At 41.0% G+C, this 144,179-nt stretch overlaps 1 protein-coding gene and 1 long non-coding RNA gene across 2 annotated transcripts; both read left to right on the plus strand.

Annotated features, from left to right (window-relative positions):
- Window positions 1-7,029: 7,029 nt before the first annotated feature.
- LOC115157942 (uncharacterized) lies at window positions 7,030-97,876 on the plus strand. Its single transcript, XR_003868585.1, has 3 exons — window positions 7,030-7,129; window positions 96,999-97,135; window positions 97,799-97,876. It is a non-coding gene; the product is annotated as an uncharacterized LOC115157942 (long non-coding RNA).
- Window positions 97,877-103,171: 5,295 nt separating this feature from the next.
- vtg3 (vitellogenin 3, phosvitinless) lies at window positions 103,172-139,618 on the plus strand. The gene is made up of 28 exons (XM_029706298.1): window positions 103,172-103,317; window positions 103,408-103,428; window positions 103,532-103,683; window positions 103,897-104,148; window positions 104,263-104,424; window positions 104,579-104,727; window positions 105,313-105,463; window positions 105,612-105,769; window positions 106,952-107,117; window positions 107,505-107,636; window positions 107,867-108,085; window positions 108,476-108,693; window positions 108,787-108,884; window positions 109,016-109,140; window positions 109,231-109,332; window positions 109,453-109,572; window positions 109,735-109,924; window positions 110,028-110,115; window positions 110,464-110,649; window positions 110,737-110,872; window positions 110,961-111,129; window positions 111,470-111,579; window positions 111,675-111,770; window positions 112,005-112,217; window positions 121,653-121,798; window positions 133,100-133,238; window positions 139,021-139,129; window positions 139,359-139,618. The coding sequence occupies exons 1-27, from the start codon at window positions 103,278-103,280 to the stop codon at window positions 139,072-139,074; spliced, it is 3,792 nt and encodes a 1,263-aa protein (XP_029562158.1). The 5' UTR covers window positions 103,172-103,277; the 3' UTR covers window positions 139,075-139,129; window positions 139,359-139,618.
- Window positions 139,619-144,179: the final 4,561 nt, after the last annotated feature.

Genomic DNA, 144,179 nt, shown 5'->3' on the forward strand with positions numbered 1-144,179 from the left:
TAAAATGGTGTAAAATAGTCATATGTTTGAAAAATTGAAGTAATAGTATTTCTAAGGTATTTGAATATCGCGCCACGGGATTCCACTGGCTGTTGAGTAGGTGGGACGATTTCGTCCCACATACCCTAGAGAGGATAACAGGTGGCATATTATTAACCTGTCTAGGTCCGACGGGACGAATTCGTCCCACCTACATAACAGCCAGTTGAATCCTGTGGCGCGATTTTCAAATACCTTAAATGCTATTACTTCAATTTCTCAAACATATGACTATTTTACAGCTATTTAAAGACAAGACTCTCGTTAATCTAACCACACTGTCCGATTTCAAAAAGGCTTTACAACGAAAGCAAAACATTAGATTATGTCAGCAGAGTACCCAGCCAGAAATAATCAGACACCCATTTTTCAAGCTAGCATATAATGTCACAAAAACCCAGAAGACAGCTAAATGCAGCACTAACCTTTGATGATCTTCATCAGATGACACACCTAGGACATTATGTTATACAATACATGCATGTTTTGTTCAATCAAGTTCATATTTATATCAAAAACCAGCTTTTTACATTAGCATGTGACGTTCAGAACTAGCATACCCCCCGCAAACTTCCGGCGAATTTACTAACAATTTACTAAATTACTCACGATAAACGTTCACAAAAAGCATAACAATTATTTTAAGAATTATAGATACATTACTCCTCTATGCACTCGATATGTCCGATTTTAAAATAGCTTTTCGGTGAAAGTACATTTTGCAATATTCTAAGTAGATAGCCCGGCATCACAGGGCTAGCTATTTAGACACCCACCCAGTTTAGCACTCACCAAAATCAGATTTACTATTAGAAAAGTTTGATTACCTTTCCTGTTCTTCGTCAGAATGCACTCCCAGGACTTCTACTTCAATAACAAATGTAGGTTTGGTCCAAAATAATCCATAGTTATGTTCCAACAGCGACGTTTTGTTCGTGCGTTCCAGACACTATCCCAATGGTAAATAACGGTCGTGCGCACGGCGCATTTCGTGACAAAAGATTTCTAAATATTTCATTACCGTACTTCGAAGCATGTCAACCGCTGTTTAAAATCCATTTTTATGCCATTTTTCTCGTAAAAAAGCGATAATATTCCGACCGGGAATCTGCAATTAGGTAAACAGCCGAAAGAAAATACTGCACGGGGTCGAATCGGGCACGCGGCTAATTCCATTGTCCTCTGATAGACCACTTGGCAAAGGCGATTATGTGTTTAATCCTGAGGCTACCTCGTCATCGTTCAGGTTTTTCCCGGGCTCTGAGAGCCTATTGGAGCCGTAGGAAGTGTCACGTTACAGCTAAGATCCTGACTCTTCAATAAACAGAAGCAAGAACAACAACACCTTGTCAGACAGGCCACTTCCTGCATGAAATCTTTTCAGGTTTTTGCCTGCCATAGGAGTTCTGTTATACTCACAGACACCATTCGAACAGTTTTAGAAACTTTAGGGTGTTTTCTATCCAAAGCCAATAATTATATGCATATTCTAGTTACTGGGCAGGAGTAGTAACCAGATTAAATCGGGTATGTTTTTTTATCCGGATGTGAAAATACTGCCCCCTATCCCAAAGAAGTTAATAAGAAACTTGGTTTCCTACTATAGGCAGTGGCAGCGTGCACCAACATTTTCTATGGGCGTAATTATAGAATTACATATATGATTGGAGCCAATTTCTTCCTATTCCCAAAAATTTGTGGTAAGCCTACCTATTTCACAGACAAAATATGCTATTCATAGATTTCTGGTATAGCAAAATACTTCAAATACAGTCGCATGCACTGATTAAATACCTCCGTGTCTGGGAAGGACTTGGTGTGTTTGGTTAAAACCTGGGCTCAAATTGAGTGAGGGTAAAGTGAAAGAAAAGGGCAAAAAGGATATCTATTGTTAGCTTTATGTTTTGAAATAAATACATAAAATCGGTGATGCCTTATGATAAAAACAAGCTCTAAAATGCCTGCGAAAGACGTGACTGATGCATATGGGGATAGATTGATTCCTCTCTGTGACATTCTGAAGCTGAGCTGCAGCCTATAATATTCAAGGAGATAAAAAAATAAAAATTCTGCACTGTTTAGGTGGAAAGGTAACTTTTCAAAGTGCCATGCTTAGATTCAAAAGGATGTCTAAAATGTAATTATCTGCAAACAGCGTTGCAAACAAGACACTCTGGTTTGACAGAAATATGGTAATAATGCCTATTTCCCTGTCCATTATTCCCTGAAACTTCTATTTTTGGGAGGGGTCCCACGCTCTTCTCAATTTACATCAACAACACAGCTCAAGCAGTAGGAAGCTCTCTCCTCCATTTATATGCAGATTATACAGTCCTATACTAAGCTGGCCCCTCCCCGGATGTTGTGTTAAACGCTCTACAACAAAGCTTTCTTAGTGTCCAACAAGCTTTCTCTGTCCTTTAACCTCTCTAGGGCAGGTGGCACCAAATCGTCCCACCTACGTAACAGCCAGGTGAATCCTGTGGCGCGATATTCAAATACCTTAGAAATGCCATTACTTCAATTTCTCAAACATATGACTATTTTACAGCTATTTAAAGACAAGACTCTCGTTAATCTAACCACACTGTCCGATTTCAAAAAGGCTTTACAACGAAAGCAAAACATTAGATTATGTCAGCAGAGTACCCAGCCATAAATAATCAGACACCCATTTTTCAAGCTAGCATATAATATCACAAAAACCCAGAAGACAGCTAAATGCAGCACTAACCTTTGATGATCTTCATCAGATGACACACCTAGGACATTATGTTATACAATACATGCATGTTTTGTTCAATCAAGTTCATATTTATATCAAAAAACAGCTTTTTACATTAGCATGTGACGTTCAGAACTAGCGTACCCCCCGCAAACTTCGGGGGAATTTACTAACAATTTACTAAATTACTCACGATAAACGTTCACAAAAAGCATATCAATTATTTTAAGAATTATAGATACAGAACTCCTCTCTGCACTCGATATGTCCGATTTTAAAATAGCTTTTCGGTGAAAGCACATTTTGCAATATTCTAGTACATAGCCCAGCCATCACGGGCTAGCTATTTAGACACCCAGCAAGTTTAGCCTTCACCAAAATCAGATTTACTATAACAAAAATGTTATTACCTTTGCTGTTCTTCGTCAGAATGCACTCCCAGGACTTCTACTTCAATAACAAATGTTGGTTTGGTCCCAAATAATCCATCGTTATATCCAAACAGCGGCGTTTTGTTCGTGCGTTCACGACACTATCCGAAATGGTAAATAAGGGTCATGAGCATGGCGCATTTCGTGACAAAGAATTTCATAATATTCCATTACCGTACTTCGAAGCATGTCAACCGCTGTTTAAAATCAATTTTTATGAAATTTATCTCGTAAAAAAGCGATAATATTCAGACCGGGAATATGCGTTTAGCTAAATAGAGGAAAAAAAAGAAAGACGGGGGCGACCAGTGCACGCGCCTAATGCCCATTGTCTACTGATCGGCCACTTGACAAAGGCGATAATGTGTTTCTGCCTGGGGCTGCAATGACGACATTCAGCTTTTTCCCGGGCTCTGAGAGCCTATGGGAGCCGTGGGAAGTGTCACGTTACCGCAGAGATCCTTTGTTTTGGAAAGAGATGTCAAAGAAAGCCAATAAATGGTCAGACAGGCCACTTCCTGTAAAGGAATCTCTCAGGTTTTTGCCTGCCATATGAGTTCTGTTATACTCACAGACACCATTTAAACAGTTTTAGAAACTTTAGAGTGTTTTCTATCCATATCTAATAAGTATATGCATATTCTAGTTACTGGGTAGGAGTAGTAACCAGATTTAATCGGGTACGTTTTTTATCCGGCCGTGTAAATACTGCCCCCTAGCCCTAAGAGGTTTTAACCTTGTTCTGAACACCTCCAAAACAAAGGTCATGTGGTTTAGTAAGAAGAATGCCCCTCTCCCCCCGGTGTGATTACTACCTCTGAGGGTTTAGAGCTTGAGATATAGTTACCTCATACAAGTACTTGGGAGTATGGGTAGACGGTACACTGTCCTTCTCTCAGTACATATCAAAGCTGCAGGCTAAGGTTAAATCTAGACTTGGTTTCCTCTATCGTAATCGTTCTACTTTCACCACAGCTGCCAAACTAACCCTGATTCAGATGACCATCCTACCAATGATAGATTATGGAGACGTAATTTATAGATCGGCAGGTGAGGGTGCTCTCGAACGGCAAGATGTTTACCTTTCAGCCATCAGATTTGCCACTAATGCTCCTAATAGGACGCATCACTGCACTCTATACTTCTCTGTATACACGTCGCAAGACCCACTGGTTGATGCTTATTTATAAAACCCTCTTAGGCCTCCCTCCCCCTATCTGAGTTACCTATTGCAGCCCTCATCCTTCACATACAACACCCATTCTGCCAGTCACATTCTGTTAAAGGTTCCCAAAGCGCACACATCCCTGTGTTGCTTGTCTTTTCAGTTCACTGCAGCTTGCGACTGGAACGAGCTGCAAAAAACACTCAAACTGGACAGTTTTATCTCCATCTCTTCATTTAAAGACTCAATCATGGACACTTACTGACAGTTGTGTCTGCTTCGCGTGATGTATTGCTGTCTCTACCTTCTTACCCTTTGTGCTGTTGTCTGTGCCCATTTTTTTTCTTATATCCAAGCCCCTGTCCCCACAGGAGGCCTTTTGCCTTCTGATAGGCCGTCATTGTAATTAAGAATTTGTTCTTAACTCACTTGCCTAGTTAATAAACAAAAAAATGTCTCAAGGATTAAAAATCCTTATTTAACCTGTTTCCTCCCTTTCATCAAGCCAATTTAATTGGATTTAACAAGTGACATTAATAAGGGATCATAGCGTTCACCTGAATTCACCTGCTCAGTCTGTCATGGAAAGAGGGGTTCATAATGTTTTTTACCCTCAGTGTAGGTAGGGGTAAAGTGACTAGGCAACAGGATAGATAAGACAGTAGCAGCAATGTATGTGGTGAAAGTGTGTGTGTGCTGAGGTGTCAGTGTAAGCATGTGGGTAGAGTCTAGTGTGTGTGTGTGCATAGAGTCAGTGCAGGAGAGTTAGTGCAAAAAAGTGTATGTGTTTGTTGGGGTGTCAGTGTAAGACTGTTAGTGTTTGGGAAGAGTCCAGTGTGTGTGTGCATAGAGTTTGTGCAAAGAAGGGTCAATGCAGTTAGTCAACTGGGCCGTATCCACCACCCTTGCAGTATACAGACAGCTCAATAGGTATGTTTAGATATGGAGAAAAATACAAATAATTTACATTTTTGCCCTAGATTACAGGAAAACGCTTTTTCTTGTATCTGAAAAATTCTCCAATTATCGACGGCAGCCCTTCTCCAGACTACCCAGCAGCAATCCTCACATATCTTGTTTCCCCCCCAGATGTATGGGTTGCATGATGCCCCTGCACACCCTAATGCTTTCATCAGTCAGATCAGTAATTAGCAGTTGTAGAGAACAGAAAAAAAGATTCTCTATCACTTTGGACACAGACAGTCCACCAGGATTTCACCACAGTTCCAAAGCATGGCTCTCTTCAGCAAAGTAAATATGTTGGCATGTCTGCTTGATATCTGCTGTTTGTAAGGTGTAGCTATTATTGTTATAGTATCTAAAATAATTATCCTAATGTTGATGCCATTCAATTTGGCTTTACGTTTAATTATTAATTTACTCAAATACATTTTGAAAGAGGTGTACTTTGCAGTGACTATGGGTTTGAATAAATTAATAAATTAAATTTAAAGCCAAACTGAATGGCATCAAAATTATGACAATTATTTTAGATACTAGAACCCTAATACCAATATTATTTATTTTTCACAATAGAGAAAATATTTTTACACCAACAGTTTGTGGTCGATTTCTTGTGTCTACAGTAGAACTACCCCAAACAACTCAACGTTTGAGTGAATGAACTCATCTGGACATCTGAATGCCACTGACAGCCACAAGGCCTCTAAATATTTAACCAAACCTTTTGTACTCAAACCGCTAAATTTTTTATCGCTACTCCACATGAGAAAGTTTCATTTTTGCCGTGGCCATTAATAGAAGATTCACCGTTGCCCAGACAGCGTGTAATTCTTTTTGACTTGCCTTTCCATTTGCCTCGAGGATAGACCAGTTTTAATACATTTCAGTACAGAGAAGCATGGCTAACAGGTAATCTGTCTAATTATGGCCTGGGAGGGGTTCCCCTGTAAAATATTAAAGAGCCTCCATAACCTCTATTTCACCCTCTCTGTGTACACGACTACTGAAACAGAGACGCACTCTCTCTCCATTAGCTCCATGTCTTCAAGCTCTGAGGACCAGACTGCACCATGGTGACTGGCTGCTCAAAGCGGAGGCAATGCAACAAATCTAAATTTTGCATCATTCTAAACACAGTCATATGACCAAATGCATCTGAGTAATTGATGGACATGGGGTTAAGCATTTTCAATGGTCTTATGCTACCTGAATTAGAGCAGGTTTAGCTACGCAATATATTCTGTTTCATTGTAATGATGGAAAAAAAACATCAACACAATACACATTTTCAAGCCATATACAGTAATCGCTGAGGACAGGTGCTAAAAATGTAATTCAGGTTCTGACTGGCATCAAGACTATGCACTGAGTAGTAAGACTATGGTAATCTGTGCAACATGGTCTGGACAAACTTAGTGTAGTCTATAAATGCACATTCATGTTTTATTTAATTTTAATAGGATCCCCATTGGCCGACGCCAATGACCTCAGCTCGTCTTACTGGGGTATGACAAAGAACGAAAATACATTACAGACAAAATACTTTCAACATACATTTAAAAACATGAACATGTAGTGTGTGTGTGTGTTTATCTAACAGTTACACATACGTCAGTATGTACACACAAAAAAAGTAGGTCGTAGGGGAGAGACGTTGTGCCGTGAGGTGTTGCTTTATTTGTTTTTTGAAACCAGGTTTGCTATTCACTTGCGCTATATGAGATGGGAGTTCCATGCAATCATGGCTCTGTATAATATTGTACATTTCTTTGAAATTGTTCTGATCCTGGAGACAAGTCTGGTGGGGTAAGTGTGTGTGTGTGTGTGTGTGTGTGTGTGTCAGTGCTCTACGTAAGTTGACAATGCAAACTATTTGGAATTTCCAACACATTGCAGTCTATCTTTCCTCAGCTCTTAGCCAAGAGAGACTGGCATGCATATTATTGATATTAACCCTCTGATTACAATGAGCAAAACATGTCACTCTGTTCTGGGCCAGCTTAAGCTTTGCTAGGTCCTTCTTTGCAGCACTTGACTGGACAATAATTGAGATAAGATAAAACTAGAGCCTGCAGGACTTGCTTTGGGGAGTGTGGTGTCAAAAAAAGCAGAGCCTCTCTTTATCAATGACATCAATCCCCATCTTTACAATCACATTTCTCTCCTATAAATCAGACTCAGAAACAGGCTCATGCCTTCCATTTCAAAGTCATTTCTCAGGATCACTGTGCCATGACATAAATGAATGCAATGACCAGCGATCAGCAATTGAAATGAGACGCTGATTAGAAGGGGGTAGCTTAGATTTAAAAAAATATTTCACCTTTATTTAACCAGGTAGGCTAGTTGAGAACAAGTTCTCATTTGCAACTGCGACCTCGCCAAGATAAAGCAAAGCAGGTCGACACATACAACAACACAGAGTTACAAATGGAATAAACAAACATACAATCAATAATACAGTCGGAAAATCTATATACAGCATGTGCAAATGACGTAGGATAAGAGAGGTAAGGCAATAAATAGGCCATGGTGGCAAAGTAATTACAATATAGCAATTAAACACTGGAATGGTAGGATGTGCAGAGGATGAATGTGCAAGTTGAGATACTGGAGTGCAAAGGAGCAAGACAAATCAATAAATACAGTATGGGGATGAGGTAGATTGGATGGGCTATTTACAGATGAGCTATGTACAGGTGCAGTGATCTGTGAGATGCTCTGACAGCTGGTGCTTAAAGTTAGTGAGGGATGCAAGAGTCTCCAGCTTCAGAGATTTTTGCAGTTCATTCCAGTAATTGGCAGCAGAGAACTAGAAGGAGAGGCAGCCAAAGGAAGAATTGGTTTTGGGGGTGACCAGGGAGATATAACTGCTGGAGAGCGTGCTACTGGTGGGTGCTAATATGGTGACCAGTGAGCTGAGATAAGGCAGGGCTTTACCTAGCAGAGACTTGTAGATGACCTGGACCCAGTGGGTTTGGCGACGAGTATGAAGTGAGGGCCAGCCAACGAGAGCATACAGGTCACGGTGGTGGGTAGTATATGGGGCTTTGGTGACAAAACGGATGGCACTATGATAGACTGCATCCAATTTGTTGAGTGTTGGAGGCTATTTTATAAATGACATCGCCGAAGTCGAGGATCGGTAGGATGGTCAGTTTTACGAGGGTATGTTTGGCAGCATGAGTGAAGGATGCTTTGTTGCGAAATAGGAAGCTGATTCTAGATTTAATTTTGGATTGGAGATGCTAGCGTCCCATTTCAACAATTTCCCGTGAAATTATATTAAATTATATTAAATTACTATAAATATAAAACTTTCATGAAATCACAAGTGCAATACATCAAAATAAAGCTTAACTTGTTGTTAATCCAGCCGCCGTGTCAGATTTCAAAAAGGCTTTACGGCAAAAGCAAGTGTGCTGAGGACAGCGCCCAGCACACGAATGCATAACAAATCATTTTCAACCAGGGAGTTGCGTCACGAAAGTCAGAAATAGCGATATAATATATGCCTTACCTTTGAAGATCTTCTTCTGTTGGCATTCCAAAAGGTCCCAGTTACATTACAAATGGTCATTTTGTTCGATAATGTCCTTCTTTATATCCATAAAAACTCAGTTTAGCTGGCGTGCTTCAGTCAATAATCAGCTCGTTTTCCCTCCTTCAAAATGCATACAAAATGAATCCCAAACGTTACCAATAAACGTATCCAAACAAGTCAATCAACACTTATAATCAAACAATAGGTACCCTAATACGCAAATAAACAATGAAATTTAAGACGGAAAATTGTTATTGTCTTTATCGAACTACAACTTCTGGCTCATTTTTCCAAAAACCAGCCTGAAACTCTTTCTAAAGATTGTTGACATCTAGTGGAAGCCCTAGGAACTGCAAACGGGCACGATTTCGCCCTATTATAAAAGTGCCAGCCATTGAAATCAGTGGTAGGATGAATTTCTTTTGGGGGGTGGTTTGTCCTCAGGGTTTCACCTGCCATTTCAGTTCAGTTATACTCACAAACATTATTTTAACAGTTTTAGAGTGTTTTCTATCCAAATCTACCAATTATATGCATATCCTAGTTTCTGGGCCTGAGTAGCAGGCAGTTTACTTGGGGCACGCTTTTCATCCGGACGTCAAAATACCCCCCCCCATCCCAAAGAAGCTAATGTGAGTCTGGAAGGAGAGTTTACAGTCTAACCTGACACCTAGGTATTTGTAGTTATCCACATATGCTAAGTCGAAGCCGTCCAGAGTACTGATGCTGGACGGGAGGGCAGGTGCGGGCAGTGATCGGTTGAAGATCATGCGTTTAGTTTTACTTGTATTTAAGAGCAGTTGGAGGCCACGGAAGGAGAGTTGTATGGCATTGAAGCTTGTCTGGAGGTTAGGTAACACAGTGTCCAAAGAAGGGCCAGAAGTACAGTGAGGGGATAAAAGTATTTGATCCCCTTCTGATTTTGTACGTTTGCCCACTGACAAAGAAATTATCAGTCTATAATTTTAATGGTAGGTTTATTTGAACAGTGAGAGGCAGAATAACAACAAAAAATCCTGTTGAGTCTGCCAATTAGAATGTGGGGATTGACAGAGTCAAATGCCTTGGCCAGGTCGATGAATACGGCTGCACAGTAATGTCTCTTGTCGATGGCGGTTATGATGGCGGTTATGATACTATTTAGGACCTTGAGCGTGGCTGAGGTGCACCCATGACCAGCTCTGAAAGCAGATTGCATAGCGGAGATATGTGGTCGTAGAGTAGTGAACTGTGGGCACAGTGTTATAAAATGTCATTTCATGTAATATTTTATACTGTATATAACTGCCTTAATGTTGCTGGACCCCATGAAGAGTAGATGCTGCCTTGACATTTTGACATCCAGATGAAAGGTGTGTCCGTAGTAAACTGCCTGCGACTCAGGCTCAGAAGCTAGGATATGCATATTATTAGTAGATTTGGATAGAAAACACTCTGAAGTTTCTAAAACTGTTTGAATGATGTCTGTGAGTACATCAAAACTCATATGGCAGGCAAAAACCTGAGAAAGATTTCCACACTTCTTGGTTGGATTTGAGGTTGGTAGTTTTTTAAGTGATTGCCTATACAGTATACAGTGACTTAGGGTGCACTTCCTAAGGCTTCCACTAGATGTCAACAGTCTTTAGAACATTGTTTCATGCATCTACTGTGAATAGGAAGAGAATAAGAGCTCCTGGAAGTAAATGAGTGAGAAAATGACATGAGCTCAGTGGCACACGCTCACGTGAGAGTTAGCTGTGTTCCTTTTCTTTTTTGAAGACAAAGGAATCGTCCGGTTGGAATATTATGGAAGATTTATGATAAAAGCATCCTAAAGATTGATTCTATACATCGTTTGACATGTTTCTAGAAACTGTAGTATAACTTTTTTTGACTTTTCGTCTGGACTTAGTAAGCGCGTGCCTTACATTTGGAATAGTGAACCTAACGTGCGAACAAAATTGAGGCATTTGGACATAAAGATGAACTTTATCGAACAAAACAAACACTTATTCTGGAACTGGGAACCCTGGGAGTGCATTCCGATGAAGATCATCAAAGGTAAGTGAATATTTATAATGTCATTTTTGTCATTTCTGTTGACTCCAAAATGGCGGGTATCTGTATGTCTTGTTTTGATATCTGAGCGCTGTACTCAGATTATTGCAAAATTTGCTTTTGCCGTGAAGCTTTTTTGAAATCTGACACAGTGGTTGCATTAACAAGGCCACACCTGTTAATTGAAATGCATTCCAGGTGACTACCTCAGAGAATGCCCACCCCCCCGCCCCGCAGATGCATCTACCCTCTGTCGGTAGCTGAAACCCAGGCCATGGAGAAGTACAAGGTGTCATCCACACATCCACTTCTCCTGCGTCGGCAGGTTCCTGTCTCCGTGGCCAAGAAGGATGGAGGGTTACGCTCATGTATTGATTACAGATGACTCACTGAAATCACCACCAAGTACCGTTAACCTCTCCCGTTGGTGCCGGCAGCCATCAAACAGCTCAGCAGGACCTGCGGTGTGCATACAATCTCATCCATATCCGGGAGGGGGATGAATGGAAGACAGCTTTTAGCACAATGTCTGGTCACTACGAGTACTTGGTGATGCTATTTCGCTTAGCCAATGCTCCGTAGGCATTCCAGGCATTCATCAACAAGGTGTTCAGGGAAATGCTCGGACGCCAGGTGGTTGTGTATATTGACAACATCCTGGTCTACTCGGCTACCTTGGGGGGATCACATCGCTCACGTCCAAGTAGTCCTGGAACGCCTCATGGCTAACCAACTGTTTGCCAAGGCTGAGAAGTGCCAGTTTCTTCAGGGGCTGTCTCTTTCCTTGGCTACTAAATCAGCCCTCAAGAAGTGAAGATGGACATCAAGAAGGTAGATGAGGTCAGGTCATGGCCAGTCCCAACCATTATTAAGGGGTTACAAAGGTTTTTGGGGTTATCCAACTTCTACCGCTGTTTCATCAGGAACTTAAGCTCCATCGTCACTCCTCTCTCCTCAAGGGTGGTCACCGTAGGTTGGTGTGGAGTCCAGCAGCTGATGAGGCCTTTAGCCTACTGAAGGGACTTCTCACCTCCACCCCATTGCTCAAACACCCAGATCCCACAATATCCTTTGTGGTGGAGGTGGATGCTTCAGAGGTAGGCGTGGGTGCAGTTCTGTCTCAATGACAAGGTAATCCACAGAAATTGTATCAGTGGGAGTATTACTCTGCAAGGGACAGTTTGTTAGAGAGGAAGTATGATGGGATCGAGAGCTCCTGGCGATGAAGTTGGCATTAGAGGAGTGAAGACACTGTCTGGAGGGCACGAAGGACCCATTCGTCATCCTCACCTACCATCAGAACCTGGAGTACATATGGACAGCAAGGAGGCTGAATCCGACCCAAGCAAGGTGGGCTCTGTTTTTTACAAAATTTGACTTTACGTTGACCTATTGCAGAGGTTAAAGAACACCAAAGCCGATGCCCTGTCCCGTCTCTACGATTCGGGAGAGGGTCCTGTCCAGAATGCACCCATAATCCCTTCCTCTCGAGTCGTAGCCCCTGTGGTCTGGCACACTGCAAAACACAACAAAAGGGTGACTCGTTTTTACACCCCTAGAGGGTGCTTCGGCACTACTGGTGAGCGGGAGTCATCTGATTTGTGGGGGACTCGCCACAAGAGCAGGGAACTGTTATGTATGCTCAGTCCAACCCTGAGTCTTGACCACATTTACAAATGGGTACAGACTGCAGTTGGCAATGAAGCCACCCATTTTCAATGGAAATTTAGCTTCAGTGGTGAGTGGTGACTCAGCTTGCATACTAGAGCAGGAAATCTCCCCTCTATTGAGCAAAGCGACAATCAAAGCAACCGGTGGCAGAGTCGTCTCGGCTTCTACTCCCAGACAATACGACTGTAATGGCATACATCAACCGCCTGGGTAGCTCTCAAATCACTGCATCTACACAGAGTAGTTGTCCAGATTATTCTGTTGAGCAGAGCACATCTATGTTGTTTCATGAAGTGTGAACGCTGCTTATGTCCTGTCTCCAAGCATTTAGCTCATCCTGGGACCTGTCTATTGTGCTTGAGGCTTATTCACAAAAGCATTTTGAGCCACTGGAAAGCATAGTCCACTATTTGTGCCTACAGTTTGCCCCAAGGGTTATCAAAGGTACAGTACTTTGTTACCTAACCCCACCTTTATGCCTAAGGTCAGCAATAATTTTAAATGTCTCACCTTAGAGCTTGTGGCTTTTTCACCCGGCATCTTACACTTCTTCTTCAGAAGAGCATCTCCACCACTGGTGTCCAGAACGTGCATTGTGCATTAACTTGGATAGAATGAGAGCTTTACGCAAGAGCAACCAACTCTTCATATTTTGGGTGCCCCCTACAAGGGTGGGCCCCTCTCATCAACAACTATGCCATTGGATAGTTGAGGCTATTACATTGACTTATAGGCCCCTGAGGGTTCATTCCAGCAGAGGCTTAGCAGTCACACTTTATTTGGATAGTCAGGAAAGTTAATCTGTATGTGCTCTACAGATGGTCGTACTATCAACAATCTGTTGATAAGCAACTGCTTGCTAAGGTTACAGTTAGGGTATTTTTGTGTGTATTTTATTTTGGATCCGCATTAGCAGCAGCATCTTCTCTTCCTGGGGTACAAGTACAACGGCATATGGAAAGGGAGCTTCATTTTTCATTCTTCTTGAGCTTTTTGGAAGGTGATCTCCATTTATATTTAAAAGAAAAGAAGCTGGAGGCGGCCGGATAGGTGGATGGACGGATTAATCCTTGGGCCAGTGCCTCCTAGACGTAGCCCTCCATGGCCTCGGTCACTGCATGCGAGAGAGGGTAGATGTGCCCTCGTGGGAGGGTAGAACCAGACAGTAGGTCGATAGTGCAGTCCCATGGGCGATGAGGGGGCAGGCACGTGGCACGTAGCACAAGTCTTTGAAAAGGCCACCTGTAGGTCCCGGTACTCCTCCAGGATAGGGACTTGGGTGGCCTGGTCTGGACTTTCCCTGGAGGTAGCACAGATTGACACAGAGACACTCCTGTGACCAACCCAATAACCTCTTCTCTGTCCACGATATACTGGGGTTATGTAACTGTAGCCAGGGGAAACCTAAAACTACGCGGTGTGCAGGAGAGTCTAAGATGAGGAAAGGGATGCGTTCATGGTGGGTGTGAGTAACTGTGAGGGAAATGGGAATTGTGGTCTGGTGTACCGATCCTGTTCCTAGGGGACAGTTGTCCAGGGCAAGGACTCGGATAGGGGGTTGTAAAGGGATTAGAGGAATGCATAATGATAATGCCACTGACCGGTCTAGGAAATTGCCTGCAGCACCTGAGTCCACTAGGGCAGGACTCAGCGGGGGGCAAGGATAGTCAGGGAAGGTGACAAGGAGAAGGACAGGCTGGGTGGACAGGGAGGAGCAAGGCACGTCCACGCCTACCTTGGAAGTTGCAGGAGCGCTCCTCGGCCTGTCACTTCCTTGCCTGGTTCTCCTTCTGGGACAGGTGTTCCAGGGTTGGTCCGACTCCCTGCAGTAGGAGCAGAGACTCTGTTGACGGCGGGGTTGACGTTCCTCAGGGGAAAGGTGCGTTGTGCCCACGTCCATGGGCTCAGTCTCGCTGGAGGTTCCTGGGAGAGACCCGAACCCCCAGGATGGGCAACGATGGGCATACAGGAGATTATCCAGGCGGATGGCCATGGCGATGAGCTGGTCCAGCTTACAGTCCTCATGACAGGCCAGCTCGGTCTGGACGTCTGCCTGTAGCCTGCTGCGGAAAACCGTCAACAGGGCCTGGTCATTCCAGCCAGTGGACGCAGCCACCATCCGGAAAGCCAGAGTGTACACCGACGCTGTCCTGGACCCCTGGCGTAGATGGAGGAGATGCTCACCTCCCTCTCCGCCCTCTGTAGGGTGGTCGAAGATGGCACGGAAGAGTTGGGTGAAGCGCTCATAGGACTGCACTTCTGGTCCTTCCCTCTCACAGACGGCATGCACCCATTCACGACCTGTCAGCACCGAGATCACCAAGGCCAACTGTAGGAACTTCACTCCTACAGCGGAGAGGTCGTGATGTCCCACTGCTTCCTGTTGGTCATTCTGTCACTGGTGTAGAGAGGAGTAGGCAGGAGGAAGTTGAAGTTTTTGAACTACTGAATTTGTTTAAGCAACATAGATCATCGTGGGACGAACCCCAATGCTGTTGTGCTCAAAATATATCTTCATAAACGAAAAGGCATAGGGCGAACCCAAAGTGCAAAATTTAAAGTACTCAGGAAATAGTAGGAGAGATTCCTCTCAGGAAAACAAGTAACATTTACAATGACCGACAAAGACAATTGGCAGAGGGAGTATATATATATATATATATATATATATATATATATATATATATATATATATATATATATATATATATATATATATATATATATACATACACACACACACACACACACACACACACACACACACACACACACACACACACACACACACACACACACACACACACACACACACAGTGAGGAGTGGGGATTGGAAACCAGGTGTGTGTAATGATGACGAGACAGGTCTGGGATTGATGAGTGAAGGGCGTTTGCCAGCAGTAGGTTCGGCAGCAGCTAGAAGGACAGCGACGCCAAACTCCTGAGCTGGACAGGACGGGGAGCCAAATCGAAGGCTGGTGTGACAACATACACTAAAACAATAAAAATCACAACACATTATTACACACTACTCTACCATAACATATCTACAATACAGCAAAATAACAATATTAAAATGTACGTGTTTAGTGTGTGTTTTAGCATGTGTTTGCAAATGCTGTGTGTGTGCCTGTGTCTCTCTTCAGTCTGCGCTGTTCCATTACATGTAGTTTTATCTGTTTTCTTTTATCCGAGTTACATGTAGCCATGGCTCTATGTGATGCTGTGCATTTCCCGTAGACTGTTTTGGATGTGGGGACTGTGAAGAGACCTCTGATGGCACGTCTTGTGGGGTAGTTATGGGTGTCTGAGCTGTGTGCTAGTAGTTTAAACAGACAGCTTGTGATTTAAACATGTCAATATTTCTCACAAAGACAAGCAGTGACGCAGTCAATCTCTCCTCAAAAAAATTAACCTCTTTACAAGAGATTTCTGATGCAGGATGTTGGGCTACCCCTCATACTTTTGAGGTTTTACTGGCTGGATGTCACTGCACCTTCATTGGCGCATACTGCCTTCAGTGTCAGAGCCTCTGAGGGATGGTATTGTTGGAAGACTACCCTGGCTTCGGGGAGAATGTCTGCAATACGGGAGTTGGCTATATCCCATAAAGTGATAGATCAAAACAAGTACTTGAAAGAGAACTCAAGGTTACTTTCATAATCCCGGTTCTTTGATAATATGAGTGAGATATATTATATATATATATATTTACCTTTATTTAACTAGGCAAGTCAAGTTTAGAAAAAAAATCTTATTTTCAATGACAGCTTAGGAACAGTGCCTTGTTCAAGAGCAGAACGACAGTTTTTTACCTTGTCAGCTCAGGGATTCGATCTTGCAACCTTTCGGTTACCAGTCCAATGCTCTAACCATTTGGCTACCTATTACTGCATTTCCCTCCTTGCAGAATGCAAGGAAGAAAGACATGCTTGAGATTAACTAGTAGGCGGTCTCCGACAGATGTTTGATTCTTCCTGTAGTGAATCCGCTAGGCGACTTCCCATAAAGTGATCTCACTCATATTATGAAGCATGAAAAATGCTAACTGTTTTTGGTTTTTGGATGAAAACTTTTAGAGACAGTGGCCAGCTAAAGAAAAAACCAAAGCATGGATCGCTGTCTTACCATGTCCATAGACTGCTTACAGACTAAGGAAAACTGGGTGAACTTTTTTGGGAGAACTATCCCTATTAGAATATACTTGGTAATGCGCATTCCCTTTCTCCATTACAAAACAACACCCAAGTGTCATACAGCACAAAAATAAGAAAGGTATATCGCTCTCAGTAGAGGGCAGTTCCTATCACTGCTTTTGACCAAAATGTCCCACAGTAGTACTGCATGGAAGCAATTGAGTTGACTATCAGCGAACTGTGAATAACTAGATACAAAACTACTCTCGCGAGGTCGACAGTGAGACATGGCTCCCGATCAATTCTATTAACTCTTGGTTCACTATATCTACATAGATGTAATGATTATTACATGAACCTATAATGTGTAAAGGGCAGCGAGCAGATGGTCAGAACAAAATTTATGATAGGTTTACGAGTCATTAGTAATAATGCTCTCTGGCAGGGGAAGAGCTGTTCATCCACAATGAAATGCAAGGGTGATCTGCTGTGCTTGCCATCTTCTGGGTTGGAGGGAGTTTGGTGGGATACCATTCTCGTCGTGAAACCCTGGATTGAGAGATTGAAGAGTGCTTAGCATCTGTGCTGTGTGGTAGGCATATTTGATCTCACTGTGTTTCGAGCTCTGCTCGAAGTCAGCTGAATTTGAACAAGCTTGTTGAGTAAAATTACTATTACTATTAATTCATGTTTGCTCAAAAACAACTCAAAACCACACCGATCATTTCCCAGCATGCTTTCTTGCAGGTTCATTTTCAGAATTGTAATTTTTTTCAATACGTGTGTTTTTGCATGTACTTCTTATCCTACAAAAACATAAATATAATTTTTCTAAACTAATCTTATCTTTTACTTGTTGGATTTACTGCACCCGTTACCGAGATGGCTGTTCCAGTTTGTATGATTTAAGTAGTCTCAATAATCAATCTTCTCTACCCCGGCAATCATTATGGATGCAGGTTGCAAGTGACTAAAAGTTAAAATTGTTGGATATCCTCACTCTGGCTTGGCTAGATTCCAATAGGATTTACACATCACTTTTGAAGCAAGCATTTTGTGACTTGCAGGCTTGATGTGGCCTGTAAACCAGGAGTTTCAGACCACTGTGTTAGGGTGTAACTAGGCCTTCAAAGAAACGCCTTATGATACACGACTTGTGATAAAGACTAACATGTTTAAGAAAACATATTCACTTAGACACTCACTTGGTGAAGGCTACATTACTTAAAACCCTTGAATACGACAACCATGTCTCTGTCGCTAACAAATAAAGTCAAAGGTGGTACCTACAATTCACTCAAAAGGAAAGGCTTTTTCCACATTTTGTTACATTACAGCCTTATTCTAAAATGGATTAAATAGTTTCCCACCTCATCAATCTACACACAATATCCCATAATGACAGAGCGAATTTTAGCAATAAAAAAAATGAAATATCACATTTACATAAGAATTCAGACCCTTTACTGAGTACTTTGTTTAACCACCTTTGGCAGTGATTACAGCCTCGAGTCTTCTTTGGCATTATGCTACAAGCTAAGCACACCTGTATTTGGAGAGTTTCTTCCATTCTTCTCTGCAGATCCTCTCAAGCTCTGTCAGGTTGGATGGGAAGGATGGTTGGATGGGAAGCTGCACAGTTATTTTCAGGTCTCTCCAGAGAAGTTTGATTGGGTTGAAGTCCGGGCTCTCGCTGGGCCACTCAGAACATTCAGAGACTTGTCGCGAAGCCACTCCTGCGTTGCCTTGACTGTGTGCTTAGGGTCGTTGTCCTGTTGGAAGTTGAACCTTCACCGCAGTCTGAGGTCCTGAGCGATCTGGAGCAGGTTTTCATCAAGGATCTCGCTGTACTTTGCTCCTTTAATCTATTCTTCGATCCTGACTATTCTCCCAGTCCCTGCCGCTGAAAAACATCCCCACAGCATGATGCTGCCACCACCATGATTCACCATAGGGATGGTGCCAGGTTTCCTCTAGATGTGACACTTGGCATTCAGGCCAAAGAGTTCAATCATGGTTTCATCAGACCAGTAAATCTTGTTTCTCATGGTCTGCGAGTCTTTAGGTGCTATTTGGCAAACTCCAAGCTGGCTGTCATGTGCTATTTACTGAGGAGTGGCTTCCATCTGGCCACTCTACCATAAAGGCCTGACTGGTGGAGTGCTGCAGAGATGTTTGTCCTTCTGGAAGGTTCTCCCATCCCCGAAGAGGAACTCTGGAGCTCTGTCATAGTGTCATAGCCCCTTCTCCCTATTGCTCAGATCTCGACAGACAATTGCTTCAACGTCATGGCTTGGTTTAAGCTCTGACATGCACTGTCAACTGTGGGACCTTAAATAGACAGGTGTGTGCCTTTCCAAATCATGTCCAATCAATTGAATTTACCACAGGTGGACTCCAATCAAGTTGTAGAAACATCTCAAGGAGGATCAATGGAAACCGGATGCACCTGAGCTAAATTTCGAGTCTCATTGCAAAGGGTCTGAATACTTTGTCATTATGGGGTATTGTGTGTAGATTGGTGAGGATTTTTTTTTTAATCCATTTTAGAATAAGGTTGTAACGTAACAAAACATGGAAAAAGTCAAGGGGCTTGAATGCTTTCTGAATGCACTGTTTGTTCACTCAACCTAAAATTGAGGGTGTATGATGGTTCAGCTATTTGCCCAAATGTTGAGCAAACTCACAATCCTATTGTGATGTGAATTGTGTGAAAGAGGTGCTTACCACTGTGTCATCAATGTAATTACTTTGATTAAAATAAATAAGATGTGGCACAAAGTTTGATCATCTTGATATTGGTCCCACAGTATTATGTCAACTTACTTGAATCATTCCTTTTTGATATCTTACAGTAGATACAATTAACAGCAGCTGTATGACAATACATCCTTGGTAAACCTTGTTAAATAGATTCTGAATTATTGATAGTTATCTCAATGACTTGATTGTCTCATATCTAGATAAATAGAGTGAGAGAAGGATCATAAAATATTCACTTTAATATTGCCTTTCTAACAGGAAATTCATTCCAATGTCACTTTTGGTATGATCAGCCGTATCATGTAGAAAAGGTCAAAAACTAAAAGACAGCTCTGCCACTTCGAACATTTGGGTTGTTATTAAAAAGGGAGTTAGTGATTAGAGCGTTGGGCTAGTAACCGAAAGGTTGCTAGTTCGAGTCCCGGAGCCAATGAGATGAAAAATCTGCCGATTTTCCCCCCCATGAGCAAGTCACATAACCCAAATTTCTCCAGTGTCACCGTCCATATTGGCTGATCCCTGGCTGTGACCCAACACTCCGAGGGTCTCTCAGGGGGACAGGGAAAGAAAATACACTTCCAACCTTTTTGTACAGGTTACACATTTGTATAAGGTTTGTACAGGTTACAGTTGTACAGGTTACACATGTGTGAAACAAGTTCAATATAAATCACCTATTTGAACATTTAGATTTAGTGTCATTTTATGATTTCATGTCTATTGATTGTTAGTGATGAACAAAACTGGAAATTGCTTCTCTGTGACGTTTTCAAGTAGGATCACTGAAGTTACTAATAAAATAAATTACGGAATGTCATTTACAGCTGTCTGTAGTTTTCTGATCATATTGTAACTAGAGGTCGAAGTAGAGGTTAGATGGCTTCTTGCACAGTCACGAAGGCTGTATTTGGTTGTTATTTTTTAAAACACTTTATTTCAGATGCAGCAGGGTTAGCTACTTAGTTAGCTAGCATTGTAATGAACACGAGGGGAGACTGAGAGCTGGTTTCAAGCGCAGGGCGCAGCAGGTGTTTATTGCAAAGGACCACAGGAGGAGGCAGGTAGCTGGGTCCAGGGGCAGGCAGAAGGTCATACACAGGGGGTCCAAAAGAGCTACAGTACAGGCAGGGAAAAGGCTAGTAACATAGTCCGGGAGATAAGGCAATAGTTAGATAACAGGAAATCCAATAGGCGAAAGTACAGGCTGGGAATAGGCAAAAGGCGTCAAAACTATCATACACAGGAGGAGTAAATCACAGGAAACACAGCGCCCCCGAAAGACATGTGTCACAAAACAAACAATTCCTCACACTGATGGGGGTGCAAAGAAATGAACTAAATAGTGTGTGATAATGACATACAGGTGTGTGAACAGGTGATTAGAATTCAGGTGATTGGAATCTGGAGTGTGAGCTGCGTTCAGGGGATCTACTATGAGGGAAAAAAGTATTTGATCCCCTGCTGATTTTGTAAGTTTGCCCAGTGACAAAGAAAGGATCAGTCTATGATTTTAATGATAGGTTTATTTGAACAGTGAGAGACAGAATAACAACAACAAAAATCCAGAAAAACACATGTCAAAAATGTTATGAATTGATTTGCATTTTAATGAGGGAAATAAGTATTTGACCCCCTCTCAGTCAGAAAGATTTCTGGCTCCCAGGTGTCTTTTATACAGGTAACGAGCTGAGATTAGGAGCACACTCTTAAAGGGAGTGCTCCTAACCGCAGCTTGTTACCTGTAAAAAAGACACCTGTCAACAGAATCAATCAATCAGATTCCAAATTCTCCACTATGGCCAAGACCAAAGAGCTCTCCAAGGATGTCAGGGACAAGATTGTAGACCTACACAAGGCTGGAATGGGCTACAAGACCATCGCCAAGCAGCTTGGTGAGAAGGTGACAACATTTGGTGCGATTATTCGCAAATGGAAGAAACACAAAAGAACTGTCAATATCCCTCGGCCTGGGGCTCCATGCAAGATCTCACCTCCTGGAGTTGCAATGATCATGAGAATGGTGAGGAATCAGCCCAGAACTACACGGGAGGATCTTGTCAATGATCTCAAGGCAGCTGGGACCATAGTCACCAAGAAAACAATTGGTAACACACTACGCCGTGAAGGACTGAAATCCTGCAGCGCCCGCAAGGTCCCCCTGCTCAAGAATACATATACAGGCCCGTCTGAAGTCTGCCAATGAACATCTAAATGACTCAGAGGACAACTGGTGAAAGTGTTGTGGTCAGATGAGACCAAAATGGAGCTCTTTGACATCAACTCAACTCGCCGTGTTTGGAGGAGGAGGAATGCTGCCTATGACCCCAAGAACACCATCTCCACCGTCAAACATGGAGGTGGAAACATTATGCTTTGGGGGTGTTTCTCTGCTAAGGGGACAGGACAACTTCACCGCATCAAAGGGACGATGGACGGGGCCATGTACCGTCAAATCTTGGGTGAAAACCTCCTTCCCTCAGCCAGGGCATTGAAAATGGGACGTGTGTGGGTATTCCAGCATGACAATGACCCAAAACACACGGCCAAGGTAACAAAGGAGTGGCTCATGAAGAAGCACATTAAGGTCCTGGAGTGGCCTAGCCAGTCTCCATACCTTAATCCCAGAGAAAATCTGAGGAGGGAGCTGAAGGTTTGAGTTGCCAAACGTCAGCCTCGATGCCTTAATGACGTGGAGAAGATCTGCAAAGAGGAGTGGGACAAAATCCCTCCTGAGATGTGTGCAAACCTGGTGGCCAACTACAAGAAACGTCTGACCTCTGTGATTGCCAACAAAGGTTTTGCCACCAAGTACTAAGTTATGTTTGCAGAGGGGTCAAATACTTATTTCCCTCATTAAAATGCAAATCATTTTATAACATTTTTGACATGGATTTTTCTCGATTTTTTTGTTGTTATTCTGTCTCTCACTGTACAAATAAACCTACTATTAAAATTATAGACTGATCATTTATTTGTAAGTGGGCAAATGTACAAAATCAGCTGGGGATCAAATACTTTTTTCCCCCACTGTAGGTGTTTGAGAGTGTGAGCTGGAAAGTGGTCTGGAAAGTGAGCTGCGTTCAGGAGATCTCCGTGTTTGAGTGTGTGAGTTGGAAGCAGATGTTACAAGCATCATGAGATACTCGGATTCTGTAGTCAGTTGCCTGTAAATTTCATAATAAATGTTGTTTTCTAACAGAAAGCCTACATGTTGTTTGGACTGTGTAGGACAGTCGCTAAGATTAAACTTGTATTTTGTTGTTGCAAACACTTTTTTTGGATGAACCTAACTAGACAACAGTAACTTATGGTTAGCATTCGTTAGCATTTATTTATTTTTTTGTTGTTGTGTGTAAAAGGCAGTTGATTGGTGACAATGACATGAACAAACAGTGCCTTCAGAAAGTATTCATACCCCTTGACTTATTTCACATTTTGCTGTGTTACAGACTGAATTCAAAATATATTAAATATATTTTTTTTACCTCACCCATCTATACACAATACCCCAAAATGAAAATGTGAAAACATGTCACATTTTTTGAAAATGAAATACAGAAATATCTAATTATATAATTTGTAGAAGCACCTTTGTCAGCGATTACAGCTTTCTGGGTAAGTCTCTAAGAGCTTTCCACACCTGAATTATGCTACATTTACCCATTATTATTTTCTAAATTCTTCAAGTTCTGTCAAGTTGGTTATTCATCATTGCTAGACAGCCATTTTCAAGATTTGCAATAGATTTTCAAGTAAATGTACACTACCATTCAAAGGTTTGTGGTCACTTAGAAATGTCATTGTTTTTGAAAGAAACGCTACTTTTTTGTCCATTAAAATAACATCGAATTGATCAGATGTAGACATTGTTAATGTTGTAAATGACTATTGTAGCTGGAAACGGCAGATTTTTTATGGAATATCAACATAGGCGTACAGAGGCCCATTATCAACAACCATCACTCCTGTTTTCCAATGGCACGTTGTGTTAGCTAATCCAAGTTTATAATTTTAAAAGGCTAATTGATCCTTAGAAAACACTTTTGCAGTTATGTTAGCACAGCTAAAAACTGTTGTTCTAATGAAAGAAGCAATACAACTGGCCTTCTTTAAGACTGGTTGAGTATCTGGAGCATCAGTATTTGTGGGTTCGATTACAGGCTCAAAATGGCCAGAAACAAAGCACTTTCTTCTGAAACTCGTCAGTCTATTCTTGTTCTGAGAAATGAAGGCTATTCCATGCGAGAAATATCCAAGAAACTGAAGATCTCACACAACGCTGTGCAGAATAGCGTAACCTGGCTCTAACCAGAATAGAAAGAGGAGTGGGAGGCCCCATGCACAACTGAGTCAGAGGACAAGTACATTAGTGTCTAGTTTGAGAAACAGACGCCTCACAAGTCCTCAACTGGCAGCTTCATTAAATAGTACCCGCAAAACACCAGTCTCAACATCAACAGTGAAGAGGCGACTCCAGGATGCTGGCCTTCTAGGCCCCTTAGTTCCAGTGACGGGAAATCTTAATGCTACAGCATACAATGACATTCTAGACAATTCTGTGAATCCAACTTTGTGGCAGCAGTTTGCAGAAGGCCCTTTCCTGTTTCAGCATAACAATGCACCCCGTGCACAAAGTGAGTTTCATGCAGAAATGGTTTGTCGAGATCTGTGTGGAAGAACTTGACTGGCCTGCACAGAGTCCTGACCTCAATCCCATCAAACACCTTTGGGATGATTTTGAACGGTGACTGCGAGCCAGGCCTAATCGCCGAACATCACTTCCCAACCTCACCAATCAAAACAAATCAAATGCTCTTGTGGCTGAATGGAAGCAAGTCCCAGCAGCAATGTTCCGATATCTATTGAAAAGTCTTCCCAGAAGATTTGAGGCTGTTATAGCAGGAAAAGGGGGACCAACTCCGTATTAATGCCCATGATTTTGGAATGAGATGTTCGACAAGTAGGTGTCCACATACTTTAGGCCATATAATGTAAATTCCTCCTATCATTTTCACCATTTAGCACATTACCTTCAATTGATGAGTTTTCCTAAATGGAGCATTTACCTAAACTGCATTAAAATGATATCAGTGAGCAGGTTAAGATTAAATAACATATTTACTCTATTGCGGTATCCCAATTCTGCAGAGTGACAGAAGGCACTGAATTCACTTGTAAAACATGATGATTTAGTGCCATCTACTGTTAATAAAATTCACATTGCTCAAATTAAATTATGCAAATAACAACATCACGGTAGTGGTGATGTTTTAAAACAAATATTACTACATCCTTCACAATTCTCAAAATGTATTGTGTTTCATGGCCAGGCACAACATAGGCGCTAATAACAGCTCATAAACACCTGTGACTACCTTAATCTAACATTAGGACCAAGGCTGTAAAATGCTTTATTAAGTGTTTTAAACAAGCTCATTTAGAGAGAGAGCATTATGTGCGTGTCAAGGGGTATGTTCCCATTCCCCTTCACACCCTCTCACAAATGTTATAATAATACAACTCATTTATTATATTTCTATAGCGCTTTTTGTAGAATATCAAAGCACTTTACTCTGTCTTACACACCAAACATGATTGCAGAACCCCTTGACACAATTTCCTACTAAGCATTTCATAGAACATTATAACATTTGGCATCATAGGGCATTTTGACGCCTTGAAACAATTTCCCAATGATCATATTATATTTAAGCAATAAGGCCCGAGGGGGTGTGGTATATGACAAATATACCACGGCTAAGGGCTGTTGTTAAGCATGACGCAACGTGGAGTGCCTGGATATTGGCCATATATCAAAATCCCCCGGGTGCCTTATTGCTATTATAAACTGGTTAACAACATAATTAGAGCAGTAAAAACACATGTTTTCTCATACTGTTGGTATATGGATGTCAGCCAATCAGCATTCAGGGCTCGAAACCACCAAGTTTATAAAGAGCATTATAGCATTTTGCTTCAAACGGCATTATGCTTATGAACAACTATTAGCATCTATGTCATATACATTATAGTGCATTGCTATAATAAGGCATTATAAATGCATTATAAAGAGGGTATTGAAGTGTTACCAAGCATAACAATGAGGAATAAATGCTTGAAATATTTACAAAACAAGGTAAACATGTAGTTTAATTTACTAAGTTGTGTCATATTAAAGATCCAGTAGGACGTCGTACTGGGTAAGCAAAGGTTTTCCAACATGGTGACCTCCTTAATAAGCGTGTTGCCACCAGTGACAAGTTGGATTATGGGAGTTTGGTATCTATTAGCATATCAGGGACACAGATTAACATACATTAACATATATTACTTCTGAATTAAACATTGTGCAGAGTACTACTTGGACTGGCATCTGAAAACTGCATGCTCTGAAGTCGATTCAAGGAAGATCGCCATCCTGCATAGAAATATTTTCTTAGAGTTATGTTCAAATAACAAACTCATTTGTAGGAGCTGATTATATCTGTAGTCCCATATCAAGCTTCGTTGATCTCTGACTAGGATCTTTGCAGTATTTTTTCCTTTTCCTATAGTAGTGCAGTGTTTGTAATTGTATAGCATTCTGTAAATGTTTTACCTTGATGAATTTACCTTTGAGGTTCTTTCAAGCGTTCCTGTGAGAAATGGCTTTATCAAAAACACTATTCAAATAGAATTGGATTTTATTTGATTACTCAATAGAAAATATTGGGCCTTTTAGGTATTATCACTGTAATGGACGGTTGTTCCTTGTCCTGAACAATGACAGAGTTAAAATGGCCCTAATTTAATATACATAGGCCTGATATCAGAGTAACTATAGTTTAATAGTATATGTAATAATTAGTAAGCACATGCAGATATGGAGTGCTTACGAAACTTTTGTCAGACATCTTGGTATTTTTTATATTTAAAAACTAGTGGTAGTAGGCACTGTGATTGACCCAAGGTTTTACCCAAAACAGTTGTTGACATAGCATCACAACAGTCCTACACAAGTGATACAATCAACTAAATATGTTGAATTATGTCCCCGGAGCTGGAAATTCAAATGCTCTCTTAACCAAGACAGTAAATCCACAAAATAAATGAATAGATAACTAAAAAATGAGAGTCCCAAAGAAGGGGTATTAAGTAAACATATCAAATGTCACTGATTCCATTATAACCCTTTTTGTCATGGCTCTTTTGTGCCTCACTATCTGCAGGGAACACTCAGCAGGGGTTCTATCTTTCGACAAACAGAGATTATGCCCAAGGCTCAGGTAGAAAATGAGATATAGTGCTCTTCAAGATGAGCCCTAAGCAGATAATGCCTGATCCTTCCAATAGTCATCACTCCTGATTGACTGGCCTAGCTGGCACACATTTCAGCCCTCACTGAGGCAAATCCATGTCATTGCCAGTACGGTGTACATTTTAGTAGATACAGCATTTTATAAGAGCACTGAACAACTGAGGCAATCGTGAACAAGGAAAACATTTAATTTTAGCACACAGACTATTAACACCATTCCACAAATGAATTGCACCGTTTTGGAATCCATGCCACTGAAGCAGACTGACAGTTATTTTCTATGTTGTGTCAGGTTGGAACATGGAATAGAGCTGACTACTTGAATTACATGGTCATTGCTGGCATCGTCTGGCTATGGGGACCTGCTGACACCTCCAAACAAAACCTGACCCATCACGTCCGAAGCCACTTGGCACTCACAGTGCAGATATAATCAAAAGCACACCTGCTTCAGTTCAACAGATTCCATAGCCAAGCTGCCTACTATCTGTGATTAAATTATAAAGCCCTCCACCGGATTTAAACATTTTCTTACAGTATACTGGTTCATGTCATGATCAAGCTCACCAAAAATGTGGCACACTGCTGTCAAGGATTATCATGCATGTACATACTTTAGATGTGCCATTTGTTAGTGTTAAATTCATTGTCTTTCATTGGAATGGGCGCATCCAAGTTATGTTATTGTGTCTCATTCATTTCTTATACTCCCATTATGGGGAAATACAGTACAGTAGGTATAGCATTTGAATGGGAAACACTGACACACAAAGCACTGTCAATTAACGTAATGCACTGCTTTACGTGTAACCAAACCATCAATGAAGTGGAACATATGGATACATTTCATACGTAGCACCCACAGTCCACTTTTCAGTCCTCACGTGCTCCATGTACTCACTAAATTCCTAGCGTTTTTTAAGAAGTCCAATCTATATTCATAATGATTGATGACCTTATGGGGCATTTTCATACTATTAGAACACCTTCACTGCACAGTGTAACCCATTAATCTGTGCAAAGTTGCATTGCTTTCTGCAAAATGTGGATGTTCCATGCAGTATGAGGCTCTCTCCACACAACATTAGCTTACACAAGCTGTGAGAAAGTGCTTATGTGGTCTAACTACTTGGTACAACTGTCTCTACTGTGAGACAGATTCTGACATTTCTAGACACTTCTATTTTGTGACATATGCTAACATTTGATCAGTAATTTCTAACAAAGGGGATCTGGACTGATCTCATGATGTAATACCATGCAATATGCTTCTTGGTATGCTGACTATTTGCCTTAAATACTGAGAGGAAACTACGGTATTAGAAGTGTCTCTAAATTATTTTGGAAACTATTTATACACTATATATAAAAAAGTATGTGGACAGCCCTTCAAATTAGTGGATTTGGCTATTTCAAAAAAAAAATGAACACGCCGCCATGCAATCTCCATAGACAAACACTGGCAGTAGAATGGCCTTACTGAAGAGCTCAGGGACTTTCAACGTGGCACCGTCACAGGTTGCCACCTTTCCAACAATGCCCCCTTTGTCCAATTTCTGCCCTGCTAGAGCTTTCCCGGTCAACTGTAAGTGCTGTTATTGTGAAATGGAAACGTCTAGGAGCAACAACGGCTCAGCCGCAAAGTGGTAGGCCACACAAGGCCACAAGAACTGTTCGTCTGGAGCTTCATGAAATGGGTTTCCATGGCTGAGCAGCCACACACAAGCTTAAGATTTCCATGCACCGGTTGGAGTGGTGTAAAGCTCACCGCCATTGGACTCTGGAGCAGTGGAAACGTGTTCTCTGGAGTGATGAATCACGCTTCACCATCTGGCAGTCCGATGGACTAATCTTGGTTTGGTGGATGCCAGGAGAACATTACCTGCCCAAATGGAAGGCGGAAGGCCCTTTCCTGTTTCAGCATGACAATGCCCCCTTGCAGAATGCGAGGTCCATATAGAAATGGTTTGCCGAAATTGGTGTGGAAGAAATGGCTTGCACAGAGCCCTGACCTCAACACCATCGAACACCTTTGGGATGAATTGAAACGCTGCAGCAATGTTCCAACATCTAGTGGAAAACCTTCCCAGAAGAGTGGAGGCTGTTAAATCAGCAAAGGGGGGACCAACTCCATATTAATGCCCATGATTTTAGAATGAGATGTTCGACGAGCAGGTGTCCACATACTTTGTGTCATGTAGTGTGCTTCAGAAAGTGGCAGAACTATAAGAAAACCTGACATCCTTAGATAAATAGAAATGTCAGATATCTTAAAGTGCTATTTCTGCCAGTTTCCTGGCTGTATTGAGCTTTGTGGTTTTGGCCAGGGAATACAGAAGCCTTGGAGAGATTTGATACAGACATTTGTTGATATTTTATTGGTTTGTGGAGACAGTCCATTTGACATTTTGACACCCCTGTCAATCAACATTTTGCTAAACTAATAGGGTCAGAAGGCCTAACCTTGTGCAGTACTTTTAAATAAGTGTGATCGTCAGGCAATAGCTATATTTTAATATGAATAGGTTTCATATCTCCTACTGTGGGGATATAATTTTCCTTGAAATTAATAATATAGCTGACTTGACAATGATAAACTTATAGAAATACTGTCTGCACACACACAGAGAGAGACAGACAGAGAGATTCAGTGTAGGTAGGCATGCAGTTTCAAAAAACCCAATGAGATTTTCAAAAAAAGATCTGCTTGTCACGCCCTGATCTGTTTCACCTGTCCCTGTGATTGTCTCCACCCCCTCCACCCCCTCCAGGTGCTGCTTATTTTCCCCAGTGTATTTATCCCTGTGTTTCCTGTCTCTCTGTGCTAGTTCGTCTTGTATGTTTAGTCAAGTCAACCAGCGTGGCTTTCCCATACTCATTTTCTCTTCTGTTAGTCTTCCCGGTTTTGACCACTGCCTGACTCTGGACTACTTTCCTGCCTGCCTGATCATCCTGCCTGCCCTGACCTTGAATCTGCCTGCCCTTCGGTACCTATTGGTCGTGGACATGCAAAAGGTCAAAACCAGTTCAGAGTCCATTCTCTTGCCAACCTCTTTTTGGATTAATAAACATTGTAAGACTCCAACCATCTGCCTCCTGTGTCTGCATCTGGATCTCGCCTTGTGCCCTGATACTGCTATCTATTTGGTAAACAGAGCTGATATTCTTAATTTTCCCAATTAAATTGAGCATGATCCTTATACAACAGTTTTCCATATTTGCTTTTGATAATTGCAATCTCAGCAGAGTAAGCATACCTTAAACTGAAACAGTTCTAAGACACATTGATAACGGTCTTTCACTCATTACCACATCTATCACACTTAAGACATCAATGAAGATTGTAGAACTCAATACAGCAAGAAAGATAGCGCTGTTAGACCATTTTGTATTTGTTTGTGGTGGATTTCTTATTTTTTCTTCAGTGTGATTGGTGAGCTATTCTGGAACAGAGTGCATAGTACCTCCTTCCTGTAACAGAGTAGGCATGCAATTATGACATTAATTCATCCAAAGCAAGCAAATTATGATCCCTCAATTTCCTGTTTTAGCCTATGTTTTTATTCAATAACGCAAAACAGATAAAATAACATGGATCTAGAGCCTTCCTGTCTGCTGTGATGTCACCATAAGGCCTTCTAATCACTGATACTGAGGGCCGAGGGAGATATGTCTGCCTGTGATCTGATCTGCATAGGGGAGCACCTGATCTCCATGCAAGGCCACCATTCTGCTGTGCATCAAAGGGATCCGGCTGTAGGGGCATGGCATTGAGTTGACAGTCCTAACCCAGCATTGTGTGTCGTGTTGCAACATAGGAAGGCAACACCTCTCTAGCTCCGAGAGGTCACAGAGGATGAACATGCCACTAATCTCTGTCTCTCACTCTGAGGCGAGCACAATCAACGCAAACTGTGGCTTTAGATAATTTGGCTTTACACCAGTGACCTCAGAGACATCTCTGGGCCTACTGTGCTCTTTCAACCAAATCCTCCTACAGTGGTTGCTCAACTAAAAGTTTTGCGATTATGCTGCGGGATTTAGAGGTAATTTGTGGTTTAGTACAATACCCTGCGTCACTACTTCATTGCTCCAGACCAGTGCAAGGGAAAGTTAGAGCACTGATTATGCTTTTGGGTCCTACTGTGTCTCAAACTGACAATGAATGGGTGATATAAACCAAATAGAAACTGATAATTGTGCACTTACTTAAACTGTTGTTACACTAAGGTTTTTATTCTAAAAGCAACTTAGACTACAATTAGGGTGTGGAAATGTTATAATTATTTTGCTCTTACTGTAGTAATGTAGCCTACTCCCGACCAGTCACGTTGTACAGTGCCCGAGTGGTGCAGCGGTCTAAGACACTGCATTGCAGTGCAAACTGCATTACTACAGATGCTGCTTCAATACTTGTGTCGGCCGCGACTGGGTTTCTCAGCTTTTGGTTTCTCTCCCTCTAAAACCAGAATTTTTTTTTTCTAAATAACAAACTGGCTTTATTTACAAACTAGTAACAATGTCTCACCCCATGTTCATGAATGGCCTTTTTCTCGCTCACTTTAGGTTATTTGCAAACAAAATAATCTCCAAAATATCATTCTTTTTTTTAAACTAGCCATTGAAAGTTGGTTGCAAGTTTCAGTTTAATCCACCAGAAAAGACAGAACAAATAATGCAAATATTGTTGTTAAACTCAAATATACTAATTTATAAAAAGCCCCTTACATATTCATTTAGAATCCTCCAATCCTCTAAATGAAATATTGGCGGAGAGTCACGTCATTGAAAAAAAATGTTTTTAGATATACTGTAGGCCTCCCGTAGGTGACTTGAGTCTCACTAGTGTTGAGTAATGTGCTGTTAAAAGTGGTGTTGGTCTTACTTCAAAAGCATACTGACATTAGAAGCAATTGGATTTGAAGCAATAGCCTACCCGCTGTGGTCAACTATTTTAGCACCATTTCGCGCTGCTCTGAGACAAGCATGGGGACTGGTCTTGATAAATCAATGAGAACATTTTTTTTCACTGAATCTGCATTGAGGTATTGGTTAGACTACAATTAGGGTGTAGAAATGTTATGCTCTTAATACTGTAGTTTACATTCCATCCTAATGGAAAACCTGAGGGTTTTGTTTTTCTTGGAATAGAAACACCATGATATTAATCAAATTAATTAAGCTACATTTCTTAAAATCAATCTAATATAATATGTTCTTACAAAGTACAGCCTATATTGAAGGCTATCAAATGCTTTTCAAAGATGCCCTCTGGTGGTCGAACTAGCATTAAATAGCATTAATGGTAACAATCGCTGACAATTAAATAACGTGCTATAGAATTCTGCTGCAGTATGACGCAACTTTTAAAGGAAGAACCACTGTGCTTAGTGACTTCAGACAAGAGCATGTTTCCACCCCGCAAGGCCAAAGCTGAACCCCCAGACAGAAAATATATCAATCTGGTATTGTCTTTGTATTGTTCAGGGAATAATGCTCTGTACGCTTGGAGAGAAATGACTGATTGGGAGCTTGAGAGACTTTTTGTCCAATATTGCCCAATCATTCCATTATAAGAGTTTGGAACATTTCTCAAGGGGCAGTGGAGCTCGCAATAAACCAAAAACCCATGAAAGTGTCTTGCAATCATCTAGCGCATGAGTGCGTTTCCTTACAATTCTCAAGGACAATAAAAGATGAAAAGAAAAATGGGGAACCCATAATCACATCTCAATAATGTTCATATGTGACTAACAAACCACCTCTGAGTCGTCCAATGTCCGATGATGATTTTGACACAATTAATAAATTCTCACTTTTATGATACATTTTGAATTCTCAATGTAAAGATACATTTGGATAAATTCCCAATGACATTAAACATGTTGATAAATTATCACCTTCATGTTGCATTTTTATAAATTATCAGTATTTTCCTCACACAATTTATAATGATAAATATACCAAGATTATATGTCATCTGTTTTGTACAATATCCCCAGATTTCAACCACCAAATGCCAGCTAAGGCATTAGATAGTACTTTGACTGTATCCTCCATTGCATCCCAAGTGGGAATATTATCAGGGAGGCTTGTGGTTTCATTGATTTCAAGTCTGCAATCATTCTCCATCTGATGTAGTGGGTAGAGGGAGGATAATGGAGTCTCTTCTGGCTTAAGGCAGGCACAATCTGACAGCAGGACAAGTTCTAAATAACCTCTGTACAAACTATCCATCTAATGGGAGTAATGGTCCGATTCACTATAACCACTGGCTGCCACATCATTGTCACTTCTCATTTGAGTCCAGACACAGGATTTAAATAGATTTTAACCAATGTGAGTGGAAATTTTATTAAAATAGATGTTTTGATGACAGGTTTAGTTGAAAAGCTGTATTGATTTGATGTCCTGGCCAATTTCATTACAAGGTTGCTGTGGAAATTCCTTGATGTGAAATGACATATTCAAAGTTGCATGCATCCACTCCATTGCAAACATGGGACAATGGATTGTGATCTAAAAGGAACCTGGATCTGAAGGGAACCTGGAATGCCTGTCTTTTAATATACAGTGACTATCTGTAGATAACGCAATACAACAACAGCATCACCTTTGTGGCTGTATTTTACACAGTTTCTTATTCAACAGTACAGAGAAGTGATTTAATTGCCCACCAATAATTGAAATAGTATAATAAATATGAGCAGAAATGCAGTACTCGTAGGACAACCAATTGTATTGCTCTTTGGTTACAAAAGCGTAAGGTACAAAATATCCACTGTCACTTTCCACTGTAAATTATCTCTGTACAAGCAGTCTCTAATGGCTCTCTGTCAGGACTGAGTTTCAAACCATTAAATGGGCAATCTTCAGATCTCCAACAACAACAAAGTGTACACCTCGCCACTGTTTGTTTGAGCTGATGTACAAAACCAACAGTAAAAGATGCAAAAACAAACTTAAATCAAATCATATTTATTTATAAAGCCCTTCTTACATCAGCTGAAAACTCAAAGTGCTGTACAGAAACCCAGCTTAAAACCCCAAACAGCAAGCAATGAAGGTGTAGAAGCACTAAAGCATGGGAAGCATAGAAATAGCGCACATAGAACATATCTACCACTTATAAGACTTGCTTTTAATTACAACAATAGATCTATAACTCACATTTCCAGGTGAATTTGGTTGGGTCGCCCAAAAAGTTACATATTGCCACGTTAAGAAATGTAACCACTCTTAAACTAATTGACAGAGCTATGGATTCAAGGCCTGACTACCATTAGATCAAAATGATAGTTTAACCATGTTTTGAGGCTAAGTGTTTAACCTGTTATGACTAGGGGGCAGTATTTTCACGGACGGATAAAAAACGTACCCGATTTAATCTGATTATTACTCCTGCCCAGAAACTAGAATATGCATATAATTATTACCTTTGGATAGAAAACACTCCAAAGTTTCTAAAACTGTTTGAATTGTGTCTGTGAGTATAACAGAACTCATTTGGCGGGCCAAAACCTGAGAAGATTCCAAACAGGAAGTACCCTGTCTGACCATTTCTTGGCCTTCTTGATTATCTCTATCCAATACAGGGGATCTCTGCTGTTACGTGACACTTCCTACGGCTCCCATGGGCTCTCAGAAGGCGGCAAAAAGCTGAATCGTGGCTTTGCAGGCCCTGGCTGAAAAACATTAGCGCGTTTGGATAGTGGCCGGTCAGAGTACTATGCGACTAAGTCTCGTGCACGAGTTGACTCCATGTTTACTTTCTCTCTCTCTTTGAATGAAAACCACCACTCCCGGTCGGAATATTATCGCTTTTTTACGAGAAAAATGGCATAAAAATTGATTTTAAACAGCGGTTGACATGCTTCGAAGTACGGTAATGGAATATTTAGAATTTTTTTGTCACGAAATGCGTCGTGCTTGTCACCCTTCTTTACCATTCAGATAGTGTCTTGAACGCACGAACAAAACGCCGCTGTTTGGATATAACTATGGATTATTTGGGACCAAACCAACCTTTGTTATTGAAGTAGAAGTCATGGGAGTGCATTTTGACGAAGAACAGCAAAGGTAATAACATTTTTCTTATAGTAAATCTGAGTTTGGTGAGTGCTAAACTTGCTGGGTGTCTAAATAGCTAGCCGTGATGGCTGGGCTATCTACTGAGAATATTGCAAAATGTGCTTTCACCGAAAAGCTATTTTAAAATCGGACATAGCGAGTGCATAGAGGAGTTCTGTATCTATAATTCTTAAAATAATTGTTATGTTTTTTGTGAACATTTATCGTGAGTAATTTGGTAAATTCACCGGAAGTTTGCGGGGGGTATGCTAGTTCTGAACGTCACATGCTAATGTAAAAAGCTGGTTTTTGATATAAATATGAACTTGATTGAACAAAACATGCATGTATTGTATAACATAATGTCCTAGGGGTGTCATCTGATGAAGATCATCAAAGGTTAGTGCTGCATTTAGCTGTGGTTTGGATTTATGTGACATTATATGCTATCTTGAAAAATGGGTGTCTGATTATTTCTGGCTGGGTACTCTGCTGACATAATCTAATGTTTTGCTTTCGTTGTAAAGCCTTTTTGAAATCGGACAGTGTGGTTAGATAAAGGAGAGTCTTGTCTTTAAAATGGTGTAAAATAGTCATATGTTTGAAAAATTGAAGTTTTTGTATTTTTGAGGAATTTGTAATTCGCGCCACGCCCATCATTGGCTATTGGAGCAGGTGTTCCACTAGCTATATATAGCTATATAGCTATATACTATAGGCCAGGGGTCTCCAACAGGTATCCACAAGCCCACCTATGAGTAGCTCGGCAATCAATTCTGAATGTACATGCATTATTTTTATGTGTTCCATCGCAAACTGTCATACATAAAGCTCCCGCCTAATATCCAATCAAAACCACATTGACATTATCCCACCCCTGGTTCGCCACTGTTGGCTTAAAAACCCAATTAATTTCCAGCAATATTGCTCCTGTCTGTTTGTTTGCGGCACGCGTTTGTCTATCACTCGATATGTAGCCAGTTAGTGATGCTAATGATAACCGTCTGTGGGTAGACAGAAATACCCCAAAACCTACTCAATTAAATGTTAACTGCAAAGTAGGCTTACCTGACAGAACTATATAATTATTATTTGTATCAATTGGGTGTCATTGTTTTTGAAAACTCTGCCATGACATGTGTTGCAACAGTAGGCCTAACAGCAGAAACAGCCATATTCCTCTCTTTTTAGATGCGCAATAAATGGAAATTACACTTAAAAATCTAATTTTCTCAGTTTATTTTTCCAGACCACACAAATTGCCTTCTGATGTGATTGTGTACTCAGAACATACATTTTTGTTGTTGAGAGTAAAAAAAAACATCAAGGCCTAATTCATTTAACATGGGTGCTGAAATGGCTATTTCAGGAAGGCCCAATTCATTTGAAACAGTCTTAATTTTAATTTGACTTTAGGATAGTAACTACAAGAGGGCTTTGTGTTGGAGACTAACTGTTCCTATTCAAGAAACAAGAGGTAGGCCTATCTGTTTGACTGATGGAATTATGATTATATCCATATATTGTCGCCCAATTCCTTCAGTCACCATGCACTCCCTAAATATCTCAGTGTCAGTGAAGGGTATGGTGTGTTAAGTTAAAACCAGGGCTCGAACTGAGGGGGTATGTGAAGATAGTGGCTTTTGTTAATAAAGAAAATGGCAAAAAGCATAGGCTTACCCCTTGTCAGTTAAAAAAATAGAATGGACCTGATTATATGAAGCGATCTATAACAAAGCTTTAGTCCACAATGCTTTATGCTACAGTAGAAACAAGCTGTAAAATGCCTGGGAAAGACAATGCATATGGGATATCTTGTTTGTCTCTATGACATTCAGAACAATACTGTGCAGCCGTATGGGATATCTGGTTTGTCTCTATGACATTCAGAACAATACTGTGCAGCCGTATTCATTGACCTGGCCAAGGCTTTCGACTCTGTCAATCACCACATTCTCATCGGCAGACTAAACAGCCTTGGTTTCTCAAATGACTGGTCTCGCCTGGTTCACCAACTACTTCTCTGATAGAGTTCAGTGTGTCAAATAGGAGGGCCTGTTGTCCGGACCTCTGGCAGTCTATGGGGGTGCCACATGGTTCAATTCTTGGGCCAACTCTTTTCTCTGTATACATCAATGATGTCGCTCTTGCTGCTGGTGAGTCTCTGATCCACCTCTACGCAGACGACACCATTCTGTATACTTCTGGTCCTGCTACTCAGGCCCAGAAGCTAGGAAAACACTCTAAAGTTTCTAAAACTGTTAAAATAATGTCTGTGAATATAACAGAACTGAAATGGCAGGCAAAACCCAGAGGACAAACCAAACCAGGCTAGCGTCCCACTAATCCGCAAGAAGTTAAACACTGTTTCCCATGAATGTTCAATGAACCATAAACAAATAATGAACACGCACAGGTGGAATGGTCGTTAAGACACTACCAGCTTACAGACGGTAGGCAATTAAGGTCACAGTTATGAAAACACTGGACACTAAAAACGCCTTTCTACTGACTCTGAAAAACACCAAAAGAAAGACGCACAGGGTCCCTGCTCATCTGCGTGAACGTGCCTTAGGCATGCTGCAATGAGGCACGAGGACTGCATCTGTGGCCAGGGCAATAAATTGCAATGTGAGATGCCTAAGACAGCGCTACAGGGAGACAGGACGGACAGCTGATCGTCCTTGCAGTGGCCGACCATGTATCACAGCACCTGCACAGAATCGGTACAAACGAACATCACACCTGCGGGACTAGTATAGGATGGCAACAACAACTGCCCGAGTTACACCAGGAACGCACAATCCCTCCATTAGTGCTCAGACTGTCCGCAATAGGCTGAGAGAGGCTGGACTGAGGGCTTGTAGGCCTGCTATAAGGCAGGTCCTCACCAGACATTGCCGGCAACAATGTCACCTATGGGCACAAACCCTCCGTCGCTGGACCAGACAGAACTGGCAGAAAGTGCTCTTTACTGACGAGTTGCGGTTTTGTCGGATTTGCGTTTCTCGTTAAAGGAATGAGCGTTACACCGAGGACTTTACTCTGGAGCGGGATCGATTTGGAGGTGGAGGGTCCGTCATGGTCTGGGGTGGTGTGACAAAGCATCATTGGACTGAGCTTGTTGTCATTTGTCATTCTCCTCCCTCATGTGGTACCCTCCCTGCAGGCTCATCCTGACATGACCCTCCAGCATGACAATGCCACCAGCCATACTACTCATTCTGTGCAGGATTTCCTGCAAGACAGGAATGTCAGTGTCCTACCATGGCCAGCGAAGAGCCCGGATCTCAATCCCATTGAGAATGTCTGGGACCTGTTGGATTGGAGGGTGAGGGCTAGGGCCATTCCCCCCAGAAATGTCCGGGAAGTTTCTAATGAAAAAATGTACTTAAAATGAATGTGTAAGATGCCCATTATGTCAACCTAAACCTCCATGCCATCCAAGTTGGAGGATAAACACACTAGTACAACACAGAGTACATGTAATATATTTCTAAATACAATATAATAACGGGTTACACTTAATTTTAACTGGCAAAATTATGTGTATGTTGTTGGGTACTTATTTGTAATGATTGTGTACCTACATAGTATTCTACCAACAGTTGAAGTCGGAAGTTTACATACTTAGGTTGGAGTCATTAAAACTTGTTTTTCAACCACTCCACAAATTTCTGGTTAACTTCTTGGAGGCTATTTGGGACGTTAGCGTGCCACCCGTGGCGCACCCTATCAACAGCAGGTGCAAATTTGAAACCTAATAAATGTCAAAATTCAAGTTTTTCAAACATACAACTATCTGACACCCTTTGAAAGATAAACATCTCCTTAATCTAACCACGTTGTCCGATTTCAAAAAGGTTTTACGGGGAAAGCATAAAGTTAGGTTATGTTAGGAGAGTACATTGACAATAGCTGTGTGTACTGTATTGTCAATTCAAAGAAAGGCGTCACCAAAACCATAAAATCAGCTAAAATTATGCACTAACCTTTTACAATCTCCATCAGATGACACTCCTAGGACATTATGTTAGACAATGCATGCATTTTTAGTTCTATCAAGTTCATATTTATATCTAAAAACAGCGTTTTACTATGGCGTTGATGTTCAGGAAATCGTTTCCCTCCAATACCGGCAGTCAAGTCATGACAACAAAATAATGAATTAATATTAGAAAACATTGGTAAAATATTATATTGTCATTCAAAGAATTATAGATTTACATCTCTTGAACGCAATGGACTTGCCAGATTTAAAATTAACCTTACTGGGAAATCACACTTTGCAATAATCTGAGCACTGCGCCCAGAAAAATACGCATTGCGATACAGACTAACCGCCATGTTGGAGAGATCTAAAATCGAAAATACTATGTAAATAATCCATTACCTTTGATTCTCTTCATCAGATGTCACTTCCAAAGAATCCCAGGTCCATAACGAATGTAGTTTTGTTCAAAAAAGCTCATAATTTATGTCCAAAAACCTCCGTGTTGTTAGCACATGATCTAAGCCAGCCGGACTTCACTTCACTTCACGAACGGAAAAAATATATTTACGTTCGATCAAACATGTCAAACGTTGTATCACATAAATCATTAGGGCCTTTTTTAACCAGAACATGAATAAAATTCAAGGCGGACCATTGGTTTCTCTTTTAAAACGTTTCGGAATGAGAGTACCCACCATCAACTCGCGCGCAAGGTGTCTAATGGGCCATCACCGTTCCAAGGCTCTTCTTCAGTCAGATCTCAGAGTAGAAGACTCAAAACACTTTGTAAAGGCTGGGGACATCTTGTGGAAGCAATAGGAAGTGCCAAAACATTCCTCAGCCCCTTTGTTTTTCAATGGTATAGGCTTAAAGTCAATTCAACACATCAGGTATCCACTTCCTGTCAGAATCTGTCTCAGGGTTTTGCCTGCCAAATAAGTTCTGTTATACTCACAGACACCATTGAAACAGTTTTAGAAACTTTAGGGTGTTTTCTATCCATATATAATAAGTATATGCATATTGTAGTTACTGGGTAGGATTAGTAACCAGATTAAATCGGGTACATTTTTTTATCCAGCCGTGAAAATACTGCCCCCTATACCCTAACAGGTTAACAAACTAAAGTTAACAAACTAAAGTTTTGGCAAGTCGGTTAGGACGGTTACTCTGTGCATGACACAAGTGATTTCTCCAACAATTGTTTACAGCCAGATTATTTCACTTATAATTCACTGTATCACAATTCCAGTGGGTCAGAGGCTTACATACACTAAGTTGACTGTGCCTTTACACAGCTTGGAAAATTCCAGAAAATGGTGTCATGGCTTTAGAAGCATCAGATAGGCTAATTGACATAATTTGTGTCAATTGGAGGTGTACCTGTGGATGTATTTCAAGGCTTACCTTCAAACTCAGTGCCTCTAAAATCTAAAGAAATCAGCCAAGACCTCAGAAAAAATAATGTAGACCTCCAAAAGTCTAGTTCATCCTTTTGAGCAATTTCCAAATGCCTGAAGGTACCACATTCATCTGTACAAACAATAGTACGCAAGTATAAACACCATGGGACCATGCAGCCATCATACCGCTCAGGAAGGGGACGTGTTCTGTCTCCTAGAGATGAACGTACTATGGTGCGAAAAGTGCAAATCAATCCCAGAACAACAGCAAAGGACCTTGTGAAGATGCTGGAGGAAACAGGTCCAAAATGATCTATATCCACAGTAAAACAAGTCCTCTATCGACATAATCTGAAAGGCTGCTCAGCAAGGAAGAAGCCATTGCTCCAAAACCTCCATAAAAAAGCCAGACTATGGTTTGAAACTGCACATGGGGACAAAGATCATACTTTTTGGAGAAATGTCCTCTGGTCTGATGAAACAACAAAAGAACTGTTGGCCATAATGACCATTGTTATATTCGGAGGAAAAAGGGGGATGCTTGGAAGCCGAAGAACACCATCCCAACCGTGAAGCACGGGAGTGGCAGTATCATATTGTGGGTGTGCTTTGCTGCAGGAGAGACTGGTGCACTTCACAAAATAGATGGCATCATGAGGGAGGAAAATTATGTGGATATGTTGACACAACATCTCAAGACATCAGTCAGGAAGTTAAAGCTTGGTCTCAAATGGGTCTTCCAAATGGACAATGGCCCCAAGCATACTTCCAAAGTTGTGGCGAAATGACATGGTATTGAAGTGGCCATCACAAAGCCCTGACCTCAATCCCATAGAAAATGTGTGGGCAGACCTGAAAAAGTGTGTGCGAGCAAGGAGGCCTACAAAACGGACTGTCACACTAGCTCTATCAGGAGGAATGGGCCAAAATTCACCCAACTTATTATGGGAAGCTTGTGGAAGGCTACCCGAAACATTTGACCCACGTTAATCTTAGCGCGAAGATTCAACAACATCCGGTGAAATCGGAGCACGCCAAATTCAAAATCGTAATATTTAACATTCATGAAAATACAAGTGTCATACATGATTCTTGAGTTTAAAATCTTGGTAATCTAACTGGATTGTCAGATTTCAAAAAGGCTTTACGGCGAAAGCACAGCATTCGATTGTGTGAAGACAGCACCCCATGTCAACATATCTTTCAAACCAGCACTGGTGAAACAAAATCATAAATAGCGATAAAATAAATCCCTTACTTTTGAAGATCTTCCTCTGGTTGCAATCCCAAGGGTCCAAGCTACACAATGAATGGTCGTTTTGTTCGATAAAGTCCTTCTTTATATCCCAAAAACGCAGTTTAGTTGGTGTCATTGAATTCAATAATCCAGTCCAACATGCACACAAAGGATTCCAAAAAGTTACCAGCAAAGTTCGTCCAAACCAGTCAAACTATGTTTTTTATTAATCCTCAGGTTGTCCAATATCTAAATAAATGATAATTTTTCAGACGGAGAATAGTATGTTCAATAGCAAAGGAAAAGAATGAAGAGCGCACCCACTTTCACGTGCGCAAAAGACTACTTTTGCCCTGGCACTCAACTTGGAACGACAACAAATACTTTTTCATTTAAAAAAAGAAGAAGTCTAAAACCTGTATAAAGACTGTTGACATCTAGTGGAAGCCATAGGAACTGCAATCTGGGATGCGGAAATTAGATCTTTCAATAGCATTGCATTGGAAGTCATTCCAAGCTAAAGAAAAATTATTCTGGATCGATTTTCCTCGGGTTTTCGCCTGCTTTATCAGTTCTGTTATACTCACAGACATTATTTTAACAGTTTTAGAAACTTCAGAGTGTTTTCTATCCAATTCTACTAATTATATGCATATCTTAGCTTCTGAGCCTGAGTAACAGGCAGTTTACTTTGGGCAAATCAGACAGGCAGAATTCAGGAAACTTGCCTTACTCGCAGAGAGGTTAAACAATTTAAAGGCAATGCTAGCAAATACTAATTGAGTGTATGTCAACTTCTAACACACTAGGAATGTGATGAAAGAAATAAAAGCTGAAATAAATAATTCTCTCTACTATCGTTCTGACATTTCACATTCTTAAAATAAAGTGGTAATCCTAACTGACATGAGACAGGGAATTTTTATTAGAATTAAATGTCAGGAATTGTGAAACACTGAGTTTAAATGTATTTGGCTAAGGTGTATGTTAACTTCCAACTCCAACTGCATTTAAGGAAAATGGGAATTCTGACCTCTCAAACGATGTGATGAAAAGACTTTGCTTTGCCTAAATTTTGCTACTCAAAAGTGTATGGACTTAGAGTTAAGATAATGCTGGTGCTAAATGTCTGCTACTAAATGTCTCTATCGAATGGTGCTACTAAATGTCTCTATCGAATGGGGTAGCCATCTGGACAAAGGTGAAGGGATCTCCCAAAAAGACAGTAACAACAAGGACCGATTGAGGTCGAAACATGAGTTAAAAAAAATATATTAATGCTTATTAAAACAAATTAGCTGTGTAACTTCTATACTTAGTCTAAATTGAGGATAACCTAATCCAGTTTTGCTTTGAAAGCAACTTGATGAAAAACATCCAGACTCATGTGGAGAGGAAGTCCTTTTGCCACAGTTATCTGAACTACTGTTATTATTTTAAAGTTTTATGTGCAGCAGTTTTATGACTCAAGCTCTAGAAATAAGGTGGAACATATTTGAGAATGTATCTAGTTTAAATGGTAGTGTTTGCACTAAAGTTGTTCGGCCATTAGATTTTTTTTTGCTATAATCTATTGCCTTTGATCTAGCAATTATTACAGTAAAATGAATAACATAATATCAAGTGCACATTCTGCACAATTTGTCTAAAGTAACACATGTTCTTATCCATAGAAGAGGTATTCACCCCCTTGGAATTTTTTTCCTTTTCAAATAATTTTTTGGGGTGTATTACAGTGTGGAAGTAAAATGGATTTATATTTTTTGTCACTAATCGACAACAAATACTTGACAATGGTAAAGTGAAAAAACTATTCAAGAAATGTTTTCAAATGAAAATATTTGCACACTCACTGTCATCCTTAACCCTGAAACTCTGAAAAGAGGAAAAGGATGATAACATGTAATGCAAATGATAATGGAACGATTAATTCGATTTAAATAAATAAATAAGACTAGACAATCTTTGTGCTGACAATTGGTAAGGTGACCAATTTCTTTATACTATATTTTTAATTCTGAAGGTTATGAAGCAGGACTATGTATGCTTTTCAAAATTAATCTTTGAGTCCTTACCTGTATATGGACTTGCAGTATTCTCAAGCTTTTCATTTTATGTAAAAAGTACAGGATTAAGGTCAAGGTCAAGGTCAAATATGCACATATTAAGTCCATATACTAAAAAAATCTAAGGTGATGGAATCTCCCAAAAAGACCGTCACAGCAAAAGTTTGTTGCATAGGTGCTCTTTAATCCTGTTGGGGACCTGATCCCGGTATTGGGATTTATTGTCAAGAGACCATGGCGGGAAATTCAAAACTGCAAGAATCTAATAATTTCAATTTCTCAAACAATCAACTATTTTTCACCATTTGAAAGATAAACATCTCCTAAATCCAACCACATTGTCCGATTTCAAAGAGGCTTTACGGCGAAAGCATAAAGTTAGGTTATGTTAGGAGAGTACATTGAAAATAGCTGTGTGTAATGTTTTGTCAATTCAAAGACAGGCGTCACCAAAAGCAGATAACCAGCTAAAATTATGCACTAACCTTTGACAATCTTCCTCAGATGACACTCCTAGGACATTATGTTATACAATACATGCATTTTTTGTTCCATCAAGTTCATACTTATATCCAAAAACAGCATTTTACAGTAGCGGTGAAATTCAGATTTTTTTTCCCCTCAAATGCTTCCGGTGAATCAGCGTTACAATTTACAAAATTACTATTCAAAAACATTGGTAAATTATAATATTGGCATTCAAAGAATTATAGTTTAACATTTCGTAAATGCTACTGCATTGCCAGATTTCAAAATAACTTTACTGGGAAATCACACTTTGCAATAAACGGGGTGCTGTGCTAAGAACAATAGGCTAGGATATACAGGTTAACACCATCTTGTAACCATCTAATATCAATAATACTATTGTCAATAATCCCTTACCTTTGATTATCTTCATCCATTGGCACTTCCGGGAATCCCAGGTCCACAACAAATGTGGTTTCTTTCAACAAAGTTCATAATTTATGTCCAAATAACTCCAAGTTGTTCCATGTTGTTAGCGCTTCGGTAGGCTACTCAAAAGTAGGGCGGGGGGGGGGAAGTCCCGACGAAAAGTTTAAAAAAAATCTATTTACGTTCGTTCAAACATGTCAAACGTTGTTTAGCATCAATCTTTGGGGCCATTTTTAACGTGAAACATCAGTAATGTTTCAACCCGACCTCTCCTGTGTCTTGAAAAACGTTTTTGAAAAATGTCTCGCCTCACATGAACTCACATGAATGCGCAGGTGCGCGCAATAATGAAGTGACGACATCCCAGGGACGTCAACTTCTCTTCCTTGTCATCCAGTCTCTGTTCATCATAGACGCTTCAAACAACTTTATAAAGCTCGTTGGCATCTAGTGGAAACCGTAGAAAGTGCGAAATGAATCCTTTGTCACTGTGTGATCTATTAGCAATGACTTGAAAATAGTACAGCCACAAAATTCTAATTTCCTGGTTGTATTTTTCTCAGGTTTTTGCCTGCCATATGAGTTTTGTTATACTTACAGACATCATTCAAACAGTTTTAGAAAATTCAGAGTGTTTTCTATCCAAATCCGTTAACAATATGCATATCCTAGCTTCTGAGTTGGTGTAGGAGGCAGTTACAAATGGGCACATATTTTTTTCAAAATTCTCAATACTGCCCCCTAGCCCCAACAGGGTGATACATTTTTTTTAAAGTAACATACCAGAAGAATTCTAGAGATTGTCATTAATAAATTAGTCAGCATGAATAAATTACGTAGCAGGCTAGAAATGTACTACTTCTAGGTTAGTAACCACAGGGGATAAAAACACCTTGCTTTCCCAGTCCCTTGGGCTGAAAAGAGGCTGTCTCCCTCACACATTGCTACGGTCAGTACAACAGCATGTGCATCTGCCATGATACTGGATATATTTCAGTGTCATTCAGTTTAACACACAGTACAGAATGTGCCCCCTAAAGCACATGAATGCATTTTAAATCACAAAGGCCAACCACTGATAAGGGACTTTTTCTATGGCTGTGAATATGCAGCATACAGATGACACAATATTACCATTGATATTCAAGGAAAACAATGAATTACCTTTTTTGAGATGAAACAATAACAGCTTAAAGACATAAGCACTTCAGTTTATCTTTATGAAATCAATATTTGTTGGAGAGCCTTACCTGAAGTTGAGTGCTTTGTTCAGAGTTGGACCGTAAGTGTCTAGTGCATTGGGACAAAGGGAGATCTCTGGTTCACATGTTGTTTGTCTATGGGTACTTTGCTATGTGGCTGGAAGCGACACTCCTAAAGGCCCATTGTGAATAGAGGTCAGGATAATAGACACACTCACACAACAAAGACTGATAATCCTGTCTCGCCCCACAGCTCATGTGTTGCCGTCAATATATTTTAAGGGCAGTTAAATTGCAGTGAGGGGAGGTTGAATGAACTGTGGTCAGGAAAGACACCCAAGCTCACATTATGAACAGTAACCGGTGTCAATTCACAGCAATTCAGATGCAGTCAGATATGTCAGTGGCCGGACCTCAAATTAATAAATAAATAAAGCAAACCACAAGTGCTTGGCGATATAGCCTTTTGAGTCATTTGAGTCTCCCTATGGTCTATTTGAGTGAAAAACACTTAGCCCTTCAAAAAAGGAGTCTAAGAGCACCTCTTCCTTCATCTCAGATTACCTTATTGTTAGGTAGGTTGCAATTCAGAGCATTCCTTTTTATTCAAGTTTCTGGAAATGTGCTAAATAGAACAGGAATTGTAACTCAATATTGGTTCCTGCTTCATCAGTGTTGGAAGGTATGCCAGGGCAGTCGAGTCTGATTGATTGCTAGAAGACTTATCTCTCCAAACATACAAGATGCACAACGAGGAAATATGAGAAAAAAACAAGAGGTCGAATGGGTGACCTAACACACAAACACAATCCAATTTCATGACGGTAAAAGATTTCAACTTTGCTGCAGAATCTGTTTTTCATCTGAATATAAAACAGCTCGTGACGAAATGTTAGTTGTCCAATTCATTATAGTACTATTGCCTTGCATAAAATTCTTCAGCTTTCAGACCTCAGACTTGTATCGACTATCAAATCTAACCTCAGGCTCTTCATTTTGTTTAGCCAGATGATGTTTTAATACCTGTTGCACTTCTTGATTTGAGTGAAATAGGGAGTGGGTGTGTCAAGAAAAGGGAAGCCATCTTGGCTGACTGGATGTTGTGGTCAGAAATTATTACTAATTAGGAAACTGTTTACAGTTTAAATGTCTAGTTCTCACCTCATACAAGTGGGAACATTTTCAAAGACTTGTATGGGATATTTGTATTGATCATCAAGATACGTTTCCTTTGTGTGGACTATCGACTTCCAATAACCAAAGTGTAAAAGGCCTAATTATAGACTTCTTAAATAAAAACAGATACTTGATTTTGCATTTGTGAATCAGAGACTGAGCCTTTGAGTTGGTTTTGGGGAACTCTGGTTTGATTCTGTATTGTATGCCATCTGATTTATTTGTGAATACAAATCATTCTTCACATGAAATCCATGTCCTCCCATGTTTTTTTATTAGTTACGTGCTAACTGACTGTGGAGACAAGGATATGTCTCCTCCAGATTTCAACTTACATTTCCAAGCAGTATCTGTAGTCTACTTATTGCAATAAATTTTAGCTTATCAACCTTCAGTAAAATACCACATATCAAACAACTGCCTCGGGAAGTTAGACCAAATTAATGAAGCAGAATATATCTACACTTACAATGTGAGAAGAGTTAAGACTTACTGAGATACGTGGTTGCCTTAGGCCAAGGATTATTGAGAAGCAAACGGGTACCTTCAGTCTTTCTTCAGCAAATCCTTAAGGATGTGCTCTGGGACAAGCCTGGGCAGTTGCTGAGGCCTGGGCTGTACCATGTGTGGGGAGAGGTATTTTAAAAAGTTTGCCTATTCCATTTAGTTTTCAGTTGTTTTTTTTATATAAAAATGTTTTCTCAAATGTCTTACCTGCTTATTTTGTTTATCAGTAAAGGCTTAAATTGACAATGTTGTCATACAAATATTACCCATTGCATATCTTCCTAACTGATAAAGGAAACATAAAAACTGAACATTTAAATTAGCTAAAATTAAAGGGATAGCCACAAGCCCCTCTTAATTTCACTATTTTTTCATTTGGAGAGAACTATATCAAAATGAATCATTATTTCAGAATGAAGGCTAACTTGATTTACTGTGCTTTTTTTTACTATCTCTACTGAATGAGTCACCTTTCAGCAGTGCATAAATAATGTACTAACTGCCTTTTAACTCCTGCAGGCGATAACTTCACAATCATGTGGACAGCAATTCATGTATGGAGGAGGCTTGGCCGAGTCCAGAGACATGTCAACAACTATCACTCACAACATTTTAAAGATGAAGTGTTGTCAGGAACAGTTTGGAGGATTTGAGCACCTAAAGAACGTGTTCCTTAGAACATGTGGAACCACTAATTAAAGGTCTAAGTTGTGTGTTCAATCTTTGGCTTTACAAAAATGATAAATGAATTATATGTAAGTAAGTATAAGTAAGATCAAATAACATTGATACTCAGGGCTGGTTTCAGCGATAAGCAGTCACTTAAGGCCCCCAAACTTTTTTTAACAAACTCAGTCGAGTTCTCAACTTACTATTGAGAGTAAGAATAGTAGAATACACCAGGTGCAATTTCTAAATGTGGTTGTACATCAATGGTTGTTGTCTTGTTATGTCAGTCACTGACACTCACTCAATTAGCCATGTCAGTAAAACATTTTTTAGCTGGCTAGGCTACCTACCAATCTATCTAAACTTGTAGTAATTATGGCCGAATACCGACCGGGGACGCAGGGCACATACCCAGGGGCCCTGACCTCATGGGGGCCCCCATTGATTTTCTTTTTTCATTCTCACTCAGATATCCTATTAACATGGCGTAAGTCATTACAAAATGTGTAGAATTGCAGGAAGTTAGCTTTTAAACAGCAATGATCTCGCCACCACATGGCAAAATGGGTAGAATTGCAGGAAACTCTCTTTTAAACTGCAACATTTTACGCCCCTATACCCCTTGGCAACATAAAACTGCAGGAAATGAACATGAAAACCAAACATTTCTCTCCACCGTCAAGAGGGGAGCCATTCAAATGTTTTGCCGTGAGGTGGGGGGCCCCCCAATCAAATAAAGAATTTGAATGGCCACATTTGAATAAAGCAACTGGAAGTCAATAGTTTAGTCCTCTGAAAGTACTCTTATTATTAAATATAAATTAAATGTGAGAGACATTGTATTAATGACAGCTATCAGCTGGTTCTTCATGGGGAAAATGGATTGTGTTTTCCCAAAAGAAATGACACTGAAGCCCATAAAAGCCTACTGTGTCAGCCAGGCAGATAGTGTGACCACACCTGGACAGTCAAACCCTGACACTGCAAAAAAAAAAAAACCTGAGTTGAACACACAAAACCCTCTACAGAGGTTATAGCCCAAACAAGTTCTTCTTTCTGGCAGAAATAAAAATGAGCCTGTGCGACTTTCAACAAGGCTACCTCAAACAAGGCTCTCGCATCGTAAGAATACCAAGCTCACAGAATAATATTATTAAATATGACAAAAAAATCCTATAACTGCCCCTTTCATTTCCATTTCAGGTTTAAGTTGTGGAAATATGACAAGGGGATGGCACAACCCTCACCAAGTAGTTTAATACAATTTATAGGTTTCCTTACAAAACATTATGTAGACCCGAACACGACATAGCAATTTCCTCTCCTGATCACATACATGCTCTCTTTTTTTATTCAGCAATACAAATGTACCTTTGTCCTGACAAAACACTATGTGGTAGTATACACTGTACTGATAGTATTTCTGCTAAAATGTCAAAATGTACAATTATAGTGTTTATATATTCCATTGCATTAAATGGAGATAAAACCAGGTTGGAGAGAGCCCATGGATCCTATTAGCTGGGTCTCAGCAGTGGAGGTTGAACTGTCAGGGAATAAGGGGGAGAGATTCTTCTCTTGTAGTCTGGAATGCCATGAGCATCCTCTGCTGGTAAAGAAACAGTTTAAAAGACCGGTTCATAATGAAACACACCAGCAGGACATAGTAAATTATATGCAACAAGCGTACATATGAATAATATTTTCTGAATATGTTCCATCAACATCCCACATATCAAATAATATTTAATTAACAGACTTACCGTCACTAATTAGGAAACAGGTAATGACATCATGTGTTACAGGCTTCTTCTCTTCTATGGTATATTGGAAATCACACTATTTAATGTGCATCCCGCCACCTACTATGCGGGATGGAAATAGGATTCATCCAAAATCTTTTGTTATAAATAAATAAAACAGATCTGATCCCTACACAGGCTCAAGGGGAACCTGGGAGGGCGGGTCTTCTGGCGTCAGTACCCCTTGCAAGTCTTTCATTGTAAAATCCTTGAGTCCCAAAAACCTTTCTGCTGCAGCCACAATAACGTCTAGTTTCTTTTTTGAGACTTGCTCTGTACAGTTTTTAACTGTGGCAATGAACGCAACAAAATCCACCTTTTTAACACACAGGGTATCTTTTGTCTGGCAGCAAACATTTACTACAGGCTGTGGTGTATCCACCACCATCAATTCACAAGCATTACTTATTTTCTCAATTATTTTAATCACCTCCGCATAGGAGATTCGATTGACCACTAACTTTTTCCACCTCAATTTCTTTCACCCTTACAGGGCACTCCAAGAACTCAGGATCAATTGCAACACCGTCGTCCTTACACACACACACACTTTTCTTCAGTATACTCTGTTCGTCTGCACACACTTGAAACATGGCCAAATCCTTTACAATTCGTACACTGCAGTGGTTTGGGGACTAAAGCCCTTACGGCGTATCTTACATAGCCAAACTTCACATGTGTAGGAATTTGCTCTTTATCAAAGAAGAACAGACTTTCTTATTTTTCTCCATTCACTCAGCGGGTCAGACGCCGGGCACCAACCACACCAGGAATTCTCTTCAGGTATTCAACCTGAACATCCTTCGTCACCGCTTAGATGACTCCTTTGATGGGTGCTCTACTCTGAAGTTCAAAACACAAAACTTCTGTTGTCTGGATTCTTTTGAGGCCCACTGCAATCTTTCTCTGCTCTTCAGAAATACAATGAATCAAAATAAGACCACCCCTGGTCACTCTAACAGACTCCACTTTTCAAAGCACATACTTCACCATTTTTGACACCTCAAACGGGTTTCCCCACATACGCATCCTTACTCAACAAACGCATCCTAAGAATGTCCAATCCATTTTTAGATAATACATTTTTTGTTCTAGTTTTTTATATTATTGTTGTCCATTCAGAACATTCACCGAATATCTTCACCAAATTTACTCGACGCGTTGCTTTAATTCAAACTCCGCCTCCACTTCCGCCATCTTCCTCCCTAGTCTCCACTCTACCACCGCCATCATGTTACAAGCTTTGAATTCTCTCCATTTTAGCATGTCTAACCTACCACATTAGCACGTTGTGGTAGGCCCCTCATTAGTCAGGATGGGTTTCACCTGTGCAGGACCAGCTGGTATTTAAGACCTGCTGGCCCAGTGCCTCAGTTGGCAAGCGCTACACCTCACGTTAGCCTGTCCACTTTAGAGAGCCTAAAAAAAGCCCTCAACAGGTGGGTTTCCCCTGTCCAGTTTATCTTCAAATCTGTTAGTAATCCCTATCCTAAATAGATGGGTTTTTTGGTCTGTTCTCAGGCAAATCTGAAGTTCTACTGTTCCCATATATGAGTGTTTGAACAACACTGGTTGTAGAGTTTCTGTCACTGACAACCAACATTTGGGTTATAAGTATGGTGTCCATATTAACAGAATTGCATCGTCAGTAGGGGTTGAGTCATTCTCAGTAGGAGTTGTTAGTGTCAGTAGAAGTTATGTCCATCTCAACAGGCGTTGAATCTTTGTCAGCAGGCGTTGAATCTTTGTCAGCAGGCGTTGAATCTTTGTCAGCAGGCGTTGAATCTTTGTCAGCAGGCGTTGAATCTTTGTCAGCAGGCATTGAATCTTTGTCAGCAGGCATTGAATCTTTGTCAGCAGGCATTGAATCTTTGTCAGCAGGCATTGAATCTTTGTCAGCAGGCGTTCTCAACCTCAGTAGGTGTTGTATCAGTCTGTTGTGGCTATGGATATTTGATATTTATTGATTCATTATTGGAGTAATTAATTGATCTTATTTATTGCAATTTTGTTATCCTATCCAAATTAATCAAGCAGGGGCACCATAAAGTTATTTTTTATTTGTATCCCTTGAATTTACTCGTATGAGTAACACGGAACCCAAACCAGCACACAGGTTAAAATAGCAATACAAACTCTGAACCAGTTATATTAATTTGGGGACAGGTCGAAAAGTATTAGTTAGCTTGCACTTGACAGCTAATTTGTCCTATATCGCTAGCTAATTTGTCCAGGGATATAAACATTGAGTTGTTATTTTACCTGAAATGCACAAGGTCCTCTACTCCACCAATTAATCCACACAAAACTCTCAAAAAAATGGTTTCTAGTCATCTCTCTTCCTTCCAGGCTTTTTCTTCTCTTGACTTTATATTGCGATTGGCAACTTTCATAAATTAGGTGCATTAACGACACTGACATCGTCTTTCAGTCACCCACGTGGGTATAACCCCTCTTCTATAAACCAATGAGGAGATGGGAGAGGCAGGACTTGCAGCGCGATCTGCGTCACAAATAGAACTGATTTTAGCCCTTGGCAACGCAGACGCTCGTTGGCACGCGCCAGCAGTGTGGGTGCAATAATTGAATAACATAGATATCTACATTTATTTTTGCAACGCTCGCGCACGCGATACGAGCGGTGTGATCAGCCTGTAAATGTCATGGGACTCATTTGAAGTTGGTACAGCCAATCTGAGAACTCCCACTGGCTAAACTCCTGCTGACTCATTCTTACTGACAATGATTCAACTCATAATTTGGGTTATAAGTACACCGTACTTCTGTCTGTAGCGTCCGAACAGTTTGGGCTACACACTAATATGACCCCTCTGTGGAAAGGTGAGACTCCTGAACACTTAGAGTTGAAGTCGGAAGTTTACATACACTTGGGTATGTAGTTTTCAACCACTCCACACATTTCTTGTTAACTATAGTTTTGGCAAGTCGGTTAGGACATCTACTTTTTGCATGACACAAGTAATTTTTCCAACAATTATTTACAGACGGATTATTTCATTTATAATTCACTGTCACAATTCCAGTGGGTCTTTGCATTTAAACAGCTTGGAAAATTCCAGAAAATGATGTCATGGCTTTAGAAGCTTCTGATAGGCTAATTGACATCATTTGAAGGTGCACCTGTGGATGTATTTCAAGGCTTACCTTCAAACTCAGTGCCTCTTTGCTTGACATCATGGGAAACATAACCTGAAAGGCCGCTCAGCAAGGAAGAAGCCACTGGTCCAAAACCACCATAAAAAAAGCCAGACTACGGTTTGCAACTGCACATGGGGACAAAGATTGTACTTTTGGTTTGATGAAAGAAATATCACTGTTTGGCCATAATGACCATCGTTATGTTAGGAGGAAAAAGGGGGAAGGGGAAGAACACCATCCCAACCAGGAAGCACGGGGGTGGCAGCTTCATGTTGTGGGGGTACTTTGCTGCAGGAGGGACTGGAGCACTTCACAAAATAGATGGCATCACGAGGGAGAAAAATTATCTGCAAATATTGAAGCAACGTCTCAAGACATCAGTCAGGAAGTTAAAGCTTGGACGCAAATGGGTCTCCCAAATGGACAATGGCCCCAAGCATACTTAAAGTTGTGGCAAAATGGCAACCTCTTGCATCTAGACGTTCCGCTAGCGGAACCCCTAGCCAACGGGATTGCATGGCGCGAAATACAAAAACAACTAAAATATATGCTCATAGCCTGTGGCAAAAATGAGGGGACATCAACAACAGGTATAGGTCAATTCAAAAGTTTCTTTATTGTAAACAAAACTATTAACTCTAAACAAAGGAAAAGGAATGAGGTGTGGAAATGTCATAATGGATGTGTGTGTGAATATGACTGAGTGGAAACTACAAACAAAACAGGATCATACCTGGGGGGGAGAGAGAGAGAGTTTTGAGAAAACCTTTATTTTATACTCAAGTTAACATAAATAATGACACACTGCCTTTTCAGAAATGAATCAACAAATGTAATTCCAAAAAATAAAACAAAAAAAAATCAATACAAAAAAAAAATACAAAAGAACATATACATTCAACTTATTTCATCAACAAAAAATAGTTTCCCCGCCTCTACAAAACAAAGCGGTCCTTCATATGCCCACTTCTCCTCAAACAATGGGAGACCTTTTTCAGCTGAGAAGAACTCAAAATCCACTTTTATTCTTACTTTCACTAATCCTTTAAAAACACATCTTACCTCCTGCCCGTTTCTATCTTATGTTTCCTACTCCGAAAAATGGACATCTTAGCTTGTCCCCCCAAAAATTTTTACAGTTGACATTTTCTTTTCTGTTGCTTACTATATTGAAACCACAAAATAAAAACAGTTATTGAAAATCTCCCCTACAGCTTTAAACAAAGACTCCAGCATTTCCAGAAGGTGACTGTTGACCCAGGGTTTAGAGTATTCCCTCAGCAGTAGAAGGTGACTGTTGACCAAGGGTTTAGAGTATTCCCTCAGCAGTAGAAGGTGACTGTTGACCCAGGGTTTAGAGTATTCCCTCAGCAGTAGAAGGTGACTGTTGACCCAGGGTTTAGAGTATTCCCTCAGCAGTAGAAGGTGACTGTTGACCCAGGGTTTAGAGTATTCCCTCTCATACACTATGGCTCTTTTTTTAATGTCTCTTGCCCCATTTACGTTTAAAGAAGAAATCTTAAAACTGCTCATGGGTGAAAAAAAATACAGAGGAAGACCCAGAAACCACATCTCTTTACAGAGTTAAAACTGCGACTGAACTCTTTCATTTTCTTTTGAATTTACATCACTTATCACTCTCGTGACCACTTTCTTGAGTCTAGCAATTTCAGGGCTTGTCAAACCTCCCCCTGTTATTTTTGACATCAGAACCTTTGCTGAATCAATAAACAATTCGCTTTCAGGGAAAAAATCTGTTACATTGTAATGCTGCATATATTTCTTCCCTTTTGTCAACTTCAAAAATTGACGTACCTTCTCAATCCCATACCTCCCTTCCACCCCATTTATCTCGCTATTTTTTTGTGACGGGTCAGATGACTCAGTCTCGCTATCCTCCCCAGAAGAAAACTCTACCATCTCTACAACCTGTTTATCTTCAAGTGATTTATCAATCTCTACCTTCCTCTTGGAATTAGACCCTTCACCACCCATTACATTCTTCCTCTTACTCCTCGGTACTTTGAAAACAGCTGCTTCCTTTTTCCATTATTTCAATCTCCTCTTGACCTCCAATTTCATTTTCCAGCATCACCTCAGCGATGGTAGTCGCAATCTCACCGACTGTTTCCCCTCCCTCTTTGTTCTGATCTACCCCAATTGCCCCCGTATCCACAATGCCTTCCTCTCTTACTTTTCCTACCACATCTGCCCACCTTCTCCCTTCCCCTGCACCCTTAGCATGTTCATCCCTTCGCGGTGGTGCGTTAGCTGCACCAGCACTAGAGCTGCTACCGGGCTCTGCGTGCTCATTCTCGGGACAATTACGCACCAAATGCCCCTCTCTTCCACAGCCAAAGCATTTCATTGATTCAGTAGAAGCGTAGAAGACATAATCAAATCCATCAATCTGATTGTGCCCTCGCGAAAACCAACCTCAACGATCCCACCACCCCTATACGTGCTTAGTGATATTTAGACAAGATACCCTTAAAACAACTAAACTAACCAATATATATATATATATATAATATATATATATATATATATATATATATATATATATATATATATATATATATATATATATATACATACCAAATCCCAATAGAGGGAAAATAATTCCAGTCGCTCTCACAATCACTCCTGCTTCACGACTCACTCCCAGCATGCACTCCAACGAGGGAGAGAGAGAGAGAGAGAAGAGTTTTTTTTTTTTTTTTTTTTAAATCATCTTTATTGGGTCTGGGAGCCCACCATACAATAAATACTCATACAAAAACACAGTTACACATCAATTAAAAACACAACTCCAATTCCTCCTCCACAGTAACTATACACAACAGCCTCTGAATACCCCATATACTCATAAACAGATCAATATTGTTGACCAGTTTATAATAGGCAAACTCAACCCTCAGTCTCGCTGCCAACATTCCCTCCAGCATTCCCACCACATCAACAGACCCCTGTCCCCGAATACTGTTCTTTCGGGTCTTCCATATCGCTAATTTTGCTGCCCCTAACACAAAATTAAGCAACACAACTACACCCTTTCGACTGAACCTGTACTTTGGCCCAAATATATACAGTTGGGAAGAAAAAACCTCTCCCAACGTTGAGAACCAATTAGTGATCAGGTCAATCATCCTGACCAACCTGAGACACTGTAAAAACAGATGTGCCAGAGTTTCAGACTCAGCACAAAATGGACACCCCTCCCCAACAGTAGGGTCCAGGTGTACCAAATGCATGTTAGTGGCTATAGCTCCATGTACTATCCTCCATTGGAGGTCAGCTGTCCTCTTATCAATAGGCAGTTTGTACAGTGATCGCCAACAGCCTTTTGGGGAGGCACCTGGACCAAGCACACCCGCCCACCTCGTCGATTTTACCCCTTCCAGGGAAGATGCATGGAACACCTTTACACATACTCTGTACATGGCCTTCTTTCCCACCTCCTTGAACTCCCCCAGCTCCGGGGTATCGAAAGAAAGCAGCATCCCCATGTCCTCCACGAATGCCCCCGCTGCAGCACTAACAATCAGTGCAGGGAACACATAATCCAGACCCTCCTTCCACCGATCACAATTGGAAATGTCAGTCACATACTGCAGATGAAGCACTGGCAGGGAGTCACAGACCTCATCGACGACCTTCCTCAGTAGGCGAGATGATCAGATCCCCGCTCTTTCTCCCAGCTCCTCCAACGATCTATTCCTGTTCCGCATCAGATGACCCAGTTTAGTACACCCCACGCCTAACAGGCATGAACGTAGGCTAGCTGAACCCAGAACACGGGACTGGATGGCAGTGTTCTGAAAAAGAGGCTCTTCAAAAAGCCACATCCCTGGTGGCGTGCCGGCCTTACGAGACTTCACAAAAACTCTCCAAGCCTGCATAACAGACTCATAAAATGGAGTCAGCCAGGCAAATCACCCCCCTCCAGCTTTAAGAGGAAAAGGTGCTTATCTAAGCCCAAACAGCCCGCTCTCCTCATCAATATATAGGCTGTGTCGACCCAGCTAGAACTGTCTCTGTACAACAGCCTCTGGGCTGCATGAAGCCGGAAAGCCATGATCCTAGAGGAAATATCCACCAAGCCTTGCCCACCCTCGTGTAGTGGCAGGTACAGGGCTGCAGCTTTTATCCAGTGTTGTCCAGACCAGAAGAAATTGACAAGGGTCCTCTGAAGCTCTTGAATCAGACCCTTTGGTGGCTGTAAAATCATTAGTCTGTGCCACAGGGTAGAGGCAGCAAGAATTTTAGCTACCAGTACCCTTCCCCTATAAGACAGCTGGGGCAGCACCCATTTCCATCTTGACAGTCTGGCACACACTTTCTCTTTTCTACACCCTCCCAGTTCTTTTTCTGAAAGACATCGGAGCCTAGAAAAACCCCCAAAGTCTTCATCCCATCTCTGCCCCACTGAAGCCCCCCTGGTAACCGTGGAGCAGACCCCATCTGAAGCTGACCTGCCCACAGCGCTTCACTCTTTCCCCAATTGACTCTAGCTGAGGAGGCCCCCTCATACACCTTTAGAGCGTTTGAGAGAACCTTAACATCCTCAGCCCCTGTAATAAAAACTGTCACGTCATCTGCATATGCAGACAGTGCTATCGTGGGACCCTTCATTACACCTGGCACAGAGAAACCAGTAAGCCTCGCTCTTAAAAAACAAAGCATTGGTTCAATCGCCAGACTGTATAACTGCCCTGATATTGGGCATCCCTGCCTGATGCCCCTTTGGACAGGGATGGGGCAGCTCAAACCACCCCCCACCTTCACCATACACGAGGCCCCAGCATACAGTAAATTCATCCACGACAAAAAAACATCCCCAAAACCAAAGGCTTTCATTGTTTTAAACAAGTACTGGTGGTCCACACGGTCAAAAGCCTTCTCCTGATCCAACGAAAGTAAACCCACATTTACATCAGACAGTTTACAAATGTCTAAAACATCTCTTATCAGAAACAAATTGTCAACAATAGAGCGATCAGGTACACAGTAAGACTGGTCCTTGTGGACCAGACAGCAACGCAACAGGTCTCCAATTTTTTATGAGAGCCAAATCCCCCTTTTTTGGCAATAATGAAAGCACCGCACATTGACAGGATACAGGAAGAGAACCCTCATGAAAAGATTCACACATCACCTCATAAAAATCCTCTCCAATAGACCCCCAAAAGTGTTTATAAAACTCAGATGGTAAACCATCAATGCCAGGGGCTCGGCCTGTTGAGTGCTGCATAACTGCTGTGGACAGCTCTTGCAGTTTAATGTCAGAGTCCAATGCGACTCTCTGCTCAGGTCCCAATTGAGGAAGACCGTGTAGCAACTGTTCAGTACACAGAGAGTCACAACCCTCCGCCTTATAGAGGGCAGAGTAGAAATCTACGGCATGTTGACGCATTTCCCTGTCATCTGTGGTCACCTTCCCATCAGGGAGACGAAGGCAGACCATCTGTTTACGTTGCAGTGTCGATTGTCCTAGGTTAAAAAAAGAAAGCGCTAGGAGCATCCATATCCTTGAGGGAAGCGAACCGAGACCTAATCAAGGCACCCTTCACTCTTTCATCCAGAAACAATCTCAGTTCATGTCTCTTGTCCTGTAAATTCATGACTAATCCAGGGTCGTTCTGAGTGAGCAGCTTCAATTCAATAGATTTGATGTCCTGTTCAAGGGCCTTGATAGTCTCTTTGACTTCAATTCGAGACAGAGCAGTATACTGTTGACAAAATAATCGTATTTGGGCCTTCCCAACCTCCCACCATTGTCTCAAGGACTCAAAATGTCCTTTTGTAACCCTCCATTTTTCCCAAAACAACAAAAACCTTTCACAAAACATGACATCATGTAACAATTTAACATTAAAATACCAGTACGATGATGACCTTCGTGGACAGGACAAATGAATATCAACAGTAACAAAATGGTGATCAGAGAAACCCACAGGAGTAATATCACACCTTCCAACCTTACTACAGTATTGATCAGATACATACAACCTGTCTAACCTTGCTGCACTGACACGACCTTCATTAACTTTTAGCCATGTGTACTGCCTAACTTTTGCATTCCTGACTCTCCACACATCAGAAAGCTCAAACTCAGTTAGTAGACCAGACAGGCAAGTGGCTGCCCGCAGGTGAGGTTCTTCAGCGGTGCGATTAACAGTAAAATCCACTGTACAGTTCCAGTCCCCCCCTAAAACCATACAACCCTCTTGGTCACACTGTCTTAAAGTTTCCTTTATTTTGTCAAATACAGCAATACGCTCTGTACCCTCATTAGGAGCATATACATTCAAAAAAACAAACAAAAACCCCATAACCTCCGCCTTGACCAATAAAACCCGACCCTTGACAATCTCTGTTGTAGATACCACAGTCACCCCTAAGCCTGAAGAAAACAAGATTGCCACCCCAGCACTGAAATTTGTACCATGACTGAGTATATGCTGCCCCTCCCACCACATACCCCAGTCAACCTTATTTTCCTCATCACTATGTCTCCTGTAGAAAAACTACATTAAGGCTTTTCTGTTTTATTATTTCTAATACCCAAGCCCTCTTATTCCTGTCCCTTCCACCATTAATATTGAGAGAACCTACCCTTAGTACCTCCATATAGAAAAGAGAAAGGAAAAGCAGAAGAAACCACAGAGAAACCAAAGAGAAAAAAGAAGACACCCTATGAAGCATGATCAACATCGTTTTAATTTTCTCTTACCCTGACCACGTTTCCCACCACCTTTTGCTGCTGTGACAGCAGTAACAAATTTCCTCAAGCGAAACCGCTTCTTCTCACTTAACTGGTCTAACCCCACCGTCTTCTGTAACATCACAGCTGACCTCACAAACTTATCAACATCAAAATATTCTGCCAATTTGACAGATTTCCCAAAAGTCTGATCCAAAAACCTATTTACCTCCTCTAGATCATAAATTGAGTCGTCACCAGCTGCTATCATACCAATAGAGATATCCATATCCTGCTCCTCCTCAACTGACTCCACAGACCCCTGACTCGCTTCTAATACATCCCTTTCATCACTCCCCACTTGCAGCCCATCACTCGTACCAGGCATCTCCTCCACTACCTGGGAAACTAGCCCCAGCTGAACCTTATTAGTCGTAGTGGACATCTCCTCCACTACCTGGGAAACTAACCCCACCTGAACCCTATTACTGGTAGTGGGCATCTCTTCCACTACCTGGGAGACTAGCTCCACCTGAAACCTATTACTCGTAGTGGGCATCTCCTCCACTACCTGGGAGTCTAACTCCACATGAACCCCCTCCTGTACCCCATTACTCATAGTGGGCATCTCCTCCACTACCTGGGAGTCTAGCTCCACTGAACCCCCTCCTGTACCCCGTTACTCATAGTGGGCATCTCCTCCACTACCTGGGAGACTAGCTCCATATGAACCCCCTCCTGTACCCCAGCACTCGTACTGGGCACCTCCTCACCAGTCTGAGGAACTGGCTCTTCAGATCTATTCTTGCTTTCTACAACAAAATGTTTCTGCTGCATAACATTTCCCTCTAACACAAGTTGCAACTCCGTGTCCTCAACATGGATAACTTGTTCCTCAGCAGCAGGTGCTTGTGGCTGCTCAACCACTGTCGGCCAACCTCTCCCTACATCAGTGGGCCCAGGCGTTACGAGGACCACCTGCGCCCCTCCCTCTGCTTTCTCCCTTTTCGAGCAAGCATGTCGCTTATGACCAACATCCCCACACTCAAAACACCGTTGACTACCCGTACTAGCATAAGCCATATACAATCTATTGTCATACTTGACTTTAAACGCTAACTCCAAAGTCTGCTCCGGTGAGTCCAAAAACATAAACACCTGTCGCCGAAAAGACAACCTGTTTCAACGCCGGGTGTTTGCAACCCAACGGGACAACCTTAATTGAACTTGCAAACTTCCCAAAGCGCAATAACTCGCGCTCCAATAGCTCATTTGGAATAAACGGCGGTACATTTGAAATCGTTACCCTTGTTGACAGAGAAAAAAGCGGCGTAACTTGAATAAACATTCCTTTAAGAAGTACGCCTTGCTCAACCATACGATTAACAAGACACTCTTCTTTAAGAAAAACCACCACCGCTTTATTCATCCGTGACGCATAAGCAACATTCTCATATCCTACCTTCTCTCCCACGGCGACCAGAAACTCCTCCACCGTGACAGTAGCTTCAGTAACACACCTAAAGCCGTGCCGAAGTGACAGGGACGGCATCCCCATTCAGAAAAAATATGTTAGCTGATATCCTGTTTATCTCACTCTTAACAACTTATTAGTTAGTAGTTACTGTATTTCTGACTGCTATTCTTTCTGTTTGCAACATGAAATCCCTATCAGTTAGCATGTGGAACATTCAGGGTCTAAACTCATCAACCTTTGGTCTGAAGAGTTTAGCACTGGAGTTCAACAAAAATCTTAAAGATGTTGACGTCATCATTCTGCAGGAGACATGGTGTAAGGCTGACATTGTCACTCACTGTCTCACAGGCTACAGACAGGTCATTGTGCCATCACAAAAACACAGCTCTGTCAATAGAGGCAGAGACTCTGGAGGATTGATAATTTGGTACAAATCCGAACTACAAAATCTAATTGATCCCCTCAAAATTGGCAAATATCACATTTGGTTAAAACTAAAAAAAAGAACTTGTACTGACAGAAAAATATGTCTTCCTTTGCGCAGTATATATCCCCCCCTCAGAATCCCCATATTACTCAGAGGAGATCTTCCCCACCCTTGAGGAAGAGACGTACCATTTCCAGGCCCAGGGAAATGTGCTCATCTGTGGGGACACAAATGCGCGCACAGGAACACTACCTGATCTAACGAGCACACGAGGGGACAGCTTTATTACAGGCCATACTGTTTCTAACTGTCTTAATCTCCCCCATAGAAACAACAGTGACAGCACCGTCAACAAAAACGGAAGGGATCTTTTACAGCTCTGTAGAAGCCTGGGTCTGTACTTTGTCAATGGTAGGTTACGGGGGGACTCTTTGGGAGATTCACCTACTGCTCACCTCTTGGCCACAGTACAGTAGACTATATGATCACAGACATGGACCCTTTCTCTCTCAACTCATTCACTGTCAAGCCACTAACACCTCTGTCTGATCACAGCCAAATTACGTTGTTCCTCAAAAGAACAGACATGGAAACAACCACACATTCACAGCCCAGTAAGCTGTAAAACATCAGAAATTCATACAGGTGGGCCCAAAACAGCACAGAAGATTACCAGAAAGCAACCTGGAACCAAAATATCCAAACACTCTTAGATAACTTTCAGGATACCACATTCACTCACAGTAAAGAAGGCATCAATCTAGCAGTACGAAACATCAACGTCACATGCTAATGTAAAAAGCTGGTTTTTGATATAAATATGAACTTGATTGAACAAAACATTCATGTATTGTATAACATAATGTCCTAGGGGTTAGTGCTGCATTTAGCTGTGGTTTGGATTTATGTGACATTATATGCTAGCTTGAAAAATGGGTGTCTGATTATTTCTGGCTGGGTACTCTGCTGACATAATCTAACAATTTACTAAATTACTCACGATAAACGTTCACAAAAAGCATAACAATTATTTTAAGAATTATAGATACAGAACTCCTCTATGCACTCAATATGTCCGATTTTAAAATAGCTTTTCGGTGAAAGCACATTTTGCAATATTCTAAGTAGATAGCCCGGCATCACAGGGCTAGCTATTTAGACACCCAGCAAGTTTAGCACTCACCAAAGTCAGATTTACTATAAGAAAAATGTTATTACCTTTGCTGTCTTCGTCAGAATGCACTCCCAGGACTTCTACTTCAATAACAAATGTTGGTTTGGTCCCAAATAATCCATTGTTATATCCAAACAGCGGCGTTTTGTTCATGCGTTCAAGACACTATCCGAAAGGGTAAATAAGGGTTACGAGCACGACGCATTTCGTGACAATTTTTTTTATAAATATTCCATTACCGTACTTCGAAGCATGTCAACCGCTGTTTAAAATCAATTTTTATGCAATTTTTCTCGTAAAAAAGTGATAATATTCCGACCGGGAAATGGTTTTTTATTACAAAGAGAGTGAAAGTAAAAGCATGCCCTCCCCGCATGCACGAGCCTCAGTCTGATGGCCCTCTGATAGAGCACTTGCCAAACGCGCTAGTGTGTTTCAGCCTGGGCCTGGAATTACGTCATTCAGCTTTTTCCCGGGTTCTGAGAGCCTATGGGAGCCGTAGGAAGTGTCACGTCATGCCAGAGATCCCCCGTTTTTGTTTTTGTAAGGAATCTTCTCAGGTTTTGGCCTGCCAAATGAGTTCTGTTATACTCACAGACACCATTCAAACAGTTTTAGAAACCTTAGGGTGTTTTTTTTATCCAAAGCCAATAATTATATGCATATTCTAGTTACTGGGCAGGAGTAGTAACCAGATTAAATCGGGTACGTTTTTTATCCGGCCGTGCAAATACTGCCCCCTAGCCCCAACAGGTTAACATGCAACATGTTGTTCTAACAATAAAATATCCTAATGATTCCCTTTTTTTATTCATTACAATATACAGTACATCTCTCTGTCACCACATTTAGCATTAACTCTAAGCAGTTAATACTTATTTACTGCTGTCACCTCAGTACAGAAGGAAATTTCTTGCCTTTAGCATGGGTTTAACGCAACTCAAAACTTAATTGCCGATCATAGTGTTAAACGCAAAGAGAATGGTTTTCTGAACATTTTGTAATATTGACCTTAGGGACCTGCATAATGGACATACATATTGGCACATCACATTGATCCATATTTGATATGTACAAGTTGTGCTTCTTTTGATTGAATTAATTTAATTGTATTCTATTTGTGTAGTTATTCTGTGCTATGTTCACATTGAGGGCTTCATTTTAAATGAGACTAAGATTCCATGACTCAACTTTTAACAAAAGTCATCAGTGCTAAAGTTGATAGACCACCTTTAAATGAACCTCCATACAAATGAATTAACTACATATTGCATTTAAGTTATTTACATGAAGGGCATCTGTACTTGAAAGTACTGAAAACATCATATCAGGTGTTAAAAAAGGACATCTTACAAGTGTCATGCAAAACGTCACATATACTGTTCTTCCACAAACTGAAATCATCACTGGAGATATACTGTTCTTCCACATTCTAAAAATTAAAACGGCAATAAAAAAAAGTATTTTTGGAAATAACAAAAAAATATCTATCGTTGTTGGATGATATTAGTATGGTGAATTATTTGTCAACCATAAAACACCTAATGTGGTACACACAATTAATAATATAAAAATAACTGATTATCTTAAAATGGAAAATTGTCACATATGGTTCTTCGTCTGTAGGATTCAAATAAACAAACGTATCAATAAAGGAAAGACAATCTATACCAAACCTTAATTAACCAACTATGACAAAATGTTAAAGTAAACAAAAATACTAATGTACAATTAACTTTAACTTATGGATGAGCCCCCACTTGTCACAGGCCGGCTCATTGCCTGTGGCAAAAATGAGGGGACATCAACAACAGGTATAGGCCAATTCAAAAGGTTCTTTATTATAAACAAAACGATTAACTCTAAACAAAGGAATGAGGTGTGGAAATGTCATAATGTAGGGTGTATGTAAAGTGCATGGATGCGTGAATATGTGTGTGTGAACATGACTGAGTGGAAACTATGTAAAATTACAAAGGTACAAACAAAACAGGATCATACCTGGAGGAGCAGAGAGAGAGAGAGAGTGGTTAGTGTAGCAGTCAAATACCCTGAGCCCAGGTGGCTCCAATCACGCCAGCTCCAATCACTAACGACCCTCCTCTGCCTGCAGGAGGAACCGCCCCTGCACTGCAGAGGAGGAGCCGTGACAAATACCACAATTCAATTTTCTCAAACATACGACTATTTTACACCATTTGAAAGATATACCTCTCCTGAATCCAACCACGTCGTCCGATTTCAAAAAGGCTTTATAGCGAAAGCAAAACATTAGATTATGTTAGGATACAACCACAGCAAAAAACAACACAGCCATTTTCTTAGCAAGGACAGCCATTTTCAAAGCAAGGTTAGCTGTCCAAAAGCACAAAACCAGCTACAATTATGCACTAACCCTTGACGATCGTCATCAGATGACACTCCAAGGACATTATGTTAGACAATACATGCATTTTTTGTTCCATCAAGTTCATATTTATATCCACAAAAAAAAACATTTTACATTGGCGCATGACGTTCAGAAAATGTATTCACCCCCAAATTTCCGGTGAATTTACAAAAATACTCATCATAAACGTTGACAAAATACATAACAATTATTTTAAGGATTATAGATACAGTACTCTTTTATGCACAGGCTGTGTCAGATTTCAAAATAACTTTACGTAGAAAGCACATTGTTCAATATTCTGAGTACTGAGCACAGCCATGACATCCCCAAAACGCTGAAATATGTTATAAATATTATCTTACCTTTGCTGATCTTCGGCTGAATGCACTCGGAAGGTCTCCCACATAATTTATGTCAAAATAAATCAGTTTTGATGGCGCATCCAGATCCCAATTCCAAAATGTTTCTATCCACCGTTGACGAAAAGTTATAAAGTTCCCTCAGCGTTTGTAGTAACATGTCAAACCATGTTCACAATCAATCTTTAGGGTGTTATATTCATAGAGTTGCGATAATATTCCAACCGGACAATAGCAGATTCATTACAAAAGAAAATGGCTAATCCTTCGTGAGCGCGCGCGAGGTAAGGCAATGACCCCAGCCCGACCACATACTCTTCCGGGTATTATTCAATCAAATTGTATTCTAGAAGCCTCAAACGAGGTTCTAATGACTGTTGACATCTAGTGGAAGCCTTAGGAAGTGCAATATGACATCACAGGCACTGTAGTTTAGAAAGAACTTCATTTGAAATGACTACAACCCTCTGAGGTCCAACTTCCTGGTAGGATTTTTCTCAGGTTTTGCCTGCTATATGAGTTCTGTTATACTCACAGACATAATTCAAACAGTTTTAGAAACTTCAGAGTTTCTGTTTTCTATACAATTTTTTCTATCCAAATCTACTAATAATATACATATCCTACCTTCTGAGTCTGAGTGGGAGGCAGTTTAATTTGGGTACGTTTTTCATCCGGCCATGAAAATACTGCCCTCTATAGTAAAGAGGTTTTTAAGGACAACAAAGTCAAGGTATTGGAGTGGCCATCACAAAGCCCTGACCTCATTCCTATAGAAAATTTGTGGGCAGATTTGAAAAAGCGTGTGCGAGCAAGGAGGCCTACAAACTGGACTCCGTTACACCAGCTCTGTCAGGAGGAATGTGCCAAAATCCACCCAACGTATTGTGCGAAGCTTGTGGAAGGCTACCCGAAATGTTTGACCCAAGTTCAACAATTTAAAGGCAAGGCTACCAAATACTACTTGAGTGTATGTAAACTTCTGACCCACTGGGAATGTGATGAAAGAAATAAATGCTGAACTTAATCTTTCTCTCTACTATTATTCTGACATTTCACATTCTTACAATAAAGTGGTGATCCTAACTGACCTAAAATGGGGAATTTTTACAAGGATTAAATGTCAGGAATTGTGAAAAACTGAGTTTAAATGTATTTGGCTAAGGTGTATGTAAACCTCCGACTTCAACTGTACATGTCAGCTGTGCTCTAGGAAGGCCACAGGCCTCACAAGACTCATCTGAAGGTCCCCCGGAACCAGTTGAAAATATTTATTGCAGTACAATATATGTGGGACCCGATTCAGGAAACTAAGTGTATGCTGCATGTCACAGGAGAGCCGTTTGAACGTAAAAAAAGTATATTTCATCATAATGTGTTTTTTTGGGCAGAAATGCCTTCTCGAACATGTGAACTTTCATGTGCCTTAATAACAAACTTGTACGCCATCTGTAAATACGAATAAAATTGTTAAATTGCGAGCCGGGTTAAGCCACAGAAAGTCAGCAATCTTCCCACTAAGCATGATTAGCTGAGATAATGCCGAGAGATGAGCTCGGATTTGTCTGCCATATAGAAGGCTTCTGTCTGTTTGAGCACCTCAGTCTGTGTTGGTAATCCTGTCGAACACACCTTATTTAAAATGTATTTTGTAGTGGAGCTGCATAAATGTGGCTCTCCACTTTCTGTAGGATCAAGTTTTGAAATCAGTGGAATTAGAGTATGATAGCTGAAGAGATGGAGAAAACACCTGTCTCCGGATTACATCTTCAAACTAAGGGCAACCGTGGCATGGCATTCCTGACAGGGAGACGCGTCCATCATGCATGATGATGTATACAGGTAAGTTAGCTAGCTACATTTTCAGATATTACACGTTTCTAACTTTGACAAAGTGTACTGTTATTTAGCTAGCTAGCTAACGTTAACTGGCTGGCTTCCTTGCTGACGTTATTTGTATCCCAGAGTCGTATTCATGCAGGGTAATAACAACATGATTTGACATTGTGTTCATTGTTGTATAACTAGCTAATGTTATCTGGCTGGATGTTAGCTAAAATTACGTGATGTGTGTGAACTTACACTTTGTTTACCTAGCTAGCTATATGTCTTAAGCTAAAGTGTACTGTTAGCTAGCTAGCTAATTTTAGTTGGCTGGCTCCCTAGCTGATGTTATTACTCATATTCCAGAGCCGTTTGCTTTTCTAGTTAGAGCCTAATGTTAGATAGCTAACATTGAACCTGGTTGGTTAGCTCCCAGCACTGTGGCATTGTTGGCACTGTTCATCGGTGATTAACTAGCTAAATTAAGCTGGCAGGCTCGTTAGCTAATGTTATGTGACGTGTATACAACACCTGTTGAATATGGCCTGTGTCAGTAAACGTCTGCAAAAAAGCGTAATGAAATTGTTGCCAGCAGAGTTGGTTAGGCTGTTTTCTTGTTATCCAGAGGTAAACAAATCACCAGCCAGATCGTCAAGAGAGCGACACGAGATGGGTGGGGTTAAAGCTTAAGAGGGTGTGAATGATGCTGAATGGATGTAGATAAAGAGCTCTTCACTAGATAGCAAAACATTCAAAGGCCATTTTTTCAAAAGTGAGTTTACAAGTTGATTAACCCCTGTGCAAGTTGATTAACCCCTGTACATCCAGCGAAAAATCCTATCGCCATTAGCATAACAAAATTTAAAAAAGAAAAGTTTCATTTTTTTTCTCAAATTATAGCGTTTTATAGATACACCTCTCCTGAATCGAACCACGTTGTCCGATTTCAAAAAGGCTTTACAGGAAAAGCAAAACATTAGATTATGTTAGAGGAGTACATCGTAAAAGTAGCCACATAGCCATTTTCCGACCAACCACATGCATCACAAATAACCAAAAAACCTTTTACAAACTTCATCAGATGACACACCTAGGACATCATGTTACACAATGCATGCATTCTTTTGATCGATAAAGTTCATATTTATATATAAAAACAGCATTTTACATCGGCACGTAACGTTGACTAACTCCCTCCAATGCATCCCGGGAAACAGTGCTACAATTTACTCAATTACTATTCGAAAACATTTTTAAAATGTAATATTGTCATTCTAAGATTTATAGATGAATATCTCTTGAAAGCACCTGTAATACCAGATTTAAAAATAACTTTACTGGGTAATCACACTTTGCGATAAAAGGGGATGCGATACTCAGAAAATTACCTAGTAAATACAGCTCTGTGCCATCTTGAAACAATCGCATATCACATCTAATCTTGTATACTATTGTCAATAATCCCTTACCTTTGGTTGTCTTCATCAGAAAGCACTTCCAGAAATCCCAGGTCCACAACAAATGTATTTTCGTTCGAAAAAGTCCATCCTTTATGTTCCATTAGCTTGTTGTTGTTAACGCGTCTGAAGGCTAATCCAAATGCTCAGTCGGGCGCAGGACAGCAATTTCGAAAAAAAACATTTTTCCCCCATTTAGGTTCGTTCAAACATGTCAAACGTTGTATAACATAAATCTTCAGGGCCTGTTTCAACAAGAGAGCCAATAAGATTTGAGGGGGACGATTGTATTGTGTTTCAAAACGTTTCGAAAGGAGGGGTAGACAGGGCCGCCGGCGTCATAATGGTGATGGCCCTCCTCCTGTGACCAATTTCAACAGCGTGTCATTCTGTCAGTTTCCACAGTAGAAGGCTCAAACCACTTTGTAAAGACTGGGGACATCTAGTGGAAGCAATAGGAAGTGCTCAATGAACCATAGCTCACGGTGTGATTAATAGGCAACGTGATGAATTTGAGTCCGCAATTCAGAATTCCACTTTCTGTTTCGATCTGTCTCGGGGTTTTGACTGCCATATGAGTTCTGTTATACTCACAGACACCATTCAAACAGTTTTAGAAACTTTAGGGTGTTTTCTATCCACAAGTATTAATTATATGCATATCCTAGCTTCTGAGTTTGAGTAGTAGGCCATTTAAAATGGGCACGAATTTTTTTCAAAATGCGCTGTGGCGCCCCCTATCCTAGGGGAACTCCAAGAGGTTAACTTTCAAAGTAGCTCTGAGTCTACTTTTGTAAAAAAAAAAAAAAAAATCTATGTAAAAAAACACTTTCAAATGTTGCTACATAAGACCGAATCCAGGTGTTGAGTCACATATGAAGACTGTTAAGTGCATCAAATACATGAACAATAAATGTTTCCTGATCTTTCTTATTTCGCTCAGATATAGGACAGAAACTTCGGAACAAACTTCTTTTAGATTTTTTTTGGGGGGGGACTACCTGTTCTATGTAGTGAATCTGTTTGTAAGGGCTAATCACAGTAAGGCCCTGCAATGTATTTGCTGGGAGTCGAAAACCAAGTACAGGTGGTGAGTTTAATAATAAACAGAACATCGAACAGTATAACAAACACGAGTAGCGTATTTACATGAAACACAAACTGAATCAATAACACATGAGGAAAGAACCAACGGGAGTGACAGATAAAGGGGAGGTAATCAGGAAGGTGAAGTAGTCCAGGTGAGTCTCATGAGGTGCGCTTAACAATGGTGACAGGTGAGAAATGAGCGCCAGAGAGGGGGAGCAGGAGTAGACGTGACAAGCCCTAACATTTTTTTCATTAAATAATTGTTTTTTATATTTCTAAGTCAAATAGCTAAATAAGCCTTGGTATGATCTTCTTAAAACCATTCTATATTACAGTAGCTTAGTAGAACCCCCCTCAGTTTAGACAAGGCTTAGACTGTTATGGGTTCATGCTTATATCAACAGTAGTTTCAAATCAATTGTCAATTTCTACATTCTCATTCTGAAAGTCTTCAAGCGCTTACAGACTGACTACACCGCTCGCATCACATGTGCGAACGTTGCAAAATACATTTTCAAATCTATGTTATTCAATTATTGCACCCACACCGCTCACGCGCGCCAATGAGCCTCTGCGTTGCCAAGGGCTAAAATAGAAGTCAGTTCTATTTCTGACGCAGATCGTGCTGCAAGTCCTGCATCTCCCATCTCCTCATTGGTTTATAGAAGCAGGTTCCCACGTGCCATCTCCTCATTGGTTAAACTCACGTGGGTGACTGAAAGACGAACGAGGTCAGTGGCGGTAATGCACAACATTTATGAAAGTTGCCAATCGCAATATAAAGTCAAGAGAAGAAAAAACCTGGAAGGAAGAGAGATGACTAGAAACGATTCGGTTGACCGTTTTATGTGTGGATTAATTGGCAGAGTAGAGGACCTTGTGCATTTCAGGTAAAATAACAACTCAATGTTTATATCCCAGGACAAATTATCTAGCAACAGCAAGCTAGCTAAATAGGACAAATTAGCTAGCAAGCTAGCTAGCTAAATTGCCATAAATGTTTAATGCTTTTCGACATGTCCCCAAAGGAATGTAATTGGTTCAGAGTTTGTTTTGATATTTTAACCTGCTTGTCGTGATCGCGTTTGGTGTGGGGGGGATAAAATACATTTATGTATGATGGCGCACGCGCGCAGTCGGTTTGGGTTCCGTGTTAGATTTCTGCCACATCCTGACCAAAATACTACACCACTACTCCCTCTGCTGGTCAGGACGTGACAGTACCCCCCTAAAGGTGCAGACCCCGGAATGCACCTTAAAAGAAAAACACAAAAATCCCCAATACCACAACAAAAAATAATACCCCCTAAACAAAAAAAGGGAGGGAAGGGAGGGTGGCTGCCGTCAACGACGGCACTGTGCTACAGTCTCCCTCCCCAACCCACCTATCCTGGAGGTGGCTCTGGTTCCGGCCTCCTGCCCTCCAGGTTGTAGGCAGACTCATTTGGGTCCGGGTCGTAGACAGACTCAATTTGTAGTGGCTCGTGGGCAGGTTCCCTAATTTCCACGCTGTAGGCAGACTCATTTACAACACAGTTAGTCACATTCAGTTCTGAGTCGTAGGTAGACTCCTTCGGTTCCGGGTCGCAGACAGACTCACCCGGTTCTGGGTCATAGGCAGACTCCCTCGATTCCGGGTCGCAGGCAGACCCACCCGGTTCCGGGTCGCAGGCAGACCTACCCGGTTCCGGGTCGCAGGCAGACCCCTTCGGTTCCGGGTCGCAGGCAGGCTCCCTCTGGTTCCGGGTCGCAGGCAGGCTCCCTTTGGTTCCGGGTCGCAGGCAGGCTCCCTCTGGTTCCGGGTCACAGGCAGGCTCCCTCTGGTTCCGGGTCACAGGCAGGCTCCCTCTGGTTCCGGGTCACAGGCAGGCTCCCTCTGGTTCCGGGTCACAGGCAGGCTCCCTCTGGTTCCGGGTCACAGGCAGGCTCCTTCTGGTTCCGGGTCACAGGCAGGCTCCCTCAGGTTCCGGGTCACAGGCAGACCCCTCTGGTTCCGGGTCACAGGCAGACCCCTCTGGTTCCGGGTCACAGGTAGTCTCCCTCGGTTCCGGACTAGACACTGTTGCCGGATACTCTGGACTGCACACTGGTGCCGGATACACTGGACTGCACACTGGTGCCGGATACTCTGGACTGCACACTGGTGCCGGATACACTGGACTGCACACTGGTGCCGGATACACTGGACTGCACACTGGTGCCGGATACACTGGACTGCACACTGGTGCCGGGCTCTTGACGCTGGGCCGACGCACTGGAAGCCTGGTGCGTGGGGCTGGTAGAGGTGGTACCAGGCTGAAGACACGCACCCTAGGGCTAGTGCGAGGAACGGGAACAGGCTGAATAGGACTAGGCCGACTCATGGGAAGCTTGATCCGGGTTGCTGTTACTGGTCGTGCCATACTGGAGGTACTCACTTCTGGGATAGCACGAGAGGCGGGAACCGGAAAGACTGGGCCATGGAGGCGCACAGGTGGCCTTGACCGCACCACCTGCACAACCCGTCCTGGCTGGATGGAACTAGCAGCCCTGCACGAGCGGGGTGCTGGTACAGTGCGAACTGGGCTGTGCAGGGGCCTGATGGTTGCCGTGCATAGAGCGGGAGTAGGCTAGCCTGGTCTTATGAGGCGTACCGGCGACCAGATGCGCTACGCAGGCATCCTCCTACCAGGCTGGATGCCCACTCTAGCACGGCATCTGCGAGGGGCTGGAATGGAGCGCACCGGACTGTGCGTGCGTATGGGTGTGAGAGTGCGCACCTCAGCAAAACACGGCGCCCTCCACTCCATACGCTCCTCCACATAATCACGGGTAGCTGGCTTATGGCTCTTCCTTGGCCTAGCCAAACTACCCGTGTGCCCCCCCCAAAAAAAATTATTGTGGGTGCCTCTCCGGCTTCCTCGCCAGTCGTGTACCCCGGTGTGTTCCCGGTCCTCACCAGCCTTTCGCCGTTCCTCCCTCTCTCTTTCAACCTGTCCCCATGGAAGGTGATCCTTTCCAGCCTGGATCTCCTCCCAAATGTAGGAGCCTTTTCCCTCCAAGATCTCCTCCCAGGTCCATTTCTCACCATAGTCCATGTACTCAGCGTTCCTCTCCTTTTTCCGCTGCTTGGTCTTGTTTAGGTGGGTGGTTCTGTCACAATAGTTGAAGCCGTGTTGTATGGACCAAACTGCAGACGGAATGTGGATACTCATCTTTTTAATATATAAGAGCAAAGCATCCACAGGAAAAACAGTAACTACTAACGATAGGCTAACATGCTACGTACAAACAAAAGGACTAGCAGTGTTAGCACAACCATCCACAAACCCAAGTGACCAACATACTCCTAAATATATGACTCCCAATCAGTGACAACGATCCCAGCTATTCCTGATCAGGAGTCACAAGACTAACACAGAAACAGACATACTAGACAACACATTACTTCTGCTGCCACGTCCTGACCAAAATACTACACCACTACTCCCTCTGCTGGTCAGGACGTGACACATACAATGTTTTAATTCCTCATCAATCAACTGGGATTTAACTGTTTTTAGTCTTTTTATTAATGGATGCATGCTTATTAGTAACTGGAATAGCAATTTCATAAATGTGTCAAGTGCAGTGTCTGGTTGCTCCTCATTACACACCAGACCAGGAAATATTCAACATAGGAATCACTACAAAACTTATTGTATGACCTCTTATACACTATATTAGGCCCAGTCTTTGGAAATTTGGTTTTACTAGATATGTCTACTATATTGTGATCAGTATAGCGGATGAATTTGAATACAGCTTTAAAGCTAATTTTTGCAGCATTACTAAAGATTTGATCAATACATGTTGATGATTTCATTCCTTGTCTGTTAGTAACTACCCTGGTAGGTTGACTGAACCAGGTTGCAGGCACTGGTTAGAGTTTGAAGATTTTTCTTGAGTGGGCAGCTTGATGAAAGCGAGTCAATATTTCACCCAGAAAATATACCTCTCAATTGATATTACATGCATTTCACACATTATCCACAGTCTGATTGTTAGCACTTGGTGGTCTATAACAGCTTCCCACAATAATGGGGCTTTACTTGAGGCAGATGAAACTGTAGCTATATCACTTCAACAGTATTTAAAGTCAATTCAACACATCAGGTATCCACTTCCTGTCAGAATCTGTCTCAGGGTTTTGCCTGCCAAATGAGTTCTGTTATACTCACAGACACCATTCAAACAGTTTTTGAAACTTTAGGGTGTTTTCTATCCATATATAATAAGTATATGCATATTGTAGTTACTGGGTAGGATTAGTAACCAGATTAAATCGGGTACATTTTTTTATCCAGCCGTGAAAATACTGCCCCCTATACCCTAACAGGTTAACAAGAGATCCTCTCTAAGCTTTACAGGAATGTGGTTCTGAATATAAACACCAACACTTCCACCGTTGGTATTTGTCTTTTCTGTAGATGTTATATTCATGAGCTGCACACAGTGGACTTCTTACTTCCTACTACTCCTCAGTTCTAACAGTATAACTCTGGTTAATAGGCACATAGCTGCATACAATAGCTGTAGGATCAGTAGAGGCATTCAGGGCAGCTAGAGGGACATATTTTAGGTTACTTACATTGTCTGCCAAAGCCCCTGGGATAATGTACATTTGCTGAAGCATTATGACAACTCAGTGACACAATGGGAGGGAATAACCTCTCTGGGCTAGGTACTCAACAGCCAGTTGAATCCCGTGGCGCGTTATTCAAATACCTTAGAAATGCTATTACTTCAATTTCTCAAACATATGACTATTTTACACCATTTTCAAGACAAGACTCTCGTTAATCTAACCACACTGTCCGATTTCAAAAAGGCTTTACAACGAAAGCAAAACATTAGATTGTCAGCAGAGTACCCAGCCATAAATAATCAGACACCCATTTTTCAAGCTAGCATATAATGTCACATAAACCCAAACCACAGCTAAATGCAGCACTAACCTTTGATGATCTTCATGAGATGACAATCTTAGGACATTATGTTATACAATACATGCATGTCTGTTCAATCAAGTTCATATTTATATCAAAAACCAGCTTTTTACATTAGCATGTGACGTTCAGAACTAGCATACCCACCGCACACTTCCGGTGAATTTACTAAATTAATCACGATAAACGTTCACAAAAAACATAACAATTATTTTAAGAATTATAGATACAGAACTCCTTTATGCAATCGCGGTGTCCGATTTTAAAATAGCTTTTCGGCAAAAGCACATTTTGCAATACTCTGAGTAGATAGCTTGCCATCACGACACCCACCAAGTTTGGCACTCACCAAACTCAGATTTACTATAAGAAAAATTGGATTACCTTTGTTGTTCTTCGTCGTAGAAGTAATAGCATTTCTAAGGTATTTGAATATCGCGCCATGGGATTCCACTGGCTGTTGAGTAGGTGGGACGATTTCATCCCACATACCCTAGAGAGGTTAAGCTCCTTCCCCTGCTTTTGATCAGCTATTTTTGTTGGTATTGTTCAAATTTTAAAAGAGTAGTGATGCTGGACGGGCGAGCAGGTGCGGGCAATGATCGATTGAATAGCATGCATTTAGTTTTACTTGCGTTTAAGAGCAGGTGGAGGCCATGGAAGGAGAGTTGTATGGCATTGAAGCTTGTCTGGACGTTAGTTAACACAGTGTCCAAAGAGGGGCCAGAAGTATACAGAATGGTGTCGTCTGCGTAGGGGTGGATCAGAGAATCACCAGCAGCAAGATCAACATCATTGATGTATACAGAGAAGAGATTCGGTCCGAGAATTGAACCCTGTGGCACACCCATAGAGACTGCCAGAGGTCCGGACAACAGGCCCTCTGATTTGACACACTGAACTCTATCAGAGAAGTAGTTGGTAAACCAGGCGAGGCAATCATTTGAGAAACCAAGGCTGTCGAGTCTGCCAATAAGAATGTGGTGATTGACAGAGTCGAAAGCCTTGGCCAGGTCGATGAATACGGCTGCACAGTAATGTCTCTTATCGATGGCGGTTATGATGTCATTTAGGACCTTGAGCGTGGCTGAGGTGCACCCATGACCAGCACTTAAACAAGATTGCATAGCGGAGAATGTACTGTGGGATTCGAAATGGTCAGTAATCTGTTTGTTAACTTGGCTTTCGAAGACCTTAGAAAGACAGGGTAGGATAGATAGAGGTCTGTAGCAGTTTGGGTCTAGAGTGTCACTCCCTTTGAAGAGGGGGATGACCGTGGCAGCTTTCCAATCTTTGGGAATCTCAGATGATACGAAAGAGAGGTTGAACAGAATAGTAATAGGGGTTGCAACAATTTTGGCAGATAATTTTAGAAAGAGAGGGTCCAGATTGTCTAGTCCGGCTGATTTGTATGGCTCCAGATTTTGCAGCTCTTTCAGAACATCAGCTATCTGGATTTTGGTGAAGGAGAAATGGTGGGGACTTTGGCGGGTTGATGTGGAGGGTGCCGGGCAGTTGACCAGGGTAGGGGTAGCCAGGTGGAAAGCATGGCCAGCCGTAGAGAAATGCTTTTTGAAATTCTCAATTATAGTGGATTTATCAGTGGTAACAGTGTTTCCTAGCCTCAGAGCAGTGGGCAGCTGGGAGGAGGTGCTCTTATTCTCCATGGACTTTACAGTGTCCCAGAACTTTTTAGAGTTAGTACTACAGGATGCAAATTTCTGTTTGAAAAAGCTAGCCTTAGCTTTTTTAACTGCCTGTGTATATTTGTTCCTAACTTCCCTGAAAAGTTGTATATCACGGGGGCTATTTGATGCTAATGCATAACGCCACAGGATGTTTTTGTTCTGGTCAAGGTCAGACAGGTCTGGAGTGAACCAAGGACTGTATCTATTCCTAGTTTAGAATTTTTTGAGTGGGGCATGCTTATTTAAGTCATACATCATCAGATAACATTGGCAATTTAAGGATGAATTTGATACCCCCATGTACCTAGAGCTCAAACACAAATTGAAGCTTACCTTGTAAGATGTTTGCTGTTCGGTGAAAACATTGTGCAAAATAAACATTTTGAATCTCGGGGCTGGTGATCAATAACGCTAGGTCACAGGCAGACAAATTAGATATCCTCATGATCAGTGGAGTCCCGGGTTTTGGTGTGAATCAATGTATTTCGTGTTTATTTAATTTATGCTTCACAGCGCTAAATTGAACGTAGGTACAAGCCATCTTGAAATGAGGTCATCGGCTCAGCCTAACCTTATAGATTTGTATGTCCATACTGTTGGGGCTAGGGGACAGTATTGACAATTTCGGAAAAAATATGTGCCCATATTAAACTGCCTACTACTCAAACTCAGAAGCTAGGATATGCATATTATTCTAAATATATAGTTTCTAAAACCGTTTGAATGGTGTCTGTGAGTATAACAGAACTCATATGGCAAGCAAAAACCTGGAAAAAGTGGAAATCTGGATGCATGGGCTCTCTTCAAGTAATTTGCTATTGAATACACGGTGACGTAGTAATAATTTTGCACTTCCTACGGCTTCCACTAGATGTCGACAGTCTTTACAAAGTTGTTTGAAGCTTCTACGATGAACAGAGACCGAATGACAAGGAGGGGAAGTTGTTGAGGCAGGGGTGACATCACTTCTTGGGGCGCGTTCATGATGGAGGATCCTCCCGTTCCAAAACCTTTATCAAGACACAGGAACCGTCCGGTTGAAATATTATTGAATCTTCACGTTCTGAAGGCCCTAAAGACTGATGTTTTACAACGTTTGACATGTTTGAACAAACGTAAATACAACTTTTTTTTACTTTTCGTCGCGACATCGTCCGCGCGTTTTCTACACTTGGAGTAGCTTACTGGACGCACGAACAAGGAGTTATTTGGACCTAAATTATGGACTTTATCGAACAAAACATTTGCTGTGGACCTGGGAATCCTGGAAGTGCCTTCTGATGAAGAGGATCAAAGGTAAGGGAATATTTCTAATGCAATGTTTGATTTTAGATTACTCGAAGATGGCGGCTATCTGTATAGCCTAGTGTATTTTTCTGAGCTCAGTACTCAGATTATTGCAAAGAGTGCTTTCCTCGTGAAGCTTTTTTGAAATCTTTCATAGCGTTTGCATGAAGGAGATGTTCATCTATAATTCTTTGAATGACAGTTTAGTTTTGTATCAATGTTTATGACAAGTATTTTTGTAAATTGTGGCGCTGATTCACCGGCAGTATTTGAGGGAAAATATTTTCTGAATGTCACGCGCCAATGTAAAATGCTGTTTTTATATATAAATATGAACTTTATCGAACAAAAAATGCATGTATTGTATAACATAATGTCCTAGGAGTGTCATCTGATGAAGATCGTCAAAGGTTAGTGCTGCATTTAGCTGTGTTTTGGGTATTTGTGATGCATGCTAATTGCTTAGAAAATGGCTGTGTGGTTATTGTGTCGATGTACTCTCCTAACATAATCTAATGTTTTGCTTTCGCTGTAAAGCCTTTTGGAAATCGGACAACGTGGTTCGATTCAGGAGAAGAGTATCTATAAAATGGTGTAAAATAGTCCTATGTTTGAACTTTGAATTATGACATTTTGTGGTTTTAAATCTGGCACACATTTTTCACTGGCTGTTGAATAGTGTCTGACGATTTCGTCCCACCTACCCTAGGGAGGATATGGTAGTAAGTCATACCAAAGATTTGAAGGCACCGATCAATAGTCTAGATGCTTAGCTTTCTGCAGACACCCTGCTTTTGCAGATAGGGGCTAACGTTCTCATACCAGACTGAATTGAATAAAAATACATCAAAGAGTCCCCAAATATGGGGACTTTACATTTAAGAGGTTTTAAACTATTAAGCTTTTTTCTTTTTTTGTCCATCTTCCTTCGCTTTCATGTTATTTCCTCAAGATTGTAAAAGGCCCAATTTTGAAATTGATTACAGCTGTTTTAGTAACTGCATCAACAACAATTTCATTAACTTTTTATAAACAACTGAAATGTTGACCACTTCCCCAACTAGTTAGACAACAAGTTCGAGGGTATGACATCTACCTCTGCTATTTAAATCTGTTTGTGGAACAAAAATATACTCTACGGATCTAACAATACAGTTGTTTTAGTAACTGCATTAACACATTTTTCCTAACTTTTTCCAAACAACTGCCATTTTGACCACTCCCCGAGCAAGTCAGACAAAAACTTAGAGCATACAGTGCCTTTAGAAAGTATTCAGACCCCTTGACCTTTTCACATTTTGTTACGTTATAGCGTTATTAAAAAAATGATTTAAAAAAATCCTTATTTAGGTAAGTATTCAGACCCTTTGCCATGAGACTAAATATTGAGCTCAGGTGAATACTGTTTCTATTGATAATCCTTGATGTTTCTACAACTTGATTGGAGTCCACCTGTGGTAAATGCAATTGATTGGACATGATTTGGAAAGAAACACACCTGTCTATAAAAGGTCCCACAGTTGACAGTGCATGTCAGAGCAAAAACCAAACCATGAGGTCGAAGGAATTGTCCGTAGAGTTCTGAGACTGGATTGCGTCGAGGCACAGATCTGGGGAAGGGTACAAAAATGTCTGCAGCATTGAAGGTCCCCAAGAACACAGTGGTCTCCTTCATTCTTAAAAGGAATACGTTTGGAACAACCAAAACTCTTCCTAGAGCTGGTCGCCCAGCCAAACTGAGCAATCGGGGGAGAAGAGCTCCAGAGTTACTCTATGAAGATGGGAGAACCTTCCAGAAGGACAACCATCTCTGCAGCACACCACCAATCAGAACTTAATGGCCAGACGGATGCCACTTCTCAGTAAAAGGCACATAACAGCTTGATTGGAGTTTGACCAAAGGCACCTAAAGACTCTCAGACCATGAGAAACAAGATTCTCTGGTCTGATGAAACCAAGATTGAACCCTTTGGCCTGAATGCCAAGCGTTAAGTCTGGAGAAAACCTGGCACCGTCCCTTCGGTGAAGCATGGTGGTGGCAGCATCATGCTGTGGGGATGTTTTTCAACTGCAGGGACTGGGAGACTAGTCAGGATCGAGGGAAAGATGAACGGAACAAAGTACAGAGATATCCTTGATGAAAGCCTGCTCCAGAGCACTCAGGACCTCATACTGGGGCGGAGGTTCACCTTCCAACAGGACAACGACCCTAAGCACACAGCCAAGGCAATGCAGGAGTGGCTTCGGGTCAAGTGTCTGAATGTCCTTGAGTGGCCCAGCCAAAGCCCTGACTTGAACCTGATCGAACATCTCTGGAAAGACCTGAAAATAGCTGTGCAGCAACGCTCCCCATTCCAATCTGACAGAGCTTGAGAGGATCATTAGAGAAGATTGGGAGAAACTCCCAAAAAACAGGTTTGCCAAGCTTGTAGTGTCATACCCAAGAAGACTCGAGGCTGTAATTGCTGCCAAAGGTGCTTCAACAAAGTACTGAGTAAAGAATCTGAATACTTATGTAAATGTAATATTTCAGGTTTTTTGTTGCAAAATAAAAAATAAAAAAATGTTTCTGCTTTGTCATTATGGGGTATTGTGTGTAGATTGATGAGGAATATAAAAATGTAATGCATTTTAGAATAAGGCTGTTACGTAAGAAAACGTGGAAAAAGTCAAGGGGACGAATTCTTTCCGAATGCACTGTATGTCAATGATGTATACTTGTATTAGTAGGAGACCTACGTCACAACATTGTAAAATACATTGTAGTTTTATCAACACATTTTCATGTAATAATATTCGTACAATGAATAAAAGAAACGGACATCAAATAACACATACTAGTACAAAAAGTATGTTGATTGGAAAGGTAGTAGAGAATTTCTACTTGACTGTGCTGTTGATGATTTCTGTTAAAACATGTACCTATTAATGATCAGTTTGATGTTACCTAGCTGAGCAGGTACTGCCTGGTAACTGGAAAATATTTGTATCTCCTCTAATGAAAGAGGGGAGTTGAGACACTATATTTTGCTATTGACTTAGACAGACATGAGACCATAGTTTATTTGGTAATATACATTTTTGTCTTCTTCTAATGCCTCTTAATAAGGGGGAAATTATTTTAAAGTAACTGAAAGTAATCTTACTTTAGAGTTTGGGTAGGGCTGTGGCAGTCATGATATTTTGTCATCTGGTTATTGTCATGCGAAAGTCTGCCGTGCTCACTGTAATTGACTGTTAATTAGCATAAACACATTTAGCATCTCCAGGCCTCCACGCATACAAGCCACTAATGCATGCCTTTGGAACATTACATTTTTTTACCTCTTTTCTTCAATCATGTCTCATTGCTGCATCTCCCCAATGGGCTAGGGAGGCGAAGGTTGAGTCATGACTTGCCAAACAATGCTTCTTAACACCCGCCCGCTTAACCCGAAAGCCAGCCACACCAATGTGTCTGAAGAAACACTGTTCAACTGACAAAGGAGTCAGCCTGCAGGCACCCGGCCCACCACAAGGAGTTGCTAGAGTGTGATGTGCCAAGTAAAGCCCCCCCCCCCCCCCCCCCGGCCAAACTCTCCCCAAATCCGAACAATGGTGGGCCAATTGTGCCCCTCCCTATGGGACTCCCAATCACGGCCGGTTGTGACACAGCCTGGGCTCGAATCCGGGTCTGTAGTGGTGTCTCTAGCACTCCGATGCACCAAATTATGTACCAAAGACATCTTAAATCAGTTTATATGACGTTTTTCTGCAGTGCATAATATGTGGTAGGGTATTTATTGTATAATGGCACAATACATTTTCTGGGCTTGGGCTCATATTTTGGCCTATTTATATGCATAAGCTCTAATATGCCTATGGGTGTTTTTAATTAATCATCACCTTAGAAAGCGCTGTCCATTTCGTTGTTAAGCTTTGAAATAACATCCACAATGACCATGTTTTCCACTCAGTTTCAACCTGTTGTTGAACTTCTATATTCAAATTGATAATTCACTGTGAAGTGAGTTTTATAGGCATCATACTGTTTTGATGATGTGTTTAATGTGATTTTCGATTGCATTTGCATTGATGTTAGAGTGGTTAGAGAGACAAAAAAGCCTTGAGTAACAGGCCATTAGCGACCTGATGGTCATTAGCAAGTTGGGAACTACCAAAGCATGTTCATGACATTTGCATGCCTCATGACTGCAGGTGTGATGGTAATATGGTCACCGCCACAGCTCCAAATTGATTACAATTTTGAACAAGTAACTAGTAACTGTAATGGATTACATTTAGAAAGTAACCTACCCAACCTTGCGGACAACTTTATGACCAAGGATTTCAATCTTCTGAGGTGCAACATTACAGGGAATGAGATGGGTCGAACATATGAAAGGTTTTCTGGGTTACCCATTTCCATTTGTTATATTGAGATATCTTATTAAGGTCAGAGCCATTTATATTTGCTAAATCATTTCTGGGGGCAAAAGGTTTGCCCAGAAAATCTGCCATGTTTTAATAACACACTTCAGGCATCCTGCAGTAATTGTGAAAGTAATTAAATGTGTGGGCAGACAGACTAAAGTTCCTGGATGTGATTGTAAGGGAAAGGAAAGAGGTCAGACATCTTTTTATCTTTATGGACGAATGAAGTCCTGTGCAGTTGATGAGCTCATAATATAAAATGAAAGATGCTTGAGTTCAGTTATTTTAAAGGTGAAGTTCATGTTCAATACAAGGCTGCATATTCTTCTTTAATTTATGATCATTGACAACCTTAGTTATTAAAAAGTTTGGCAAAGGTGATTGTCATTGGCTAACCCTGGTCGTCCTTTTAGAGACATTTTCATTTCGTTTGGAATATTTAACATTTAGGATTTTCAGTTACACAATAAGGTATATCTTTCTCAGTGTGATTTGAAAGGTTTGTATGTGTATTAGTATCAATTAAGCTATTACACCTACATCTGTAAAGTATCTTTGCTCGTCTCAACAGACACGGAAAATAAATAAATCTTGTTATTTTTTTCACTGCCCTAAAGATGACAAATGCATCTACTATTGATGCTTTGTGACTATATGAATATAACAAAATGCATCTGTAATTATTAAAACAAACGTGATGACAGTTGTTCAGCTAATGGGCAAATTACAATTACATTTTAACGGTCAAAATTATTTCAATTACAGACACTCAAGCTATACTTTCTTCCGTAAGTTTAACTGACAAGATATGAATGGTGTGCACATGTAGACTTTCAAACAACTACTTAACTAAAACATGAGAGGGGAAGAGGAATTGTCGAGGAAGACTTTTTACTCTATTATAACGTTGCAAACCCAAACCCCCCAAATCTGGATTTGCCAGAGAGGGATTTTGTATAATTGTATATAAAACATACATTGTTCAGTGACAGCTCTGCCCAGGCTTGAAACAGAAACGAGGGCAAATGCTCAGACCTGTGTGCAATTTACAAATGAATTTCCCTAACGCCTCAGTGCTTCATAAAAGCATTTGTCCTGACTCAGATTGAACACAGCTGAATGATCTTATCCATATTCCTAACGTCTTTACATGAAAATGTTTTCCATTTTCTGAAACACATAGTTACATTTTCATATTCATATTCTCAGGTGCAACAAGCGTTACTGATTGCCCTTTTTTTTAAATCTAACCTCTTGTTAGTTTATGAAGTGGAACTGAGTGGCAGCAAAATCCGACTTCGCCAGCTTGACTGCAATTAGAAACCCCTTGAGGTGGCACATGCACCATAGTCTTTCTTTACACTGTGAACTTTTTAATTTCCATTTCAACATGTAATGCATCTGCCTTTTGACAGTGGTTTTCCATTGACTTGAAAGAAAATGCACATACATGCTAGTTATTAGCATGTAAGAAAGGCCCAAAAAATTGCATGGACTGTTCTCTCTGCATCCGTCCGGTAGGCGGTACCGTAGCATTGGCCCTCGGACCAACTGGCTCCGAGACAGCTTCTTAATGACAAGCCATTAGACTGTTGAACAGAAAAAAATTGACTGCCACCCTCTCCCACAGACTATCTGTGCTGACTTTCTGCACTGACTTTTATGCTTTTATGATTTTCAATCTCCACGAGTTAGTTGAATCTGCTTTTAGTTTCATTTGGAATGATCTTCAAAAGTCCTTAAAGTTGGTGGATTTGGTGCCTCAAGGGCAATTCAGGCAGATGTTTGAGGGCCTTTTTACTGAATGTGATTATGTTTTGCTTTTATTGTTTTGTATTTGCTTTTCATGTATTATGTAATTAATGTGTATATAGATACTATGTTAGGTTGAATTGATTAATTGATTTGTTGATTATTGATATGTTTGACAGGACATCATTGTAAATAAGAATTTGTTCCCTATTCACACGGGATTTGTTTTACTGGGGGACAAGGTTTATGTAATTATGCACAATTCATAATTTATGCACAATTCATAATTCGCCACATTCATAATTTTGTTATTTTGTATTTATTGGTTTACAAGTTTGGGAGCCAAACTCTCTAGTTATCTGTGTAGCCGGATATCGCCTGGACATGTTGAAATATCACACCTAGAATAAAAACCTCCAGGCTTCCATCATAACGGTGAATTTATAGAGGGCAGTTGAATTTGTTTTATCTTGTCTGAATCATCCTCTGGAATAACGGACAATCTGGGGTAATAATCAAATCAAACTTTATTTGTCACATGCGCTGAATACAACAAGTGTAGACCTTACCGTGAAATGCTTACTTACAAGTCCTTAACCAGCAGTGTAGTTCAAGAAGAGTTAAGAAAATATTTTCCAAATAAACTAAAGTCAAAAAAAAAATTATAATAAAAAGTAACACAATAACAATAACGAGACTATATACAGTGGGTACCGGTACCGAGTCAGTGTGCGGGGGAACAGGTTTGTTGAGGTAATTTGTACATGTAGGTAGGGGTGAAGTAATAATTACATATCCAACATTCTCTAGTAATACAGTCCACACTCAGACAATCAGAGAGGGGGCAAATTACTGTGGCCCTGGTGGCATGGAATGATCAAAGATCTGACTGCACAGAGATGCTCGGGAAATGGTCACAACTGGACTTGACATTGGTTAAACCATTTTTGCCCATTTTCTTGCTCAATTTTGCATGCCTTCTCAAACAGCTGACCGACCGGCTCAATTCGGTCTTATGTAACAAAATTTGAAATGGTGTTTTTTACCTTGGATAAAAGTAGAGACTCAGAGTCAGAAAATGATATATCATACACTACAGTTGAGGAACAATTGGAAAGTAATTATGCTTTGAAGTTGATAAACTTGTAACTAGATTTTTGGGAAAATGGCTGTTGAATTCCAAAGTTGTGGCAAAACGGCTTGAGGACAACAAAGTCAAGGTATTGGAGTGGCCATCACAAAGCCTTGCCCTCAATCCTATAGAACATTTGTTGGCAGAACTGAAAAAGCGTGTGCGAGCAAGGAGGCCCACAAACCTGAATCAGTTACACCAGCTCTGTCAGGAGGAATGGGCCAAAATGTACCCAACTTATTGTGGGAAGCTTGTGGAAGGCTACCCGAAGCGTTTGACCCAAGTTACACAATTTAAAGGCAATGCTAGCAAATACTAAATGAGTGTATGTAACTTTTGACCCACTGGGATTGTGATGAAAGAAATAAAACCTGAAATAAATCATTCTCTCTACTATTATTCTGACATTTCACATTTTTTAAATAAAGTGGTGATCCTAGCTGACCTAGACAGGGATTAAATGTCAGGAATTGTGAAAAACTGAGTTTAAATGTATTTGGCTAAGGTGTATGTAAACTTCCAATTTCTTTCTTTTAGGATACAGTTGAAGTTATCTTACTACAATACATTTTAATACAAAGTTAGCAAAAATAGATATGACTTTGGAAAGGAAAATACCTGTCTATTATAGAAAAATCACCTTGATTAACTCTTTAGTCATATCCCAGTTTACCTATTTACTTATGGTCTTGCCTACACCTAGCAACCTTTTTTAATTATATGAGCAAAAAATATTCAATTTTATTTGGAATGGCAAGCGAGACAAAATTAAACGGGCCTATTAATATAATGAATATGAATTCGAAGGACAGAAATGATTAAATATTAAAGCATTAGATCTCTCACTAAAGTCTTCAGTCATAGCAAAGTTATATTTAAGTTATATTTAAATCTGAACTGGTTCTCTAGCAGATTAGTAAGAATGTCTCACCCCATGTTCAAGAATGGCCTTTTTCCCTTTATTCAGATTACAACCTCTCAATTTTGGTTATTTGAAAATGAAATAATCTCCAAAATATCTCTATTTTTAAAACAAGCCATAGAAAGTTGGTTGCAATTTCAGTTTAATCCACCAGAAAAGATAGAACAAATAATACAACAAATATTGTGGTTAAACTCAAATATGTATACTAATTAATAAAAAAATATATATTTAAAAAAAAAGAAATCTTTGTTAATGATATTTTAAATAGGACGGTGTAGTTATGTCACACATACAGCTAACTAAACTGTATTGAAATGTTTGCTTTACCCAAGGGGCAAGTGGACGGGGGAAAAAGTAAGGAACTTGTCTGTTGGCCCTGCATTATAACCCAAAATTGGTTAAAGAAAATTGTAATAAATCAAAAGTATACTTTTTTCATTTAAGGAACTGACAGCTGTGCCATATAGATTGCAAAATAGTTGGGAAGAGATTTCCGTACTGATTCCATGGCACATGGTTTATGAACTGATACACAAAGCAATGCCAGATTTAAAACGTATCATTTTTCACTTTAAATCGTTATACAAAAAAACCAATAGAATGTTATATATATTGAGGATACAGCCATCCCAGCTCTACAGATTTATCTGCGAAGAGACAGAATCATTAGATAACTTGTTTTGGTACTGTCCATATGTAGCTTGTTTTTGGTAGCAGGTCCAGGAATGGTTGAAGAAATACATTTACCTGGTGCTAACTCTGCAGCTGGCACTACTGGGTGATTTAAAAAGTCCTAGTCAGTCGATCAATAATATAACACTACTTTTAGCAAAAATGCTTATCTTTAATTTACAATCTGTAGAAACTATGATAATAGAAAGGTTCAGAACTTTTGTAAAACACCACAGCACAGTTGAAAAATATATGGCAAATACAAATAAAAAATGGATGTTGTTGGCGGATAGATGGGAAGGTTGAGTGGAGCTGAAGGGTGGGATTAAAAACAACAAGATAACTAATGTAGAATATGCTGTGACCGTAAAATGTATATGGGTTCAGAACTAATGTGAAACAGCACAGTTAAAAATATATGGTGAAGTAGAAATCAAGCTGGACTGGAGGGCTTGATGGTAGTTGAAGGATGGGATTAACAACAAACAAGCTGGAAGTAGAATCCTAAATCTTGTTGTCCATTAGTTTACTCCAATTAGGAGAGGTAGGGTTAGGGGAAAATAATAAAGGATAATATATTAAAAGAAGATATGTATGTGTGTATGTAAAGTACCAGTCAAAAAGTTTGACACACCTTCTCATTCAAGGGTTTTTCTTTATTTTTACTATTTTCTGCATTGTAGAATAATAGTGAAGACATCAAAACTATGAAATAACACATAAGGAACATGTAGTAGCATTTTATATTTTATATTCTTCAATGTAGCCACCCTTTGCCTTGATGACAGCTTTGCACACTCTTGGCATGCTCTCAACAAGCTTCATGGGGTTAAGAGTCTAGGTGATGCAGGTAAGGCGGAGTCAGGCGCAGGACACAGAGATGAGTAATAACTGTAACTTTACTCAAAACAATATTCCAATGAGACAATAATCCAGTTCACATATACGAGACAACTTAACACGAACAAACACGTACAAAACCAAGGGGAAAACCAGAGGGTTAAATAGGGAACAATAATTATGGAATGGAAACCAGGTGTGTACAATGAAGACACAACAAATGGAAAATGAAACGTGGATCCGTGGCGACTAGAAAACTGGTGACGTCGACCGCCGAACGCCGCCCGAACAAGGAGAGGGACCAACTTTGGCGGAAGTCGTGACAGTACCCCCCCTTGACGCGTGGCTCCAGCAGCGCGCCGACACCGGCCTCGGGGACGACCCGGAGGACGAGGCACAGGACTAATCCGGGTGGAGACGGTGAAACTCCCGCAGTAACGAAGGGTCCAGAATGTCCTCCACCGGCACCCAGCATCTCTCCTCCGGACAGTACCCCTCCCTCTCCACAAGGTACTGAAGGCCCCTCGCCCGACACCTTGAGTCAATGATGGTTCGAATAGCATATGCCGGGGCCCCCTCGATGTCCAGAGGGGGCGGAGGAACCTCCCGCACCTCAGATTCCTGGAGCGGACCAGCCACCACCGGCCTGAGGAGAGACACATGGAACGAAGGGTAAATACGGTAATCAGGGGGGAGATATAACAAACCTCGTTCAGTCTCCTCAGGACTTTAAATGGCCCCACAAACCGCGGACCCAGCATCCGGCAGGGCAGGTGGAGGGGTAGGTTTTAGGTCGAGAGCCAGACCCGGTCCCCCGGCGCGAACACCGGGGCCTCACTGCTGTGGCGGTCAGAGCTCGCCTTCTGCCGCCTGATGGCCCGTTGCAGGTGCACATAGGCAGCGTCCCATGTCTCCTCCGAGTGCTGAAACCATTCATCCACCGCAGGTGCCTCGATCTGGCTCTGAAGCCACGGTGCCAGAACCGGCTGATAACCTAGTATGCACTGGAAAGGAGAATGGTTAGTGGTGGAGTGAGTTCTGGGCCATCTCTGCCCAGGGGATGAAAGCCGTCCACTCCCCCGGCCGGTCCTGGCAATAGGACTGCAGAAACCTACCCACATCCTGGTTAACTCTCTCCACCTGCCCGTTACTCTCGGGGTGAAAACCCGAGGTAAGGCTGACTGAGACCCCCAGACGTTCCATAAACGCCCTCCAAACCCTAGACGTGAACTGGGGACCCGTAGTGCCGGAAGACGTGGGTGAGCAGGGCCTCCACAGTCTGTAGGGCCGTAGGGAGACCGGGCAAAGGAAGGAGACGGCAGGACTTAGAAAACCTGTGCAGCCGTATTCATCGACCTGGCCAAAGCTTTCAACTCTGTCAATCACCACATTCTTATTGGCAGACTCAACAGCCTTGGTTTCTCAAATGATTGCCTCGCCTGGTTTACCAACTACTTCTCTGATAGAGTTCAGTGTGTCAAATTGGAGGGCCTGTTGTGCGGACCTCTGGCAGTCTCTATGGGTGTGCCGCAGGGTTCAATTCTCGGACCGACTCTCTTCTCTGTATACATCAATGATGTTGATCTTGCTGCTGGTGATTCTCTGATCCACTTCTGCGCAGACGACAACATTCTGTATACTTCTGGCCCCTCTTTGGACACTGTGTAACCTCTCTAGGGGAGGTGGGACGAAATCGTCCCACACTATTCAACAGCCAGTGACAAATCAGAGCGTCAAATTTAAAACCACAAAATGTAATAATTCAAAGTTCTCAAACATAGGACTATTCCACACCATTTGAAAGATAAGACTCTCGTTAATCTAACCACATTGTCCGATTTCAAAAAGGCTTTACAGCGAAAGCAAAACATTATTTTTGGCAGGGTACTCTCCTGACAATCTAATCACACAGCCATTTTCAAAGCAAGCATATATGTCACAAAAACCAAAACCACAGCTAAATGCAGCACTAACCTTTGATGATCTTCATCAGATGACACTCCTAGGACATTATGTTATACAATACATGCATGTTTTGTTCAATCAAGTTCATATTTATATCAAAAAACAGCTTTTTACATTAGCATGTGATGTTCAGAACAAGCATACCCACCGCAAACTTCCGGTGAATTTACTAAATTACTCATGAATAACGTTCACAAAATACATATTTATTTTAAGAATTACAGATACAGAACTCCTTTATGCAATGGCGGTGTCAGATTTTCAAATAGCTTTTCGGCGAAAGCACATTTTGCAAAATTCTGAGTACATAGCCCGGCCATCACGGCTAGATATTTTGACACCCACAAAGTTTGGCCCTCACCAAACTCAGATTTACTATAAGAAAAATTGGATTAACTTTGCTGTTCTTCATCAGAATGCACTCCCAGGACTTCTACTTCAACAACCAATGTTGTTTTGGTTCCAAATAATCCATTGTTATATTCAAATAGCTCTGTTTTGTTCGTGCGTTCAGGTCTCTATCAGAAGGGTGATGCGCAAGCGCATTTCGTGACAAAAAAAATTCAAAATATTCCATTACCGTACCTCGAAGCATGTCTAAAGCTGTTTAAAATCAATTTTTATGCTATTTTTCTCGTAAAATAGCAATAATATTCCAACCGGGCGACGTTGTATTCATTCAAAGGCTGAAAGAAAAAAATTGAGAATTCTCATTAAAGCGCATCTCCAGTGTCACTGTTCCCAGCCTGACCACTCACAAACAGAGCTGCTGTACTTCGCCCAGAGACTGCAGACACCCCATTACACTTTCTGCCGCCTTCTGAGAGCCAATGGAAGCCTTAGAAAATGTCACGTTACAGCACAGGTGATGTATTTTCGATAGAGATGCCACAGAAGGAGAACAAATTGTCAGACAGGGCACTTCCTGTATGGAATCTTCTCAGGTTTTGGCCTGCCATATGAGTTCTGTTAAAACTAAATACATGCTATTCAATCGATCACTGCACGCACCTGCTCGCCCATCCAGCATCACTACTCTGGACGGCTCTGACTTAGAATACGTGGACAACTACAAATACCTAGGTGTCTGGTTAGACTGTAAACTCTCCTTCCAGACTCACATTAAGAGAGTACATAGACACAAATAATCACACAGCCATTTTCCAAACAAGCATATATGTCACATAAACCCATACCACAGCTAAATGCAGCACTAACCTTTGATGATCTTCATCAGATGACACTCCCAGGACATTATGTTATACAATACATGCATGTTTTGTTCAATCAAGTTCATATTTATATCAAAAACCAGCTTTTAACATTAGCATGTGATGTTCAGAACTAGCATACCCACCGAAATCTTCCAGTGAATTTACTAAATTACTCATGATAAACGTTCACAAAATACATAACAATTATTTTAAGAATTATAGATACAGAACTCCGCAATCGCGGTGTAAGATTTTAAAATAGCTTTTCGGCGAAAGCACATTTTGCAATATTCTGAGTCCATAGCTCGGCCATCACGGCTAGCTAATTTGACACCCACCAAGTTTGGGGCTGACTAAAGTCAGAATTTTTCTCGTAAAATAGCGATAATATTCCAACTGGGCAACGTTGTATTCATTCAAAGGCTGAAAGAAAAAAATTGAATAGTCTCGTGAATGCGCGTCTCAGTCTCACTGTCCCCAGGCTGACCTCTTACAAATTCTGCTGCTGTTCTTTGCCCAGAGACAGCAGACACCACATTCCAGTTTCTGGCGGCTTTAGAGAGCCAATGCAAGCCTTAGAAAATGTCACGTTATAGCAAAGATGCTGTATTTTTGATAGAGATGCAACAGAAGGACAACAAATTGTCAGACAGGGCACTTCCTGTATGGAATCTTCTCAGGTTTTGGCCTGCCATATGAGTTTTGTTATACTCACAGACACCATTCAAACAGTTTTAGAAACTTTAGGGTGTTTTCTACCCAAATCTACTAATTATATGCATATTCTAGTTTCTGGGCAGGAGTAGTAACCAGATTATATAGGGTACGTTTTTTTATCCGGCCGTGAAAATACCTATCCCAAAGAAGTTAAGCATCTCCAATCCAAAATGAAATCTAGAATCGGCTTCCTATATCGCAACAAAGCATCCTTCACTCATGCTGCCAAACATACCCTCGTAAAACTGACCATCCTACCGATCCTCGACTTCAGTGATGTCATCTATAAAATTGTCTATCACAGTGCCATCCGTTTTGTCACCAAAGCCCCATACACTACCCACCATTGTGACCTGTATGCTCTCGTTGGTTGGCCCTCGCTTCATACTCGTCGCCAAACCCACTGGCTACAGGTTGTCTTCAAGTCGCAGCTAGGTAAAGCCCAGCCTTATCTCATTTCACTTGTCACCATAGCAGCACCCATTTGTAGCACGCTCTCCAGCAGGTATGTCTCACTGGTCACCCTCAAAGCCAATTCCTCCTTTGTTCGTCTTTCCTTCCAGTTCTCTGCTGCCAATGACTGGAACGAACTGCAAAAATCTCTGAAGCTGGAGATTCATATCTCCCTCACTAGCTTTAAGCACCAGCTGTCAGAGCAGCTCACAGATCACTGCACCTGTACATAGCCCATCTGTAAACAGCCCATCTATCTACTTACCTCATCCCCATACTGTATTTATTTATTTATTTATCTTGCTCCTTCGCACCCCAGTATCTCTACTTGGACATTCATCTTCTACACATCTACTATTCCAGTGTTTAATTGCTATATTGTAATTACTTCCCCACCATGGCCTATTTATTGTTGATGAAATAAATAAAACTCAAAACTGAAATAAATCATTCTCTCTACTATTTTTCTGACATTTCACATTCTTAAATAAAGTGGTGATCCTAACTGACCTAAGACAGGGAGTTTTAACTAGGATTAAATGTCCGGAATTGTGAAAAACTGAGTTTAAATATATCTGGCTAAGGTGTATGTAAACTCTGACTTTATATATGTGAAATGTTTGATATTGCATGTGATATCAGTAGAGAGGTAAATTGCCTGGGTGATTTTAATATTGATTGGCTTTCATCAAGCTGCCCACTCAAGAAAAAGCTTCAAACTGTAACCAGTACCTGCAACCTGGTTCAGTCAACCTACGAGGGTAGTTACAGACAGACAAGGAATGAAATCATCAACATGTATTGATCAAATCTTTAGTAATGCTGCAGAAGTTTGCTTTAATCCGGCTGACCCTAAAATGTACACATAGAGCTAACATTAATAGTATGCATGTAAATCACTCATGGCTCAAAGTGGAGGAGAGCTTGACTTCATCACTACTTGTTTTTGTACGAATTGTTGACATGCTGAATCTGTTTAAACTACTAGCACACAGCTTGGACACCCATGAATACACCACAAGACATGCCACTAAAGGTCTCTTCAAAATCCCCAAGTCAAGAACAGACTATGGGAGGCAAACAGTACTACATAGAGCCATGCCTACATGGAACTCTATTCTACATACTGATGCAAGCAGAAGAATTATATATATTAAAACGCTAAAAATACACCTTATGGAACAGCAGGTACTGTGAAGAGACACACACAGGCACAAACATACGCATACACACACAAACGCTAGCACACGCACTCTACACACACGTACATTGTAATATTGTTGTATGGTGGTATTGTACATATGTAGCAGTGTAATAATGTTATATGATGAACTGTTTTATCTTTTGTTTTATGTAAGATGTAAGTGCCTTACTGTGTTTGGACCCCAGGAAGAATGGGGATCCCTAATAAATACAAATACGAACAGAATGTAATTACTGACTTTCAATGAATTAGTGTCCATACTGCGAAGTGATCGGAAGCCAGACTGGAATTTTTTTAATAAGTTGTTCATACTTAAATGAGCCATCAATTGCTTAAAAACAAATTTTTCTAAAATCTTGGATAAAAATTAAGCTTAGATGTGGGTCTTATGGAACAGTGGGGACTGTGAAGAGATACACACAGGCACAGACAAGCATTCTACATACACGTACCCATGGATTTTGTATTGTAGGTATGTCGTAGTAGAGTAGTGGCCTGAGGGAACACAATGTGTTGTGAAAAGTGTTATGAAATGTAATGTCATGTAATATTTTAAATTGTATATAACTGCCTTAATGTTGCTGGACCCCAGGAAGAGTAGCTGCTGCCTTGGCACCAGCTAATGGGGAACCTTAACAAATACAATCTGGACAGTTTTATTTCCCTCTCTATATTCAAAGACTCAATCATGGATACTCTTACTGACACTTGTGGCTGCTTCGTGTGATGTATTGTTGTATCTAACTTGTTGTCTCTAACTTGTTGTCCTTTGTGCTGTTGTCTGTGCCTAACAATGTTGGCACCACATTTGTGCTGCTACCATGTTGTGCTGCTGCCATGTTGTGTTGCTACCATGTTGTGGTCATGTTGTGTTATTACCATGCTGTGTTGTCATGTGTTGCAGCCATGCTGTGTTGTTGTCTTAGGTCTCTCTTTATGTAGCGTTGTGGTGTCTCTCTTGTTGTGATGTGTGTTTTGTCCTACTTTTTCATGTTTCATCTCAGCCCTGTTCCCCACAGGAGGCCTTTTCCTTTTAGTAGGCCATCATTGTAAATAAGAATTTGTTATTAATTGACTTGCCTAGTTAAACAAAGGTTAAATAAAATAAATAAATTGTTAGTTTCTGAACAAACGGAGTAAAAACTCAAACGGACGACTATGAAAAAGCTCAAACCAATTTTATTCACCCACTGGGTTATACAGCTGTAAAGACAAGGCATGATTACACAAGCACATACAGTATATGTATAACCTTCTAATAGGCGTGGTGAACTCTTTATACATTTGTTTTTTATTTAACTAGGCACGTCAGTTAAGAACAAATTCTAACCCGGACAACACTGGGCCATTGTGCGACATTGTGCGCCGTCCTATTGGACTCCCAATCATTGCCAATATATCTCTGTTGCTAGGCAGGAACTGAATTGGTTCCTCTCACTGGTGTAGTCGTAGCCGTGCCTGATACTAGAATCTTTGTGGGCGTGGAAGTGTATGTGTGTGAGAGGACTGTAGTAGGACAGTCGTTGTGGTGGCCCTCTCTGGCCCCCCTCCCAGAGGTTTCTTCACACTTCATCTCTTGACTTGACCTCGAGACGCATTCCTCGCTTCTCCCTATTTCCACAACTGGCCTGCCTTATCAGAGACTAACTATTGCCCTTCGCCTCCCTCGTTAGAAACATGGAACAGAGTATGAACTTTCTGCACTTAGGGACTGGGTGTATGGAAAGTTACTATCTACCCTTCATTGACCCCATCATATACATGCCTTATACATGTAAAGTAATCAATAAGTTCCAGTATGGTAACATGAATAAGTATATTTCAAGCTAGAATCCAATGAAATGTATTCATTTTCAGTCCTGTGGCCTTTACCAAGTGAGTTCCTTGGCAAATATTATAATTAAACTCCTCATGATGGTTTCTATACCTTACATATCTCATCAGGCCTTATTTTGAGTCCTAGATTTACACAAACCCAGTGGCCTGAAACTCATGGTTTTACAGGCCACATCAGGCCTGCAAGTAGGGTCCCAAAATTCATTGGTAAAAAAAAAAAAAAACATTTTTGGAGGTGTTGCAGGAATCTCCCATCCGGGATTTCTAGAAAACTTGGAAAATGCACCAGAATTTTGCAACCCTACATGCAACTCACATTATGCTGGCCTGCAAAGTGATATATATTCCTATTGGAATCCAGCCAGAGTCAGGATATCCAACAGTTGGAATTGTTATTCACCCACAACCTGCATCCATAATGAGACCAGTGTATGGAACAGTGTGAGGAGACTGCCTAAGACATTTAAACTGGAACAACCATATCAGTAACGGGTGCAAAAAATCTAACTAAATGATTGGATTCGTTCAGAAAAAATGTTATTTATCTTTGTGTAGCATAAGATTAATCAATCAATAACTGAATGTACATGCAAAAGCACATATATTAAAAACGACCTGCCATAGAGCATACTGGGTAAAAAAGTACATTTGTTATCATAACTTTAAAAAATAGAGTTGATGTGACTTCTCATTTCGTTTTGAGTCAGTACCACAGAAACATTTTAAGTAATTATTACTTTTCATTGACTTACTTGAAGTATTTCAGTTAAAAATACTTTGGAGTTTACGCTGTAGTTGCCACAAGTGCCTCCTGACCAGAAATGCTGGTATGGGGCAGGCTACTGTCAATCTGGGATCTAATATTTTTTATATTTTCAGTAAAGAATCGTAAAAATTGTTCACAGAGATCAGGGAATGCGAGCATGTCATTGTATTTTGTCATCAGATCATCAGTTTGCAGGCCTTCAATTTACATTCAGCCTTTCTAAGTTAACTTTTTAAAGCACAAGTGTGGTCATTTAACCAGGGTGAGACACTGGCAGACAATCTATTCTTAGCTTTAACTGGTGCCACTGAATCTAAAGTAGCCTGACATATGTAATTTAAACTGTTCAACAAATCATTGTTGTGAAGACAAAGAACAGGATCAGTGGTAGGGGATAGAAAAGCATTCATAAATTTACTAGCAGTTGTCGAGTTAATGATGCGAGAGCGAGTAGGGACAGACACATTTTTAGGAGGTAGAGGAGAAAGCATTTTAAAAACAATACTGAGATGGTCAGAGACACATACATCAATGATTTCCAAGTTATCAATATTCAGACTATAGGACAGCATGAGATCAAGAGTATGGCTTTTGTTGTGTGTAAGCCCTGTGGCATGTACCACAAAGTTAAAGGATTCTAACAGATTAATAAACTCCCCAGCTGGTAGCATTGTTTGGGCAACACATTGTTTAGATCTCCAAGAATAATAACCCTTTCATATTTAGGAGTAACCAAAGAAATCAGGTCAGAAAATTCTGCAATTAACTAAATATTAGGTTTAGGGGGGTGGAACACAACAATTTACAATGTGGGCTGTTTCTTGTTCAAGCTAAAGATAAGGCTCTCAAATTAGGAAAATTCACAACATGACACAGGGCTACATATAAACTTGTCTCTATGAATGACGGTTACCCCCCCACCATGGCCAGACGGTATGGATTCCTGTAGATAAGAAAAGGCCAGAGGGATAGTTTAATTTAGTTAACTAAAATCCTCGGATTTACGTCTCATTTAGCATGAAAATATCAATGTCACTGGAAATAATAAAATCATTGCATACGAACAACTTATTTTTTTAGAGATCTTACGTTCAATAAACCAATCTTGACATGGATAGCTGCTGGATTTACAGAGTTATTCAGGGGAGTTAAAGGAACATAAATTAACCTCACCACGGGACAAAATATGCATTCCATGTCCTCTGTTGCTAATTATGACAGGGAGGACTGGAACACTACCAGACCCAGACTGTTTATGTCTTTCATTTCCCCCCAAAAAACACATTGTTTTGCTTTTTACTTTCAGATATTGATGAACGCAAGAACGGCCAAATCTGTGGACCATTTTCATGTTGCCACAATACAAATGGATCTTTCTTTTGCAGCTGCCAAATAGATTTTATCTCTACTTGAGGCTCTAAGAGAATGGAATAATATGTAAAAGTAAGCATCTGGATGCAAATCTGCATGAAATATCAATTCACCCCTCCAAGTTTTGAAAATAAAGGTTACAATATGCAAATTATTTGAGGTTACCATATAATATAAAATATTTTCTGAGAGCTAATAAACAAATTGTGAGGAGTGTTATCGTAATTATCTTTTAAAACTTAAATATGTAACAATTTTACTATGTCCTGGTTATATAATTTAAAAAAAACTGCAGTTTTGATGTTACTCTGGTCGACTGTCAAATTAGTATGTTGATTCATATGTTTTCTAGAGCATCCCCAGAAAAATGACAATGACAACATTGTTTGCATAACACAAAGTGTCAACCAAACACTTGAATATGTAGGTACTCCAAAACATTAACTAGGGAAGTAGTACCACTTATAAAATTATTTATAGGAGGACACTGCCCTCTGATGGTCACTGTCAAGGCATAGATGTATTTTCTTTATAGATATGGTATTCAATTGGTACATAGGTTTGTCAATCAGGATTTCCAGGCATTGGCCTGAACATTTTGTGTGGGAAGAACTTTAATTTGTAATGCGCTTATTAAATTGTCAGCTTTGCTTTTAGATTTAGAACACAATTTTAAATGGACCATCCTATTTCTCCTCTTAGGAGCTTACTAAAACTTGTGTCTTCCAACTGTAGATCAGCAACCTTAAGGATCCTCAGAGCCTGCTGGTGGAGAATGACAAACAGATGTCAGGAGAGCTGTACTCAGAGGATGTGGTCTCCTATGTGAAGGCCCTCTCTCGATCGGCCTCGCTGTTGAGCTGTAGGGAGAATAATCAAACCACCAAACTGGCCGTGACCAAAGCAAGTCTCAGAGTAATCTTTATTTCCACTAGCATTGATATTACTCTTTTTTTAGCTTAATTACATTTGTTATAAAAAAAGTCAAATACGGGGACCCGAACCTGGGATCCATCAGCCACCAGCCCTCCAAGATCCCCCCACAGTTCCCCAAAAGCTGCCCCTCAACTATCCAAGACCCCCCCACAGTGACCCCCCAGAAAAAAATAAAAAATAAAAATAATAATAATAATTCCATTCCCCACACCCAATACCCCCCCCCCACCCCAATGCACCAACAACCAACAAAAAACAACAATGCAAAGGACATCAAGAACAACAAAAATCCTAACAGCAAGGCCAACTGAGTATGTTTGAGAGCATGTATTGCACTATTTACACGTGTGTGTGTGTGTGTGTCCGTGTATGTGCACATCAAAATCAAATCAAACTTGATTTGTCACATGAGCTGAATACAACAAGTGTAGACTTTACTGTGAAATGCTTACTTACAAGCCCTTAACCAACAGTGCAGTTCAAGAAGAAGAAAATATTTACCAAGTACACTAAGATAAAAAGTAATAATAAAAAGTAACACAATAACGAGACCATATACAGGGGGCACCGGTACCATGTCAGTGTGTGGGGGTACATGCTAGTTGAGGTAATCTGTACATGTAGGTGCAGCAGTGTACAAAAGGAAGGTGGGGTCAATGTAAATTGTCCGGTGGCGATTTTATGAATTGTTCAGCAGTCTTATGGCTTATGGGGGTAGAAGCTGTTGAGGAGCCTTTTGGTCCTAGATGTGGTGCTCCGGTACCGCTTGCCGTACGGTAGCAGAGAAAAATGTCTATAACTTGGGTGACTGGAGAATCTGACAATTTTATAGGCTTTCCTCTGACACCGCCTATTATATAGGTCCTGGATGGCAGGAAGCTTGGCCCCAGTGATGTACTGTGCCATTCGCACTACCCTCTGTAGCGCCTTACTCTCAGATGCCAAGCAGTTGCCATACCAGGCTGTGATGCAACCGGTCAGGATGCTCTCGATGGTGCAGCTGTAGAACCGTTTGAGAATCTGGGGACACCAATCTTTTTAGTCTCCTGAGGGGGAAAAGGTTTTGTCGTGCCCTCTTCACGACTGCCCTGGTGTGTTTGGACCATGATAGTTTGTTGTGATGTGGACACCAAGGAACCTGAAACTCTCGACCCGCTCCACTACAGCCCCGTCGATGTTAATGGGGGCCTGTTCGGCCCGCCTTTTCCTGTGGTTCACGATCAGCTCCTTCGTCTTACTCACATTGAGGAAGAGGTTCTTGTCCTGACACCACACTGCCAGTGCTCTGACCTCCTCCCCATAGGCCGTCTCATCATTGTCGGTGATCAGGCCTACCACTGTTCTGTCGTCAGCCTAATGTGTACAAACACCTGCACGGCATCAGCCTCAGGCAAACCGGCATTAGCTGTAACAACAGTGCCCCTTAGTGTCATTCAAACTTACTTTCTATTTTGTTTTATTGTTATACTTTTATCTTTTTCCATCATTCTATCCCCCGCCCAGCAACTCTACTCTCCAATTCCACATCCCAACCCTCAGCTTCCCTCAGCTTCCCTTCCCTCAGCTATTATTATTTTTAGGAGTAGGATACTAAATGTTCAAGGCCTAGGAGTATGTACAGTATATGTTTTCATGTCATCATTGTCATCATCACAATATGCATTGTCTTGTTCCCTCATAAATTACTTTGTTGCGTTAACTTCTTGGGGCTATGTGGGACGTTAGCGTGCCACCCGTGGCGCACCCTATCAACAGCAGGTGCATTTCAAGAGCGGCAAATTTGAAACCAAATAAATGTAAAAATTCAAGTTTTTCAAACATACAACTATCTGGCACCCTTTGAAAGATAAACATCTCCTTAATCTAACCACGTTTTCCGATTTCAAAAAGGTTTTACGGCGAAAGCATAAAGTTAGGTTATGTTAGGAGAGTACATTGACAATAGCTGTGTGTAGTGTATTGTCAATTCAAAGACAGGCGTCACCAAAACCATAAAATCAGCTAAAATTATGCACTAACCTTTTACAATCTCCATCAGATGACACTCCTAGGACATTATGTTAGACAATGCATGCATTTTTAGTTCTATCAAGTTCATATTTATATCTAAAAACAGTGTTTTACTATGGCGTTGATGTTCAGGAAATCGTTTCCCTCCAATACCGGCAGTCAAGTCATCACAACAAAATAATTAATTAATATTAGAAAACATTGGTAAAATATTATATTGTCATTCAAAGAATTATAGATTTACATCTCTTGAACGCAATGGACTTGCCAGATTTAAAATTAACCTTACTGGGAAATCACACTTTGCAATAATCTGAGCACTGCGCCAGAAAAATACGCATTGCGATACAGACTAACCGCCATGTTGGAGAGATCGAAAATACTATGTAAATAATCCATTACCTTTGATTCTCTTCATCAGATGTCACTTCCAAAGAATCCCAGGTCCATAACGAATGTAGTTTTGTTCAAAAAAGCTCATCATTTATGTCCAAAAACCTCAGTGTTGTAGCACATGATCTAAGCCAGCCGGACTTCACTTCACTTCAAGAACGGAAAAAATATATTTTCGTTCGTTCAAACATGTCAAACGTTATATCGCATAAATCATTAGGGCCTTTTTTAACCAGAACATGAATAAAATTCAAGGCGGACCATTGGGTTCTCTTTTAAAACGTTTCGGAATGAGAGTACCCACCATCAAATCGGGCGCCAGGTGTCTAATGGGCCATCGCCGTTCCAACGCTCTTCTTCAGTCAGATCTCACTGTAGAAGACTCAAAACACTTTGTAAAGGCTGGGGACATCTTGTGGAAGCAATAGGAAGTGCCAAAATATTCCTCCTTCCCTTTGTTTTTCAATGGTATAGGCTTAAAGTCAATTCAACACATCAGGTATCCACTTCCTGTCAGAATCTGTCTCAGGGTTTTGCCTGCCAAATGAGTTCTGTTATACTCACAGACACCATTCAAACAGTTTTTGAAACTTTAGGGTGTTTTCTATCCATATATAATAAGTATATGCATATTGTAGTTACTGGGTAGGATTAGTAACCAGATTAAATCGGGTACATTTTTTTATCCAGCCGTGAAAATACTGCCCCCTATACCCTAACAGGTTAACTGCCTTCCTTTCGTTTCCACAGTCATTTTTAAATGTGGCAAACAATTTGGTTGAGAAGGATGAGTTTGTGTCATTAAACATAATCAAAGAGGAGCACTAGGGCTACACCATCACCAAACTCTTATACACAATGGAGGAAAGTAATCTGACCTTGGTCAGGAATTATAAAATGACAACTGAGATTGAGATCAAAGACCCAACAGATCCACAGATGATGCAATCTCTATTGCACTCCACACTGCCCTTTCCCACCTGACAAAAAGAACACCTATGTGAGAATGCTATTCATTGACTACAGCTCAGCGTTCAACACCATAGGGCCCACTAAACTCATCACTAAACTAAGGACCATGGGACTAAACACCTCCCTCTGCAACTGGATCCTGGACTTCCTGACAGGCCACCCCCAGGTGGTAAGGGTAGGCTACAACACGTCTGCCACGCTGATCCTCAACTGTGGGGCCCCTCAGGGGTGTGTACTTAGTCCCCTCCTGTACTCCCTGTTCACCCATGACTGCATGGCCAAACACAACTCCAACACCATCATTAAGTTGGCTGACGACAGAACAGTGGTAAGCCTGATCACTGACAATGATGAGACAGCCTATAGGGAGGAGGTCAGAGACCTGGCAGTGTAGTGCCAGGACAACAACCTCTTCCTCAATGTGAGCAAGACAAAGGAGCTTATCGTGGAATACAGGAAAAGGCGGGCTGAACAGGCCCCCATTAACATCGACAGGGATGTAGTTTCAAGTTCCTTGGTGTCCACATCTCCAACAAACAATCACGGTTGAAACACACCAAGACAGTTGTGAAGAGAGCACGACATCACCACCTCAGGAGACTGAAAAGATTTGGCATAGGTTCCGAGATCCTCATAACGTTCTACATCTGCACCACACAGCAAGTGGTACCGGAGCGCCAAGTCTTGGACCAAAAGGCTCCTTAACAGCTTCTACCCCCAAGCCATAAGACTGCTGAACAATTAATCAAATGGCCCCTGGACTATTTACATTGACCCCCCTTTATTTGTTTTGTACACTGCTGCTACTCGCTGTTTATTATCTACGCATAGTCACTTCACCCCCACCTACATGTGTAAATTACCTTGACTAACCTGTACCCCCCCCGCACATTGACTCGGTACCGGTACCACTTGTATATAGCCTGATTATTGCTTTTTTATTTTGTTACTTTTTAAAATGTTTTTTACTTTAGTTTATTTGGTAAATACTTTCTTAACTCTTCTTGAACTGCACTGTTGGTTAAGGGCTTGTGAGTAAGCATTTCACGGTAAGATCTACACTTGTTGTATTTGGTGCATGTGACAAATACAGTTAGATTTGATTTTGACTGTTAGTTGAGTAACTGTAGCCTGTCTGTTGCTCTGCACAATTCGTGTCAGCGTCCTTTATCCTCTTTCATCAATGACCCGTTTTCGACAACTGGCCTGAAATTGTCTGGATGTCCTTTGGATGGTGGACCATTCTTGATACACAAAGGAAACTGTTGAGTGTGAAAAAACGCTGCACCTGGCATCTACTAGCATACCCTGTTCAAATGCACTTAAATATTTAGTCTTACCCATTCACCCTCTGAATTGCACAAAAGCACAATCCATGTCTCAATTTTATCAAGGTTTAAAAAGCCTTCTTTAACCTGTCTCCTCCCCTTCATTACACTGATTGAAGTGGAATTAATATCAATAAGGGATCATAGCTTTCACCTGCTTAGTCTATGTCATGGAAAGCACAGGTGTTCCTAATGTTGTGTACATTCTGTGAATATATTATTTGTGCAAGCAGCACACTTTGTGCATTCAAATAAGGTGAAAGATGTTGAATTTTAAACAATTCTTTGTAATAAACAATATGTGAGTTTCACAAAGTACTGATTATTAGTGTCCATTTTAGATCACTGTTTATTTTTGCAGAAATGTCCTCCTTTTGCATGTCATACTGACCACTGTCAACGGTCACTGGTTACACTCGTCTGACACACCTTTGCCCCCTTGTTACTTTGTCCCTCATTGTTGCCAAAGATGTGCTGTGCAGACACTGGGTCACGTACTCATTTAGTCATTGTGAACACAGCATTGCATATAAAAGGAAACGTTGAGCTGCAGGATCCCACTCCTGGATTTCACCATGTGGGGGTTTCTTCTTTGTCACCTTGTGGCCTTGGCCGGTAAGTGTGCAGAAAAGCAAAAATATGGAAATTATTTTTAATTAGCTAATTATGACACTTTTTGATTATTTTTTCATTTTTTCATTTCAGCATGTGACAATATCAGTTATGGTGAGTTCTTTATCAAGTGATTTGAAATGTATCATTTAAAACTAACCCTACATTCAAATGAGCATGTTTTCATTAATAATTATGTATCAATGATGTATTGTAGAGCCTGGCTTGAACCCTAAGAAAACCTATGAGTACAAATATGAGGGAATGGTGAATATTGGGCGTGGCATGCCAAACCTTGCAGAGTCTGGTGTGAGACTCATGTGCAAAGTCAAGATCATTGGTGTGTCTGCACAAACATTCCTTCTCCGGGTATGCATTCAATTAAAATTACCAATGCAAGGTACTCATTTTTCAGAAGAGAAATATGCTGCATGTGTTATTTTAAGGATCTATGTTTCTTTTGATGAGCATAAAATGTGTCAATGTCCTGAGAATTTAAACAAACTAATTTGAAAAACTTTATTAATTGTAAATAAACAATTAATTCTACCTGGTGATCCAATCATATTTTCTTGTTTTAAGGTTTCAAACTTGAACTTCGAGGAGTTCAATGGCATCCCAGGGAAGAATACATTTGATGCCTCACCAAAGCTTACCAAACGGATTGCTGCCGGGCTCAGAAAACCCTTCATGTTTGAGTACGCCAAGGGACGGGTTGGTGACATTCGCACCTCTGCTGAAATATCTGACACCATCGTCAATATTGTGAGAGGCATACTTGGGTTCTTCCAAGTCACAGTCAAGACCACCCAAAGAGTGTATGAGCTTGAGGAGGTAACTAAAACAGGTTTTACATAAACAATGCTTACGTTATATTGCATTTTCATCTGTAAAGAAATTGCAGAGAGCACTGTTAATGTGAGGTTCATTCTACATATTTGTTATCAGTTCGGGATCCATGGATTGTGCCAGAGTACCTATGCCAATGTGGAGGACGCCAACTCCCAAGAATTGTCAGTCACCCAAATTGTTGACATTAATAACTGCAAAAAAAAGGCAGCCATTTACAGAGGAATGGCACTTGCTGTCGACAACAAACTTTCCAAAGAGGTTTGTCTTTCCAATCCATAGACCTATATGTGAACATGCACAATTCTATTTAAATGAGTATACAGTGCCAGTACTACAGAGACCATCGAGGTAAATAGTATACTTTAACAGTCACTCACTTTCAATAATTTTTGTATTCTTTTACGTCATCTAGAGAGGTGACTCCGTCATTTCAACAGTGAGATATGTCTACACAGTGAAACCAACAGTTGACGGAGGCCTGATCAAGAAGGCTCATGCCTTGGAGCGCCAGCATTTCTCCCCATTCAACGTGAAAGGGGGGAACTCCAAACTGCAAGCCATGTATGACAAATCTCATTGTTTTCTTTAATTTCACTTTATAAAATTGGGTGTTTGAAAATGAGAACCACCTTGTAGTTGGAGGACTCGGAAGAGATGCCACGGTTAGAGGCGTAATGACTAAATACCAACATACAGAATAATAGGTGAAAGTGGTTTATTTGCCATGTACACACTAAGGATGCATTTACACAGTCAGCCCAACTCTGATAATTGATGAAATCCACTAATTGGTCTTTTGACCAATAAGATCTTTTGCCAATAATTGGGCAAACAATAACAATTGTGAAGGAATGTCCAGAAGGAGATGTCCAGACATGAGTTATAAGGCTGCGATTACACAGGTTGCCCAATTCAGATTTCTTGCCCGATTATTGGCAAAAGAGCTGATCTAATTGGTCAAAAGACAAATGAGTGAAAAAAAAGTTACGAATTTGGCTCCCTGTAAACGCAGCCTTAGATGAAGTGCAGTGAAGAGGTTCACTGAGGTTCTCAGTCTTGGGGCCACATTGAGGAACAAACCAGGATGACCAATTACCTGCCAAAGTTTGTATATGTAAGATGCTATTCTTGTTGACTCTCTTTTAGGAAAGAGCTTGTGCTGCTTAGTGTAACTGACACAGTGGTGACCCCTGCTGTTGGTCCCATGATTAGCCGAGGGAATCTGGTTTACAAGTTTGTGAAAGTGTTGGCCCAAATCCCCATTTTGATGAAGAAGTTGGATGATCCAGTGCCCAAGGTAAAGAACAGGGTATCAATAATACTCAAAACTTGCTCTAAATTATTATTTTTTCCTCACCCTTTCATGAAGATGTTTTTGGCTCATGATTATTTACTGCTAACATGTGATATGCCAAAAACACATGCAACCACATTGTTGTTCACAGATTGCAGACATGATCAAACGTTTGGCCCAAGCGAACATCTACCAGACAGACAGTGCAACAAGTGAGGATGTTGTTGTTCTTTTCCAACTCCTGCGTGTGACATCACTAGAAAACCACGAGGTTCTGTGGAAACAGCTCTCAGGGAATGATGAACACAGGTGCATATTCATGTTTATTTAATTTATAATCATATTTATATGTTATACTGTATGTACACTACCGTTGAAAAGTTTGGGGTCACCTAGAAATGACCTTGTTTTTTCCCCATTTAAATAACATCAAATTGATCAGAAATACAGTGTAGACATTGTTAATGTTGTAAATGACTATTCTAGCTGGAACTCTGGGATGCTGGCCTTCTAGGCAGGTTTCTTCTGTCCAGTGTCTGTGTTCTTTTGCTGATCTTAATCTTTTATTTTTATTGGCCAGTCTGAGATATGGCTTTTTCTTGCAACTCTGCCTAGAAGGCCAGCATCCCGGAGCCGCCTCTTCACTGTTGACGTTGAGACTGGTGTTTTGCGGGTACTATTTAATGAACCTACCAGTTGTGAGGTGTCTGTTTCTCAAACTAGACACCGTAATGTCCTCCTGCTCAGTTGTGCACCGGGGCCTCCCATTGCTCTTTCTGTTCTGGTTAGAGCCAGTTTGCTTTGTTCTGTGAAGGGGTAGTACACAGCGTTGTACGAGGTCTTCAGTTTCTTGGCAATTTCTCGCATGGAATAGCCTTTGTTTCTCAGAACAAGAATAGACTGACGAGTTTCAGAAGAAAGGTCTTTGTTTCTGGCCATTTTGAGCCTGTAATCAAAACCACAAATGCTGATGCTCTAGATACTCAGCTAGTCTAAATATGGCCAGTTTAATTGTTTCTTTAATCAGAACAAAATTTTTCAGCTGTGCTAACATAATAGCAAAAGGGGTTTCTAGTGATCAACTAGCCTTTTAAAATGATACACTTGGATTAGCTAACACAACGTGCCATTGGAACACAGGAGTGATGGTTGCTGATAATGGGCCTCTGTATGCCTATGTAGATATTCCATTAAAGAAAATCTACTGTTCCCAGCTACAATAGTAATTTACAACATTTACAATGTCTACACTGTACACTGATCAATTTGATGTTATTTTAATGGACAAAAAATGTGTTTTTGAAACAAGGACATTTCTAAGTGGCCCCAATCTTATGAACGGTAATGTGTATATATAGGCACATTTTTATATTAATTTAAACATACTATGGTTTCCATGGTAAACATTTCTATGTTAAGTGTAATATATCAAAGGATTGCCTATGTTTGCTACAATGAAAGTTTTTTTTATTGTCATCCTTCTCTTGTCAGACGGTGGCTTTTGGACACAATTGTTGAAGTTGCAGATGCAAGAGTCCTCAAATTCCTGAAGAACAGATTCAAAGCCGGTGATGTATCAGCCAATGAGGCTGGACAAACACTTCTGATCGCATTTAATCATTTAGCAGCAGAGACTGACTTGATGGAGATGGCCAAGGTGATTGTCTTGGTTGGAGGTGTAACATACAGTTATTTAAATTGCATATGTTTATAAGAACTGAGGTTAGGGCATTCGTATACTTTAGTTTAACTTTACTCAGAAGTATGCTGGTATTGCATAGTTCACATGGCATATCACTCACCCTGTCTGGCTAATGTAAAACATGGAACTGGAATCCCACCGTACTAATACACAGACTGGATTTTGGCATAATGTTCACTACATTACAGGAGGTATTATTGTTATACAGTAGAAAGACAAAGAATACATTGTCCCTACATGGGCTTATAGACCATTTAACATTTTTTATACTAGATGACAAAATCATGCGGTCGATGTGATGTGTTCAGAGAGATTATGAATCAATCAATCGTCCCTCTGTAGGAGTTTCTGTCCATGCCCTTCAGTAAGTCCCACCCAATGCTGTGGAACACTGTGGTGCTGTCCTATGGATCACTGGTCTACAGGTACTGTACCTATGAGTATGGTACATCTTGCCCGGTGGCAGTTGTTCAGGTAATAGGCTACATTACCATTGCATTACTTACTGGTAAAGAAACCAAATGCATAAGTTATGTTCCAGTTTATTCTGGTTATATGGCAGAAGATGGAATTGTGAATGTTATGACTACTGCTATGTTAATCTTGTGTAGCTTTGCTGTTGTTCAGACTTTTTCTGTATCGATAGTAGCTGCAAATCACTGCAGATTAGAGAATTCAAGATGTGACATGTTCGTCTCAAACAGCCCCTGTTGGACCTGGTGATCGATGGCCTGAAGAGAAACAGTGAATTGGACATGGTGCTAGCCCTGAAGGCCATTGGGAATGCAGGCCACCCCTCCAGCATTAAGACCATCAGGCGCTTCCTCCCCGGAGTGTCTGCCGCTCCTGTGACCCTCCCACCCCGTGTGCTAAGTGCAGCCGTGCAGTCTCTGAGACACCTGGCCGTCAGAGACCCCCACAGCGTTAGTAGTAGTAGCAGTACTAGTAGTAGCAGTAGTTTGGTTTATTTCATTGTGTACACATTCACAACTAAAAGCTGAATTCCAGAATACAAACAAGAAAAGAAAAAAGGTGATAATATTTAGAAAGTGTGTCATAGATATTGTGGTTCTAGTGTCAGAGTTGAATTGGTGTCAATAACATTTCGACCCACTCACATTAGGATATCAAGACAATTCCCAAAAGACCTCATTGAAAAATATGCAACTGAGTATCAATTGATTTACTAAATTGACTTTATATCAGATGAAATGATAACCAGTTGACATACAGTTGGATTTTGTATTAGTCCCAGTCTAATCTCTTTGATAATATGACTTTAGCTACTGTATGTCTTACGTATGTGCTTTCAGGTCCAGGACATCACAGTGAGCCTGTTTGTGCAGAGGCACCTTCCCACTGAGATCCGTATGCTGGCATGTATGATCCTGTTTGAAACTAAGCCACCTTTGGCTTTGGTGTCTACAGTGACTGCATTCCTATTGGAGGAGGCTGACATGCATGTGGCTAGCTTTTCTTACTCTCTCATTGGGAGCATTGCCAAATCAAGCACTCCGGACAACCACTTCCTGTGAGTGTTTCTGTCAGGGCAGAGTGACATTTGTTGTGTCAATGCTTCTGATTTTGCATTTAAACTGTGGCTGTTTTGTTATCTTTGTAAAAGCTCAACAGCCTGCAATGTTGCTGTGAAAATCCTGGCCCCTAAATTTGGTCGTGTCAGTTACCACTACAGCAAAGCTATGCACCTAGATTGGTTTAATGGTAAGTTCAAAGGACCTGTAAGCGGCATGGGTTTACTTTGAGAAAATACAGTATATGAAAGGCTGAGGAAACTGTTTTCTTCACTCATCATTAAAAAACATTGACTGACCACATATCTCTTGAATATCCAGACGACTTTTTGATTGGTACAGCCACTGAGATCTTCATGCTGAAAAATGCTGCAAGCTACATCCCAACAGAAATAGTGACTAAAGGGAAATTCCATTTCATTGGCAAAATATTACAACTTGTGGAGGTAATCAGTAATGTTCACCTTAATTGTTTTGTACTTGTTCTGTGTCATGCTGAAGTAAAACATTATTTGACTATTGTTTGTGTCATAAAGCTTGGTTTCCGTGCTGACGGAATTAAGGAACTGTTTAGACAGAACATTCAAGTTTTTAACGGCCATCTCAGCTACAGCGACTTCAAGGCCATATTCAAAGTGGTGAGTTCATGACTTTTCAAAATGCATACTGCACAGTTGCGGGCACTAAAAAAGTGCCCTCAAATGTACTGTACCATCCCTTCAAACTCAACTTTGCTCTATTGAATCATCTTCTTTCAGCTGCAAGATTGGCAGACATTGCCCGAGGATAAGCCTCTTTTGTCTGCCTATACACAAATCTTTGGTCAAGAGTTCTTCTTCGCGGATTTGAACAAGGACTTAATTCGGAGTGTTATCAAGGTGAGATTTCTACAGTCAAATCAAGTATTGCATGTTACTCAGTATAACATCATGTCCCTCTCTATCCACTTTGGGCAATAACAAAACCTCATGATACACATTTCCTGTGGTCTCCATAAGCTGTTACACACTGTGCTCTTCTGCCACGGTATCTCCATGCAGACTGTCAGTCCATCTGCAGGCAAAGAGAGCCCAGTCTGGAAAATGATTGAAAATCTTCAGAAGGGGATGTCATGGCACTGGACAAAGCCCTTCCTTATGTTTGAGACCCGTTACATCCAAGCCACCTCCCTCGGTCTCCCACTGGAAATCAGCAAATATTATAACACAGTGACAACCATTACCGTCAATGGTAAACATTGAATACCAAGACCATTTGAATTCCAAAGCAGAATACCATTTTTTTTACATATATATACATAATCAATAAAACTCAAACATTTTCTCTTATGTAGCTAAGGCTGCAATCAGCCCACCACTGACTAATCGCCTGGGACAACTGTTGACCTCAGATGTTTCACTAGTGACTGATGGATTTGCTGGGTAAAATATGTATTTATGTTTTGGTAGCTGGGGCAGTCAAACTCCTTGCATATTTGTATGTTTCTTGTAAAGGATAGTGAGAAAGGGAGGTAGTGCTAGAGCAGTGGGTCACTTGCAGCACTACCAAGTAAGTGTGATCTGGAGGCACTGACAGCAGCGGCTTACACAGCTGGACCACCCCAGGCCTCGGCAAGTATTTATTCAATATGTTGCATCATATTATGAGAAGAACAAAACTATGAGGAACCCTCCCATATCAATGGCTTCATTTTACAGAGTGTCTTCATGGCTCAATTATTGTTCAATGCTAATATAACTGATTGTGTTCTGTATGTAACTTTGCTGCAGTTTCTCCAAGGATCAATTTGTCTTCCATGGGATAAACACTGACATTTTCCAGTGTGGTGCGGAACTGAAGAGTAAAACAGTAGTTGCCATGCCATGGGAATTCAGCATGAAAATGAATGTTAAAAAAAATACATTTGAAATTGACCTTCCTCCTTGCAAAAAGGAGACTAAGCTTTTCTCAGTCAAGTATGTTTCTCACATTTCATTACACCTGTCAAAAACAATATTTTAAGTGTAACTTAACAGATGCTAGTTTTCTTTTTGTTACAATAGGTTTGACGTATATGCGGTCTCAAGGAATATTGAGGAGCCATCACTTGCTAAAATGACCCCAATGATGCCTGACTCTATTGAGGCTAATGAGGATATAGAGCCACCTAAGCAAAGATCTTTGACCTCTGGACAAAAGGTACAATCACTCTCCAAGGCAAAGATGATTACACGCCAAGTAAGAGAGACGTGTGCACTCCTAATATGCTTTCTTTTTTGCCAAATAGATTGTAAAATTTGACATTTACCATCCACAAGTAAAGGTGTGTGCAGAGGCTAACATCTATGGGGCAGCTTTCTGTATTGAGTCGGAGGCAACGAGATCACACTACATTGATGAATACCCCCTTTACTACTTCTTGGGATACACCAACTTTGCATATACAATTCAACCAGGTAACAGCATATAGAAGTATAAAGTATGACATAATATGCTTTTTCTTGTACATTGTTTTGGACTGTCATTTATTGAGCCTTATTGGATGTGCCAGGAACTGGTCCAGCGGTAGTGCTGCAGACCCCGGACTGTACATCAGCCCTGTGGCAGGGTTCAGTTCTTGCTTACACCTTACTTAACTGGACCTATTCTATACATCCCTCTAATCTATCTTTGCCTTTCATTCTTTCACAATAAAGCACCAACATTTGAAAGGGAAATGCAATTCCATAAAAAAACAAGCCTCATTAGATTTCATAACTGTGACTATAAAATCTAATTCCTCTCTTTCATTATCAGTCCAGTCCAACAAATCTGTTGACAAGATTCACATTGAGATGAACGCCAGCCCAACCAAGTACCCAGTTAGTGTCCGCCACCTGCTTGACACCCTGCGGAGGCTTTCCAAGGTACTTGGTCATGGTTGTACTGTCATGATCTGCACACATGCATTGCTAGGTTCATACAGTATGTGACCATTTCTACACTATTTTTGTGTTTGCAGGATGCAACCAAGAGTTTCCATCTCTCCTCTGGTTCCTCAAGCAGCAGAATGTCTCATCAAGCAAGCTTCAAAGCCAAAGAAGCTTCTTCTTCTGAGGTAGGGCTATGGCTGAAGTGCACCATTGACTACTGTAACTTTTTGTTGTGGTTGTTGTTTTAAGGGGGGTTGGGGTATATTCATATCAATCAATATACAAAGACAGTTTCATTACTGTCTGCATTATTTCGGACATGGCGAAAGTATTATGTATTTCACTCTGAAACCTAGTTGTGTTTACAAAACAGTGATGGCAGTATAAGGACCTTTGCGCCTTCTTGTACCTCTCCTCAGGCTTGGAATGTCAATCCTGAACCATTGTTCACCATCAAGGCTCTGGCCATGAGTGGCAACACAAAGCCAGAGGGTTACGAAGCAGCTGCTTACTACACCCCTGCTGCCCAGACGGACAACGCCCAGCTGATCGTGTCTCAGGTTGGGGAGGAGGCCAACTGGAAGTTGTGCACAGATGCTAATGTGGATAAGGTCCGGCAAGAGCAGCTAAAGGTAATCAGGGTTGGGTAGGATACTTTCTAAATGTAGTCTGTTATTAGTTAACAGTCCAAAATTGTAATCAGTAACTTAACTTTTGGATTAACCAAACTCGGTAATGTAATCTGATTACATTGAGTTAATTTGAGATTACTTTCCCCTTAAGAGGTATTAGAAGACGACAAAAATGTATGTTACCAATTGAACAACGTCTATTGCAGGATAAATCAATGTTAAAGTTTACATAGCTGACCATACATGGATGTTAAATTTAACTTTATGGGTTGGTTATGTAGGCTTCTTCTAACCCATCGCTTTCTATTACATATAATAATAATAATAATTTAATCGTACTTTACATTGAAAACCAAAGTCTATCAGAATTCCAGTCATTCCAATGAATGATATACTCCTTGATATTCAAGAATACGACTTGGAAATATGGAAGTATAGATTAGCCAAATTGTTCATATTTTTTTATTTCACATTTATTTAACCAGGTATGCCAGTTGAGAACAAGTTCTCATTTATAAATGCAACCTGGCCAAGATAAAGCAAAGCAGTGCAACAACAACAACAACACAGAGTTACATATAAACAAATGTACAGTCAATAACACAATAGAAAAATATATGTACAGTGTGTGCACATGTAGAAGAGTAGGAAGTTAAGGTAATAAATAGGCCATAGAGGTGAAATAATTACAATTTAGCATTAAAACTGTAGAGATAGATGTGCAGATGATGATGTGCAAGTAGAGATACTGGGGTGCAAAAGAGCAAGAAGAAACATAACAATATGTGGATGAGGTAGTTGGGTGTGCTATTTACAGATTGGCTGTGTACAGGTACAGTGATCGGTAAGCTGCTCTGACAGCTGATGCTTAAAGTTAGAGAGGGGGATATAAGACTCCAGCTTCAGTAATTTTTGCAATTCGTTCCAGTCATCGGCAGCAGAGAATTGGAAGGAAAGGCAGCCAAAGGAAGTGTGATGACCAGTGAGAGTGAGTGAGTGAGATGATGGTGAGAGACTTGTTTCTGGAAAGGTGGATTTTTAAAAGTAGAAGCTTGTTTTACCTGAATATCACCCCAAAACTTATCAGCCAGCCCTACTCTGTTGTTTATTATTTTGTTGTCATGGGGGACTGATTGGGCTCATTGATTCGAGTTGAAAAAGAAATGCTGCACTCATGGAATTGCATGCTTGAAGCGAACATTTTGGCATTTGCTGTATGAATGATGAGAAACTCCATATTGCAAATGTACGGTCCCTTACTAGACATCTGCGAATGTTTCTAAAATTCGCCGACGGTGGCGGGCCGTGCACCGGGGGCCGGATCTTCCGGGAAGTCATCGAACGAAGTCTCTCGGACATTCGGTTTCCACTTTATAAAATATTCAAATTTTTGTCATTTTTCCACTGTCCCAGAAAATACCACCAGAGGGCAAATGTATTCATATTGCAAATGTACAAAACATCACCAATCACGACGTGGCCTTACCTCCTAAATGGAAAAGACTTTGAAGACAAAACTTGGTGAGCATAGGTTTGGCATAATGGGCAGTTGGCCCCGAACAAGATGGAGTCGAGGCCTCAATGCTTTTTGAGTTAAGACCATTTTTCTGGGATTAAAGGTAAGAAATGAAAATAGAGTGCTAATTTGACCACTTCACGTCAAAGTACATGATCCTACAGTGTCAGGAAAAAATAACAAGACATGTATCTATCGTAATTTAAGAGAAATCGTACAATATACAATTGGTGATGTTCAAAAAAATGATTTTATTTCTCAAAAGAGTTACAGATCCAGTTGCAGCGTGTTCAGATGAATCCGTTAAGGTGGGATTCGGAGCTCTGCGAGATTTCTGGGATTTTCTGGGATTTATTGAAATAACACACACCCATTCAACCCTCTGTAAATAAGTCAGTTCTTAACATAAATACTTAAAACTCAATATTCTATAAGAGCCTAACCCAAGGAGGATATGTGTTTACTTTCAGCTTCCTGTGTCAACCAGAAGTGCCTTAAAATGGTGTCATAGGGGCTGTTTTGAAGGGTTAAAAAGGTCAGATCATTTCAAAACTTCATATGTGTGATTAGGCAACCATCATGAACTGCAAATCAGTCATTTCTCCAAACAGATGTCAAAGAAAAGCTCTCTCACACACACACACACACACACACACACACACACACACACACACACACACACACACACGCACACACACACAGCAAGGATGGAGTGACACAGTGCGGTGCTTAAAGACACAGAGCCTGCATTGGCATTACCATTATCTCTAGGCTGTGCCGAGTTCAACGAGATGCACCTCTTGACCGTAGCTCGCTCGGTCTGAGCGCAGCGACTGTTAAAAAAAGTAGGCCCAAAATGAAGCCTGGACCTAAATTTCAAGTGCTTTTGGGTGACAGCGAGAGATCCGTTAGGGTTAGAAGCACAATTCGACCTCAGGAGCGTTCCTGAGGTCTTCCCGATCTGTGCAAGCCTAACCTTGACCATGTGGCATTAACACTTATTAGTGAAAAGAAGGTGTTTACATCAAACAGTTTGCAATGACTTCTCTTCCCATAGGAATACATTGCCTGCTCCCCTAAATTCAACCTGAAGCCTATGTTGGTTATGAATGCCTTATGAACCTGTCTTCGATGACAATCCATCAGGCCACTATAAGGACTACCTGTGTCGATTCTAAGCTTCCTGGAGCAACCGGAAGTTGTTAAAAACACCCTAAAGATGTTTTGATATAACCAACCTGCAGATTGTGAAAATCACTGCATTCAACCCTGTGTAAATCAGTCAGTTCTTAACCTCTTACATCTAGACGTTCTGCTAGCGGAACACCTGCTCCAATATCCAATGATGGGCGTGGCGCGAAATACAAACTCCTCGAAAATCCGAAAACTTCAATTTTTCAAACATATGACTATTTTACACCATTTTAAAGACAAGACTCTCCTTTACCTAACCACACTGTCCAATTTCAAAAGGGCTTTACAACGAAAGCAAAACATTAGATTATGTCAGGAGAGTACCCAGCCAGAAATAATCAGACACCCATTTTTCAAGCTAGCATATAATGTCACAAAAACCAAAACCACAGCTAAATGCAGCACTAACCTTTGATGATCTTCATCAGATGACACTCCTAGGACATTATGTTATACAATACATGCATGTTTTGTTCAATCAAGTTCATATTTATATCAAAAACCAGCTTTTTACATTAGCATGTGACATTCAGAACTAGCATACCCACCGCAAACTTCCGGTGAATTTACTAAATTACTCACGATAAACGTTCACAAAAAACATAACAATTATTTTAAGAATTATAGATACAGAACTCCTTTATGCAATCGCTATGTCCAATTTTAAAATAGCTTTCCGGCAAAAGCACATTTTGCAATATTCTGAGTAGATAGCTCGCAATCACGGGCTAGTTATTTTGAACCCCACCAAGTTTGGCCCTCACCAAACTCAGATTTACTATAATAAAAATTGGATTACCTTTGCTGTTCTTCGTCAGAATGCACTCCCAGAACTTCTACTTCAATAACAAATGTTGGTTTGGTTCCAAATAATCCATAGTTATGTTCAAATATCCTCTGTTTTGTTTGTGCGTTCAAGACACTATCCGAAGGGTGACGCGCCCGACGCATTTCGTGACAAAAAATTCTAAATATACAATTACCATACTTCAAAGCATGTCAACCGCTGTTTAAAATCAATTTTTATGCGATTTTTCTCCTAAAAAAGCGATAATATTCCGACCGGGAAACCCTGTTTTCGTTCAAAGAAGAAAATATAAAAACATGGTGTCGGCTCGTGCACGCTTCCCCAGTCTCATTGTTCTCTCATCGACCACTATCCAAATGCGCTACTGTTTTTCAGCCATGGCCTGCAAAGTCATCATTCACCGTTCTGCCGCCTTCTGAGAGCCTATGGGAGCCATAGGAAGTGTCACGTTACAGCAGAGATCCTCAGTTTTCAATAAAGAGGGTATAGAAGGCCAAGAAACGGTCAGAGAGGGCACTTCCTGTTTAGAATCTTCTCAGGTTTTGGCCTGCCATATGAGTTCTGTTATACTCACAGACACCATTCAAACAGTTTTAGAAACTTTAGGGTGTGTTCTATCCAAATCAAACAATTATATGCATATTCTAGTTTCTGGGCAGTAGTAATAACCAGATTAAATCGGGTACGTTTTTTATCCGGCTGTGCAAATACTGCCCCCTACCCTAGAGAGGTTAACACCCCGGCCATCCTACAATCTAAACTTGATGCCCTCAATCTCACACAAATTATCAACGAACCTACCAGGTACAACACCAAATCCGTAAACACAGGCACCCTCATAGATATGATCCTAACCAACCAACCCTCCAAATACACCTCTGCTGTCTTCAACCAAGATCTCAGTGATCACTGCCTCATTGCTTGCGTCCGTAATGGTTCTGCGTGCAAACAACCACCCCTCATCACTGTCAAACGCTCCCTGAAACACTTCAGCAAGCAGGCCTTTCTAATCAACCTGACCGGGGTATCCTGGAAGGATATTGACCTCATTCCATCAGTAGAAGATCCCTGGTTATTCTTTAAAAAATGCCTTCCTCACAATCTTAAATAAGCACGCCCCAATCAAAAAATTTAGAACCAGGAAGAGATACAGCCCGTGGTTCACTCCATACCTGACTGCCCTTGACCAACACAAAAACATCCTGTGGCGTACTTCATTAGCATCAAATAGCCCCCGCGATTTGCAACTTTTCAGGGAAGTCAGGAATCAATATACACAGGCAGTTAGGAAAGCAAAGGTTAGCTTTTTCAAACAGAAATGTGCATCCTGCAGCACAAACTCCAAAAGGTTCTGGGACACTAAAGTCCATGGAGAATAAGAGCACCTCCTCCCAGCTGCCCACTGCACTGAGTCTAGGAAACACTGTCAACACCGATAAATCCACGATAATTGAGTATTTCAATAAGCATTTTTCTACGGCTGGCCATGCTTTCCACCTGGCTACCCCTACCCTGGTCAACTGCTCTGCACCCCCCATAGCAACTTGCCCAAGCCTCCCCAATTTCTCCTTCACCCAAATTCAGATAGCTGATGTTCTGAAAGAGCTGCAAAATCTGGACCCCTACAAATCAGCAGGGCTAGACAATCTGGACCCTCTCTTTCTAAAATTATCAGCCAAAAACATTGCAACCCCTATTACTAGCCTGTTCAACCTCTCTTTCGTATCATCTGAGATCCCCAAAGATAGGAAAGCCGCCGCGGTCATCCCCCTCTTCAAAGTTGGAGACACTCTAGACCCAAACTGCTACCAACCTATATCTATCCTACCCTGCCTTTCTAAGGTCTTCGAAAGCCAAGTTAACAAACAGATCACCGACCATTTAGAATCCCACCATACCTTCTCCGCTATGCAATCTGGCTTCCGAGCTGGTCATGGGTGCACCTCAGCCATGCTCAAGGTCTTAAAACGATATCACAATCACCATCGATAAAAGACAGTATTGTGCAACCGTCTTCATAAACCTGGACAAGGCTTTCGACCACATTCTTAACGGCAGACTCAACAGTCTTGGTTTCTCAAATGACTGCCTCGCCTGGTTCACCAACTACTTCTCAGACAGAGTTCAGTGTGTCAAATCGGAGGGCCTGTTGTCCGAACTCTATTGGGGTGCCACAGGGTTCCATTCTCGGGCTGACTCTTTTCTCTGTATACATCAATGATGTCACTCTTGCTGCTGGTGATTCTCTGATCCACCTCTACGCAGACGATACCATTCTGTTTACTTCTAGCCCTTCTTTGGACACTGTGTTAACTTCTTACGGATCATTGGGATGCTACCGTCCAACCTGGCCAACATCCGGTGAATTTGCAGAGCACGAAATTCAAATGACAAAAATTGTAATATTAAACATTCATGAAAATACAAGTGTTATACATCAGTTAAAAGCTTAACTTCTTGTTAATCCAGCCGCTTTGTCAGATTTCAAAAAGGCTTTACGGCGAAAGCACACCATGCGATTATCTGAGGAGAGCGCCCCACACACAAAAGCATTACATTGATTTTCCAACCAAGCAGAGGCATCATGAAAGTCAGAAATAGCGATAAAATTTGTCACTTAGCTTTGAAGATTTCATCTGATTGCAATCATAAGGGTCCAAGCTACATAACAAATGGTCCTTTTGTTTGATAAAGTATGTTTCATTGGCACACTTTACTCAGTAATCCACTGGTTTCCCTCATTCAAAATGCATACAAATGAATCCCGTAAGTTAACAATAAAGTTCTTCCAAACATATCAAACAACGTTCCTAATCAAACCTCAGGTACCCTAATATATAAATAAACGATGAAACTTTAGACGGAGAATACCAGAGACCATTACTGTAGATAAATAACGAAGTTCACGCCGTCACCGGAACGCGCAACAAACACTACAGCCAAAATGGGAGCCACTTAGAAAAACTACAAATTCTAGCAAATTTTTCAAAAAACAAGCCTAAAACTCTTTCGAAAGTTGTTGACATCTAGTGGAAGTCCTAGGAACTGCAATCTGGGAGGTCTTCCTTTTAAATTCCCATTCCCAGCCAATGTAATCAGTGGTGAGCTGAAAAAAACCCACTCTGGATGGATTGTCCTCGGGTTTCCGCCTGCCATATCAGTTCTGTTATACTCACAAACATTATTTCAACAGTTTTGGAAACGTTAGCGGGTGTTCTATACAATACTACTAATAATATGCATATCCTAGCTTCTGGGCCTGAGTAACAGGCAGTTTACTTTGGGCACCTCATTCATCCAAACTTCCGAATACTGCCCCCTAGCCCGAAGAAGTTAACTAACCTCCTGATGAGCTTCAATGCCATACAACTTTCCTTCCGTGGCCTCCAACTGCTCTTAAATGCAAGTAAAACTAAATACATGCTTTTCAACCGATCGCTACCAGCACCTGCCCGCCCGTCCTGCATCACTACTCTGGACGGTTCTGACTTAGAATATGTGGACATTTACAAATGCCTAGGTGTCTGGTTAGACTGTAAACTCTCCTTCCAGACTCACATTAAGCATCTCCAATCCAAAATTAAATCTAGAATTGGCTTCCTATTTTGCAACAAAGCATCCTTCACTCATGCTGCCAAGCATACCCTCGTAAAACTCACTATCCTACTTATCCTTGACTTCGGCAATGTCATTTACAAAATAGCCTCCAACACTCTACTCAGCAAATTGGATGCAGTCTATCACAGTGCCATCCGTTTTGTCACCAAAGCCCCATATACTAACCAGCACTGCAACCTCTATGCTCTCGTTGGCTGGCCCTCGCTTCATATTCGTCGCCAAACCCACTGGCTCCAGGTCATCTATAAGTCTTTGCTAGGTAAAGCCTCGTCTTATCTCAGCTTACTGGTCACCATAGTAGCACCCATCCGTAGCACGCGATCCAGCAGATATATTTCACTGGTCACCCCCAAAGCCAATTCCTCCTTTGGCCGCCTTTCCTTCCAGTTCTCTGCTGCCAATGACTGGAACGAACTGCAAAAATCATTGAAGCTGGAGACTCATATCTCCCTCACTAACTTAGCACCAGCTGTCAGAGCAGCTCACAGATTACTGCACCTGTACATAGCCAATCTGTAAATAGCCCATCCAACTACCTCGTCCCCATACTGTTATTTTTTGCTCCTTTGCACCTCAGTATCTCTACTTGCACATTCATCTTCTGCACATCCATCACTCCAGTGTTTAATTGCTAAATTGTAATTATTTCAACGCTGTGGCCTATTTATTGCCGTACCTCCCTTATCTTACCTCATTTGCACACACTGTATATAGACTTTTTTTCTATTGTGTTATTGACTGTATGTTTTATACCATGTGTTACTCTTTGTTGTTGTTTTTGTCGCACTGCTTTGCTTTATCTTGGCCAGGTTGCAGTTGTAAATGAGAACTTGTTCTCAACTAGCCTACCTGGTTAAACAAAGGTGAAATAAAAAAATATATATATATATACTTTGTTTGTAAACATTTACAATGTTTACAAACAATGGAGAAAAACAAGCTTATATTTTGGGTTCTTATGGAGTGTGACAGTTGAACTAAGCTCATGAGGCATTTATACGTTTTATTCGTCAAGAATCAATGGATTTAGATATATATTACTGTGTATGTATATACATATATATGTATATATACACATATATATATTGCCCCTTTAAGTCTATCAAAGTGTGCGAATTTGAGCATGTATCCATTAGACCTATGTATTTTCTTTTCTTATCAGCATGAATTAGATTGAGCTATAAAATGCCCACCTTTATTCCAAAGGCTGGGATCCGAACTATGCAGCTGTTGCAAGAGTGCATATTTCACTGGCTGCCCACTGGTTTCAAAAACAGTGATTGTTGTGCAACTTAAACTTCTTGAATTCAACCATTATTTGGTTCAAATGCATATTTCGATTTGTGAACAGCCATCCACAACAACCACAGTCCGTAAGGTGCAAATAGCTAAATGAGAGAGCAGCAGTGTGATTGACATCAATGTGCTATGTAGATATCAATAATAAGTGATATCTGTTTCGCCATAGACTACAACACTGCTGTTATCCTTACTTCCAAGCACTTGTTCAAGTTGAATAATCTTTGTATGCCAGCAGTAGTCACACCATTGGAAGACATAGCTTGGACTGCAGACTACAAAAACCTATTCCTGCTCTTTTCCCGCGATCCATCAAACACATTTGGTGTGTCATCATAGTGGTCTCTGACTTGTGGTCAGACACTCAGGTGGAAAAAACTTACATTTGAGAATTTTTTCAATGCTGATTTGAATGTCATTTAAAAAACAGAGAAGTGCCAAATATTTTTTTGCAAACATCCTTTCTGAATTTAAAAGTAATCCTCAAAGTAATCATCTAGTTTTTCAAAGGTATCTGTAATCTGATTACAATATTTTTGCTGGTAACGTAACGGATTACAGTTAGCATTTTTTGTAGTCCATTACATGTTACGGATTACATGTAATCTGTTACCCCCCAACCCTGAAGGTAATAGGCAGTACACTCTAAGAAAAGAAGGTACTAACTGGAAACCTAAAAAGGTTCTTCGGCTGTCCCCATATGAGAACCCTTTGAAGAACCATTTTTTGGTTCCAGGTAGAACTCTTTTGGGTTTCATGTAGAAGTATTTGCCCAGAAGGTTCTACATGGAACCCAAAACAGTTTAACCTGGAACCAAAAAGGGTTCTATCTGGAACCAAAGAGGGTTCTCATATCAGGAGAGCGGCAGAACCCTTTTCGAACACGTTTTTCTAATAGTGTAGATACAAGGTGGGAAGAGATATCTCTAAATAGGGATTGGAGAAACATGACATGTTATTCAATGTGATGGCTTCATAAGTGTTCTCTTTTGCATGTTAGATGCACCTAAGATGGGGAGCTGAGTGTCAGTCATATGAGATGTCTATGAAAACTGCCACTACACATCTGCCTGGGTCCAAACCCACTCTGAAGGCCAAGATTCACTGGAAGACTGTTTCAGGGTACATGACAGAGGTTGGAAAAAGGTGAGACAAGCACACATACAGTACACTGAAAATTATATTCAGTTTTCCAATCCTACTGCAATCAGAGTAATGTATAGCAAGTCGTGTGACTATTCACATTGTATATAAATGCTATTGGTTCCTTAATAATGAAAAACAACTTCACTTTTATGCTGATGACACTGTGATGTACTGACTCCTCTGTGAACCAGGCTATAGCCGATCTACAGACTGCATGTAATGTCATACAAAAAGCACTTGTTGACCTTAAACAAGTACTGAATTTGGAAAAAAGTTATTTTCTGGAGAGCCCACAACATTGACTGCACTGATTTAACCCTTTGTACCCCAATAGAATTACAGAATGCTGCTGTAGATTACTGAGAATTTTCAAGAATAAGCAAATTTTCTCACAAATTTAAAATAAACAGACAATGCTCAAGAACAAAAAACAAATGGCAATTACAAGTCAACTTAGTTTAATATGACACCACAGTCATGTCAATAGGAATAACACCAATTTTGTCTCCGATTGTGTAAAGACACTCACTATCAAAAAATAATTAACATTCAACATAACATAAAACTCTAGAGTATTTAAATTGTACAACATTTCACCAAATGACTTATTCAAACTGTACCAACTATGATATATTAAACATATGTTATTTATATATACAGTAACAGTCAAAAGTTTGGACACACCTACTCATTCAAGGGTTTTTCTTTATTTGTACTATTTTCTACATTGTAGAATAAAAAGTGTTAAACAAATCAAAATACACTTTATATTTGAGATTCTTCAAATAGAAACACTTTACTTTGATGACAGCTTTTCACATTGGCCTTGGTCTGGAAGGTGACCAAGAACGTGATGGTCACACTGACAAAGCTCTAAAGTTCCTCTGTGGAGATGGGATAACCTTCCAGAAGAACAACCAACTCTGCAGCACTCCACCAATCAGGCCTTTATGGTAGTGTGGCCAGACGAAAGCCACTCCTCTTTAAAAGTCATGACAGGCCGCTTCATTTGCCAAAAAGGCACCTAAAGGACTCTCAGACCATGAGAAACAAGATTCTCTGGTCTGATGAAAACAAGATTGAACTCTTTGGCCTGAATGCCAAGCGGCACATCTGGAGGAAACCTGGCACCATCCCTACGGTGAAGCAAGGTGGTGGCAGCATCATGCTGTATGGATGTTTTTCAGCAACAGGGACTGAGAGACTAGTCAGGATCGAGGCAAAGATGAACGGAGCAAAGTACAGCGTGATCCTTGATGAAAACCTGCTCGAGAGCGTTCATGACCTCAGACTGGACCCTGAAAGGTTCACCTTCCAACAGGACAACGACCCTAAGCACACAGCCAAGACAACACAGGAGTGGCTTTGGGACAAGTCTATCAATGTCCTTGAGTGGCCCAGCCAGAGCCCGGACTTGAACCCAATCAAACATCTCTGGAGAGACCTTAAAATAGCTGTGCAGCAATGCTCCCCATCCAATCTGATAGAACTTAGCCAAGAAGACTGTAATTGCTGCCAAAGGAGCTTCAACAAAGTACTGAGTAAAGGATTGGTCGGAATACTTAGAATGTAAATGTGATATTTCTGTTTTTAATTTTAATACATTTCACACAAAAAATATATTTTTTACTTTGTCATTATGGGGTATTGTGTGTGGCTTGATGAGGAAAAAATAATTTAATCAACTTTAGACTAAAGCTGTAATGTAACAAAATGTGGAAAACATCAAGGGGTATGAATACTTTCAGAATGCACAGTATATGTTATGGACAAAAGTATATTTTACTTAAGTTATCTTCTTTTTTTGTCCAATCCTTCAGCTACCCACAGCCCCTTCCATCTATTCTATTTGCCATATATTTTTCAACTGTGTTGTGATGTTTCACTAAAGATCTGAACCTTTCTATTCTTATAGATTCTATGGATTGTAAGTGAAAGAAAAATGTTTGCTATTTTTGCAATTTTTTGCTATTATATTACTGATTGTGTTGTGACTTTCCTTTCATTAATCTGAAGACTGCTGTTTATCTACAGTATTTGATCCCTGCTGATTTTGTACGTTTGCCCACTGACAAAGAAATGATCAGTCTATAATTTTAATGGTAGGTTTATTTGAACAGTGAGAGACAGAATAACAACAAAAAAATCCAGAAAAACGCATGTCAATAATGTTATAAATTGATTTGCATTTTAAATGAGGGAAATAAGTATTTGACCCCCTCTCAATCAGAAAGATTTCTGGCTCCCAGGTGTCTTTTATACAGGTAATAAACTGAGATTAGGAGCACACTCTTAAAGGGAGTGCTCCTAATCTCAGTTTGTTACCTGTATAAAAGACACATGTCCACAGAAGCAATCAATCAATCAGATTCCAAACTCTCCACCATGGCCAAGACCAAAGAGCTCTCCAAGGATGTCAGGGACAAGATTGTAGACCTACACAAGGCTGGAATTGGCTACAAGACCATCGCTAAGCAGCTTGGTGAGAAGGTGACAACAGTTGGTGCGATTATTCGCAAATGGAAGAAACACAAAAGAACTGTCAATCTCCCTCGGCCTGGGGCTCCATGCAAGATCTCACCTCGTGGAGTTGCAATGATCATGAGAACGGTGAGGAATCAGCCCAGAACTACACAGGAGGATCTTGTCAATGATCTCAAGGCAGCTGGGACCATAGTCACCAAGAAAACAATTGGTAACACACTGCGCCGTGAAGGACTGAAATCCTGCAGCACCCGCAAGGTCCCCCTGCTCAAGAAAGCACATATACATGCCCGTCTGAAGTTTGCCAATGAACATCTGAATGATTCAGAGGACAACTGGGTGAAAGTGTTGTGGTCAGATGAGACCAAAATGGAGCTCTTTGGCATCAACTCAACTCGCCGTGTTTGGAGGAGGAGGAATGCTGCCTTTGACACCATGAACATCATCCCCACCGTCAAACATGGAGGTGGAAACATGATGCTTTGGGAGTGTTTTTCTGCTAAGGGGACAGGACAACTTCACCACATCAAAGGGACAATGGACGGGGCCATGTACCGTCAAATCTTGGGTGAGAATCTCCTTCCCTCAGCCAGGGCATTGAAAATGGGTCGTGGATGGGTATTCCAGCATGACAATGACCCAAAACACACGGCCAAGGCAACAAAGGAGTGGCTCAAGAAGAAGCACATTAAGGTCCTGGAGTGGCCTAGCCTGTCTCCAGACCTTAATCCCAGAGAAAATCTGTGGAGGGAGCTGAAGGTTTGAGTTGCCAAACGTCAGCCTCGAAGCGTTAATGACTTGGAGAAGATCTGCAAAGAGGAGTGGGACAAAATCCCTCCTGAGATGTGTGCAAACCTGGTGGCCAACTACAAGAAACGTCTGACCTCTGTGACTGTCAACATGGGTTTTGCCACCAAGTACTAAGTCATGTTTTGAAGAGGGGTCAAATACTTATTTCCCATATTAATATGCAAATAATTTTATAACATTTTTGACATGCATTTTTCTGGATTTTTTTGTTGTTATTCTGTCTCTCACTGTTCAAATAAACCTACCATTAAAATTATAGACTGATCATTTCTTTGTCAGTGGGCAAACGTACAAAATCAGCAGGGCATCAAATACTTTTTTCTTCACTGTAATCAACCTAAGTATGTTTTATTGTTACCGATTAAATGAATGATGTAACAATTATCTCATTAGGATCTGGGGCACCACGAGAGCGGTTCTTTATAGAGTTATCATCTCACAAATGAAACTCTAAAGGTCGTTACCTATTACATTCATAAACGGTCAACTTATTAATCATAACCTCGTATCATAATTCAGAACAGTCATAACCTCCTTGCATCTGCAAAAACCCGAGCCTTACTTATGATTCAGTACTACACAAATTTGAATAATTATTTCTTTACTAGCTAACTAGTAAATAGACAGAGATACTTCACGTTGTTACATTTAGAAACTACTCTCAATTATAGTACTCCTGTACTTTGCACACAAACCGCCGCACGCTTGGAGTAAGAAATCCTGAATTCATTTACATGAAAGGTCATATCTGTCAGAACCAGGCCACATTGGAAAGGGGGTTGGGCCTTTTCGTGGCATGCTTGTAAGGCTCTGATAGGCCAAAATGGTTCCGACAAGTCTCATACTGTTGTCCGGTATCCAGTGACTTGTCATGTAGTCCTGAACAGAACTACAGAGTTGATTCTCCTTCCGTTCGCTCTGGAAGATGCTTCTTTGAAGATCGGCTAGTCAGCCGTGTCAATGGTTCCCAGTGGGGTGATGAGAATAGCGTAATATGATGATTTGAGCAGTAATGGAATGGTCCCACTTCAATTTCCTTTTCTAGATACTTTACTTTGGACAGCTAATCAGCCGTACCAGTGATTGTCCGAGAGGTGACATTATTGTCTCTACCTCGTGTTGAGATTCAGAGTTCGAACCACTTTAAACATGAGCTGCAGCTCTACATCTCTCTGGTCTGATATGTTAATTTCGTTACCCATCATTTATGCAGTTTGTTCGAGAGGGGCGGTTCTGTCAGGCTGACACGCTCTCTGACCTCACTCAGCGGCGTGACTTGTCACTTGTAGAAAGTTATGTACAACTATTATCTCTTATGGCTCCTAAATTCATGTCCCACTCTTAACAAAAACACTCATCATTTTTCATGTTTCATGCACAACACATGGGATGGACACTTTCCAAGTTATAGTATTTCCTTTCTAACATTTTTTTTACATCACAAAATAACAACCAAAATGTCATTAGTGTTCTTTAGATTGCCTCTGACCATTCCCCACGTTCAATGTTAGAAATAGTTTGTCGGGAAAAGTATGTGAAACAAAGTCACATTCCTCTGGTGAACATTGGAGAGAGATGCTGACTGTTGATTTCCAAAGGGTGTGAGGTGTTAACCCCCACCAGTTCCCTCCTCCCCCCCCTCTGCGGGTGAGAGGGGGTTTGGTTGAAGTTATTTATTGCAAAGTTGATCTGACCTATTTGGATCCTCACACAATAGTCATGACAGTCCCCCTCTGGTGGGTTCAATCTTGGAAGGATTCTGCAAGTTGCAACCCACCAAAAGAATGGCCATGGGATGGCCTGGTTGTGGATCATCTTTCCGGACCGGTCGTCCAGTTGTCCAGACTGGTGGATCTAGGCAGTGACTTAGACGTTAATAATGCACAACACTCACGCAATACATCATTACATTTCTTCCCCAAATGAGCGGCGTCGCGGCACTTGTTTGTGGCAGTATCACTTCCTAAGTGTCAAAGAAAATTAAATTAAGAATAAAACACAAACAAAAAGATATATACAAAACATAGTTACCACACCTTAATCATCTAATTGGACTCTATTCTATACTGCTCAAAAAAATAAAGGTAATACTTAAACAACACATCCTAGATCTGAATGAATGTAATAATCTTATTAAATACTTTTTTCTTTACATTGTTGAATGTGCTGACAACAAAATCACACAAAAATAATCAATGGAAATCCAATTTATCAACCCATGGAGGTCTGGATTTGGAGTCACACTCAAAATTAGTGTGTGGAAAACCACACTACAGGCTGATCCAACTTTGATGTAATGTCCTTAAAACAAGTCAAAATGATGCTCAGTAGTGTGTGTGGCCTCCATGTGCCTGTATGACCTCCCTACAACGCCTGGGCATGCTCCTGATGAGGTGGCGGATGGTCTCCTGAGGGATCTCCTCCCAGACCTGGACTAAAGCATCCGCCAACTCCTGGACAGTCTGTGGTGCAACGTGGCGTTGGTGGATGGAGCGAGACATGATGTCCCAGATGTGCTGAATTGGGTATGTGGGATGAAATCGTCCCACCTACTCAACAGCCAGTGGAATCCCGTGGCGCGTTATTCAAATACCTTAGAAATACTATTACTTCAATTTCTCAAACATATGACTATTTTACACCATTTTAAAGACAAGACTCTCGTTAATCTAACCACACTGTCCGATTTCAAAAAGGCTTTACAACGAAAGCAAAACATTAGATTATGTCAGCAGAGTACTCAGCCAGAAATAATCAGACACCCATTTTTCAAGCTAGCATATAATGTCACAAAAAACAAAACCACAGCTAAATGCAGCACTAACCTTTGATGTTCTTCATCAGATGACACTCCTAGGACATTATGTTATACAATACATGCATGTTTTGTTCAATCAAGTTCATATTTATATCAAAAAACAGCTTTTTACATTAGCATGTGACTAGCATGTGACCAGCATTCCCACCGAACACTTCCGGTGAATTTACTAAATTACTCACGATAAACGTTCACAAAAAACAAATTATTTTAAGAATTATAGGTACAGAACTCCTTTATGCAATCGCGGTGTCAGATTTTAAAATAGCTTTTCGGTGAAAGCACACTTTGCAATATTCTGAGTAGATAGCCCGGCCATCACAGGCTAGCTATTTTGACACCCACCAAGTTTGGCACTCACCAAACTCAGATTTACTATAAGAAAAATTGGATTACCTTTGCTGTTCTTCGTCAGAATGCACTCCCAGGACTTCTACTTAAACAACAAATGTTGGTTTGGTTCCAAATAATCCATAGTTATATCCAAATAGCGGCGTTTTGTTCGTGCGTTCAAGACACTATCCGAAGGGTAAAGAAGGGTGACGCGCCCGGCACGTTTCGTGACAAAAAAAATCAAAATATTCCATGACCGTACTTCGAAGCATGTCAAACGCTGTTTAAAATCAATTTGTATGCGATTTTTCTCGTAAAAAAGCGATAATATTCCGACCGGGAGTCGTTGTTTTCGTTCAAAGACAGAGAAAGTAAAATGGACTCCTCATGTGCACACGCCCGTCTCATTGTTCTCAGATTGACCACTTACCAAATGCCCTACTGTTTTTCAGCCAGAGACTGGAGAGTCATCATTCAACGTTCTGGCGCCTTCTGAGAGCCTATGGGAGCCTTAGAAAATGTCACGTTACAGCAGAGATCCTTTGTTTTGGATAGAGATGACAAAGAAGGTCAAGAAATGGTCAGAGAGGGCGCTTCCTGTTTGGAATCTTCTCAGGTTTTGGCCTGCCATATGAGTTCTGTTATACACAGACACCATTCAAACAGTTTTAGAAACCTTATTGTGTTTTCTATCCAAATCAAACAATTATTTACATATTCTAGTTACTGGGCAGGAGTTTAACCAGATTAAATCGGGTACGTTTTTTATCCGGCAGTGAAAATACTGCCCCCTATCCCCAACAGGTTAACTCTTTAACTAAATATTCAGAAGTCTTATGGCTTGGGGGTAGAAGCTGTTCAGGGTCTTGTTGGTTTCAGACTTGGTGCATCTGTACCACTTGCCGTGAGGTGGCAGAGGGAACAGTCTATGACTTGGGTGGCCGGAGTATTTGAACATTTTAGGGCCTTCCTATGACACAGGCTGGTATAGAGGTTCTGGATGGCAGGGCCTCAATGATGTACTGGCTATACGCACTTCCCTCTGTAGTGTCTTGCGGTCAGATACCGAACAGTTGCCATACCAAGCAGTGATTCAGACAGTCAATATGCTCCTAATGGTGCAGCTGTAGAAGCTTTTGAGGATCTGAGGGCCCATGTCAAATCTTTTCAGAATCCTGAGGGGGAGGAGGGGTTGTTGTACCCTCTTCATGGCTGTTTTGGTGTGTGTTGACCATGAAAGATCTTTAGTGATTTGGACACAGAGGGACTTGACCTCTCAATCTGCTTCACTACAGCCCCGTCAATATGAATTGGAGAATGCTTGGCCCTCCGTTTCCTGTTGTCCACAATCAGCTTCTTTGTCTTGCTGAAGTTGAGGGAGAGGTTGTTGTTCTGGCACCACACTGCCAAGTCTCTGGCCTCCTCCCTAGAGGCTGTCTTATCGTTGCTAGTGATTAGGCCTACCACCGTTGCGTCATCATCAAACTTAATGATGGTGTTGGAGTCTAAATGGTGCTGGCATGTATAGTGGCCGTTTTATGGGCTCCGTTTTGTGATGATCTTAAAAAAATGTTTAATAATGTTTCGCCCATCATTCTCTATGACCAAAAATTGCTTTTGGACATCAAAACAGTGATCACTAACCTCAATTTGGATGTAGAATTCTACTTCAATGACAGGACATACTGCTCACCTGGGACCAGGCCATTATCCCCGACACTCGGAAGAGGAAAATATGGTAATTTAAGGCCGATGTGGGGGCAGCCTGATAAAACTACGGAGGTGTTCTATTGGCAAATGTACACTTACTGGAGAACGAACTAGACAAGCTCCTTACCAGACTATCCTATCAACGGGACCTGAAGAACTGTAATATCCTATGTGTCAGTCGTGGCTGATCAAGGACAGCAGTTGCGCAATCTCTAATATTAACAAACAAATCACTGACCACTTCGAATCCCACCGTACCTTCTCCACTGTGCAATCCGGTTTCCGAGCTTGTCATTAGTGCACCTCAAGGTACTAAACAATATCATAACCGCCATCGATAAAAGACAGTACTGTGCAGCCATCTGCATCGACCTGGTCAAGGCTTTCAACTCTGTCAATCACTGTATTCTTATCGGCAGACTCAATAGCCTTGGTTTCTCAAATGACTGCTTCGCCTGGTTCACCAATCTACTTCGCAGACAGAGTTCAGTGTGTCAAAACGGGCCTGTTGTCCGGACCTCTGGCAGTCTCTATGGGGGTGCCACAGGGTTCAATTCCCGGGCCGACTCTTTTCTCTGTATACATTAACGATGTCGCTCTTGCTGCGGGTGATTCCCTGATCCACCTCTATGCAGACGACACCATTCTGTATACATCTGGCCCTTCTTTGGACACTATGTTAACCTCCAAACGAGCTTCAATGCCATACAACACTCCTTCTGTGGCCTCCAACTGCTCTTAAACTCTAGCAAAACCAAATGCATGCTTTTCAACCGTTCGCTGCCTGCACCCGCCCACCCGACTAGCATCACTACTCTGGACAGTTCTGACCTAGAATACGTGGACAACTACAAATACCTAGGTGTCTGGCTAGACTGTAAACTCTCCTTTCAGACGCATATCAAACATGGCCTCAAGCTGAACCTCCCAGGATAGGATTAAGTAATCCTTCTAAACCCCCCCCCCCACCCTCCCCCCCAAAAAGATATAGATGCACTATTGTAAAGTGGTTGTTCCACTGGATATCATAAGGTGAATGCACCAATTTGTAAGTCGCTCTGGATAAGAGCGTCTGCTAAATGACGTAAATGTAAATGTAATCTTCAATCCAAAATCAAATCTAGAATCGGCATTTTATTTCGCAACAAAGCCTCCTTCACTCTCGCTGCCAAACTTACCCTAGTAAAACTGACTATCCTACCTATCCTCGACTTCGGCGATGTCATCTACAAAATAGCTTCCAATACTCTACTCAACAAATTGGATGCAGTCTATCACAGTGCCATCCATTTTCTTACCAAAGCGCCTTATACCACCCACCACTGCGACCTTTATGCTCTAGTCAGCTGGCCCTCACTACATGTTTGTCGCCAGACCCACTGGCTCCAGGTCATCTATAAGTCTATGCTAGGTAAAGCTCCGCCTTATCTCAGCTCACTGGTCACGATAACGACACCCACCCGTAGCACACGCTCCAGCAGGTATATCTCACTGGTCATCCCCAAAGTCAAAACCTATTTTGGCTGCCTTTCCTTCCAGTTCTCTGCTGCCAGTGACTGGAACGAATTGCAAAAATTGCTGAAGCTGGAGACTTACATTTCCATCACTAACTTTAAACATCAGCGATCTGAGCAGCTAACCGATCGCTGCAGCTGTACATAGTCCATCTGTGAATTGCCCACTCAATCTACTTACCTCATCCCCATATTGCTTTTATTTACTTTGCTGCTCTTTTGCACACCAGTATCACTACTTACACACCATCATCTGCTCATCTATCACTCCATCGTTAATCTGCTAAATTGTAATTACTTTGCTACTATGGCTCTGTGTTGTGGTTTCTGTCGCACTGCTTTGCTTTATCTTGGCCAGGTCGCAGTTGTAAATGAGAACTTGTTCTCAACTAGCTTACCTGGTTAAATAAAGGTGAAATAAAAAATTAAAAACGTGCTGACCAGCTGGCAAGTGTCTTCAGTCATTTTCAACTTCTCCCTGACCCAGTCTGCAATATCTGCATGTTTCAAACAGACCACCATAGTCCCTATGCCCAGGAACACCAAGGTAACCTGTCTAAATGAATATCGCCCCATGCCATTCACATCTGTTGCCCTGAAATGCTCTGTCATGGCTCACATCAACACATCATCCCAGACACCCTGGACCCACTCCAAATCGCATACCGCCCCAACAAATCCACAGATGATGCAATTTCTATTGCACTTCATACTGCCCTTTCCCACTTAGACAAAAGGAACACCTACGTGAGAATGCTCTTCATTGACTACAGATCAGCGTCCAACACCATTGTGTCCTCCAACCTCAACACTAAGCTAAGGTCCCTGGGACTGAACACCTCCCTCTGTAACTGGATCCTGGATTTCCTGACAGGCCGCTCCCAGGTGGTGAGGCTAGGCAACAAAACATCAGCCACACTGACCCTCAACACGGGGGCTCAGTCCCCTCCCATGTTCTGGGATTAGGGCCTGGTCCGGGGGGAGCAGTATGTCCAGCTTCTCTGACTTGTTAAAGTAGAAATCTTCATCTAAATCGAGGTTAGTGATCGCTGTTCTGATGTCCAGAACCTCTTTTCGGTCATAGGAAACGATGGCGGATACATTATATACAAAAGTTAGTTGGTCAAGAAACATCTGCTATGCAATGCTGCGCCATTCTCCGGGTCAGAAAGGGAGCTGGCCATTATTGGCAATGCGTAGATCTGAACATGGCATCCTGTTAATTTATTAAACTCTTATGCAAAAACTCCCGTGTTACCTTATATCATTGCTAATTTACAGAAGTACGAGATAGCCATTGCTGTGAGCGGGTATGGGAACTCTTCAAATTCCTTCTGTTACTACAGATTTAGATTGTTTTTACACACCACACATGGAACAGATTTTAAATACCCTACACTTTGATGCATTAGTGCCTTTTTGGGCAGTTCAGAGTAATGTGCATGTTTTTTTGTTTTGTATTTTTGTGTTTGCTGTGCTCCCACCTTGATTGATGTATCGTGTCACTAACTACTTGCTGCTTTTGTAATGCAGGTCTCCCTTGTAAAATATACATTGGTCTCAATGGGATTTCCCCCTGCTTAAACAAAAGTCAAATAACTAAAATAACTACATCATCTCTTTCTCCTTTAGTATTGAGAAGTACATTCCAGGCATGGCATTCCTTTTGGGGTTTTACCAGAAACATGACACAAATTCCAAACATGAAGTTTCTGCATCAGTTGTTGCAGCAACAGCAGGCAGCATTGCTATGAAGATCAAGCTCCCTGATGTGGGTAACACACTAAGCTATTAATACATTGGTTATAAATCTGTTTTTTATCCATAGTAATCATTTCTAAGACTCACTTTATAAAACGTAATGTTTTTCTATAAGCCATTTTAAGTTTATAAATTCTTTATGAATTGTTATAAATGTTAACCATTTAAATGTAATTGTAATTGTTATTCATTGTAATAAGGGCTGCACAATTAATACAACTGTTGCATGCTCAATATCCATATAGGAAGAGGCTGCGATATTTTGAAACGCCCCTTCTGTAACAATTATTTTTTCTTTTGATTTATTGCTCGTCTTTTGGCCGCTTCCCAATCCCAATCCCACACACCAAACCCCACACAGTCACTCAAGCAGATAGTTCCTCGTGCTCAAGATTCACTCTGCATGCATGGACCAAACAACAGCATACAGCATACAACCCTCCTCTCTTCTCCAGACCATTTCCGGAGACCTTCTCCCCTACCTCACCTCGCTCATCAACTCATCCTTGACCGCTGGCTACGTCCCTTCCGTCTTCAAGAGAGCGAGAGTTGCACCCCTTCTGAAAAAACCTACACTCGATCCCTCCCATGTCAACAACTACAGACCAGTATCCCTTCTTTCTTTTCTCTCCAAAACTCTTGAACGTGCCGTCCTTGGCCAGCTCTCCTGCTATCTCTCTCAGAATGACCTTCTTGATCCTAATCAGTCAGGTTTCAAGACTGGGCATTCAACTGAGACTGCTCTTCTCTGTGTCACGGAGGCTCTCCGCACTGCTAAAGCTAACTCTCTCTCCTCTGCTCTCATCCTTCTAGACCTATCTGCTGCCTTTGATACTGTGAACCATCAGATCCTCCTCTCCACCCTCTCCGAGCTGGGCATCTCCGGCGCGGCCCACGCTTGGATTGCGTCCTACCTGACAGGTCGCTCCTACCAGGTGGCGTGGCGAGAATCTGTCTCCGCACCACGCGCTCTCACCACTGGTGTCCCCCAGGGCTCAGTTCTAGGCCCTCTCCTATTCTCGCTATATACCAAGTCACTTGGCTCTGTCATATCCTCACATGGTCTCTCCTATCATTGCTATGCAGACGACACACAATTAATCTTCTCCTTTCCCCCTTCTGATAACCAGGCGGGGAATCGCATCTCTGCATGTCTGGCAGACATATCAGTGTGGATGACGGATCACCACCTCAAGCTGAACCTCGGCAAGATGGAGCTGCTCTTCCTCCCGGGGAAGGACTGCCCGTTCCATGATCTCGCCATCACGGTTGACAACTCCCTTGTGTCCTCCTCCCAGAGTGCTAAGAACCTTGGCGTGATCCTGGACAACACCCTGTCGTTCTCCACTAACATCAAGGCGGTGACCCGATCCTGTAGGTTGATGCTCTACAACATTCGCAGAGTACGACCCTGCCTCACACAGGAAGCGACGCAGGTCCTAATCCAGGCACTTGTCATCTCCCGTCTGGATTACTGCAACTCGCTGTTGGCTGGGCTCCCTGCCTGTGCCATTAAACCCCTACAACTCATCCAGAACGCCGCAGCCCGTCTGGTGTTCAACCTTCCCAAGTTCTCTCACGTCACCCCGCTCCTCCGCTCTCTCCACTGGCTTCCAGTTGAAGCTCGCATCCGCTACAAGACCATGGTGCTTGCCTACAGAGCTGTGAGGGGAACGGCACCTCCATACCTTCAGGCTCTGATCAGGCCCTACACCCAAACAAGGGCACTGCGTTCATCCACCTCTGGCCTGCTGGCCCCCCTACCTCTGAGGAAGCATGGTTCCCGCTCAGCCCAGTCCAAACTGTTCGCTGCTCTGGCACTCCAATGGTGGAACAAGCTCCCTCACGACGCCAGGACAGCGGAGTCAATCACCACCTTCCGGAGACACCTGAAACCCCACCTCTTTAAGGAATACCTGGGATAGGATAAAGTAATCCTTCTAACCCCCCCCCCTTAAAGATTTAGATGCACTATTGTAAAGTGGTTGTTCCACTGGATATCATAAGGTGAATGCACCAATTTGTAAGTCGCTCTGGATAAGAGCGTCTGCTAAATGACTTAAATGTAAATGTAAATGAAATACAGTCAACAGATTTTTCCAAACAAGCTTACCACTTTGCTTCTTAATATAAAATCCACGTTTTGTATATTTTTACAGTGGCTTGCGAAAGTATTCACCCCCTTGGCATTTTTTGTTGCCTTACAACCTACAATTAAAATGGATTTTGGGGGGATTGTATCATTTGATATACACAACATGCCTACCACTTTGAAGATGCTAAATATTTTTTATTGTGAAACAAACAAGAAATAAGATTTTTAAAAAAGAAAACTTGAGCATGCATAACTATTCACCACCCCCCCAAGTCAATTCTTTGTAGACCCACCCTTTGCAGCAATTACAACTGCAAGTCTCTTGGGTTATGTCTCTATCAGCTTGGCACATCTAGCCACTGGGATTTCTGCCCATTCTTCTAGGCAAAACTGCTCCAGCTCCTTCAAGTTGGATGGGTTGCACTGGTGTACAGCAATCTTTAAGTCATACCACAGATTCTCAATTGGATTGAGGTCTGGGTTTTGACTAGGCCATTCCAAGACATTTAAAACTTCTTAAGGCTTGGGGGCAGTATTTCGACGTCTGGATGAGAAGCGTGCCCAAAGTAAACTGCCTGTTACTCAGGCCCAGAAGCTAGGATATGCATATAATTGGATTAGATTTGGATAGAAAACACTCTAAAGTTTCCAAAACTGTTAAAATAATGTCTGTGAGTATAACAGAACTGATATGGCAGGCGAAAACCTGAGGAAAATCCATCCAGGAAGTGGGATTTCTTTGATGTGGGTATTTTCAATTGAATGCCTATAGAGTATCTAATGGGTTAGGACCCAGATTGCAGTTCCTATGGCTTCCACTAGATGTCAACAGTCTTTAGACATTGTTTCAGGCTTGTTTTCTAAAAAATGAAGTGGAATGAGACCTTTCTGTCAGTGGACTGAGGAAGAATGCAGAGCTGGCCCTTCGTTGTTTTTCCTTTCTATTGAATACGCTATTGTCCGGTTGAAATATAATCGATTATTTAGACAATTGACAACCTGAGGATTAATTATAAACATCGTTTGACATGTTTCTATGAACTTTACCGGTACTATTAGGATGTATTCGTCTGCATGTTTTGACCGCCTTTGAGCCAGTGGATTACTGAACAAAACGCACCAACAAAACAGAGGTTTTGGGATATAAAGAGGGACTTTAATGAACAAAACAAACATTTATTGTGTAGCTGGGACTTTTGGAACTGCAACCATATGACGATCTTCAAAGGTAAGTGATGCATTTTATGGCTATTTCTGACTTTTGTGATTCCTTTACTTGGTTGTAAAATGTTTGTATGCTTTTGTAATCGGGGCATTGTCCTCAGATAATCGCATGGTATGCTTTCGCCGTAAAGCCTTTTTGAAATCTGACAAAGCGGCTGGATTAACAAGAAGTTAATCTTGAAGCCGATGTATTACACTTGTATTTTTTATGAATGTTTATTATGACCATTTCTGTATTTTAAATTTGGCGCTCTGCAATTTCACCGGATTTTGTCGAGGTGGGTCGCTAGCAGAATGCCTGCGCTAGAAAGGTTAAATGTTTACCCTTAAACCACTTGAGTGTTGCTTTAGCAGTATGCTTAGGGTCATTGTATTGCTGGAAGGTGAGCCTACCTCGCAGTTTCAAATTTCTTGAAGACTGAAACAGGGTTCCCTCAAGAATTTCCCTGAATTTAGCGCCATCCATCATTCCTTCAATTCTGACCAGTTTCCCTGTCCCTGCCGATGAAAAACATCCCCACAGCATGGGGTTTTCTTGGGGTGATGAGAGATGTTAGGTTTGCTCCAGACATAGCATTTTCTTTGATGGAGAAAAAGCTAAATTTGAGTCTCATCTGACCAGAGTACCTTCTTTTATATGTTTTTGGAGTCTCCCACATGCCTTTAGGCGAACACCAAACGTGTTTGCTTATTTTTTTCTTTAAAGGTCGAGACCGAGTCTGCGTCTCTCACATGGATAGGCAGACCATTCCATAAAAATTGAGTTCTACAGGAAAAGCCCTGCCTCCAGCTGTTTGTTTAGAAATTCTAGGGACAGTAAGGAGGCCTGCGTCTTGTGACTGTAGCGAACATGTAGGTATGTACGGCAGGACCAAATCGGAAAGATAGGTAGGAGCAAGCTCATGTAATGCTTTGTAGGTTAGCAGTAAAACCTTGAAATCAGCCCTAGCCTGAAGTTTGTGCTTTATCCGGGTAGCTGGAAAGTAGAGCATTGCAGTAGTCTAACCTAGAATTGACTAAACCTTGGATACATTTTTCAGCATCATTTTTGGACAGAAAGATTCACATTTTTGCAACGTTACTTAGATGGAAAAAAGCTGTCCTTGAAACAGTCTTGATATGTTAGTCAAAAGAGAGATTAGGGTCCAGAGTAATGACAAGGTTCTTCACAGTTAAATTTGAGACAACTGTACAACCATCAAGATGAATTGTCAGATTCAACAGAAGATCTCTTTGTTTCTTGGGACCTAGAACTAGCATCTCTGTTTTGTCTGAGTTTAAAAGTAGAACATTTGCCGCCATCCACTTCCTTCTGTCTGAAACACAGGCTTCCAGGGAGGGCAATTTTGGGGCTTCACTATGATCATTCTAATGATCATCCATTTATATGATTCCAAAAGTTTACCGAAGTGTTTTGATCTACACTGAACAAAAATATAAACGCAACATGTAAAATAAAACATCCATCAATTTTCTATGTGCACAAAAAGCATATTTCTCTCAAATTTGTTTACATCCCTGTAAGTGAGCATTTCTCCTTTGCCAAGATAATCAATCCACCTGACAAGTGTGGCATGTCAAGAAGCTAATTAAACAGCATGATCATTACACAGATTAACCTTTTGCTGGGTACAAATAAAGGCCACTCTAAAATGTGAAGTTTTATATCTGTGGCAACAAAAAGTTTGGTCACAGATACCATAAAAAATTGTCCTCACAATGGGCCTCAGGATCACATCACGTTTTTTTGGTGGATTCAAATTGCTATCGATAAAATCCAATTGTGTTTGTTGTCTGTAGCTTATGGAGCGTGCAATTGGCATGCTGACTGCAGGAATGTCCCCAGAGCTGTTGCTAGAGAATTGAATGTTAATTTCTCTACCATTAACCGCCTCCATTGTTGTTTTAGAGAATTTGGCAGTACATCCAACCGGCCTCACAACTGCAGATAATGTGTATGGCATCGTGTGGGTGAGCCGTTTGCTGATGTCTGCCAAATTTTCATTGTGAACAGAGTGCCTCATGGTGGCGGTGCCATTATGGTATGGGCAGGCATAAACTACAGACAATGAACACAATTACATTTTGTCAATAGCAATTTGAATGCACAAAAATACCGTGACGAGATCCAGAGGCCCATTGTGAGGCCCATGTTTTTAAGGTATCTGTATTAGGGCCTAATGAATCTATTTCAATTGACTGATTTCCTCATTTGACCTGTAACTCAGTAAAATGTTTGGAATTGTTGCATGTTGCGTTAATATTTTGTTCAGTATATAATCCCAAGTAAAATTGCAATATTTGGTCCAAAAAATTGCAATTCGATTTGTTGCCAATATTGTGCTGCCCTAATTGTAATACAAAATACATGCTTACTATTTTTTTTTTTATGCTTGCTCATGAACCTTTATATAAAAGTGTTTCTAGCTGTTTTTGGTGCTATTCTAAGAGTATGTTTTTGTCATTACATCAGTTGACAGTATATCATCAGGAGATCGCTATTCCAATCCAAGTGACACGATTTTGAGGATGGTCAACAGTCCATGGGAACTCAACATTGGAGATGCATAGAGAGCTATAAGGTAAATTACAATAATTGTTTTTGGTTTGAAAAAATGTGTACTGAGCTCAATTATAAATGTACAGGCGACATTTATATATTTGATTGGATTGTTTCTTAACGCCCCATTATTCCCCCGTCTTACTTCATAGGTGTGGTGCTCAAACATCAGGGGCCTTTGTTTTTAGCATAAAGGTTATGAATCATGTTGATTGTTTTACTAGTCTTACCATTGCCATTGTGTTCTGCAGAAGGACAACGAAAGGAACAGACATCCATGACCATGCAGTGAATCTTTTCATCAGCAATGAGGCAAATGGCATACATTCCCATTTCTAAAAAGTGAAGATCTGTTGAAGGCATCCTACATACCGACCATACGTCTTATTTGTACAATAAGATGTGTTAAACTTTCATTTGGATATCATATCTGAAATCAATATTTTCAAAAGTTTACCTTCTTTCACTTGACAGTTTGCCTATTGATGTGAAATAAAGGTAAACTGAATCATTCAAATTCTTTGAACATTCATTATTGAAAGAATGTAAGTTTCACGAATATGTAAACATTCCCAAAATTATATTATTCACAGATATTGTGAATTTGAATAAAAATGAGACCCCAAAATATAACTTGAATATTTTATTCTATCTTAATCCTTGTCCTTCAGGGAACTTTAGTGCTATGGTTAATTTTTGCTTCATTTTGTTTCATTATTTAAGCTCAAAAATTGCATTTAGGGACATTTTTGATATACAGCAATTGTCAAAGGTTTGGACACCACCTAGTCGTTCAAGAGTTTTTCTTTATTTCTACTATTTTCTACATAGTAGAATAGTAGTGAAGAAATGACACATATGGAATCATGTAGGTACCCAGTGAAGTGTTAAACAAATCTAAATATATTTTAGATTTTAGATTCTTGAAAAGTAGCCACCCTTTGCCTTGATGACAGCTTTGCACACTCTTGGCATTCTCTCAACTAGCTTCACCTGGAGTGCTTTTCCAAAAGTCTTGAAGGAGTTCCCACATATGCTGAACACTTGTTGGCTGCTTTTCCTTCACTCTGCAGTCCAACTCATCCCAAACCATCTCAAGCGCAAACCAGATGGGATAGTGTATTGCCGCAGAATGCTGTTGTAGCCATGCTGGTTAGGTGTTGATACTTAGAAGAATCTAAAATCTAAATAGATTAATATTGTTCAACACTTTATTTGGTTACTACATGATTAGTGCGGGGTAGCCATTTGATTAGCTGTTCTGCAGCTTTATGGCTTGAGGATAGAAGCTGTTCAGAAGCCTTTTGGACCTAGACTTGCTGCTCCGGTACCGGTTGCCGTGCTGTAGCAGAGAGAACAGTCTGTGACTAGGGTGGCTGGAGTCTTTGGCAATTTTCAAAACAAATTGTATTAGTCACATGTGCCGAATACAACAGGTGTAGACCTTACAGTGAAATGCTCACTTACAAGCCCCTAACCAACAGTGCAGTTATACAAAATATGGATTAGAATAACAAATAAAAGCAACACGTAATTAAAGAGCAGCAGAAAAATAACAATAGTGAGACTATATACAGGGGGGAACCAGTTCAAAGTCAATGTGCGGGGGCACCGGTTAGTTGAAGTAATGTGTACATGTAGAGTTATTAAAGTGACTATGCATAGATGATAACAACAAAGAGTAGCAGCGGTGTAAAGAGGGGGAGAGGGGACAATGCAAATAGTCTGGGTAGCCAATGGTTAGGTGCTCAGAAGTCTTATGGCTGTTTAGTCCCAGGGTCCTTAGCTTACTGATGAGCTTTGAGGGTACTATGGTGTTGAACGCTGAGCTGTAGCCAATGAATAGCATTCTCACATCGGTGTTTCTTTTGTCCAGGTGGGAAGGGGCAGTGTGGAGTGCAATAGAAATGTCATCATCTGTGGATCTGTTTGAGCGGTATGCAAATTGGAGTGGGTCTAGGGTTTCTGGGATAATGGTATTGATGTGATCCATGACCAGCCTTTCAAGGCACTTCATGGCTACAGATGTGAGTGCTGCGGGTCGGTATTCATTTAGGCAGGTTACCTTAGTGTTCTTGGGCACAAGCAGTGTGGTGGTCTGCTTAAAACATGTTGGAATTACAGACTCGGACAGGGAGAGGTTGAAAATGTCAGTGCAGACACTTGCCAGTTGGTGAGCGCATGCTCGCAGTACACATCCTGGTAATTAATCTGGCCCTGCAGCCTTGTAAATGTTGACCTGTTCAAAGATCTTGCTCACAACAGCTAAGGCGAGTGTGATCACACAGTCGTCTGGAACAGCTGGTGCCATCATGCATGTTTCACTGTTGCTTGCCTCAAAGCGCGCATAGAAGTAATTTAGCTAATTTGGTAGGCTTTTGTCACTGAGCAGCTCGCGACTGGGCTTCCCCTTCTAATAGTCTGTAATAGTTTGCAAGCCCTGCCACATCCGACGAGTGTCAGAGTCGGTGAAATACGATTCAGTCTTAGTCCTGTATTTACGCTTTGCCTGTTTGATGATTCATCTGAGGACACAGCAGGATTTCTTATAAGCGTACGGGTTTGAAAGCGGCAGCTCTACCCTTTAGCTCAGTTCAGTGCGGATGTTTCCTCTAATCCATGGCTTCTGGTTGGGGTATGTAAGTACGGTCACTGTGGGAACTACGTCATCGATGCACTTATTATTGATGAAGCCGGTGACTGATGTGGTATACTCCTCAATGCCATCGGATGAGTCCCGGAACATATTCCAGTCTGTGCTAGCAAAACAGTCCTGTAGCTTAGCATCTGGGGAGGCAAGTAGCGTAGTGGTTAGAGCGTTGGACTCGTAACCGGAAGGTTGCAAGATCAAATCCCAGAGCTGACAAGGTAAAAAAATCAGTCGTTCTGCCCCTGAACAAGGCAGTTAACCCACTGTTCCTAGGCCATCATTGAAAATAAGAATTTGTCCTTAACTGACTTGCCTAGTTAGATTTTTTTATTTTGAGTCATCTGACAACTTCTGTATTAAGCGAATCACTGAGCAATGATATTCCATAATTCCTCATCCTAATATTTACACTACCATTCAAAGTTTGGGGTCACATAGAAATGTCCTTGTTTCTGAAATAAAAGTACATTTCTGTCTGTTAAAACAACATAAAATTGATCAGAAATACAGTGTAGACATTGTTGATGTTGTAAATGACTATTGTAGCTGGAAACGGCAGATTTGTTTATGGAATATCTACATATGCATACAGAGGCCCATTATCAACAACCATCACTCCTGTGTTCCAATGGCACGTTGTGTTAGCTAATCCAAGTGTATTATTTTGAAAGCCTAATTGATCATTAGAAAACCCTTTTGCAATTATGTTAGCACAGCCGAAAACTGTTGTACTGATTAAAGGAGCAATAAAACTGTCCTTCTTTAGACTAGTTGAGTGTCTGGAGCATCAGCATTTGTGGGTTCGATAGCAGGCTCAACGTGACCAGAAACTTGTCAGTCTGTTTTGTTCTGAGAAATGAAGGCAATTCCATGTGATAAATTGGCAAGAAACTGAAGATCTCGTACAAAGCTGCGTACTACTCCCTTCACAGAACAGCGCAAGCTGGCTCTAACCAGAATAGAAAGATGAGTGGGAGGCCCCGGTGCACAACTGAATCCTACAGACGAAGAACCGTAAATGTGACATTTAAAAAATAATGAGATGTACATGAAAAATCATTATTGGACACCCTTTTTCTATAGTGAACCGGTTTCACAAGCTTTCCACGCGCTAATTAACAATCATTTTAAATTTAAAGATAGGTTTTCGTGGAATAACCGTTTATGTGCACCACTCAGAATGGAAGGACAAGCGCACAACTTTTCTGTTGCTGATGAAAATTGCTGAAATGTGGGAAAGAAACGTAAAACAAAACTAAAAGAATGGAAAGACAGGCGAAGGAAGATCTTACGGGATGCGGGAAAACCCTATACAAATCGTAAGGGTCAAGAAGAAACTGGGAAAAGCTGTCCAAAAGAGGTATGTGGAAGAACCGTATATCAAACAATCAAGCTCGCTAGCTATAGAGTACAGTAACTAACATGTATGTTCTGGGTTGTCTAATTTGTAACTATAGAGAAAACGTATTAGCTAAAGTTCGTTGGCTACTAACTTATACATTATCGTTACAAATGTTATTGCTAGATTATAGAAGAAACATAGCTAGCTACTTTTTCTCCATCCACCGGATGATTCGACATGGCTACAGTAGCTAGCTAGTTATATGTAACGTTACACTGTATCCTGCAGGGAAGAGCGTGTTCCACGACGTGCAGAAAGGATTGTGGAAAGTTGACTGATGAGCGCAAGCTGCATCTGTTCAACAGTTTCTACACTGTCCCATACGAGAAACAACAAGCGTTGATTCTCTCCGGCTTAGAACAGGTTAGAAATAGGACAAAACTCCTATTATTATAATAGCTATATTGAACACTTGCATAGTTTAACTTTGACAGTAATGATACGTACATTAACGTTAACTCTAAAAGTGCAGTGTTACACAATGGTGCAATACAAACTCATTCTGTGTAAAGGTTGGGAGTGTGTGAAAGATGGGGGTCCTGATCAAGCAATACCCTGAATGTGCTACAGTATATGTTTTACTATCAATAAATGTATATGTTCTACAAAGAGAATAATACCACATCATCAGCAGAAGTTCATGGTCTCTGGTCATTCTTTTCTTCCTTGTGATCGATCTTTTGCCACCATCGAGAAGAGGTGCAAGGAGTCAGTCCTTCATACACCTGATGATGTTTCAAAGGTGATACTTGAAGCACAACCAGCAAAACCATTCAAGGTGATGAGGATGCAATGTGAAGACTTCAGGCACCTTCCAGATTCTGACCTCAAGCGACCAGCTGGACTACAGATCACCTCAGTGAGGTGGTTAAAAGTCACAGGTATTGCACAGAGAATAGTTTACTAACATCCCATTAACATGCAACATGTTGTTCTAACAATAAAATATCCTAATGAGTCCCTTTTTTTATTCATTACAATATACAGTACATCTCTCTGTCACCACATTTAGCATTAACT

Source organism: Salmo trutta, chromosome 22 (genome assembly GCF_901001165.1).
Source record: "Salmo trutta chromosome 22, fSalTru1.1, whole genome shotgun sequence".
Classification (NCBI taxonomy): domain Eukaryota; kingdom Metazoa; phylum Chordata; class Actinopteri; order Salmoniformes; family Salmonidae; genus Salmo; species Salmo trutta.

Coding starts and splice junctions, on each gene's coding strand:
- vtg3 (XM_029706298.1), top strand. CDS start 103,278: ATGTGGGGGTTTCTTCTTTGTCACCTTGTGGCCTTGGCCG. Junction 105,770..106,951: donor TCAGGGAATGATGAACACAG/GTGCATATTCAT, acceptor TTCTCTTGTCAG/ACGGTGGCTTTTGGACACAA. Junction 111,580..111,674: donor CCCTGCGGAGGCTTTCCAAG/GTACTTGGTCAT, acceptor TTGTGTTTGCAG/GATGCAACCAAGAGTTTCCA.